General features: G+C 34.6%; 10 protein-coding genes and 1 pseudogene across 12 annotated transcripts in view; 8 read left to right on the top strand and 3 right to left on the bottom strand.

The window, feature by feature from the left end:
* Nucleotides 1-5,972: 5,972 nt before the first annotated feature.
* Nucleotides 5,973-6,841, top strand: LOC142607139 (LEAF RUST 10 DISEASE-RESISTANCE LOCUS RECEPTOR-LIKE PROTEIN KINASE-like 1.1). Its single transcript, XM_075778566.1, has one exon. The coding sequence runs from the start codon at nt 6,110-6,112 to the stop codon at nt 6,827-6,829; it is 720 nt and encodes a 239-aa protein (XP_075634681.1). The 5' UTR covers nt 5,973-6,109; the 3' UTR covers nt 6,830-6,841.
* A 110-nt stretch (nt 6,842-6,951) lies between these two features.
* Nucleotides 6,952-18,270, top strand: LOC142607138 (rust resistance kinase Lr10-like). 2 transcript variants are annotated; one of them, XM_075778564.1, is made up of 3 exons: nt 6,952-7,479; nt 14,815-14,850; nt 17,042-18,270. In XM_075778564.1, exons 2-3 carry the CDS (start codon nt 14,841-14,843, stop codon nt 18,166-18,168), a joined length of 1,137 nt encoding a protein of 378 aa, XP_075634679.1. In that variant the 5' UTR covers nt 6,952-7,479; nt 14,815-14,840; the 3' UTR covers nt 18,169-18,270. The 2 variants fall into 2 exon arrangements, with proteins under 2 accessions (XP_075634679.1, XP_075634680.1); XM_075778565.1 differs by lacking the exon at nt 14,815-14,850.
* Nucleotides 11,497-12,018, top strand: LOC142606434 (uncharacterized). The gene has a single exon (XM_075777785.1). The coding sequence runs from the start codon at nt 11,497-11,499 to the stop codon at nt 12,016-12,018; it is 522 nt and encodes a 173-aa protein (XP_075633900.1).
* Nucleotides 18,271-20,452: 2,182 nt separating the features above from the next.
* On the bottom strand, nt 20,453-23,878 carry LOC142606433 (UDP-xylose transporter 2-like). The gene is made up of 2 exons (XM_075777784.1): nt 23,868-23,878; nt 20,453-21,047 (listed from the first exon to the last, which is right to left on the bottom strand). Exons 1-2 carry the CDS (start codon nt 23,876-23,878, stop codon nt 20,453-20,455), a joined length of 606 nt encoding a protein of 201 aa, XP_075633899.1.
* Nucleotides 23,879-49,913: 26,035 nt separating this feature from the next.
* Nucleotides 49,914-54,371, top strand: LOC142606431 (LEAF RUST 10 DISEASE-RESISTANCE LOCUS RECEPTOR-LIKE PROTEIN KINASE-like 2.4). Its single transcript, XM_075777783.1, has 2 exons — nt 49,914-50,712; nt 53,254-54,371. The coding sequence occupies exons 1-2, from the start codon at nt 50,010-50,012 to the stop codon at nt 54,369-54,371; spliced, it is 1,821 nt and encodes a 606-aa protein (XP_075633898.1). The 5' UTR covers nt 49,914-50,009.
* An 8,681-nt stretch (nt 54,372-63,052) lies between these two features.
* On the top strand, nt 63,053-77,745 carry LOC142606430 (LEAF RUST 10 DISEASE-RESISTANCE LOCUS RECEPTOR-LIKE PROTEIN KINASE-like 2.4; annotated as a pseudogene).
* A 17,874-nt stretch (nt 77,746-95,619) lies between these two features.
* Nucleotides 95,620-102,197, top strand: LOC142608303 (LEAF RUST 10 DISEASE-RESISTANCE LOCUS RECEPTOR-LIKE PROTEIN KINASE-like 2.4). 2 transcript variants are annotated; one of them, XM_075780051.1, is made up of 4 exons: nt 95,620-96,346; nt 99,554-99,592; nt 100,786-100,839; nt 100,999-102,197. In XM_075780051.1, the coding sequence occupies exons 1-4, from the start codon at nt 95,650-95,652 to the stop codon at nt 101,892-101,894; spliced, it is 1,686 nt and encodes a 561-aa protein (XP_075636166.1). In that variant the 5' UTR covers nt 95,620-95,649; the 3' UTR covers nt 101,895-102,197. The 2 variants fall into 2 exon arrangements, with proteins under 2 accessions (XP_075636166.1, XP_075636164.1); XM_075780049.1 differs by having other exon boundaries at nt 100,786-102,197.
* An 866-nt stretch (nt 102,198-103,063) lies between these two features.
* Nucleotides 103,064-103,671, bottom strand: LOC142607314 (uncharacterized). The gene is made up of 3 exons (XM_075778755.1): nt 103,557-103,671; nt 103,366-103,433; nt 103,064-103,234 (listed from the first exon to the last, which is right to left on the bottom strand). Exons 1-3 carry the CDS (start codon nt 103,630-103,632, stop codon nt 103,064-103,066), a joined length of 315 nt encoding a protein of 104 aa, XP_075634870.1. The 5' UTR covers nt 103,633-103,671.
* A 7,628-nt stretch (nt 103,672-111,299) lies between these two features.
* LOC142607885 (uncharacterized) lies at nt 111,300-115,020 on the bottom strand. Its single transcript, XM_075779544.1, has 4 exons — nt 114,689-115,020; nt 114,001-114,257; nt 112,597-113,048; nt 111,300-111,752 (listed from the first exon to the last, which is right to left on the bottom strand). The coding sequence occupies exons 1-4, from the start codon at nt 114,805-114,807 to the stop codon at nt 111,480-111,482; spliced, it is 1,101 nt and encodes a 366-aa protein (XP_075635659.1). The 5' UTR covers nt 114,808-115,020; the 3' UTR covers nt 111,300-111,479.
* Nucleotides 115,021-133,527: 18,507 nt separating this feature from the next.
* On the top strand, nt 133,528-140,789 carry LOC142608150 (serine/threonine-protein kinase Nek5). The gene is made up of 14 exons (XM_075779861.1): nt 133,528-133,908; nt 134,019-134,085; nt 134,180-134,245; nt 134,348-134,394; nt 134,503-134,548; nt 134,641-134,721; nt 134,809-134,851; nt 134,960-135,009; nt 135,664-135,745; nt 135,853-135,902; nt 136,887-136,960; nt 138,025-138,076; nt 138,168-138,809; nt 138,894-140,789. Exons 1-14 carry the CDS (start codon nt 133,811-133,813, stop codon nt 140,397-140,399), a joined length of 2,904 nt encoding a protein of 967 aa, XP_075635976.1. The 5' UTR covers nt 133,528-133,810; the 3' UTR covers nt 140,400-140,789.
* A 2,541-nt stretch (nt 140,790-143,330) lies between these two features.
* The window catches only part of LOC142608099 (uncharacterized), a 1,082-nt gene continuing 233 nt past the window's right edge, over nt 143,331-144,179 (top strand). Inside the window, exon 1 of the mRNA XM_075779802.1 lies at nt 143,331-144,179. This exon is cut by the window's right edge and continues 233 nt beyond it. Within this exon, the coding sequence (XP_075635917.1) occupies nt 143,456-144,094 (639 nt within the window). The 5' untranslated portion in view covers nt 143,331-143,455 and the 3' untranslated portion in view covers nt 144,095-144,179.

Below are 144,179 nucleotides of genomic sequence, written 5' to 3'. Positions count from 1 at the left end.
TGTAGCCCTATTTTTGTATTTGGTGGTACTAAAAATAGCAATATAACTTTTTAGCACCACCAATACTAATGCTCTAATAACTTGTATAACTATATTTTTGTTTGGAAAATGTTAAGCAATACCTTTAAGGCATTGTTTTAGGAGCTATTTTTAGAAACATTTTATTAGGAGAATGATAAAACAATAAATGTTGTTGATAATTTTTTATATTTTCTATGAAAGTAGTACCAAACCTTTCGTATTATAGTTTATTAACAATTTTCCTAAAAAGCATCCGTTAACATAACGCATCTTGTTTTTGTTAATTGTGCCCACTGTTTTGCCTGACAAAACCACTACCTCATGACCAGGGGCGAAGCTATAGCAAGGCGTGCCCCAAAATTTTGAAAAAGTATTTTATATTATGTATAAGTATTAAAAACTTTAAATATTTTTTTTTTGGATACAAGATAAAATTTCTACTCTAGTCTAATCTAAGTGTAAATGTGTGTGAAGCTCCCTCCTGGAGACTTGAACCCCGGCCCTTGCCCCCCACACTCCACAAACATTTATACCTGTGGAGTGACCATCGCCAAATTTAGAAGTTGCCCTCCCCAAATTTTTGAGTTAGTCCAATGATGCTCTTAAAAATCAATATAATTCATTAATTGGTCTAGTAGTTATAGAGACAAGGCTGTTTTTTTTTTTTCTCTAATTTGGTTTTTGTACATGTTTAATATCAAACTAGACAACTTTAGTATTGGAGTTTAAAAGATGATAAATTCCCTAAAAAAATTATCTTGCGAATATACATATGTGAAAGTTGTTAATTTTATATACAATATATTTATAAATGGATAAAATTTAGCTACAAAATTGGTTATAGCCTAAGACTACAACCTTACTCAATATCTTTTTATTAGAGATGAATTTTAACAAATCCACCATTGGATTACATCTTCTTCTTATATCCTCCATGCCTACAAAATTTCTAGAAATTTAAAGATCAATAGTAATGTCATCAATAATTATTGGCGAAAAACCCATTTTAGTCTCTACATTTTCACGCGTTTCCCACTTTGGTCCCTAACTTTTTTTTTCCCATCGATTTTAGTCCCTATTCTGGAAAACGCGTCTCGTTTTAGTCCTTGACGTTACATTAGAGGCAGAAATTGCATAGTTGGCAAACGAAAAAAATTAAAAATATTAAAATAATGCCCACTGTGTTCACGTGGCTTTCCACGTTAGCCTCTAAATTAAAAAAATTAATTTATTAATTTTAACTAAATAAAAAAATTAAAAGCAGAAATAAAAACCAAAAAATTAAATTCAAGAAAAACAACAAGAACAACAAAACACCAAGAACAACAACAAAAACAACAATAGATTCAAGAACAACAACAAATTTAAACCAAAAAAATTAAATTCAAGAATAACAACAGATTCAAATCCATATTTCAAACCCCCCACACCACCAAAACACTCTGGAATCCACCATACGCACGGCTACATCACACCCAATCAAAACAACCATAGCCAAACCCACACCCAAACCCAAAAATTTGAATCTAAAACCTCCACAAACACATAAACAAGCACATAAACAAATACAACCTCCAGATTACGGTGCCTTGGATCCACCCTCAAAACCCAACCGATCTAAACTTGATTTTCAGACCAAGAATGTTGGGCCAGCACCCCATTATCAAACCCAGACCATCGTCGAACATCAAACCCAAACCACCGTCAAACTAAGACCAAAAGAGGCACAAAAACCACCATCAAACCCAGACCATCGTTGAACTAGACCAACCACCACTGCACTCACCATCGAAAACCGCCACATCCATGAAACCCACCAATCCACATCCACAAAACCCACTGACCCACACCATCGCCAAACACGTTAAACTGACCCACCACGAAACCGACTACGCCATTGCCGATCTTAACCCACTGACCCACATCCACGAAACCCACCGACCCACGCCATCGCCTATCACACAAAAAAAAGAGAGAAAAGATAGCGAAGAGGTAGAAAAGGAAGAGAGAGGGCTGAGACTCAGATGATATACAAACCCAGAAATTTGTTTATGTGTTTGTGGAGGTTTTAGATTCAAATTTCTGGGTTTGGGTGTGGGTTTGGCTATGCTTGTTCTTGTTGTTGTTCTTGAATCTGTTGTTGTTCTTGGTGTTTTGTTGTTCTTGTTATTGTTCTTGAATTTAATTTTTTGGTTTTTATTTCTGTTTTTAATTTTTTTTATTTAGTTAAAATTAATAATTTTTCTTAATTTAGAGGTTGACGTGGAAAGCCACGTGGACACAGTAGGCATTATTTTAATATTTTTAATTTTTTCCATTTGCTAGCTGTGCAATTTATATTTCTGATGTAATGTCAGGGACTAAAACGAGATGCGGTTTCCAGAATAGGGACTAAAATCGGTGGAAAAAAAAGTTAGGGACCAAAGTGAGAATCGCGTGAAAATGTAGAGACGAAAATGAGTTTTTCGCCTAAGTTATCTAAATTGTATGTTTTTGTAGTTTAAAATTATGCATTAAAAATATAAACTTATAGATCATATAATAAATAATATTTAATTGACATAAAATTTGATATTGTGTATTAAGAATGTAAAGAAAATGTAAGTCAACGGTTAGATTTTGAAAATATGTAATAATGTTTATTTTATTGAGTAAGGTTATAGTTTTAGGTTACAACTATTTTTGTAGTTTTTTTTTTAATTTTTTTTTTTAGCTTTATAAATCATGAAATACTTTAGTATCAAAATATTAATGTTTAAATTTGTGTATGTGCATTTACGCATGTATGTGATAGTTTATCATAACTCGAGACTAATATATTAGTAACAAAATTTGACTCTCTAAGCAAAAAATTCTAACTCTGCTCCCTGCTCATGACCTCGTGAAGCCCTAGATTAATAGTGAGATTTGACTATTCACATGTCTTTTGACGATGCGAGCCACACTAAAGGAGGAAAAGACCACGGCAGCCAAGAACACAGAAAGAAGTCTTTAGTTATGACTAACGGACCACGATAGTGGACTTTATACCTAGCACTACAAAGTAACATGGGAAAGAATCTGCACTTATCATTGGTTCACATTCAATAAATGGGAAAAGAATCTGCAAAATAAATGTACAGAAAGTGCATCCACACTTATCATTGATTCACATTCAATAAGAAAATTATTAGGTACTCCTGATTATCATAAAAATGCATTCTCACCTTTCACATAAATGGTGAGTCTCAGTATGAATTTAATTAGTGTGACCTACCATTCATGTGAGAGGAGAAAGTACTCATTTATGGTACTTCGTTAGTTCACAATAATTTTCCATTCAATATTAGTCCACACAAGACAAAAGTGCTCTGGCCAGGATCTCACAAATGATTAAAATCTTTTTCTTCTCATTTCTTGTATACCATACATAGCCATTAATCAAATTGTTTAAGGTATATTTTCCCAAAAGTAGACAAGTTGACGTAAATGATAAGTATATAAGCACATTATGCAACATTTGTTTTCTTTGATTATTCTTATGTTCCTATAAATAGATTATTAAATATTTTTTTAATTAAAAAGCTTTATTTTCTATGAACAAAACCTTTTCTTTTTTTCTTTTCTTTTTTTTTTTTTTTTTTTTTTTTTTTTTTTTTTTTTTTTTTTTGCATTAGAAGAATTACAGATATAAACCCAAAAAAGAAAGAGAGTAAACAATTGTGAATTTTATGGATAAGAATTAGAGATATTTATTGTATTTGTCATCTACGAAAAGAATATATATATATATATATATATATATATATATATATATATATATATTTCTTATATAAACTTGAATAAGTTTAGAGATATATAAAGTGAGATTAATTATTGAAATTATTTAAAATAAATTAATTTTTTTATATGTTTCATAACTTTTAAAACTATTAGTATACTTTAACCATATAATATCTAAATCATTTAACAAAAAATGTTGTTCTAAAATGTTTAAACGTTAAAAAATATTAATTGTGATCAATATGATTTAAAAGATAATTCACAGCTTACAAAATTGACTAGTTGAGAAAAAAAAATATTTTGAATTCTATAAAACTTAATTAATTTGATATTAATATTTTTTTATATATAATAAAATAACATATGTTAAATTATGTTATCGACAAACTTTATGTATTGTATGTGCATGTATCTTTGTATACCTATAGTCATCACACATTTCATAGAATTACATTCCTATTTGTCATGCTCTGACAAATAAACAATCAAAATGGAGATTGCAAGAAAAGTCACCTTCATATTTATTTACCTTGAAAAGTTAGCAAAAAAATTTTTTTTTTTTGAAAATAAGATTTCACTTGATTAAAAGCAGTACAAACAAATTCCAACAAAATAATAATTATGAGCACAATGTACAAACATAGAAATTGGTAGGTTCTCCAAAAAAAAAAAAAAAATGATATATATAAACCGCCATTGTCTAAGGACATTGCATTTACAGGGTCCCTGAGCTAACCATATTATGTAATTTTCTCAGTGGTATGTTGTCCTTTAGATTACATTTATCTGTCAATAATTAATATTGGGATCATACAACTGCAGGCATATGCGTGTTCATGGAGGGGGCTGGTCAAATTTAAGGGATGTTTGGGAGAGTAGTTTAAGTTATGTTGTTTTGGTGCTTTTGATATATGTGTGGGCAAAAAAATGTGTGAAAATATATGTAATATTATTTAAAATGTGTAGAAATGTATTTAAATTTGCTTACCAGACAGCCCGTAGTTTCTGGTTGTTAGCTCCATTTTGGTTCAGGCTACCTTTTTCATGGGAAATTAATTCGTTTATATCAAATCCACACGTCAAGACTCCATTCTTCTTCACGGTTCAAACAAGCCACAGATTTCCACAACATTCACTATTTGACTGCTCTGAGATTTTGAAGAGCACCAAAAAGCGAAAAAAAAAAAAAAAAAAAACTAATTAAGGGTCTGTTTAGATAGAACTTATTGTTGAAAATTGAAAATTAAAAACTGTAGCAAAATAATTTTTAAATATATAAATAGTACCGTGAGACATATTTTTAATAAAAAATTGATGGAAAAGTGAAGTTTCTGGGTCCTTGAATAGTATACAAACCCACAAATGTGATAAAAAGGACTAAAAAATCAACAACTCACAGATACTATTCATGAACAGTATCATGAACATTAGAATTTGTTCCTCTGATGCGTGCAGCAGCAGAAGAAAAAAAAAAAAAAAAAACAAGGGAAACGTGAAAACACAAATGCAGCCAAATTAATCCGTATCCAAACAGATATTAGGTGAATCTTTTGGGTTCCCACTGCATGGGATGATGACGGATTAGTAAACTTCTCTCAGAATTGAGAAGTTACCAAATGATACTACGTTAGTAATAAAAAATTCAATAAATAATGAGAGAGAAGTGCGCAAAATATAATTACCAATTAACACCTTTGAAAGTAGTTATGAAATGTTGATTACGTAGCACCCACATCTTTCAATCATTGAATGTTAATACGCCTAAAATAATATCATACTTTTTTCTTTGTCTTTTTTTCTTTTGTAGTCATCTGGCCATGTTTCAACAAATCGAAAGACATTGACAATTAATAAAACTGAAAAAAGGAGAAAATACAGCGAATCTTTCGAGTTTCCACAACATATATATATATATATATATATATATATATATATATATATATATATATATATATATTATGCGTGAGGAAACTTCCCTCAGAATCAATGATGTCTTTGGCCGTGGTAAATGGTATGGACTACATATGAAGGGATTTCATGTCATATCATATCCCATGCAATACGTAGACCATGTTTCAACAACCCGAGAATTGATAAACTAATAAAAAAAAGGAGTCTGAAACTTTCGTTGGCTTTAGACCATGTTTCCGATGAATACCCCTGTTTTTCACAAGTCTTCTTTATCCAATTTTCACGTCCACTAATGTGTTAAGAAGAGATGAGAGAACCCACATATTATATATTAAAAGAGAAAAATACAGAGTAGTGAAGCAAGAACACAAGAAATTATTATACAAACACTTTGTTTTAGTTTTTTTTTATTGGGATGGCTTGTGTCTCTCTGTTTGTTTTCTTTCTTCTCTCACACCTCTTTCTGCTTCACTCAGCTGAAGGAGTAAACAAAACACTCGAAATTTGTTCACCCTTTCAATGTGGAAAATTCGGTATCATTGGCTTTCCATTCACCAACATCTCTCAACCATTTTCCTTTTTATTGCCAATAAAATGTGACAAAAAACCTCCAACGATCCAACTGGGGTTGAGTAGAGGACTATATGAAGTTATAAATATCTCTTACAATCACACTAACACCAAACAATCTACACGTATCAAGGACCTTTTACTTTCTAATGACTTGAGTAACCAAAAATGTGAATCCTTGACCAATTTTACTATTCCCAACTCTCCATTTATCTCTTTCAAACTCACCACACCCAGTCTAACCCTGTTTAAATGCAACCGCACTCTTGGTATTACTCCCCCTACAAATTTTACAAATACAAGCTGCGGAGACTATAATCTCTACTATAGCCATTTCAACGATAACTCTCCGAGCTTTCATTCTGAATGTTCAATTATTCAGCTCCCAAAAAAAGAGCGTTCAGATAATGATACACTGTTTTCACTCTTAAGTGCTGAGTTCGACCTTGAAGTGCATGTATCTGATGCTTGTAGCAGATGTTATGGTGGAGCAGGTCTATGTGTACTTGACAAGAATGGAAAATTCCAGTGTGCCATTGCAGAGAAAGGTATAGTCATCGAATAACTCCAGTAATTTTGGGCCTACACACATATATTGAAAATGCATGTAGAGTTCTTTACATATAAATTTATTTACATTCTTATGTTATGGTAAATCCTAATACAACTGCTGCAAGTATTTCTGTTTCATGCCATGATGCATCCTAAGGGGCACCACACACTCTAGCATCAAACTAAAAAACCCTTCTTCGTCTTTTTAACTCTTCTCAATTTTCTCTCTCTAGTCTCTGAAGCTGCTCTCTTCTCTTTCTTCTTGACTCACTTCTTCTCTCTGAGTCTTTCTCATGCTTCAATCCAAGAAACAAAAACAACACCACCACCACCGCAACCACCAGATTTGTAACCCTCCACAACCAGATCCGTCTCACTCCCTCTCTCTGCTATCTCGGATTCTCTTTCTCTCTATGCCTTTATTTCTACTTTTCCTTCCTCTGTTTTTGGTTGTATCGAGGTTGTTTTGGCGACTGGGTTCAATTTGGGATGTGAAAAAGCTTTGACAATTTGGTTTGGGTTTGAAATTTGGGGCATTTGAGTGGATGTGTTTGTAGATCTGGGAAAAAAAGAGAGTATAAAACCAAGTTGAAAATGTTGCTAATGGAAAGGAAGAGGGATCTGGTGGCTATGGATTTCGAAAGGCGGTGGCGGCCGATTGAGGTTGGTTCTCGACAACTCTCTTCGTCGGCATTGTTTTGTGTTCTTTCATTTCTCAGTTTTTTTTTTTTGGGTTTTGGTGATTTGTATAGATAGGTTGTCTTAACATTTTCCGATGATATCTATTTTGTTAGGGGTATAAGCCCAAACAATCATAAATCATCAGCCCACAAGATTTTTCAAAAAATTGATACCCGCAGTCCACAGATCAGCCCATTTTATCATGAGATATTGATCAAAAAAAAAAAAAAAAACTAAAGAAAAGAGAAAGAGACCACTAATATAGTTGTATAAATTAGAAAAATAGGATCCAAGAGTCGAACGAGAAAATTGAGAGAGAGAGAGAGAGAGAGAGGCGGGTAGCTGCAACGCCGACGAACTACAAACCAATATCGCGCCGCCACCATCAAAAAATAGTATTTCTCTCACTTCAAAGCCTATTTCTAATTTTCTGTTTGTGAATTGTTGAGTCTCTGTATTGTTGTCGGTGACTAACGTATATGCGTGTTTTGCTGAGCTGAGATGTGAGAAGCAAGATGTGGCAGTAGTTAGCAGTAAGGTAAAGTATGTGTGGGGGCAACAGGTGAGTGATAGTGTTAGTGTAGACCATGTGCTTGAATAATTTATACAGTGTTTTCTAACTATTTCTAAAAATAAACTATTCTAACTATTTTTGAGACAGAGACAAAGAACCAATAAAATAAAAATGTAACACAAATATAACAAAATAAAATTTTCACATTTGCCAACATTGCTAACTCATAATGCTATAACTAATTGATTGAAAACTAATAAATCTATAATTTGGGAAGTATGAAATTTATAATTAACACATCATGCATATCAGCTACATAATTGTATTTGTCTTTACATAGTGACAACAATTAGTCTTTTGCAAAATAATAAACGTAATTCCTATTTGATTTGTGTCATTGTATGTGTTGGTAGATAATTACATTATAATGTATTAAGAAATAATGATTTTTTTTTTTTTTTTGTATTTTTGTTTATAATTTGTTAATACTAAATGGATGCTTATTTGGAACTTTATGATTTTTTTTTTTTTGGGCTTATACTTGCACCCTCCAAACTAGAAATCCTAGTTCCGTTCCTACCCGCACCATACATGATGCATCCTAAGGGGCACCACACACACAAGCATTGCACGCCCATACGGGCTGGTTTGGATTGGGTTTGGCATGTGCTGGACATTGATTAATGATGATGAAGACATACTCAAGTGTTTTATAGCATTTAACATCACGTCATGTGGGCCTGTTTTTAGAATGGTTATAGTGAGTCAGATTGTGGCTTGCCCAACAATTCCCTCTCATAATTATGCTTCCACAACTCGAGCTCATGTCATTGGCTTCGATATCACTTGTTGAACCATGAGTTATGTCACTTTATTTGAAAACCAATTGGTAATGAGGAAAACAAACTCGAATTTTTTATAACATTCAACATTGGATTTCCTAATATATTCAAATTAACTCTTTTTAGATTAATACAAAAAGTAAAAAAAGAATGAACTTTCTTGATATAAAATCAATATCAAATAATTGTAGACAGATCTTCCTTGTTCTTTTTTAAATACTATTGGGTGGGGGATATTCCGAAACTTACAAGTGCTACGGTGGGGGATATTTCGGTGGGCAAGCCTAATGGTGGTGGGAGGAAGGGATAGGAGGGAGCAGTGCATTAATGTGAATACAAAATTAGGTGAGCAAATTCTGGCAAAAAATAGGAAACGTATCCCAATAATATTCAATTTTAATTCAAAATCAGATGAAAATGGGAAGAGGAGTGATATAAGGAGATCATGCTGGATAAGGAGTGGTTTAATTGTGGAAGTTGATGTGAAAGGAAGGAGACGGGTTTCCTGGGATAGCAATAAAGGGGGAGTAAAAAATTTTAAATGGGTAACACGAGCTCAAATAAAGGATGTGGTGGGCCTAGACACCAATTGTGACCAATAGGTGGGCTTTCCTAACTTAGAGTTCACAGACCCATTTAGGATGGAAGTGGGTGAGAGCTCCTCGTTAGCTGACTCGAGCCCACCAAAGCCAGAAGCCCACATGTCGGCAATGGCGGTGATGTACACTGCCCTTCATGGAGCTTCGTTGAGTCAGAATTAGGAATTAGGTCAACTTGGTGAGCTTCCGAGGGTGGTCGATGTCATAGCAGATGGTGGATTTCAAGTTGAGAAATCACCGGTGTCGGTGATTCAGGTGCGAAATCATCGATGATGCCAATGGTTGTTGATGCCTGGGAAATCGTGGTTGGTCAAATCGAGATGATGGGTAGTCTCGTGAAGCCCTCGGTGGTAGCTAAGTGTACTGTTTTCGATGGATTTAGTGTCGAGGAGTCATCGACGATATTGGACAAACCCGATGCAGATTTAGCCCACTCCATAAGGACGATGCTGAACCCTGATGGTGATGATGAGAAGTCTACTCCTCAATTTGAGATAGTGGGTTGCCTTGTGAAGTCATCGATGGAGAAGGTGGGTATCGGTTTGGGGCCAAAACAGTCAGAAGTCCATTGCATTTATAACTTAAGCCCGATGACCACAAGCCCAAGTAACTCAGAGGTTGGCGAATGCTTCAATACTTATTCTGGCCCATTCTTTTCTACATCTACTCCCGATGGGCCTGGAGAGAAGCCCACGGTATTTCCAAATTGTTTAGTGATGTCGGTAGAGATGTTGAGGAGTGATTTTGAAAGGAGCTTCTCGGTCTCTCAGTTGCAAGTGGCTTTGCAGGTAGGGGCTCTCCAGACCGATGCAGATGGAGGTTTGGTTACTCATCCATGGAGTGCTTCACCGGTTGGAGTGTCGGGTTGCACTGAGCATATTGGTTTTCAGGTTTAATTCTGACCAGAAAAGTATTTTGGGCTCAAATATGGTGTTGGGTGGGTTGGTTTCTAAAGATACGAGGTCGGTCACTCTCGAATTTGTGCCAAGATTAATTGGACCATCTTTTCCCAAGCATTTTTTGGAGTTTCTGCGTGCTGGGTTAGTGGGTTTTGGAGCATTAGGTCAGGAGGTAAACTTCTTTTCTAGTAAGGAATTCTTGAGCTTTTCTAGGGAGGTCATGCTTGTGGAGGATGTAGGTGATTTTTTTGTGGGTTTTGGTGAAACAGAATTGATAGATTGTTTACCTCTGAGGATTATTGCTCCAAGTGCATCGACAACTTGGGCAGAGTTGGAGGAGGTCACTGAGGTATTGAGTATTAAGGCTAAGTTGGATATTTTTGGGTGGGTGAAATACAGAATTCCTAATTTCAGTAAATTGGTTGGGTTGTCAATGACTTGGCATGAGAAGTTGTGCATTGCTCTCTTACAAAGGTTAGAAACTGAGATGGAGGCAGCCAATGTGCTACATCGAAAAGTAACAGGTGGCCAAAAAGTGGCTAAGTCCAAAAACAAGGGAAGTAGAGAGCTGCGAAACTTGATCTCTTCAGTGAATTATGATGGGAGATAGAGAATTGGTTTTGTGCTAGTGTCAGTAGGTGGGGATATTTTTGCGGTAATGAAGATAAAATTGATTTCGTGGAATGTTAAGAGGTTTAAATGATCCTTGGAAATGACTTGTGGTGAAGAATTTGTTACGGGAGTGGAAGTGTGATGTTGTCTGTTTACAAAAGACGAAAATTGCTAGCATGAATAAAGAGCTGGTTTGTAGTTTGTGGAGTTGTCCATATGTGGATTGGGCTGTTTTGGAGGCTGATTGGACTGCTGGTGGTATTTTGATTATGTGGAATAAAAGGGTTTTGGGTAAGGTGGAGGTTATGGTTGGTACATTCTCAGTTTCGGTAAAGTGGCAAAGGATGGAGGACGGTTTTATATGGGCATGTTCAGGAGTTTATGGCCTAAATGAGAATAACGAGAGGGGTCACATGTGGGATGTGTTGGTGGGTACTTAGCAGTATTGGAGGATACCGTGGTGCTGCTTTGGGGATTTTAATAATGTTCGCTTTCCTAGTGAGCGTAGGGGGGAGACTCATTTGACCCTAGCTATGGAAAAATTCTCTGAATTTATTGAGGATCTTACCTTGATTGATTTGCCTTTGGAAGGAGGTAGCTATACATGGTCAAGTGGTACTGATCGACCAGCGATGTCTAGGATTGATAGAGCTTTGGTCACTCTAGATTGGGAGGATCACTTCCTAGATGTTATTCAAAGGATTTTACCTTGTCCTATCTCAGATCACAGTCCAATTCTTTTGGAGGCAGGGGGAATGGCAAGGGGGAAAAGTCCGTTCAGATTTGAAAGTATGTGGTTGAAGACAGAGGGGTTTGTGGATAAAGTTCAATCCTGGTGGAATTGGCATTCTTTTGTAGGTACACCTAGTTTCGTGCTTGCCAAAAATTTAAAAGCTTTGAAAGAGGACATTGTACAATGGAATCATCGAGAGTTTGGTAATGTAGAGCGTCAAAAGAAACAATTACTAGAGGAGTTGAAAAAATTAGACGCGAAGGACAGGGATTTAGGTCTCACTGATGGAGAGAAATGTCATAGGGTAGATTTAAGGTCCTAGGTGGAGCATCTTTTTTCCTTGGAAGAAATTTTCTGGAGACAAAAATCTAGGATGTTATGTATCAAGGAAAGGGAGAATAACACCAAGTTCTTCCACAAAATGGCTAACTCCCATAGAAGGTATAATCATCTCGAAACCTTGGAGGTGGATGGGGTGGTTTTTGAGGAGAAATTTGACTTAAATAATCAGGTAGTCCAATTTTATAAAAATTTGTACAAGGAGTCTGAGGAGTGGAGGCCTTTTGTGAAGGGTTTGGAGTTTGATTGTATTGGGGATATGGAGAGAGTTTGGCTTGAACGGAAGTTTGAGAGAGAGGAGATACTTCAAGTCGTAAGTAACTTGGAGGGGGACAAAGCTCCAGGTCTGGATGGGTTTACTATGGCGTTTTATCATCATTGTTGGAGAGTAGTAGAGAAAGACGTCTTAGCGGTCTTTGAAGAGTTTTTTCAACATTGTAAGTTTGAAAAATCCCTTAATGCTACCTTCATTGCTGTAATTCCTAAAAAGAATGATGCCTCTAATATTAGAGATTTCAGGCCTATTAGCTGGGTAGGGAGTGTGTATAAAATCTTGGCTAAGGTTTCGGCAAATCGTTTGAGAGTAGTTTTAGATCAGTTGATCTCTGAGACTCAGAATAGCTTTGTGAGTGGGAGACAAATCCTTGACTTGGTTCTTACGAATGAGTGTCATTTGTAAACTTGATATTGATAAGGCCTACGATCATGTGAATTGGGAGGCTTTGCTTGATTTGTTGAATAGAATGGGTTTTGGAGTGAAGTGGTGTAAGTGGATTCATACTTGTATATCTACAGTTTAGTTCTTTGTTTTGATTAATGGGTCTCTAGCTGATTTTTTTGGTAGTTTAAGGGGTTTAAGATAAGGGGATTCGTTATCTCCTATGCTGTTTTTGATTTTGATGGAGGTGTTTAGTAGGATGTTGAGAAGAGCAGAGGGAGCTGGCTTGATCCGTGGTTTTAAAGTTGAGGGTAGGAGGGGTGGTGGGGAAAGTATTTCACATCTATTGTTTGCAGACAATACTATCCTATTTTGTGATGTAGATGTAGAGCAAATTCTTCATATTCAGTTGTTGTCACTCAGTTTTCAGGCGGTAACAGGATTGAAGGTCAATGTGCACAAGAGTGAAATGGTCCAATAGGGGAGGTTGATGATGTGCATGCCCTGGCTGAAAGTTTGGGCTGTAGAGTTGGAACTTTGTCTATGTCTTATCTTGGCATGCTGTTGGGGGCTTCACATAACTCCCCTTCAATTTGGAATCCCATTTTGGAAAAAATTGAGCAAAAATTAGTCAAGTGGAAGAAGTTGTATTTGTCTAAAGAGGGTTAATTGATGTTACTCAAGAGTACGTTATCTAGTCTTCCTACCTATTTTCTATCTCTATTCAGCATTCCTACTTATGTGGCTAATAAAATTGAAAGGTTGCAAAGGGATTTTCTATGGGGTGATAGCAAGACTCATCTGGTAGGATGGGACAAAGTTTGTGTGCCTATAGCTAACAGTGGCTTGGAGATAAGAAAACTTACTACTTTTAATAAGGCCTTATTGGGGAAATGGTTGTGGCGATTTAGGAAGGAAGAGGATCGGTTATGGAGAAGGGTGGTGTTTCAAAATATGGGAAAGAATGGGGGGGATGAACCTCAAAGCTAGGTAGGGGAGTTCATGGGTGTGGTCTGTGGAGAGGTATTCGTATGGGATGGGAAGATTTTAGCAAAAATTTCCAGTTTGTTGTTGGGTTGGGGAATAGAGTGAGATTTTGGCAGGATGGGTGGTATAGGGATCAACTTTTCCAATTGGCTTTCCCAAGGCTGTATGGTATTGCCATTGATAAGGAGGCATCTGTAGAAGCTTCTTTGTCAAGGTAGGGGGCGGAGGACAGAAGAATTTTGGATGTTCATTTTAGTCTTGAACTTAATGATTGGGAGATGGATGAAGGGCTGCATTTTCTTTGTATATTGGGAGCTAATACTCCTCCACTGGATGTTGGAGACTGGATGAGATGGAAGTTGAAACCTAATGGGGAGTTTGACATCCGGTTGTATTATAACCAATTACGGGATTCTCCCTCAATTGTCTTTCCTTGGAAAGGTATATGGAGAATAAAGGCACCTAGACGAGTTTCTTTTTTTATTTGGTGTGTAGCTTGGAATAAGATCCTAACATGTGATAACTTGAGATTGAGGAGATTGAATTTTGTAGACTGGTGCATTATGTGTCGACATTGTGGAGAGACGGTAGACCACTTACTTCTTCATTGTGTGATAGCTTATCAGTTGTCGAGCTTTGCGTTAATAACCTTTGGTTTGTCTTGGGTTATACTTAGATCGATCCCAGATTTGCTTTTTGGCTGGTGGAATTGGTTGGGGAAGCATTTGTCTCAGATTTGGAACTTAGTTTCGTTGTGCATCCTATGGTGTATTTGGAAAGAACGAAATCGGTGGACTTTTGAGGATTTGGATAGTTCCGGTGATCAGATGCTTGCTTCTTTTAGTAAGACTATTTTTGATTGGTCTTAGGCATAAGGACTCACGACTAGTGATTTTCTCCATTCTTTTCTTAGTTCTCTTTTGTCTTTTGTAATTAATATGTTGACTGGTTTTCTTTTGTGTTTTCTCTCTATTTTTTTCTTCTTGTATTTTTTGGGTTTGCTCTATGTTTTTCATGCATAGAGTAGTCGTTTGAATATATAACATTCTTACTTATCAAAAAAAAAAGTTGTTACATTAACTTTTATTATTATTATTATTATTCAACTAACAGTGATGTTCTTTGGTGCTTTAGATACAAGGCTTCAGAAATTGAAAGCGATGGTGATAGGTAACATACTTCTTTAATCAAATTGTTTTGTTGATACTAATATACACATATCTGCTTAGATAGCCTATCCTATATAGAACTCAAATGATTCTGTATGGAAGTGATCTAATTTGTCTTCAATACATAAAATGTGACCCCTTTTTTACCCCTTTACATAGTGTGTCTAATAGTAATTATTGTATATTTACGCAATGATAGAAGGTTCCACTATCAGTTTTTTATGGTTCAATACAATGTACTTGTGTCAGTTATATGGATGGAATCCATTAGTACAATAGCTAAAATTTTCATAGTTCACGATTTTTCGCCAAGGCTCCCTATCCCTTGTCAATCAAAACCTAACTCCTTTATTATGCATAAGGTACTAGATGCCAAATCATCCTTAGCATTTGCTTCTTCATTGTTAGAGCATTCTCTCAAAGATTGTAAAAAAATTAGCATTTAGCATCTCAAAAAGTTACTTTATTCATTTTAACATCTCACTTTGCAATACATCCAACATCAAAGGTTCTATTATTTTATCACTTCATTTAAATATTCTTTTTTTCATTCTTTCTTTATGTTTTCTTTATTCTTTCTTTATATTTTCAAATAACTACCATTAACTACCATGTTTTTTGTACCCAGGAACAAACCTCAAAATAAAGCCTCTACATATGCATGTCACTCAAAAATTTTCATTTGCCAAGTTTGCATTACTACATGGATCACATACACAAGATGTTACCATTACATTTTTCTCTGAATAGAAATCACATAGCTTTCTATTCTGATACCAAGTGACAATAGAATATTAATAGTAGCATAAAACAAAATTCAAACAGTTTAGATAACTAGTTTAAGTAGAAGTTGGGGGTTACCTGCCTAGCTAAAACACTATCAAAACACCCACATACCTAATTAAAAAAAAAACACACACACACACACACACACACACACACAATTGAACCAAACTACTGCTTTCACAACCAAATCGATGGATACCCATTATACCACCAACCTAAAAGAACACAAATTTAACCCCAACCATCAACAACAAAACAATTAAAAATTCACATAATCAGAACCCCAAAACAAAGTTCCTTTTCTTTTGGTAATGGTTACCTCCTTAAGCTACCTTAACTAAAAGGCTATCAAACACCCATAACCCTAATTCAAACACTACACACAAAATTAAACCAACCCACCACTTCTACGACCAAATCAACAAATACCCATTACACCAAAAAGCCAAAAAGAACACAAATTTAAACTCAACCAACCATCAAAATTACACAATCAGAAACCCAAAATAGAGTTATTTTTACCTGCTTAAGCTGGCCACGACACTTAGACAAGAGAACAATTTGATAATTGAGAGTCTTCCATGCTCGAGCTTCGAAGCAGAGCTGAAGAATGTCAATGACGACCTTCTTTGTTCCGGCGACCTCGCTGGAAAGCCTCATTTGCTTCTCCACATTCAGCAATTGCTTTATCGATGACTATAGATTCCCTCCTCCTCCTTCCTGAAAAATAAATTTATCCAGGTACAAAATCAATCAAAACCCAACAAAAGATTGAAAATTTAGCTTCAATTTGAAACTTTTGGATCTGTTTACCATTGTAATCGTTCTATGTAAGATCCATACCCTAGCAATGAGAGAGAGAGTGAGGGGAAAGTGTGATGTGAGAGAAAGTAAAATAAAATTGATAATAAAGAGCAGCTTGGGTTGAGGGAGAATGAAGAAAAAAAAAGGAAAGGAGGCAGAGGCTTAGGCGTGGGAGAAAGAGAGAACCAGGGGAAAAAAAAAGGGAAAAAAAAGGGAAATAGGCACGAAAAGGGAAGCGTGTGAGAGGGAAAGTAAAACGTGTTTTATTAAACAAATCATTTTTTCTTTTACAATCTTGCTACAGTGGGCTGCTAGAGATAGCAATCCACTGTAGCTAGATTGCAAAATTAATAGGATTTAAGATCATTGATGGAGTATGTTTTTTATAAAATTGATGTTAAAATTTAGCATTTATAGCATTTAGCATTCTTAACGAGAATGCTCATAGTCATTTGTCACCACAAAGAAAATGCATTTTTATTGAGGGGCTTAAGACATTGTAAAATGCAATTTTATTGAGGCTCGAGACATTATCAGTAAGTAGTTTTGAGTTACTATCATGTCACCACTTAACTTCATAATCTCTATTTTTTTTATTCCAGTTACAATCATATTATCTACTGGAATTGGAGCATTGATGGTTATAGTCTGCTGTCTTTGGAGAAAGTTCTCTTCAATTAAAATCATTAATTTTTGGAAGAAGAAAACTTTTACTCATAAAAGTGTCGAGGCCTTTCTAAGGAATCATGAACCTCATGTTATTAGAAGATACAAATATTCAGATATAAAGTCAATGACCAAGTCTTTTAAAAATAAATTAGGCCAAGGGGGCTATGGTTGTGTCTATAAAGGGCAATTACAAGATGGTTGTTTTGTGGCAGTGAAGGTTTTGAAAGAATCAAAAGGTAATGGAGAGGAATTCATTAACGAGGTTGCAAGTATTAGTAGGACTTCCCATGTTAACATTGTCACTCTTAAGGGCTTTTGCTCTGAGGGATCTAAAAGAGCTCTTATCTATGAGCTTATGCCTAATGGATCTCTTGAGAAGTTCATATATAAAGGAAATCCTTCAAATTCTAATCATCAATTGGGTTGGGAAACATTATACAAGATTTCAATCGGCATTGCACGAGGCTTAGAGTACTTGCATAGAGGTTGCAACACACAAATTTTGCATTTTGATATAAAGCCTCACAACATTCTATTGGATGAGAACTTTTTCCCAAAGATTTCTGATTTTGGCCTCGCAAAAATATGTCCTAGAGAAAAGAGTATTATATCAATGGTGGGTGCAAGAGGGACTACAGGATATATAGCTCCTGAAGTATTTTGTAGGAATTTTGGAGGGATTTCTCACAAGTCAGATGTCTATAGCTATGGAATGATGGTTTTAGAAATGGTGGGAGGCCGAAAGAATGTTGATGTTAGTGTTGATTTTACAAGTGAAATATATTTTCCACATTGGATTTACAAGCATCTTGAACTAAATGAAGAGTTAGGACTGCTAGGAATTTTAAAGGAAGGAGATGAAGAAAGTGTAAGAAAGATGATAATAGTGAGTTTGTGGTGCATACAAACTAACCCCTCAAACCGACCATCAATGAGTAGAGTGGTGGAAATGTTGGAAGGGAGTCTCAACTCCTTGCAAATCCCCCCTAAACCTTTCTTGTTTTCTCCACCAAGAAGATCACCAATGGAGTCTTCAACTGTAATGGTGTCAATACAATAGGACTCTTTGTCCTAGATAAAATACATCTCTTCTTTAAGGGAAACATTGAACTGTATTTTGTTTTAGATTTGTCAATGAACATCTTTTCATTATTGCTTAAAATATTTGATGAAACCTTTATGGCATTCGCAATGAAATTAGCAATGCTGACAGTCCGGTACTAATTGAGAACTATGGTATACTTGACAATACAATGAACACAAATAGTATGTATCATAGGCTAAATATGAAGTTTTAGATTGGAGGATACTTTTTATATCTTTTTTATTTTTCCTGTTCATTGTAGAAAGTTGTGGACCTAATTTCTCTTGAGCATTATCTATTTCAAATTTTTATTCCTCGAATTGCATAAAATGTGGAAAGTTGTGGACCTTATCATAAAATATTTAATCAAGAATGCACTTAGTTAAATTCCTTAATAGAATGGATCGGTAATATCGATCATTATAACTAAAATTTTAACAAATATCCAACTTTATTAGTCAGAATACAGCATTGGTAGTGGATGCAATGTCAACATATATAAAGCTTAGTTGAATATATAAAAAAGAAATGGCAAATTTCGTTTTCAGTTGAGATCTTGTAGTAACAATATTGCTCCATAATGCTTGAACCTTGATAGTTGATTCCCTATAAGAACCATGTATTTTCTCTATTGGATTATCAAAAGTTATAGCACTTATACGTTTACTTCCAAATCTAGACTTGCTTCATCCAATCCATTCTCAGGATCATGATTGGTGTTTGGTTTCTTTTGTGTTTGCATATTCTATGCCAAAGTTTTTTTGTAATTAAACATTTGATTATTTTGTAATTTGTGGATTGATTTGTGATTGGATTGGGATTTCAAGAGCTGAAATTGAAGTTGGACAAAATGGAATTTCGATCAAGCAAATATGATTTGCTGTTCGACAAAAAAGGCACGTGAGAGAATTTTAAAATAAGTTGAGGCAATAATTTTGCGGGACACTTGGTAAACCGAAATGGTTAAAACCTGAGAGAATTTTGTTACAAACTCCCTCGTTGTTCCAACCTTAGCTCTGCCATTGATTTAGGAAAAACCAAAATTCTGCCTTACAATATGTATTTAAGATATATGTTTTCCAAAGCTCGACAGACTACTCATTAGTAGCGAGGGCAGCTCTTCTAGCAATTGAAGTTGCTCCATTTTTCTAGATTTGGCATTATTGAAGGTGATTCGGCTATTGTTGTTAAAGCTGTATGTGAAAGACCTAAAGGTGTACCGTGGTCTCTCTCTAGTATTGTAGATGATATCAAAACTCCACCCTAATTTTGTTGCTTGGGACTTTGTCCACGTTGGTAGAGATGTTAATATTTTGGCCCATAGTGTAGCTTTTTGGGCTATGTCCTATTTACTGATGGACTAGCTACCCTCTCTTCTTTCCCCTTCTCGGTTTTGGACTTAGCATAGAGATATAGGCCTAGTCCTTTTGGTTTTTAAATTTTTTTATTTTTTTATTTTTTTTTTATGAAATAAAAACTAATCGTTTAGCAAAAACAAACCCTCATAAACTGTTTTTGTTCATAGAAAGAAACGGCACACTTTCTTACCCCCACAAAAAAATGGGCTAGATTAAATTATTAAACCCTTTGAATCATAAACATAAAGGATATGTCGAGATTACTAAGCCAACTCACTAGAGAACAAGCGCTTATGAGAAATTTATATGGACCTTGAGGTTTTGGGAGCTTAGTGGCCATTTGATTGGGGTGAATTTGGGGGAGGTTGGAAAAGAAGCATAGAAAAATAAGAAAGAAAATTAGTTTTTAGCTGGTTGAGAGGCGAAGGTGAGAGATTTTGGTGGGGTTTAAGTATTTCCTCTCTTGACTCACCAAAAATAAATCCTGCAATTTGAGGAGAAATGAGTAAAAAAAGGGTAATTGTAGTCAAATGATTTATCTACCCTTGATTGTTTGTGTCTTTTTTCTTTGGGTTGGTTGTTTTTTATTTATTTATTTTTTCATTAAAAAACTATTACAAGGCTGAACCATATTTGTTTGGCCAGGAAAACAACAATACCCATTATATGTCATCGTTTGAGCTAACTAGTAGGATATCGACTTAATATAATGCTAAATCAACACTAATAAGGAAAAGGAAGGCTCACACCTGGGCAGATTATGGAAAATCTGTTTATGCCACAGATATCGCCATTGCTCTCACAGTAGCACTATTTTCCCCCCTATTTTCATTCAAGTGACTTTCTCCTTTACTTTGATCGTGAATCTGAGATCTGCTTCTCTTCGGTGTATAAACAATCCTTCAAGCATGCAAATCTTTGTTTGAATTCCACACAGGGGCTTTTGGGACAACAACATCAGTTAATTCTCCTTTCCCCTTTTCCGCATTCAGCAGAGGCTCAGATTCACCTTCCACTACCTGAAATGGTTGTGCTGCTGTTTCATTAGCCTTTTGCTGACCCTCACGAGTGCAAAAGTAAGAATATAGAACCATCCCAATTAGTGCAATCAAAATCCCTAAAATATTCCTCCAGTTAAATTGGTCATGAAGTAAGACATAACCAAATGCCAATACCAAGCAAGTCTTCAGATGTCCAAGCACCTGATACGTGACTGGGGATGTCTTTCCAATCACAAGAAATGTGCTAAAATTTACAGAGACAAATATTAGGCGGGATAGGATGATGAATGCCAGTACTTGACTTGTATATTTGAAAGCAAATACATTTTGATCAGTCAAAAGCTCATCCAAAAATGGGCCAGAGATCAACAAGGTGCCTGCTTGATATGGGCAAGATTGATATAGAAGTTGGGTTGAAGAAACCTTAAACTTCTTCTGGATGGTATTGGTCATAATCTGAACTGGGCATGATGACTTGTTTTTGTTGATTGTTTGCCTTTTTTTTTTGGCAATTTGTTCTATTTTTTTATTTTTAATAACTTGGCATGAATGGTGATTGATTTTTTTTATTTTTTTGGTTGGTTGGTTGTTTTCTTTTCTTTATATGATTTTTTTTTTAATGACTAGAATATGAATTTCATATTATGAAAGATTAACCATTGAGCATAAATTGATAGGATCCTTTATTTTTATAGTTTTTTAATGATATATATTTTTGTATATATAATGTATCTAACATTATTATACAATACAACTCTTTATACTCATTTGAGTTTAAAAACTTAGAAGTTTTCCTACAAAATTATTAATTAAACATTTTAAAGTAAACATTGGGTTCAGCAAGATTTAAAGCAGCAGCAAAGATTTCCATAACAAAGTTTTGAGTGTTTTGTGGTTTTGACTTAAGAGTCAAGGTGGGAAGAACTGTGAAAACAAGCTAAAATCAAGATTTCCTTAATTATCCAATATCCAAGTCAACTACCTATCAATATATATTTTCTTTGTTATGAAAATAAGTGCATGAGAGAAAGAAAGTTTTACTATTAAAATCATGGTGCTCAGATCCGGACAGGACCGTATGGTCCGACCTGATTAATCGTGAACTCTCATCATTTTGATTCTTTTAATCCTAAGAATCTCTCTATATGAAAAAAATATGAAATTGCTCAAAATGCAATTAGACCATACGGTTTCAAGAACCGTTGCCGGTTTTATTAGCGGTTCACACGGTTCTAATTTTTTTACTATATTTTTTAAACGATAACTCTTCTAGTTTTCCTTCTGAATGTTCAATTATTCAGCTCCAAAAAAAGAGCTGTACACTGTTTTCACTCTTAAGTGCTGAGTTCGACCTTGAAGTGCATGTATCTGATGCCTGTAGTAGATGTTATGGTGGAGCAGGTCTATGTGTACTTGACAAGAATGGAAAATTCCAGTGTGCCATTGCAAAGAAAAGTATGGACATCGAATAACTCCAAAACTTTTGGGCCTACACACATATATTGAAAATGAATGTAGAGTTCTTTGCATATAAATTTATTTACATCCTTAAGTTATGGTAAATCCCAATACAAGTGCTGCAAGTATTTTTGTTTCGGGTTTGGTTTACTTTTAGTAATTTTTTAATTGGAGGTCTCCTTTTGTTTCGAATACACAATGGCTAGCAAATGGTAGTAGGTTTTAATTTCCACCTTTTATTTAGTTAGTGGGTAATGTGGCAATTTTTCATTAAAATAAAAGGAGTTTTCAGTTAAAAAAGTACTGGAGGTAAGCCAAACCCTTCTGTTTCGTGCCAATATGCCATGATGCATCCTAACGTGATCCCCCCTCCCTCCAATCTTGGCCCTTAATCAAAATCTAACGTAAATAGCATCACAAATCAAACTAAACAATCACAAATCATCAGTACACAAAATTTGATTAAAAAATTGGCAAAAATTAATTAAAAAAAATCGATACCCGTAGTCCATAGATCCATAGATCAGCCCATTTTAACAAGAGATATTGACCCAAAAAAAAAAAAAAGAAAAGAGAAAAGAGACTATTAAATTACCAATTATCCTAAAAGCTTAAGCTATTGGGATATGGTAAATTTAATAATTTAATCATATACTTCTAATACTCCCCCTTGTAAACACCGCATTTTGTACCCCTTACAACTCGGGCCCCCATTCCCTATTAATAGTAAAATTCTAAAACCCAAGGTTGGTTTAGGGTCTGATCAGATTGAAATTGATTTGAAGAAGGTATGTGTACGCAGACACGCTACGCGTATGCATGCTCTAGACCTGCGTACGCAGGCTTCATGTATGCGTATGCATGCTAGAATTCCAGAAACTATGAAATGCAAGTTTTCTGCATTAAAGCTGAGGTTTGAAATGAATCCCTTATCGCCTGAAGCCATTTCAAACCCTGACTTTCTCAATATAAAAAGCCATACCTTTTCAAAACACACAGAAAATCTTATGGGAAAACACAAGATTCACTAGAAATAGTGAATCAAAGAGTGAGTTTTTTATAATAAAAAAAAAATCCTCAAGTCAATATTTTCTGATTGGGGCCTTTTTTGGCCTTGATCTTCGAGTTTTAAGATCATTAATTACTTTTATATTTGATTGTGAATAGATTAACTAAGGGGAGCAGTCACAATCAAGCCAAGGAGCTTTGTTCTTGAGGTAATACTCTAAGTCCTTTTTCTTTTCTTTTCTTTTATTTTCCTTAATTTGATTATTGTTTTCCTCGTTTTTTTTTTGTTTATATATGTTGTAATATTTTTGTTTAGTTTAGGTTTATGTAGCTTTTTTGTCTTTAAGCATGTTAGGTTGTTAGATTTATTAGTTTTAGTTTCTGCTTTGTTTCTGTTCTTGTTGTTTCTAGGTTAGGGTTTGAGGAGTGTATGCATACACATGCGCACTCGAAGTATGCGTACGCATACAACTAAGTTGCATACACAAGCCCTATGTATGCGCATGCATACTCAAGCCCAGAAACTGTAATCCAAATATTTTTGCTTTTGTTTCTTTGATACAACATGCTTCTTTTTTGTTCCTTTCTATGCTCATAAGTATCTATTTCTCTGTTTTTGTGTGTTTGTTTGTCCTTAACATGTTAGATTAAGGTCTTCCTTCAATGTTTTCTTTAATATACCATGAGCTTGCATTCACATGATCATACATTGATGCATAAGTGCTGTGATGTAGTGAGGTAAGTCATGCATTCACATGAACATGCATTTTGGATAATGAATATAATGAATATGTTTGTTTGATGCTTTGATACTATGCTTAGATGTTTGGGTTATATTTGATGTTAATACCTTTCTGCCATGTCTATGTTTCTGCCCTTATGATATCTTGTTTGTTTACTGTCTTGGATGAGATAATATGATATGCATGACAGATGTATACTAAGCTTGATGTGAGTTGCCATGATAGATGTATGTTAGGGTTTTGGGATGATTAATGACATATTGATTGTTAGATGAATGTGTGTGTGTGTGTGTGTGAGTTTATGATGCAATATTGGACATGCCTTTAATGAGATTAAAACGTAAAACACAATGAGTAGAAGCCGACCTATAGGTTGGGTGGGGTTGAGTGCCTAACACTTTCTCATCCCTATAGCTAAACTCCGAACCCATACACTGGTAGTAAGATCAATCATTCCACGTAAAAGCACTATATTTGTGGTTCTTAGACCTAATTTAGGTGGTGACTCCATCTTTCCTCCGCTCTGATTCACTCGGCCGAGGCGTACTCCCCTATCTTAGGAGAAGACCGCCTGCGCCCACACCCCTCACATGTGGGCCAAAACTACTTTTTAATAGGTGTGGCCCAACACATGAGAATTTTAAATGGGAGGTAGAGTGAAGGAGACAAAGATCAAACTCAGGACCTCTGATACCATGTTAAATTACCGATTGTCCCAAAAGTTTAAGCTATTGAGATATTGTAAATTTAATAATTTAACTGCATACTTCTAACAGAGACTAACAATATAGTTGTATAGACTAGAAAAATAGAGTCCAAGAGTTGAACGAGAGAGAGAGAGAGAGAGAGAGAGAGAGAGAGAGAGAGAGAGAGAGAGAGAGGTGGGGAGCTGCAACACTGATGAACCATGATCACGCTACCACCAGCCACTCCTCAGTCCTCGCCTCGCCAGATCTGTGATTCTCAACTCCCATCTCACAAGTATTTCTCTCACTTTAAATCCTATTTCTAATTTTTGTGTTTGTGATTTCACTGAATTGGTGAGTCTCTGTATTGTTAGTGGCTAACATATTTGTGTGTTTTGTTGAGCTAAGATGTGAGAAGTAAGATGTGGCAAACTATTTCTATGACTTTGTGTTTTCGAGACAGAGAGTTAGAATAAAGTAGTTAAGTTGTGTAATAGAAGGGTAGTGTGTTATTATAAATTAATAGTGCTGGTAGTGGGGTAAAAGCATGTGTGGGAGCAACAGGTGAGTGATAGAGTGTAGACCATGTGCTTGAATAATTTATATAGTGTATTCTAACTATTTTTGAGATAGAGACAAAGAAATAATAAAATAAAAATGTAACACAAATATAACAAAGTAAAACTGTCACACTTGCCCACTCTGTTAACTCATAATGCTATAATTAATAATTGAAAACTAATAAATCTATAAATCGAGAAGTATGAAATTTACAATTAATGCATCATGCATATCACCTACATTCTTGTATTTGTCATTACTTGTGACAACAATTAGTCCTTTTGTGAAATAATAAACATAATTCTTATTTGATTTGTGTCGTTGTCTTTGTTGGTAGATTGTATTGTGATGTATTAAGAAACAATGATTTTGTTTTGTATTTTTGTTTATAGTTTGTTAATACTAAATGGATGCTTATTTGGAGCTATATGATTTTTTTTTTTTTTGCTTAAACCCAGCCCCCCTTAACTAGAAATCCTAATTTCATCACCGCCCCCCTGCACCATACATGATGCATCCTAAGGGGCACCACACACACTAGCATTGCTCTCCAAACAATGCGAGGAAGATAATAATAGTGAATTTATGGTGCATACAAACCGACACATCGAATAGACCATCAATGCAACAGCCCAACCCAATAGAAAAAAAAAAAAAAAAAAAAAAAAAAAAAAGGTATCAAATTTTTGAAGCCCACGTGACCCCCCCCCCCACCTACCCCTTATTTCCCCACCACACATTCACAAATATCTCCCTCCCTCTTTGACCAGCCATCACTCCCTTTAACCTTATTCTCTTTTGTTCATTATTAGATCCCTGTAAAACTAGATTGTTTAACCTAATTAATTAACCAAGTGAATACTTAGGTTTATTAATCAAATTTAGGTTAAAACAAAACGATTATATCATGCAAAGCAGGGGAAATATAAAGAACACAATGATATGATGACCTAGAAAAACCAAACCAAAAAAAAACCTGGGGAGGATTTAACTTAGCTATCCTCAAGGTAAAACTGAATCCACTATGAAAAAATTGAAGTTTAAACAATAGCGACTTAGACCACTAACATCCTATTGCTACCTCGAGTAGGAAACTTACTACCACGACTACGTGACAGCTCCGAGTCCATGGATTACTTCTTTCTTGGATTCCCAGCAAGCACAAGCACTCCCGCTTCTATATCTTTAAGCTCTTAATGCAGCAACTGAATGATCATCAAGTTCTTGACATAATCTTGATTCTTGATAACCCTAAGTATATGTGAAGACAAACACCTCTAGATCTCACAAAAGATTCACACATACAGCATAAACAAAAAGACTCTAGACAGCTTTTGGGTACAAACCCTAGATACAAAAAGAGGCACTCTCTTCTCTCTTTTAGAAGCCTTTAAAAACGTGCTTAGGGTTTCCTTTATATAATGGGAGAAGTAGATCTGAAATCCTAATCCTTAATGGGCTTGAACTGCTATTTGGGCCAACTTAAAATTTTGCAGAAAAATTTCTGATCCACGATTCTCGATCGATCGAGTCTATTCTTCGATCAATCGAGCTGTGCAGAAATAGAATAGTAATTTCCTGCAACTACTCGATTTCAAACTTATATTAAACCAAACTTTGAGCAAGTCTAAACCTAGACTAAATGTGTTGATCATGGTTTGCCAATATATACAAATTGAAGTTCTAATACATTAGTTCCTAAAGTCTTAGAACCTAACAATCTCCCCCTTTGGCAATCCGTGACAAAATACATACCAAAACAAAAATGCTCAAAGTTACAAAACAGCCCATTACAAAATGCCCAAAAACAATTCAACCTAACTATTATCTATCAGTTGCAAGTGTAGACAGCAGCATGACTGAATTAACCTGTATATTCCTGTAACACTTAACAAACACATAAACGCATATGTGGAAAGAAAGACAGAAAAACAGTAAATCAACAAATATGCAAACTAACTCTCCCTCTAAGTTAGATACATCAAAAAAATTTATATTCTCCCCATTTCAAAAACAAAGTCAACTCCCCCTAAACAAAACAAACAGGATTCCCACATTTCATCTATTTCTCCCCCTTTTTGTCACGTATTGACAAATACAACTCAAACTAAGAGTAAACAGACAACATACGCAACAAAGGATAAGAGGAAATAGAGAATTAAGGGAACACATAACAATTCAACTCTATAGAAAATAGAGACAACTCCTCCCATGAAGAGCAACAACAAAGGTTGAAAACAAGCTTCTCTCCCTATAAAAATAGGAAAAAGAAAACAAAATTGGGAAAAATAGTTTAAGGGAAAATATAGGAGGTGGGAAAAAATAAAAACACACAAACCAAACTATAAAAAAAAAATTTGACGATTTACTTGAAGAAAAATATTCTCTCTTTCAATGAATGCAAACTTGAAACTATGTGATCCATAAACAGTTGCATGAGTAGAGAAAATATTTGCGCATTGATTATCTATCATATCTCTTAAGAAAAATATTTTCTGCAGTTCAAACATAAAAAATAGCATATACTAAAAAGTACATAACTCAAAATTAATCAAACAATTTTTAAATCAAGTTGAGTACCTAATTTAGCAAAGTGTATGCATGTTATGTGTGAAAACAATGAGAGATATGATTGCAAAACTGCAAGAAGGATACAGAAAACAATGTAATGCATGTGAATCCTAAACATAAATGATGCATGAAAAAAAATTTGGTCAAAAACCGAGAAACTGAAAGATTTTCAGTTTCGATCGATTGAGCATCAATTGAATACCAATCGAGCCAAGCAGATTCAAACCAAAAATTTTAACGCATTTTCAATCGATCAAAAAACATACTCGATCGATCGAAAATCTGGAAAAATCAAATTTTTGAAAAACAAAGCATTTTAATGCAGAAACTCTTTAAAGCATAATATTTCATGAATAAAATGCATGAGTATGATATGAAATTTTTTTCAAAAACATGAGTTTTCAACCCAGAACTTCGAAACAAAGTTTTTAACCATCAAAAACACAAATTTTCCCAACCCATAACCATATTTTGTATCAAACATCATAGAAAACAGAATCTTGGATGGCCACAACAAGATCACACACGATTATATGTACCAAGTTTAGCAAAGAGTAACTTGTGAAGTGTGTGCAACTAGCAAAAACTTGAGATACATGTAAGGTGATAAGTAGATGGTAATCAATCACAATTTCTATAAAATCCATCACATAAATTTAAAAGAGACCATCCCTTAAAGAGTTACATCATATAACTCTCACATCTCCTAGAATAAAAGTTTGCAATCATGTAAGTTTCTTGATATGCCTCATAATGTACACACAAATTTTATTTGATCAGAAACTTATTAAGAATTAGCCGGGATAATGTACACACAAATTTTAAATGAAAGAAATTATTATAGTCCAATAATGTACACACCAATTTTAGCATTTAAACTAAGGCTACACCTTATGTTTTTTTTTGTGCATGTGCTACACTTTCTCGAGCGCAAAATCTTACGATATGCACTAATGTGTTCATGATTGGCTAGTAAACAATGGTGAGATGATTATTTATGCCTTTCTCAATAAGTTCAAGTCCGACAATCAAAGGCATATGATTTCAAGATCAAGATCATGTGATAAAAAATGATAAATATCTTTCCACACAACATGCACTACAAAACTCAAACTAGTAAAGTGCAATAAAATAAGCTCATCCAAGCTAAACAAGGTACATAAACAAGTTATGTAAAAATACTATGGCCAACCTCAATTACATATCCATGATGTGTAATACAAAAGAAATGAAAATATTTTTGGTTTAAAAAAAATTTATGACCAAAACTAAAAGTACACATTATGCTAAATGATTAAAAATACAAATGCAATGCATGACAATGCAAAACTAAGCTATAAAGGGTACACAAACAAGAAATATCAACTTCCTAATTAACCCTTGAGTACATGTACAAACTAGTACATATTCACAAAATCAGAAATAGCTTAGCACTTATATAACACATACTATTCAAGTTTCTCCACAATGTCAAGCATATTCTAAATCAAGAGAGAGAAATTACAATTAATGTAATCCTCAAGAAAAATAAAACAAGACACAAAATAAAATATTTTTGTCTTTTCGAAAATAAACACAACCTAAGAAAATAAAACAACAAAAAACTAAAAGAAAACATGTCCACAATTAATTGAAAGAATTAAATCAAGGACAAGTTAACAACACTCACCCTAGCAAGTCTTTTCTCACCCATATAGCACGAGTCTTCGGCTTTGTCGGTGAAAATCTATGAGAAGCAGAGTGTATTTGAGGAATTACACCAATTTTCTGAGAAAGACCAAAATCCTACAAATTTCTTTCACAAGCCAACAAGCTTAAATTTTTCAAAAGCATATGAAACAATTTATTTTGACTCATGGCAGGAGAAATATCATCACATATCCTAAATTGAAATGCAAATTTTTTAAATTTCAATTTATGACAATTAGGACGAATGTGACCTGAGACACCACAAAAGTGACAAACAAGAACAAATTTAGGAACATTAGTATTCCTAACAGCGAATCTAGTCTCAGATTTTGGTTTTTGCCTCAACAAAGAACAGTTTGGTCTAATATGACCAACAACACCACAAAGATGACAAGTAGGCACAAAAACAGATTTATTATGCTCTCTAACAGTAGGTTTATACATAGGTTTAGAAACTTCAGCGTCTAGATCAAAACTTTTACCTTTGTCTATCCTAGCAAAATAAGCATTTTCTTTATTATTCAACTTGAAAGGAGGAATATTAACTTCTTCAGCTTTAGGCTTAAGAGAAACAGAAACACTGCTGTTATCAATAGCAGACTTGGTACTAGTCAAATTTTCAATTTTAGCCTTAGATTCAATTAACTCTTGTTCCAAGCTTTTCATCTTCTCATCTTGAGAGGAAATTTGATTTCTCAAAAATTCATTCTTTTTATTAGATTCATCTAATCTAACAACCAATTCATCTTGTTCAAGATTAGCCAATTTTAACTCTTCCTTGAATTTCTTAGCAATTTTCAAAGATTTCAATAATTCCTTTCGAAGAGTTTCACAAGCATCAAAAAGACCAGCAAAAACAATAGTATCATTTTTATTCAAAACATCACAAACATGAGCAGAAGACACTTCAAATTATCCATGATAACTGGGGTCAAGGATTAGCTCAAAGATCAAAAGATCTACAACAGAAGAGCTATCTGCTCTTATACCACTTGTTCGTTTTTAGACCCCTGTAAAACTAGATTGTTTAGCTTAATTAATTAACCAAGTGAATACTTAGGTTTATTATTCAGATTTAAGTTAAAACAAAACAATCATATCATGCAAAGCAGCGGAAATATAAAGAACACAATGATATGATGACTCAGGAAAACCAAACAGGTAAAAAACCTAGGGAGGATTTAACCTAGCTATTCTCAAGGTAAAACTGAATCCACTATGAAAGAATTGAAGTTTACACAATAGCGACTTAGACCACTAACATCCTATTGCTACCTCGAGTAGGAAACTTACTACCACGACCACGTGACAGCTCCGAGTCCATGAACTACTTCTTTTTTGGATTCCCAGCAAGCATAAGCACTCCTGCTTGTATATCTTTAAGCTCTTAATGTAGCAACTGAATGATCATCAATTTCTTGACATAATCTTGATTCTTGATAATTCTAAGTATATGTGAAGGCAAACACCTCTAGATCTCATAAGAGATTCACACATACAGCATAAACAAAAAGACTTTAGAGAGCTTTTGGGTACAAACCCTAGATACAAAAAGAGACACTCTTTTCTCTCTCTTAGAAGCCTTTAAAAACGTGCTTAGGGTTTCCTTTATATAATGGGAGAAGTAGATCTGAAACCCTAATCCTTAATGGGCTTAAACTGCTATTTGGGCCGACTTAAAATTTTGCAGAAAAATTCTTGATCCACGATTCTTAATCGATCGAGTCTATTCTTCGATTGATCGAGCCGTGCAGAAATAGAACAGTAATTTCCTGCAACTACTCGATTCCAAACTTACATTAAACCAAACTTTGAGCAAGTCTAAACCTAGGCTAAATGTTTTGATCATGGTTTGCCAACATATACAAATTGAAATTCTAATACATTAGTTCCTAAAGTCTTAAAACCTAACATCTTTTCTTTTTTCACACAATTCAAACACTTCTCTCTCACAATCCCTCACTCTTCCACTGGCACCTTCACTTCTCATCACCTCCACCATCTTTTTCTGGCAAAGTTTACCGGAAAACTCCACAAGAATAAGCCAAGGCTCACTCATCTCTATTATTTGAGGTAAAAATTCCTAATCTTTTGGTGTATTTATGTGATTTTGCTTGAGGTTATGTTTATCTAAGCTTTAATAATAATGCCCATGTGATTTACGAGCATTAGAAGTGATATTTATGTGTCTTTATGTTTGAGTTTTGGTCTTGGTGGATGTATTTGATGAGTGGGTTTATGATTTTTACAATGGTGGTTAGCTAAGTGGTGAAGATTTGAGAGTTTTGGCTCTTTAATGTGAGATAGATGTTGAATATAATTTTTATTGAGTTATTTGGAGCTAGTAAAATTTTAAATGGTTTGTGTTGGAGAATATTGTGACTTTGGTTTCATGGGTCTCTTGATGATGTTGTGTAAATCTTATGGAAGCTACTCATAAATTGTTAAGATTTTAGTATTTGGGAGATTATATTGAATGGATTGATTTTATAAATTGGAGCCAATGCCTTGTGAATGAATTGGTTGAGAAACTTTGGAAGTGGAAAATATTATTTGTAAGGCTAAATACTAGGCTTGCCCAATTTAGTGCTTATTTGGTAATTCCTAATTTGTAGCTAGAAACAATTTCAAGCTCTATGCTCATTGTGATAGGTTTGCTTGATATTGTTTAGGTTCTAGCTAATCTTATTTGGGGCTTGGAAAATTAGGCTCTGGCGGGTTGCAAGGTAAGTAGCTTTTTAATGGGCTATTTTTGGAAAATAACCATGATGCATAAGCATTATTTTTGGGTTAAACACATTTTAGGAAATTGTTTATGGAAACTATATTTTCCTAGAAAGCTTTATGTTGTAACTTTAATATATGTGATTATTTGTGAAAATGGCATCATATTTGGCAATGCATATGGGGAAATGCATGATTTGTTAGCATGGAAAAGATTAGCATCTTTGATTTCTTGAGAATGGATTTTATTCTTATTGCATTATTTGCAAAACTAAAGATGCTTTGATATTTGGGAAAATTGATACAAAATCTTCTTGACAAGAAATGAGTTTGAAGGCTTTGAGAACTTTGTGAATATTGTGGATATTTCAAAGGTTTTTGTGAAACTACTTGAAATTGAACTATGTTTTGATTTCATGTAAATTGTGAGCTCTTCATGTTTTTACTCTTGGGCTGTGACATATGATTACCTGGTGATTACCTAGCTAGATACTATAGTCTCTATGACATTGGTATCTTAGCACCCGTCTTTGTGATGGTTATAAGTTTTGGCTTTGTGTTGGCGATGGGTTCCGGCTTTGTGTTAGCAGATTAGTTCCGGCTTTGTGTTAGCGATGGGTTCTGGCTTTGTGTCGGTAGTTTAGTTTTAGTTTTGTGTTGGCAGATTAGTTCCGGCTTTGTGTCGGCGATTGTCATGTGGCCTCAATTTAAATTTTTTGGTTTGGCATGTTGTTGTTATTGCTCACAGTGTATAGTAGGTAGTTTCTTGTTGAGATATTTTAAGGAATGTATAGTATGTAATTTCATGAGAGCATCTTTTTTCATTCTTGTCATATTATTCTCGGAAATGGTTTCATAGAATTTACCTAGAAATTCCCAAATTATAACATGCTTTGTAAACTGTCCATCGTTATGAAACTTGCATTTCCCCCACCCCCATTAATTATGCTACTTATTAGGCTCTGTCTCATTCCATTATTTTACAAACTTTTTTAGAGTAGACAACTATTGTCTTGAGACAGCTTTTTGGTAGCTAGAAGTAGTTAGACTAACTGCTGATGAAGGCTGACTTTTGTGATGAAGATAATTGATGATGTATAACTTAGAGTAGGCTTGACCCAATTATTTTGTATCCAATAGTGGTTACGACTTAATAGTGATGAAGATAATTGATGATGTATAACTTAGAGTGGGCTTGACCCAATTAATGGGACAAGTTGATGATATGTAATTAATCATTCGGACCTCCATTCTTTTGTGGCTAATGGTCATTGTATTTATTGCATAGAGCTCTGACTTATTTTGGGAGTATATTTAATGAAATTATTATGATAATTCTAAATGTTGGTATTCAATATGATTTAATTGGATTGAATTGTCAAAAAGGGAAACATCTACAAGTACCCTTGGGATGTCTTTCTCATGCTTTGGACCCTTTCGGGTTTGGGGTGTGACAATCAATGAGTAGGGTAGTGAAAATGTTGGATGGAAGTCTCGACTCTCTGCAAATCCCCTCCAAACCATATAGTTGTCTTCTACCCTAAGATCACCGATAGGTTCTTCCACTGTAATGGTGTCAATGCAATATGACTCTATGTAATAAAATACATCTCTTCTTTCAAGGGAAACTTTGAGTCTAAAAGACAATGAACTTTGTGAACTTTATTTATTTATAACTTGGCAATGAACATCTTTTCTTTGTTGATTAAAATATATGATGAAACCTGATTATGGCCTCACAATGAATTAATAATGCCAAAAGTCCAATAGTATATTTGAGAATTGTGATTTTTGTTTGTTTGGGAATAATTTATTTAGCTTTTTTGTTGAAAATGTACTAAAGTATACTTGTACTTTGAAAAAGTAAGAAAAAATAAGGTTTTAAAAAACGCATAAAAGCCAAAAAGCAAAATATTAGCTTATAAGCTAGTCCCGAAGCACAAAATTACTCATACTAAAACTTGAGTATTCTATAATTCAAAACTAAAACGAAAGTGCTATATATCGGGAAAAAAAATTATTTTAGTAACCATAATTTTGGACCATATCATAAAATATTTAATCAATATTGCTTATAGTTTAAATTCTTCCATTGAATTAATTGGAAATACCAGTAACCCTGTGTTTGGATGAAAATTTTGTTAAATACACAAATGATGGGGTTTACGTCCTCATTTATAAATTTTCTTACTTCTTGACTATAATATTTGTAGAAAATTTAAAATGATGGGAATTATAATTTTCAAGTTTGGACATATTCAGAATTTGTTGAATCCTTCAGTAGAGTATATTGGTTGGATCGATTAAAAAAAAAAGTTCTATAAAAATAAGTAGTTTCCATATTTTGAAAAAGAATATTTCAGTGACAAGTGCATTATTTTCTTTTTCAATAGATATCCAAATTTATTATTTAGAACATGGGTAGTGCCGTGGATGTAATGTCGACGTATATACAATATAACTAATGGGATTTTAATAGTAACAATATTGCTCCAAAATGCATGAACCATGTTTTCCTGTAAGAAGCATTCAATTCCTCTATTGGACCATCACAGGATATGGCTTTTGTCCAGTTATTTCCGAAATCTAGACTCGCTTTACTGGATCCATTCTGATTGTCACTATTAAAATCTTATTCAAGATCATGCCTCTAAATAACCAGTATCCTTTAAAAACTTGTGTGCTGAATAGACGAATCAAACATCTAGCGCTCTACTTGTTTCGATGGAAAACTCTGTGTAAAGATAGTTTTTTGTATTTTCTAGTGTTTGGTAACATAAAAAAATATGAGTCAAAGGGAAACTATCTTTGGTCAACATAAAAAATATGATTTATTTTTAGAGATTGTTTTCTATTAAATTTTTTTGGAAAATAACTCTATCTCACAGCAAGCTAAATAAAAGAATCTAAGACGTTTTTCAATTCATTTAAAGTTGTCATCAAACATTGAAAAATGAGATAATTTTACTGAAAATACTTTCTAAAAAATGACTCATTTTCTATAAATTATCATTGCTGAAACAAATAGATATGTACATATCCATATTCTTGCTCATTCTTTATTTATTTATAAGAGAGATGAAACATGACAAATAACATTTAACCCAATTCTATACTCTTAATTAGACAGAAGTATTTATTCAACTTTATACATATATACACCCTCAAAAAAAAAAAAAAAAAAAATTATACATATATAAGCTGTAATTTTTTTCGGGGGAGACGTGTTTGGTTGGAGTTATGGAGTGAACATAGTAAACATTGAGATCAGAGATTTAAGCACTAACATTCTAGACCATGGACTCATTGTTGGCTTATACTTTCTTTGGACTAGTTATTTAGGTGATGGGCTTATTAAAATAAATGGTCCATAGTTTAGTTAATATAGGTCCACAAATTAGGCTTACCCATATATTAAATCACATGCTCTTGCCTCATAATATGTAATTAAAGTTTCTCTAAATTAAAGGTCTTATTTACTAGTTATTGTTCTATTTCTTTTTTCTTTTCTTTTTTCTATAGTTATAGTGGTTTTGTATACAAAATTTAAGTTGTTTTTGTATGCAGTTTCCTTATTATAGGTAACCAGAGGTAGCGTGGAGCAGCAGGAAAATGTGGGAAAAACTTTTGTTGTTTTTGTTCATACTACTACATTTGCTTTGGCAAAAACACATGCAAATTGTGTAAATTCGTGGCAATATGTCTAGGATATTTTTTCTTTTGTAAATTATATTATAGTAGTAAAAGTTTGAAATTGGTCATTATTAATGTTTATATTTTGAATGTGAATACTAAATTTTGATCAAAGTGAAAGAGCACTTCCAAATTTATTTTTTTATTTTTTTAAAATGAAAATTAATTATTTCAACAGTTACAAACTATTGAAACTTATCTCAAGATGCTTTTTATCAATGGTTGAGTGCCTATTGATAAAAGTGTAAAACTTTTTACGGTTGTATAAGCCATAGAAAAATATTCTTGACACAGTTTTTAATAACCATTCTCTACGGTCACTCCAACTATCGAAAATACTTTTTCCGTCGGTGTTAGTACTTTTTTCAATGGTTTCAACCATTGAAAATAGCCAAATTTCTTGTAGTTTAGACACAAGTATGTATTCAACTTTATACATATATATGTTGTAATTTTTTTTTGAGAGATAATTTATAACCTATGGCGTCAAAACTCTTTACTAGTTTTTTTTTTTTTTTGTTGAGAAACACACACACACACACACACACATATATATATAAGGGAAAGGGGATGAGATAAGGGAATATACTCACACGCCAATACCAAAACTGCATGCAGCAGTTAGTGTCGCGGAGTCAGTGATAAACTTCTTCTCAGTATCACACCTTACCAATGTGAGACGACTCAACAACATTGAATATTTTTTTTTTGAGAAACACACACACACACACACATATATGGGGGAAGGGGGATGAGATAAGAGAATACACTCACACGCCAACACCAAAACTGCATGCGGCACTTAGTGTCACAGAACCAGTAATAAACTCCTTCTCAATATCACACTTTATCGATGTAGGACGACTCAACAACACTGAGTGTCTTTTTTTTTAGAGCTAACTGAAACTCATTTTTTGTGAGATAATTTATAACCTATGGTGTCAAAACTCTTTACCAGTTTAGATAATTGAAATTCCCTTTTTTTGTGTGAAATAAGTTATAGTTTTAATTGGATTGGATTTCTATTAGCTCAATATTTTAGGGCCATTATTGAGGGTGGAGGGAAGAGTTAAAACCCAACTTTTTTTTTTTTTTTTTAAATCATCAATTACCATTCTATAATTTAATCACCTTTCTGCTGGTGGATGACATAAGTATTGGTGCTTAATAATTTTAATGTTGGCGCAAACACAATAATAATGGAAATAAGACAATACTATTTGGATTGAGACGTGGCATTCGCTCTCTTTAAAAAGATTCAAACCTTTTTTTGTTTTTTTGAGAAACACACACACACACACAAACCCTTAGGTAGCTAATCTTTGTAACCAATACATATCAGCCCATTAATAACCACAATAAAAAAATAAATAAAAGAGTTTTTCTCACTTTCAATATGGGATTAAATATTTCACTAAGTCCTTATCTTCCATATTAACTCACATATCTTTATATTTATATTTTCATATTAATCCATTTTAATTATATATTTTAAAATGCTCCAACAATAATAATCTCAAAATTACACTAATTTCCAAGTCAATTGTAAACTTTTGGTGATCAAGATTCAAACTTAACATGCCGCGCTAAAAATATGGATGGGATGACAATTTGTCAACCATTAAGATCTTAGGATATGATGACAATCCGGTGTGCAACACAAAAATCCATTACCGTAGAAAATAAGAAGTATTATTCAATGGATCATGTTAGTGGGTACCCTTAGAACATTTGTTTTTAGAATATTAAGTATTTTAACACACACACGGGAAGGGGGAAGAAGGTTTTAAAGAAACTTACAATAATGTATATCCAAAAGGGCCTTAAAACATTTATTAATGGATCATTTTAGAAAAAATTCTAATACAACTTTCATAAGAAATATAAAAAGTCGTAAAAAAAAAAATCATTTGTCATATACTTAAGTCTTTTGCCGGTGCGAGCCACACTAAAGGAGGAAAAGACTATGGCACAAATTAAAAAATTTGAAACACAATGATTTAACCACATTTCCAGAGATTATGAGAAGCAAACAGCCTCTCTTTTAACCCATGCACCCAATAAGAACACGAAAAAAAGTCTTTGGTTAAGACTAACTGGCCTCAATTGTAGACTTAATTTTCCTAGGAAAGACTTCTTTTCTATGAGAGAATCCTTGGAAAGACTTCTAAATATCCAGAAAGTGCATCCACACTTATCATTGATTCACATTCAATATAGTCCACACAAAAGTGCTCTAGCAATGCTGTTACTCCTACTGTGTCAATGTTTTCCACTTTGTGTAAATGACAAATGCATTAAATATTTTTCTTCTTATTACTTTTATACCCTACACAGTTTTCATTAATCAAAGTGGTTAAGGTATATTTTCCTAAAAGTGGATAAGTTTACATAAATAATCAATGCAACAATTTTTTCTCTGATTATTCTTAATTTTCTTATAAATAGATCAATAAGTATTTTTTTTTTAATAAAAACCTTCTTTATTTTTTAAGAACAAAACTTTTTTTTTAATCATTATTTTGCTTTAGGAGAACTACATATATAAATACCATTTTTTTAAGGCGAACGAACAATTGTGGATTTTATGGATATAAGTTAGAGATTTTTATTGTATTTTTCATTTTTGAAAAATAATTTATATTTTAAATATTTTCTAATATTGACTTGTATATATATATTTTTAAACATATAAAGTGACATTTATTATTATTTAAATTTAATTAATTTTTTTTATAAGTTTCATAACATTTAAAACTATTAATATACTCCTAACTGTATAATGATTAAATTATTTGACAACAACTCTTGTTCTAAAATGTTTAAATTTCATAAGAATTGCCAATGTCTAAATTTCATTAAAAAAAAAATGTTTAAATTTTAAAGAATATTAATTATAATCAATATAATTTAAAAGATAGTTCATAGCTTACAACACTGACTAAATATTGTATAAAATCCAATTTAACTTGATGTAAATGTTTTATAATATATGTAAAATAACATATGTTAAATTATGTGACCAACATACTTTATGTATAATTTGTGTGTGTGTGTTTATATATATATATATATATATATATATATATATATTTATATTTATATATATATGAATTTAAATTATTTTAATATATTTAGTTTAGCCCTCTTATTATTATTATTATTATTATTATTATTATTATTATTATTATTATTATTATCATCTATACTACTATTTAAGGAGTTTTTCCTATTTGAATTTTTCATTTTTTGTTCAAAAATGCCCCTACACCCTTATGTTTAAGTAGAGAAAAACTAAAGGACAATCCAATAAAAATACAACTCTAACTCCCACTAAAACATTGCTAAAAAAATAGAGCCACTCTCTTGTTGATTTTCAAATTACTTAATCTACTTATAAATTAGTTTCTCAAAATAAAAATTATATATATAAAATAAAACACAAATTTTTGTTTTGCTACAAAATAAGACCACTAAAATAAGATAAAAAATTTGCACGTGCGATAAGGCTAGTTATTATTATTAGTTTGGCCCTCTCTCTCTCTCTCTCTGAGTACCAGAGTTCTTCAGCAGAATTTAAATGGCAGTCAAGCTTGAAGCTTATGGACTTCTCATTTCATCCAACAAAGTAGTTCTCCTTCATTTTCCTTTTCTCACCCCAAAATCTGAGATTTTTCTAGTCTCATTTCACCCAAATATATGAAATTTTCCTCAAATCTCATTTCATTTCACTACTAATATAAAGATTTTTATCTCATTGGCTTCCAGTTTTGTTTCTTCTTCTTCAATTACAAGAACTAGTTTAGTTCCTCCGATTTTCGGTTTTGCTAATTGAACCAGAGGTTTCTGATTTTTCTTTCATTTTCTTTAATTTTTGATTTTTGAAGCAATATGACTGAACTAATGTCTAGTTCCTGGTTGAACTGACCAATTTGATTTTTTATTTTTTATTTTTAAAACCATAGGTATATACATGTATATACATGGTCCATTACATTACATTTATCTTTTAATAATCTTGGGATTATACAAGCATGGGCATAGGCATGTCCTAGGACTTTTAAAGGAAGAAGATCAAAAAAGTGCAAGGAAAATAGTAGTGAGTTTGTGACTCTGTAGTGTATAGTGTCCTGGGTCTCACGGTTCATGCCTAAGCTCTGTAAAAAAGAAAAACAGAAAGAACAAGAACGGAGAAGATCCCTTGCTGGCTATTCCTAGCAACCGTGCAATTGGAAAAAACTGAAAATGTGAGACTTGAAATTTTGAACTAGCCTGACTGTTAGGACATATGTGATTCATGTTAGGGACATATGTGATTCATATTAGGAACATATGTCAACATTTTATGTATTGGCTAATCCTTTGACAAAACGCACTTTACTTGTATTTTGATAGATCTAGGATGTGTTTAATACTTCAAGAAACAAAGTTTCAAGTTCAAGTGTTAAAACCATGCAAATCTATCCAAGATTCAAGTGAAGAAGTGTTGTTCATTAAAACACAACAGCTAGCTCGACACCTAGTATCTGTCGAGGTTTGAAAGAGTTGTTTCATGCCGAGGCTCGACAGTTGCTCGATAGATAGGGTATCTGTCGAGATTTATGAAGTTTAATTTTTCAGAGCTGATTTTCATCCAATCCGTGAATGTATGTTTGGGCTTTCTTTTCTTACAACCCTAAACATATATAAAGATTATTTTAAGGGCCGTCAGAGGGTGCACAGTTGCACAAGAGCACAATTCCATAAGTGTGAAGAAAAGTGTGACTGAAAATCTAGTTTACCTTAGTTCATCTCGAAGAAGCTGCTGTGTTTGTACACTGTAGGGTTTTGTGACCAAGCAACTTCATGATCTTTATCGTGTGATGAACAGAAGAACTTTGTAGCCTACATCCTTCTCAAGTTGGTGATCAAGTCGTGTACTAGGATCCGCGCATCTATTGGTTAGTCAGGTACTAGGAGCCGTGCAATACAAGGAGAGATTGTCACTACAAAACAAGTCCAATTGGGTATTGGGGTAAGGGTTCAACTGTAAGTTGGTATAAGGTCCCAAGATTTCTTTACTTGTAACCGCTTGTTTTGATAATAATGAATTCTCAGGAGTGGTGACTTTAAAATCACCTAGTGGGGTTTTTGCCTCGGAGGTTTTTCCCATTCGTAAACAAAGCACCGTGTCAATTTATTTTCCGTTACATATTTATTTAGTTGGTGATTTGTTTGTATAGCCACGTATATTGTATGTTAAATTGATTAATTAATCAAATTTGGCTAATTAATCAACTAATTCATCACAAGGGGTTAATAACTTTTTGGCCTATTACTAACTTTGGGTGTTTCCACTTTCAAGAGAGAGAAGTAGGATTTGAGAAAATGAAGTGAGATGAGAGAGGAGATAAAAAGTGAGATTTGGAAGCTCATTCACGTGGGTACCAATGGATTTGTGGTTGTGAACTATTGGGATTTTGTTTTTTTTTTTTTTTTTTTTTTTAATTTACTTACAGCTTACAAGCCACACAAGATTGGAAAGGAAGTTTTGGACCTCTCTACTTTGTTTCTTGGTTAATTTATTTAGTGATCATTCTAAATTTTAATCCTACAAACCCACCAATTTGTATATTAATTTAATAAATTCATGTTAATGTCCCCCATTTTTCAAGTTGCTTCTATTTTTTTTTCTACCGTTTATCCTCAAAAAAACAATTGCTGCTTTTTTTTTAATAATTAATGTCACAGGAAAATGTCTATTAACTTTTTTTTTGTGTTTCATAAATTAATTTAATGTGAAATGTCTATAAGATCTCTATATATATTTGGATTTTTTATGCAATTTTTAAATTTTTTCTAATTTAATATATTTATTTATATTTTTAATAATTATTAAATTAATTATGACATCAACACAGTTCAACCTCAATTTGACCTCGGTCTGATTTAAAAAATCTTAAACATTTCTCTTTTACATTTATTGAACGATCCAAGTATGAAAATCTTAATAATATCTACAAACTAATTCCTTAAACTAATCATCAATGATAAAAGGAAAGAAGGTTTAAAAATAATACTATTATAATCGATAAATTCCATATTACTTTAGTTAAGTCCTTTTCTTTTTGTTGGACACTGTAATTAAAATACTACTTCTCCTGTCTATCTTTTGATTAATTTAAAAAATAAAATAAAAATCTTCTTCCTCAACATATATATGCATAAAAAAATCATTTAAATATAACAAAATGAGTAATTAAAAAAAAAAAAGAGTTTTATTTAAAATGGATCGTTTTCTAAAAACGTTTTCCGTAAAAATAAATGGAGGATTAGTTTACTTATATCCATCAAAAGTTATCATATGCTTATCTTCATGAACATTTGTATTTGATAATAGTATGTAATAAATTTTCATGCAACATCTTTTTGCATGATTGATTTTGGAAACTTTCAATTACGATCGAAGTACTAGTAAAACAGATAATGCTGAAAAAGATGAAGAAAAACATTGTTGTATTTTCTGAATGATATTTAAGAATCCCAAAGTTATATTGTCATATCTTAGAGCTATAAGTATAAGATTTTTTTTTTTTTTTTTTTTTTTGAGGATGGGGTAATAAATTATCAATTCTCTAAAAAACAAGAACTATTAGAATATGGTAAATTTAATCATTTAATCACATAATTTTAACATTCTCCCTTACATGTAGGCTCAAACTACCTTTTAATATGAGAGCACAACAAATGAGATTTTAAAAATGAGAGATAAAGAGTCCGTTTGGATAGAACTTATTGCTGAAAACTGAAAACTGAAAACTGAAAACACTATACAAAAATAATTTTTTAATGTGTAAAAATTACTGTTCATCCCAAAAAGTATTGTTTATTGGCCTAAAATCACTGTTCATGGCCAATGAACAGTGACATATGCGCGTAGAAAAAAAAAAAAAAAAAAAAAAAAAAAGTTGAACGTGGACGCACGTTTTGCTATCCAAACGCCCTCAAAGTGGAAAAGATAAGGATTGAATTAAGAACTTCTTGCTCTAATACCATATTAAATTATTGATTTTTTTAAAAGCTTTTTAAATTACGTACCAATTCTCCTAAAAATTTAAGTTATTGGGATATTATAAATTTAATTATTTAATGACATAATTCTAACATGGGAGAGTTTTGTAATGGGACATGAGTCTTGTGTTTTCACTAAAGCCAAACAATCCAACAAAAAGAAAATTTTAAAACCTTTCCAAAACTTACTGAAATCAACATCTGGTAGACATACTTGTGTTTGAAGTTTAATACGAGAGTTTAATTTGTTGCATGCTTAAAATGAAAGTTACCACAAAAAAATATTTGCTAATTGGTCTAGTAGTTATATAGACAAGATATTTTTTGTCTTAATTTCAATTTTTATTGTTAAGTTTTGCTCTTGTATCTACTAAAGTTTGTTTTGTCATTCATGTCTTTAAAGATTTCATTTTTTTTGAATTTTTTTTTTTAATTCACTTTGGAAAGAACTTCATGAATTTATATTGAAAGTGAAAATTTCAAGATTTCATTATGGAGATGGTAAAATATGAATTTTTTTTAATGACTCAAATATTAATTTCATATTATGAAAGATTAACCATTGAGCATATATTGATGGGATCCTAAAATTTCTTTTTTGCTTTATATTTTTTAATGATATATATTTTTTGTATATATCTAACACTATTGTAAAATACAACTTTTTATGCTCATTTGAGTTTGAAAAATTAGAATTTTTCCTACAAAATTATTAATAAGTAAACATTTTAAAGTAAAATTTGATAATTATGTCTGTAGTATGATATGAGGATAGGCGTGTCCGTGGACAAGGATGATATGGTGATATGGTATTCGTGCTGGATAAAATTGGGTTCAGGTTAGTTAGCTCCATTTTGCTTCAGGGGCGGCAGGGGCAATTAATTGTGTCAGATGAAAACGATTTGGTCAAGATTTAAAGCAGCAACAATGACTTCCATAACAAAGTTTGAGTGTTCTGAGGTTTTGACTCAAGCGTCAAGGAGTCATGAGAGTCTTTCCACTGCGCGTCAATAGAGAAGATAAGTGGCAAATTCCCCTTCCTGGGCTCTGGCTGTGGAACGAAGGGATTTTCCAATGCACATACTAATATACTAGGTTTCATAACAATTTTAACATGTTTTCACAGGTCTTCCTTATCCGATATCCAAGTCAACTACCTATTAATATATTTTTTCTTCGTTATGAAAATTAGTCGTTAATCTGTGTAATGCACATAAAAACTATTGATTATGAAAAAAAATGATGAAATATAGTTGATTAATTGTAATTAATCCAAACAAATAATTAATCAACCAAAAATATAGTTGTTAGGCAAAAATGCAAAACTGACTCTCTAATTTTAAGTCCTTTTATTCTTTTAAAAAAAAAAAAAAACTTTTAAGTCTTTTTCATTTCAGTCCTCTAACTTTCAGTTTTGTCATTTTAGTCCTCTAACTTTCAATTGTTGTCAATTTAGTACTCTGTTAAACCTCAGTTATGTCCTGCTGCTAATTGAGCCAAAACGACGACATTTTGGCTTTTTTTTTTTTTATAAATTTCAAAATTAAAAGAAAAAAAACTTATATTAAAAAAAAAGAGTAAAAAAACCATTTCAGAACTAGCACATTAGAAAATTCAACACAATCAACACAATGCAGCTCTAAACTAAACACCATTTCATCAAAAATCAAATCCAAATGAACCAAAACCAAAGAGAGAAAGAGAGAGGATAGAGAATCGAACCTCGAAGGAGACGACAACGACAAATGAGAGCAATCCTTCTGGATTATTCTGGAAAGGTTTCAGATCTGAAAATCGAATCGGTGGATGAGAGAGAGAGGTGCATATGTTTCAGAGATCGAAAGGGAAGAAAATGATGAAATGGGTTACATTGCTTAAGGATATCAAAGAGAAGGTGGGTTTAACTCAATCTCCATCGTCTGCTACTTCTTCTTCTTCATCTCCATTGGCTGCATCGTCTTCGTCGGCGGCAGCTGCAAGAGCTGGTGGTGATGATCACAATGCTTGGTAGTGAGACTCGTCGTTGTCGTCTCCTTCAAGGTTCGATTCTCTATCCTCTCTCTTTCTCTCTTTGGTTTTGGTTAATTTGGATTTGATTTTTGATGAAATGGTGTTTAGTTTAGAGCTGCATTGCGTGGATTGTGTTGAATTTTCTGATGTGTTGGTTCTAAAATGGTTTTTTACTCTTTTTTTTTTATTATCTAATATCAGTTTTTTTTTTTGCTTTTAATTCTGAAATTTATTATAAAAAAAAAAAAAAAAAGTCAAAACAACGTCGTTTTGGCTCAATTAACGACAGAACATAACTGGGGTTTAACGAAGTACCAAATTGACAACAATTGAAAGTTAGAGGACTAAAATGACAAAACTGAAAGTTAAAAGACTGAAAGGTAGAGGGTCAATTTTGTATTTTTGCCTAATTTTTAATAAGAAAACAAAAAATCATATGAACCTAAATAAAAAGCATTTGAGGTGAAGAATTAATATCAACTTATTGAGACAAAAATACCAAAAACTCCAAAACTTAAAATTTCAAAATTTATAAAATCCTCAAATTCTACTTCAGAACTAAACCAAATTCAACAAATTTATATATAACATACCAAATAAAAATTTATCATTCCTTAAGCTGAAAGATATAGGTTGCATCTTTGATTTTTCTTCAATCAACGTGAGTCTTTTTTTTTTTTTTTTTTCAATGTTTGTCTTTTTTTTTTCTTTTTTTTTTTTCGAGTCCTTTCATAATTTTTGTTTTTATATAGATTATCAACATTTGAGTTTAAGTTTAAGTTGGACTTGTTAGAAAGATAGAATTTCACACCTTGTTAAGTTTTGATTAAACAAAAATAATTTTATATAAAAAAATGATAATGATGAGTTTGAGTTTGAATTTAAGTTTAAGTTGGACTTATTAGAAAGATAGAGTTTCATTCCTGGCTAAGTTTGAACTAAAAATGATAATTTTATTTATTTATTTAAATATTGTGCTGATGTGGAAGATTGTGAGTTTCAGAGGCTTCAGTTATATATATATATATATATATATATATATATATATATATATATATATATATATATATATATATAAGTGAGAGAAGAAAGTTATACTATTAAAATTATGGTTTTCAAACCCGTACTGGATCGTACGATCTGATCCAATTTACTATGAACTCCTTATCATTCCAGTTTTTTTAATCCTAAGAACCTTTCTATATGAAAAAAAGCGTGGAATCACTTGAACCGTAGTCAAACCATACGGTTCTGAGAACCATGACTGGTTTTAGAGGTTCGCACAATTCCATTTTTTTTACCATATTTTGGCCAGAATATCTCAGCCAATAAAGAATTCGAATATAAAAAATAAAATAAAAAATTTGCAAGAGAGAAAAAGAAAACATAGAGCCAAGTTACCAACATCACTATTACTTTTCCAGTAGTATATTTTTCCGATCATCCCACCTCCAATTTTCTTCTTCTTCTTCTTGGCAACATTTCGCCTGGAAGGCAGCAGCTAGAAACTCATTTCCTCATAACTTGTATAACTATATTCTTGAGTAGTGCACTAATAACCTATATAACTATATTCTTGTTTGGAAAATGTTAACCAATACTTTTAGGGCATTAGTTTAAGAGCTATTTTTAGAAATATTTTATTGGGAGAATAATAAAATAATAAGGGTATGTTTAGTAACTATTTTTTCCCCTTATTTTCTGTTTTCAAAAACAATTTTCTATTTTTGAAACTAAAAACCTTGTTTAGCAACTCAAAATAGGCAGAAAATAAAAACTGTTCTCAAAACTCAATTTATAAAGGAAATTGAAAACATGCAAAATATTGTATTCAAGGTCCGTTTGGATAGAACTTATTCTGAAAACTGAAAACACCGTAACAAAATAATAATATTTAAATGTGTGTATAGTACTGCAGGACCCATTTTTAATAAAAAAAATTGCTGAAAAAGTACGTGAACAGTGCGCGCACAGTGCACACTATCCCCACAGCAGAAACGAAAAAAAAAAAAAAAAAAAAAAAAAAAAAAAAAAAAAAAAAAAAAAAAAAAACTCAAAACGCAAAACGCAGCCACAATTAAGCTGGATCCAAACGCATTCTCAGTTTCTAGTTTTCAAAAGTCAAGAAAACATGCATTTAATTTAATGAATCTATCTCACTTAATAAGTTAGCATTAGAATTCAAATCCTAGTAACAATATATTTTAGTATTTTTTTTTCTTCAAAAAACTATTTGTCTAATTTCAACTAATTAAACATGTTTTTTATTTAAAAAATACAAGAAATTTATTTTTTCTTTATATTCCCAAAAGTAAGTTTTTAAAAATAAAAAGTAAAAATTATTACCAAACATAACCTAAATGTTGTTGACAACTTTGTATATTTTCTATTAAAGTAGTGCCAAAACTTTTCTATTATGGTTTATTAACAACTGTCCTAAAAACATCTGTTACCACGTGTTGTTTTTGTTAATTATGCCCACACCATCGCATACCCTTAATGTGATAGTCACTTCATAAGTATTAGTACTTATAGGATATGAATGTAAGGGCCGGAGTTCAACTATAGAAGATGGAGACTTGTATATACTTATATTAAAATAGAATTTATATATAATAATAATAATAATAATAATAATAATAATAATTGTACCGCTATTTTGCCTAACAAAACTACTACCTCACAGAGAAGTTATATGTTTTTTCTCCCTCACATGAGAGTGGACCTCACAAATGTGGGGTCTACCCTCATGTGAGGGAGAAGAAACATGCAACTGCAATAAGGTGAATTATGAGATCTACCCTTATGTGAGGGAGAAGAAACATGCATCTGTAACCGGGTGAATTTTTTCTACCTCATGACCACGTGAAGCCCTATATTAATAGTGAGATTTGACTATTCACATGTCTTTTGACGATGCGAGCCCCACACAAGGAGGAAAAGACAACGGCAGCCAAGATGAACACAAAAAGAAGTCTTTAGTTAAGACTAACGAACCTCGATAGTGGACTTACTACAAAATAACATGGGAAAAGAATCTAAATGTCCAGAAAGTGCAGCCACACTACTTATCATTGATCCACATTCAACATTAGTCCACACAAGACAAAAGTGCTCTGGCCAGGACCTGACAAGTGCATTAAATCTTTTTCTTCTCATTTCTTGTATACCAAAAATAGCCATTAATCAAATTGTTTAAGGTATATTTTCCCAAACGTAGACAAGTTGACGTAAATGATAAGTATATAAGCACGTTATGCAACATTTTTTTTCTTTGATTATTCTTATGTTCCTATAAATAGATTATTAAATTTTTTTTTTAAAGCTTTATTTTCTATGAACAAAACCTTTTTTTTTTTTTTTTGCATTAGAAGAATTACAGATATAAACCAATAAAAAAAGAGGGAGTAAACAATTGTGAATTTTATGGATAAGAATTAGAGATCTTTATTGTATTTTTCATCTACCAAAAAAAAAAATATATATATATATATATATATTTCTTTCTTATATTAACTTGTATAAGTTTAGAGATATATAAAGTGAGAATTATTACTGTAATTATTTAAAATAAATTAATTTTTGTATATGTTTCATAACTTTTAAAACTATTAGTATACTTTAACCATATAATATCTAAATCATTTAACAAAAAATGTTGTTCTGAAATGTTTAAACGTTAAAAAATGTTAATTGTGATCAATTGATTTAAAAGATAATTCACAGCTTACAAAATTGACTAGATGAGAAAAAAAAACATTTTGAATTATATAAAACTTAATTAATTTGATATTAATATTTTTATTATATATAATAAGATAACATATGTTAAATTATGCTATCGACAAACTTTATGTATAGGATGTGCATGTATCTTTGTATATGTACAGTCATCAGGCATTTCATAGAATTACATTCCAATTTATCATGCTCTGACAAATAATCAATTAAAATGGAGATTGTAGGAAATGTCACCTTCATATTTATTTACCTTGAAAAGTTAGCAAAAAAAATTTTGAAAATAAGATTTCACTTGATTAAAAGCAGTACAAACAAATTCCAAAAAACTAATAATTACTAGCATAATGTACGAACATAGAAATTGGTAGGTTCTCAAAAAAAAAGAAAAAAAAGAGGGATGTGAGAATTAATGGGCTTCCCTTTATCCCATATATATATATATATATATATGAACCGACATCGTTTAAGGACATTGCATTTGCAGCCTTACAGGGTCCCTAAGCTAACCATATTATGTAATTTATTTTTTGCTAAATAACCATATTATTTAATTTTCTCAGTGGTATATCGTCCTTTAGATCAGATTTATCTGTCAATAATTAATATTGGGATCATACAACTGCAGGCATATGCGTGTCCATTTTGGTTGTTAGCTCCATTTTGGTTCAAGCTACCTTTTTAATGGGAAATTAATTCGTTTATATCAAATCCACACGACACGACTCCATTCTTCTTCCCGGTTCAAACAAGCCACAGATTTCCACAACATTCTCTATTTGACTGCTCTGAGATTTTGAAGAGCACCAAAAAGGGAAAAAAGAAAAGTAAACTAATTAAGTGAATCTTTTGGGTTCCCACTGCATGGGATGATGACTGATGAGTAGGAAACTTCTCTCAGAATTGGGAAGTTACCAAATGATACTACGTTAGTAATAAAAAATTCAATAAATAGTGAGAGAGAAGAGCGCAAAATATAATTACCAATTAACACCTTTGCAAGTAGTTATGAAATGTTGATAATTACGTTGCACCCACATCTTTCAATCATTGAATTTTAATACGACTAAAATTGTATCATAATTTTTTTTTCTTTTATAGTCATCTGGCCATGTTTCAACAAATCGACAGACATTAACAATTAATAAAACTGAAAAAAAGAGTAAATACAGTGAATCTTTCGAGTTTTCACAACATATTATGCGAGAGGAAACTTCCCTCAGAATCAATGATGTCTTTGGCCGTGGTAAATGGTATGAACTATATATGAAGGGATTTCAACAAAATAAACTTAAAAAAAAAAAAAAAAAAGGAGTCTGAAACTTTCGGTGGCTTTAGACCATGTTTCCGATGAATACCCGTTTTTCACAAGTCTTCTTTATCCAATTTTCACGTCCACTACCGTGTTAAGCAGAGATGAGGGAACCCACAAATTATATATTAAAAGAGAAAAATACAGAGTAGTGAAGCAAGAACACAAGAAATTATTATACAAACACTTTGTTTTAGTTTTTTTTTTTTATTGGGATGGCTTGTGTCTCTCTGTTTGTTTTCTTTCTTCTCTCACACCTCTTTCTGCTTCACTCAGCTGAAGGAGTAAACAAAACACTCGAAATTTGTTCACCCTTTCACTGTGGAAAATTCGGTATCATTGGCTTTCCATTCACCAACATCTCTCAACCATTTTCCTTTTTATTGCCTATAAAATGTGACAAAATACCTCCAACGATCCAACTGGGGTTGAGTAGAGGACTATATGAAGTTATAAATATCTCTTACAGTCACACTAACACCAAACAATCTACACGTATCAAGGACCTTTTACTCTCTAACGACTTGAGTAACCAAAAATGCGAATCCTTGACCAATTTTACTTTTCCCAACTCTCCATTTATCTCTTTCAAACTCACCACACCCAGTCTGACCCTGTTTAAATGCAACCGCACTCTTGGTATTACTCCCCCTAGAAATTTTACAAATACAAGCTGCGGAGACTATAATCTCTACTATAGCCATTTCAACGATAACTCTCCGAGTTTTCCTTCTGAATGTTCAATTATTCAGCTCCCAAAAAAAGAGCGTTCAGATCATGATACACTGTTTTCACTCTTAAGTGCTGAGTTCGACCTTGAAGTGCATGTATCTGATGCTTGTAGCAGATGTTATGGTGGAGCAGGTCTATGTGTACTTGACAAGAATGGAAAATTTCAGTGTGTCATTGCAGAGAAAGGTATAGTCATCGAATAACTCCAGTAATTTTGGGCCTACACACATATATTGAAAATGCATGTAGAGTTCTTTACATATAAATTTATTTACATTCTTATGTTATGGTAAATCCTAATACAACTGCTGCAAGTATTTCTGTTTCATGCCATGATGCATCCTAAGGCGCACCACACACTCTAGCATCACAAATCAAACTAAAAAACCACGTATAAGCCCAAACAATCACAAATCATCAGCCCACAAATTTGATAAAAAAAAGTGATACCCTCAGTCAACAGATCAGCCCATTTTATCATGAGATATTGACCCAAAAAAAAAACTATTAAAAAAAAAAAAAAAACCCTAAAGAAAAGAGAAAAGAGACCACTAATATAGTTGTATAGACTAGAAAAATAGGGTCCAAGGGTCGAACGAGAAAATGGAGAGAGAGAGAGAGAGAGAGAGAGAGAGCGAGAGAGAGAGGCGGGTAGCTGCAACGCCGACGAACTACAAACCAAGATCGCGCCGCCACCAGCTACTCCTCAGTCCTCGCCTCGCCAGATCTGTGATTCTCAACTCCCATCTCACATTAAGTATTTCTCTCACTTCAAAGCCTATTTCTAATTTTCTGTTTGTGAATTGGTGAGTCTCTGTATTGTTGCCGGTGACTAACGTATATGTGTGTTTTGCTGAGCTGAGATGTGAGAAGCAAGATGTGGCGGTAGTCAGCAGTAAGGTAAAGCGTGGCAGACTATTTCTATGACCCTGTGTTTTGGAGACTCACCAATTCAGTGTTGGAAGTGGGGTAACAGTGTGTGTGGGGGCACTAGGTGAGTGATAGGGTGAGTGTAGACCATGTGCTTGAATAATTTATACAGTGTATTCTAATTATTTCTAATTAATACACTATTCTAACTATTTTTGAGATAGAGACAAAGAACCAATAAATTAAAATGTAACACAAATATAACAAAATAAAATTGTCACACTTGCTAACATTGCTAATTCATAATGCTATACCTAATTGATTGAAAACTAATAAATCTATAAAATTGGGAAGTATGAAATTTATAATTAACACATCATGCATATCAGCTACATTATTTTATTTGTCCTTACATACTGACAACAATTAGTCCTTTTGTGAAATAATAAACGTAATTCTTATTTGATTTGTGTCATTGTATTTGTTGGTAGATGATTGCATTATAATGTATTAAGAAATAATGATTTTGTTTTGTATTTTTGTTTATAATTTGTTAATACTAAATTAATGCTTATTTGGAGTTTTATGATTTTTTTTGCTTATACCCGGGCCCTCCTAACTAGAAATCCTAGTTCCGTTCCGTTCCTACCCGCACCATACATGATGCATCCTAAGGGGCACCACACACAAGCATTGCACGCCCATACGGGTTGGTTTGGATTGAGTTTGGCATGTGCTGGATAGTGATTAAAGATGATGAAGACATACTCAAGTATTTTATATCATTTAACATCATGTCCTGTGGGCTTGTTTTTAGAGTGGTTATAGTGAGTCAAATTGTGGCCCGCCCAACAACCCCCTCTCATAATTATGCTTCCACAACTTGAGCTCATGTCATTGGCTTTGATATCACTTGTTGGACCATGAATTATGTCACTTTATTTGAAAACCAATTGATAATGAGGAAAACAAACTCAAATTTTTTATAACATTCAACATTGGATCCCCCAATATATTCAAATTAACTCCTTTTAGATTAATACAAAAATTAAAAAAGAATGAACTTTCTTGTTATAAAATCTATATCAAATAATTGTAGATGGATCTTCCTTGTTCTTTTTTTAAATACTATCGGGATTATAATAATAAAAAATAACAATTAAAAAAAATTGGCTCTGTTAATTTGTTACATTAAATTTTATTATTATTATTATTATTCAACTAACAATGATGTTCTTTGGTGCTTTAGATACAAGGCGTCAGAAATTGAAAGCAATGGTGATAGGTAACATACTTCTTTAATCAAATTGTTTTGTTGATACTAATATACACATCTACTTGGATAGCCTATCCTATATAGAACTCAAATGATTCTGTATGGAAGTGATCTAATCTGTCTTCAACACATAAAATGTGACCCCTTTTTTACCCCTTTACATAGTGTGTCTAATAGTAATTATTGTATATTCACGTAATGATATAAGGTTTCACTATCAGTTTTTTATGGTTCAATACGATGTACTTGTATCGGTTATATGGATGGAATCCATTAGTACAATAGCTAAAATTTTCATAGTTCATGATTTTACACCAAGGCTCCCTATCTCCTGTAAATCAAAACCTAACTCCTTTATTCTGCTTAAGGTACTAGATGCCAAATCATCCTTAGCATTTGCTTCTTCATTGTTAGTCATTTGTCACCACAAAAAAAAAATGCATTTTTATTGAGGGGCTCAAGACATTGTAAAATGCAATTTTATTGAGGCTCGAAACATTATCCATAAGTAGTTTTGAGTTACTATCATGTCACCACGTAACTTCATAATCTCTTTTTTTTTTTTTTTTTTTTTTTTCCAGTTACAATCACTTTATCTACTGGAATTGGAGCACTAATGGTTATAGTCTGCTGCTTTTGGAGAAAGTTCTCATCAATTAAAATTATTAATTTTTGGAAGAAGAAAACTCTAACTCATAAGAGTGTCGAGGCCTTTCTAAGGAATCATGAACCTCTTGTTATTAGAAGATACAAATATTCAGATATAAAGTCAATGACCAAGTCCTTTAAAAATAAATTAGGCCAAGGGGGCTATGGTTGTGTCTATAAAGGGCAATTACAAGATGGTTGTTTTGTGGTAGTGAAGGTTTTGAAAGAATCGAAACGTAATGGAGAGGAATTCATTAACGAGGTTGCAAGTATTAGTAGGACTTCCCATGTTAACATTGTCACTCTTAAGGGCTTTTGCTTTGAGGGATCTAAAAGAGCTCTTATCTATGAGCTTATGCCTAATGGATCTCTTGAGAAGTTCATATATAATGGAAATCCTTCAAATTCTGATCATCAACTGGGGTGGGAAACATTATACAACATTGCAATTGGCATTGCCCGAGGCTTAGAGTACTTGCATAAAGGTTGCAACACACAAATTTTGCATTTTGACATAAAGCCTCACAACATTCTATTAGATGAGAACTTCTGCCCAAAAATTTCTGATTTTGGCCTCGCAAAAATATGTCCTAGAGAAAAGAGTATTATATCAATGGTGGGTGCAAGGGGGACCACAGGATATATAGCTCCGGAAGTGTTTAGTAGAACTTTTGGAGGGATCTCTCACAAGTCAGATGTCTATAGCTATGGAATGATGGTCTTAGAAATGGTGGGAGGGCGAAAGAATGTTGATGTCACTGTTGGTTTTTCAAGTCAAATATATTTTCCACATTGGATTTACAAGCATCTTGAACTAAATGATGAATTAGGACTGCTCCACCTTTCAAAGGAAGGAGATGAAGAAAGTGCAAGGAAGATGATAATAGTGAGTTTGTGGTGCATACAAACTGACCCCTCAAACCGACCATCAATGACTAGAGTGGTGGAAATGTTGGAAGGGAGTCTCAACTCCTTGCAAATCCCCCCCAAACCTTTCCTGTTTTCTCCACCAAGAAGATCACCGACAGTTTCTTCAACTGAAATGGTATGAATACAATAGGATTCTCTGTCCTAGATACAATACATTTCTTCTTTAAGGGAAACATTAAATTTAGGAGGTATTGAACTTTGTGAACTGTATTTCATTTTAGCTTTTCAATGAACATTTTTTCATTATTGTTTAAAATATATGATGAAATCTTTATGGCCTTAACTATGAAATCAGTAATGCTAAGAGTCCAGTACTAATTGAGAACTACGGTTTACTTGACAATACATTGAACGCAAATAGTATCATAAGAAAACTATTAAGTTTTAGATTGGAGGATACATTCTGTATCTTTTTTCCCTTTTTATCGTGGAAAGTTGTGAAACTTATTTCTCTTAAGCATTAGCTATTTCAAATTTTTACTCCTCAAATTGCATAAAATCTAGAAATTTGTGGATTTAATCATAAAATATTTGATCAAGAATGCATATATAGTCCTCAATAGAATGGATTGGTAATATCGATCATTAAAACTAAAAATTTTAACAAATATCCAACTTTATTATTAAGAACACAGAATTGGTAGTGGATGCAATGTCAACGTATATAAAGCTTAGTTGAACATATAAAATAAAACAATAAAACAAAGGCAAATTTTGTTTTCAGTTGAGATCTTGTAGTAACAATATTGATCCATAATGCATGAATCATGATTCCCTATGAGAACCATGCATTTTCTCTATCGGATCATCAAAAGTTATGGCTCTTCTACAGTTACTTTAAAATCTAGACTTGCTTCATTAAATTCAATCTCAGGATCATGATTGGTGTTAGGTTTCTTTTGTGTTGACATATTCTATGCCAAAGTTTTCTTGTAATAAAACATTTGATTATTTCGTATATTGTGGATCAATTTGTAAGTGGGTTGGGATTTCAAGAACTGAAATTGCAGTTGGACAAAAAGGAATTTCGATTGAGCAAATATGATTTGCTGTTCAGCAAAAACGTATGTGAGAGAATTTGAAAAGAAGTTGAGGCAGTGATCTCGCAAGACACTTGGTAGACCGAAATGGTTAGAACCCGAGAGAATTTTGTTACAAACTCCCTTGCTATTCCAACCTTAGTTCTGCCATTGATTTAGGAAGAACCAAAATTTTTCCCTACAATACATATTTAAGATATATGCTTTCCAAAGCTCAACTGAAACTATTCATTAATAGCGAGGGCAGCTCTTCTAGCAATTGAAGTTGCTCCATGGTTCTAGCTTTGCCATTATCAAAGGTGATTCGGCTATTGTACCAGGGTCTCTCTCTAGTATTGTGGATATGATGTGAAAACTATTCTCTCTACTTTTGTTGCTTGGGACTTTGTCCATGTTGGTAGAGATGTTTATATTTGGCCCATAGTGTGGCTTTCAGTTTCTTGGGCTGTTCTATTTATTGATGGGCTAGTTGCCATCTCTTCTCAACCCTCCTCTGTTTCGGACTTCGTAGAAAGAGATGGGTTTGGTCCTTTAGGTGTTTTTGTAAAATAAAAATGATTATTTAGCAAAAATAAACCCTTGAAAACTATTCATGTTTTTATAGAAAGAAAAAGCACTTTCTTACCGCCATAAAAGGTGTACGAAAATAAGCCCTCTGAATCAGAAACCTAAGGGATGTGCTAAGATTACTGAGCTAGCTCACTAGAACCAGCGGTTATGATCAATTTACATGGTCCGTGCGGTTTTGGCTGTAAATTGGTAGCTTACAAGCCATTTGGGTGAGTTGGGTAGAGGAAAATAGGGGAGAAAATGGGTTTTTTGATTGTTTGGTTGAGAGGAGAAAAGGTGAAAGATTTTGGTAGGATCCGAGTGTTTTTTTTTTGGAGCCACTAAAAATGAATTATCCCCCAATTTAGGGAGAAAATGGGGAGCAGAAGAGTAATTACAATCAAATGATTTTTTTGAGAAGAAGTTAAATGACTTGCTACCATTCTTCTATCGGTTTGATTGTTTGCCTCTTTTTCTTTTTTGGGTTAGTTGTTTGGTTTTTTTTTTTCGTCAACCGGGTGTGATTGCTTGTTTGCTGTTGTATATTTATTTATTTATTTTATTGGTAATGATTACTTTTTTTGTTGATTGTTTGCTCTCTTTTTTTTCAACTGGGCATGATTACTTGTTTGTGTTGGCTGTTTGCCCTTCTTTCTTTCTTTTGTAACGAGTAATGTTATAAATACAAACTATTTTACAATATTTTTACAAATTGCTAATGTGGCTTAAGTATTTTTCAAATAATTATTAAAAATGTAATGTTAATGGTGGCACATATTAGAACTAGTAAGAATTTTTCACATCAATAGTTTGTAAAAATGTTATAAAATAATTTGTAACTGTAGCATTACTCTTTTTTAATTGGGAGGATTACTTCTTCTTCTTCTTCTTCTTCTTTTTTTCCTTTTTTAAACTAGGCATGAATTTTTTTTAATAAGTTCAATGACTAAATTTATATAAACTACCTTTTTCATTCCTCCCTCTCTTTTCTTCTCAACTAAACAAATGAGTTTTAATCTCTCAACTTTTTCATTATCGCAATGAAACACACATGAGAGAAATTTTTTTTTTTTTAAATTCCATCCTCCTATCATTTTCCATTCCCCCAACCAAATAGACACTTAATGTATGTATCGACAAAGAATAACCATAAAATAGGGATTGATGTATGTATGGGCTTCCCATTATCCCATATGAACTCCATTGTTAAAGGGCATTGCAAAGTTTCTAACATTTGATATTATGTAATATTAGGATCATAAAATATTTTATGGAAGGACAGTGTCTATTACAAAGTTTTGAGTGTTCTGAGGTTTTGACTCAAGAGTCAAGGAGTCAAGTGAGTCTTTCCATTGCGCGTCAATGGAGAAGATAAGTGGCAAATTCCCGTTTGTGGTCTCTAGCGGTGGAACAAAGGGATTTTCCAATGCACATACTAATATACTATGTTTCATAATAATTTTAGCCTATTTTCACAGGTCTTCCTTATCTAATATCCAAGTTAACTACCTATTAATATATATTTTTCTTTGTTATGAAAATAGGTCTGTGAGAGAAGAAGGTTATACTGTTAAAATCATGGTTCTCAGACCTGGACCGGATCGTACAGTCTAATCCAGTTAACTGTGAACTCCTCGTTATTCTAGTTATTTTAACCCTAAGAACCTCTCTATGTGAAAAAAGCATAGAACCGCTCGAACTGCAGTCAAACTATATGGTTCTGAGAATCGTGACCAGTTTTAGCGGTTCACACTGTTCCTTTTTTTTTTACTATATTTGGCTAGAAAACAGATCTCAGCCCATAAAGAATTTGAATATAAAAAATAAGATAAAATAATTTGCGAGAGAGTGAAAGAGAAAACATAGAGCCAAGTTACCAACATCACTGTTACATTTCCAATAGTATATTTTTCTAATCATCCCCACCTCCCATTTTCTTCTTCTCCTTCTTGGCAACACTTCACCCAAAAGGCAGCAGCTAGAAATTCAACTCCTCGTATTGTCTCTTATTTCTTGAGTAGTGCACTAATAACTTGTATAGTTATATTCTTGTTTGGAACATGTTAACTAATACTTTTAGGGCATTGGCTTAGAAGTTATTTTAGAAAAATTTTATTAAGAGAATAATAAAACAATAAATGTTGCTGAAGGCTTTTTATATTTTTCATGAAAATAGTGTCAAAAGACCTACACTTGACGATGCGAGCCACACTCAAGGGTGGAAAAGACCTATACTTGATCTTAGCCAAAAAGGAAAAGACCACGGCACCCAAGAAGAACACAAAAAGAAGCCTTTAGTTAAGACTAACCAGCCTCAATATAGTGGACTTAATACCTAGCACTACAAAAAAACATGGGAAAAGAATCTAAATGTCCAGAAAGTGCAGCCACATTAATCAGAGTGTTTAAGGAATATTTTCCTAAAAGTAGATAAGTTTGACGTAAATGATACGTAGATGAGCACATTATGCAACATTTTTTTTCTTTGATTATTCTTATGTTCCTATAAATAGATTATTAAATTTGTTTTTAAAAGTCTTCTTTATTTTCTAAGAACAAAACTTTTTTTTTTTTTTGGCATTAGAAGAATTACAGATATAAACAAAAAAAAAGAGAGTAAACAATTGTGAATTTTATGGATAAGAGTTCGAGATCTTTATTGTATTTGTCATCTACGAATATATATATATATATATATATATATATATATATATATATATTTATATATTTATATTTATATTAACTTCAATAAGTTTAGAGATATATAAAGTGAGATTTATTATTGAAATTATTTAAAATAAATTAATTTTTGTATATGTTTCATAACTTTTAAAACTATTAGTATACTTTAACCATATAACATCTAAATCATTTAACAAAAATAAATCTTGTTCTAAAATGTTTAAACGTTAAAAAATGTTAATTGCGATCAATATGACTTAAAAGATAATTCATAGCTTACAAAATTGACTAGGTGAGAAAAAAATATTTTGAATTATATAAAACTTAATTAATTTGATATAAATATTTTATTATATATGATAAAATAACATATGCTAAATTACTTTATCGACCTAGCTACTTTATGTACAATATGTGCATGTATGTTTTTATATTGGAATGTAATTCTTAAAAATTACATTCCAATATATCATGCTGTGACAAATAAACAATCAAAATGGAGATTGCAGGAAAAGTCATCTTCATATTTATTTACCTTGAAAAGTTAGCCAAAAAAAATCGAAAATAAGATTTCACTAGATTAAAAGCAGTACAAACGAATTCAAAAATAATAATTGTGAGAATAATGTACGAACATAGAAATTGGGATGCAGGTTCTCACAAAATAAATAAAAAATTGGGATGTGAGAATTAATGGGCTTCCCAATATCCCATATATATATATATATGAACCGCCATTGTTAAAGGATATTGCAATTGCAGCCTTGCAGGGTCCCTAAGATAACCGTATTATGTAATTTATTTTTTGCTAAATAACCATATTATGTATTTTTCTCAGTGGTATATGGTCCTTTAAATTAGATTTTTCTGTCAATTATATTGGGATCGTACAACTGCAGGCATAGGTGTGTCCATGGAGGAGGCTGGTCAAATTTATTTTCTGGTTGTTAGATCCATTTTGGTTCAGGCTACCTTTTTCATGGGAAATTAATTCGTTTATATCAAATCCACACGACACAACTCCACTCTTCTTCACGGTTCAAACAAGCCTGACAGATTTCCACAATATTCTCTATTTGACTGCTCTGAGATTTTGATGATCACCAAAAAGGGGAATAAAAAGTAAAATAATTAAGTGAATCTTTTGGGTTCCCACTGCATGGGGATGATGACTGATGAGTAGGAAACTTATCTTAGAATTGAGAAGTTAGTTGATATTAAATGATATTATATTAGTAATATAAAAATTCAGTAATGAGAGACAAGTGTACAAAAAATAATTACCAACTAACATCTTTGAAAGTAGTTATGAAATGTTGATACGGTTATTTTGTACCCATATCTTTCAATCATTGAATTTTAATACAATTAACATACCATCATGCTTTTCTTTCTTTTAGAGTCATCTGGCCATGTTTCAAGAAATTGACAAACATTGACAATTAATAAAACTAGAAAAAAAGAGTAAATACAATTTTCACAAGAAACTATTTATGTTTTTATAGAAAGAAACGACACCTTCTTACTGCCACAAAAGGTGTACTATAAGCTCTTTGAATCAGAAACCTAAGGGATATGTTGAGTTTATTGAGCCAGCCCACTAGAACCATCAGTTATGATAAATTTATATGGACCTTACGGTTTTGGCTGTAAATTAGTAGCTTACAAGCTATTTGGGTGATTTTGGGGTAAAGGAAAGTAAGAGAGAAAATGAGTTTTCTTATTGTTAGGTTGAGAGGGGAAAAAGTGAAAGATTTTAGTGAAAACTGGGTGTTTTCTCTCTACTAAAAGTAAATTATCCCCCAAATTAGGAAAAAATGGAGAATAGAAGAGTAATTACAGTCGAATGACTTGACTACCATTCTTATCTCGTTTTGATTGTTTGCCTCTATTTTTTTTGGGTTGGTTGTTTGGTATTTTTTTTTTTTTAATTTCTTCGTCAACCAGGTGTGATTGCTTGTTTGCTTTTATAATTTTTTTATATTATTTTATTTGTAATGATTACTTGCTTTTGTTGATTGTTTGCTTTCTTTTTTTTCTTTTTCTTTTTTCGTTTTTTCCAACTGGGCCTGATTGCTTTTTGATTGTTTGCTTTTATTTATTTATATTTATACTAGGCATGATTACTTGTTTGTGTCCGCTGTTTGCCTTTTATTTATTTTTTAATGAGTAATGCTATTGACATAAATTATTTTACGACATTTTTATAAATTGTTGATATTGCTTAAGTATTTTTCAAATAATTATTGGTAAGTAAAAATGCAATATTTGTGATGGCTCAGTTTAAAACTATTAAGAATTTGTCACATCAATAGTTTGTAAAAATGTTGTAAAATAGTTTGTAACTGTAGCATTACTCTTTTCTAATTGGGCGGATTGCTTCTTCTTCTTTTTTCCCCTATTTTAAACTGGGCATGAATCTTTTTTTAATAAGGTCAATGACTAAATTTATATAAACTACCTTTTTCATTCTCTCTCTTTTCTTCTCAATGAAACAAATGAGTTTTGTGGGTTCTAGTTAACTTAACTAGTAAAATTTCTGATTGTTGAATAAGAGATCTGGTGTTCAACATCTGCCTACACCAAAAACCGATTAGTGTTTTGGTCTGATAATGAAGAGCTGCCATTAGGAGTGGATACCATAGGTTGGAACTCTCTCTAAAAAAAAAAAAAACAAATAAGTTTTTATTCCTCAATTTTTTCATTATCCCAACCAAACCAAGGAAGTCAATACCGTACCAGAGGCTGTACCGGTTTAGCCACCAGTACGATATATTTCGGATACCGGTCAATACCGTTGTACCATTTTGGGTTTACTGCTATTATACACACACACACACACACACACACACATACACCAAAATCTCTAGAACCATGTTTATAAACATATAATATTTCACTTATATTATAGTAAATATAAAAGTTTATCATAAAATATTATCTCAATTCAGAACAAATTATTTATAGTTTTAGACTTTAGTATCAATTAAAAGAAAAAAAAAACACAATATAAAAAATAGAAAGCTTAGTTGTTCAATGCATACTAAGAAAACAAATAATACTAATAAGTTAATGTAAATAAGTTACCATTATGTCCTTACGAAAATTCAAAAATTACAAAACTAAAAAAAAAAAAAAAGCATTTTTCTGTATCGGTCGATACGCCGGGTACTGGCCGGTATTGCCCAAAATTGGCCGGTATGGCCGGTACGGCCGGTACTTTTTCCGGTACAATATAAAAGTGTACCGGTACCGGTGCATTGGCCGGTACGGTATGTACCGGCCGGTACCGGTACGGTATCGACCACCCTGAACCAAACACACATGAGAAAATTAATTTTTTTCCATCTTCCCACCATTTTCCATTCCCCCAACCAAATAGAGACTTAATGTATGAACCGACGAGGAATAACCATAAAATAAGGATCAATGTAAGTATGGGCTTCCCATTATCCCATATGAACCCCATTGTTAAAGGGCATTGCAAAGTTTCTAACATTTGATATTATGTAATATTAGGATCATACAATATTTTATGGAAGGACACTGTCTATTACAAACTTGTGTGGATGCACACAAGTGTGCAACAAGTTTTCCCCTTTTTGGAATGACACCTCGGGCCATAGGCTTGTCAATGGAGGAGGATAGCATGTGGGCTAATCAAATTTAGGTTTGGATTAGCTCCATTTTGATTAAGGCTCTTTTTTTCATGAGAAATTAAGGTTGCGTTTGACATTGACTTAAAAAGTCAATTTTTTTTTTACTATTTAACTTATTTTTGTTACAACTCAACTTATTTTTGATATTATTTATGGGTACCATTGCACTTTTTGATACTATTTATGGGTCTCACTTTACTATTTCAGTTATTTTTTAGCTTTATTTACAGACTTTTAACAAAAAGTTTTCAGTTTCCGTTAATAAGTTGTTCTTAAACGGACTCTAATTGTACCAAATCGACACGACTCACACTAAACATAATCTTCACAATTCTTAAATGAATAATTATTAGATACTTCTAGAATACAATGATGTGGTATTCCCCTTTTTCACATTTACAGCAAATTCCACTAATTAAATTCATAATAAAATCTCTCACGAATGTGAAATGAAAGAATTTCACATCACTATACCCTAGAAAAAGTATCGTTCCACATCACCGAGTAAGGAACTTTCCTCGGTGGTGTCCCCAGCCGAGGTATGAAAAGGATGGATATCCCCATGCAAAGCACCGATCATGTTACCAACAAGTCCACCGACAATAATAACGAAAATTGTAGCAGTTCAAAAAAGAGGGAGTTTGAAGCTTTTTGTGAAACTCTCGGTGCCTGTAGACTCATTGACATGTTTGGGTTGAGTACCACCGTTTTTCACAAGTCTCCTTATCCAAATTTCTAGTCTATTACCATGTTAAACAATGAACCCACATGATTAGCAAAAACAGAGAACCCACATATATTATATAAAAATATGGAGTAATGAAGCAAGAAGAAAATAAATTACACAAACACGTTGTTTTAGTTTTTTTGGGATGGCTTGCGTCTCTCTGTTTGTTTTCTTTCTTCTCTCACACCTTTTTCTGCTTCACTCAACTGAAGAAGTAAACAGAACACTCACAAATTGTTCACCCTTTCACTGTGGAAAATTCGGTATCATCGGTTTTCCTTTCACAGATAGCTCACACCCACATTGCGGTTTATTGCCAGTAAAATGTGACGAAATACCTCCGATGATCCAACTTGGGTGGAGTAGAGGACCATATAAAGTTATAAATATCTCTAACACTAATACCACACAATCTACACGTATCAAGGACCTTTTACTTTCCGATGCCTTGAATATCCAAAAATGTGAACCCATAACTGTAGGAAATGAACACGAAATTACCAACCTGTGAGAAACAAGAATAAATAAAATACACGCAAAAGAAAAATAATCATATGCACAAAATAGTATTTACCTGATTCGGCAATTTGCCTACGTCCATGGAGTTCCATTGACTAAGCCTCAGAAAATCTCCTATTAAAAACCACACAACATTATTCTGGTTGGGTCCGGTCGTCAACCGGATCAAATATAACTAGGCTGCACAAAGCCCAACAAATCTCCCAGTTGGAGACTAGTTCAATCACCAACATCAGCCGCTTATCTTCCAAAAATAATCCCTCATCCCTGCAACTCATCCTCCTGTCCTCAAGCTAGAAGACCAATTGAAGCTACACACAGCTTCAACTTCTCAATAGTGACACCCTTAGTCAATATATCTGCCGGATTCTTAGATCTACCAATCTTCTCAAGTATTACCAGCTTATCTTCAACAAGGTACCGGATAAAGTGGTATTTTATGTATATATGCTTCGACTTTGAATGAAAAGCTAAATTTTTAGCAAGAAAAATTGCACTCTAACTATCACTATGTAGAATGCCTATCTCTTGCTTCTTACTCAATTCATCTAAGAAGCCATGTAGCCAAATTATCTCCCTTTCAGCTTCAGTTGTTGCAACATACGCAGCTTCTGTAGTAGACAAAGTAACAATCTTTTGTAAATTTGAAACCCAAGATATAGTTGTACCACCCAGAGTAAATACAAACTCAAAAGTACTCTTTCTACTATCAATATCACCAGCAAAATCAGCATTTACATAACCTTGCAGTTTCAAACTTGCACTTATGAAGCAAAGCCATGTGTCTGATGAACCCCTCAGATATCTCAGAATCCACTTGACTACCTCTCAATGTTGCTTTCTTGGCCTACTCATGAATTTGCTCACAACTCTCACTACATGTGCAATGGCTGGTTTTGTACACACCATAGCATACATCAAGCTGCTAATAGCTGAGGCATAGGGCACCTTGCTCATATAGTCCTTTTCTTCTTCTGTCTTCGGTGACTGTTCTTTACTTAGTTTGAAATGACTACCCAAGGGTATGCTCACTGGTTTAGCTTCATTCATGTTGAATCTACTGAAAATTTTCTTCACATACTCTGACTGTGAAAGTTTCAATGTACCATTAGCCTTGTCTCTAATGATTTTCATACCAAGGATTTGCTTTGCAGCTCCTAAATCCTTCATTGCAAACTGTTTTGACAATTGCTTTTTCAGATTATTAATCTCCTGAATGCTAGACCGTGCAATAAGCATATCATCCACATACAACAGTAAAATGATGTAAGAATTGTCAAAAGACTTAACATAGCAACAAGGATCAGCTTCACATCTCTTGAACCCAATTCTATGCATAAAACTGTCAAATTTCTTGTACCACTGTCTACAGGCTTGTTTTAAGCCATACAAGCTCTTTCTCAGTTTGCAGACTAGATTCTCTTGTCCCTGAACAATAAACCCTTCTGGCTGAATCATGTAAATATCTTCCTTCAAGTCACCATGAAGGTATGTCGTCTTCACATCTAACTGCTCAAGATGTAAGTTTTCTGCAGCCACCATTCCAAGTACTAGTCTAATTGTTAACATCTTCACAATTGGAAAAAATATCTCTGAGTAGTCAATGCCCCTAATCTGCTGGAACCCTTTAACAACTAATCTGGTCTTGTAACGTTTGCTACCATCATGCTCATTCTTTATTATGTATACCTACTTGTTGTGCAAAGCCTTATTTCCTACTGGCAATTCAGTCAGTTCCCATGTCGGATTCCCCAACAAGGAATCCATCTCATCCTTCATGGCTAACGCCTATTTGCTTGAATTCTCATCTTGCAAGGCTTCATCATAACACTCTAGCTCACCACTATCAATCAACAAGAGATAATTTAGAGTATGTGAATAATGCTGTGGAGGTCTAATGGTCCTAGAAGATCTGCGGACTTTAGCTACAAGTGTACTCTGGTCTACCTGTGATCTACATTCTCATTATCTTCTTCACCCATTTTCTGGACAGTACTTTTAGTCAATTCATCTAAGTTGACAAACTCAAATTTATTTTGATCTATCTCTGTAACATCAGGCACTATAGTTGACATGTCCTTATACATAACCTATTCATTAGATATCACATTTCTACTTCTAATAATTTTTCTGTTTTGTTCATCCGAAAACCTTTAGCCAAATTTCTCATCACCATAGCTATTGAAAAAACATATTTTAGACTTTGTATCAAGTTTACTACGAGCATCAGAATCAATATGAAAATAAGAAACAAAACCAAAAACTTTTAAATGGGAAAACTTTACCTCTTTGACGCTCCAAACCTCCTCAAGAAGTCTGAACTCCATGGGAACTAATGGTCCTCGATTTATCAGGTAAGCTGCAGTGCTAATAGCATCAGCCCAGAAAGTTTTTGGTAGTCCAGCATGCAACCTCATACTCCTAGCATGCTCATTGAGAGTTCTGTTTATTCGCTCAGCCACATCATTCTGCTGTGGTGTCCCAGGAATGGTCTTCTCCATCATAATTCCTTGTGTAGCATAATACTCTCTGAACCCTCTATCTATGTACTCTCCTCCCTTATCTAACCTCAAACATTTTACTTTTAAACCTGTTTCTATCTCAACCATGGCCTTCCACTTCTTAAAAGTTTCAAATACATCAGATTTATTTTTCAGAAAATAAACTCATACCTTTCTGCTTGAGTCATCAATGAAAGTGATGTAGTACCTTGAAACTCCAAGGGATGCAACCGGAGAAGACCCCCACAAATCAGTGTGTACTAACTCCAATTTTTCAGCCTTCGGTGTCCTGCCAATTTTCAAGAAGCTCACCTTTTTCTGCTTTCCTAAGATGCAGCTTTCACATATGTCAAAATCAATGGACTTCAATCTTGGTAGTTTTTCTCTTGACAGCAGCATCTTCATCCCTTTCTCACTCATGTGGCCAAGTCCGCAGTGCCATAGGCTTGTATTTGTACTTACTTCAGCAATTGCAATTGTGTCTCTTGGACTTGAGGTCATATAAAAAGTACTAGTCTTCTTTCCATGAGCCAATACTCTGACTCCCTTTGTAGCCTTCCAAGTACTACCAACAAATAGTATTGCATGCCCTTTATCAAGTTGTTCAATAAAAATCAGATTCCTCCTTAGGTCAGGAATATGTTGAACCTTCTCTAGTAACCAAATAGACTTATTGGGCAACAATATTCGGATGTCTCCCATACCCACAACATCCAAGGCTGCACCATCAGCCAAATACACATTATGAAAATCACCTACAACATAATTCTATATGATGAGTGTTATGAAATGACTTTCCTGAGTCCAAAACTCAATCATCAAGTGGACTGTCTACTGCAAGAAGTAATGCATCCTGTACCTCTTCTATTACAACATTAGCAAAATCGTCTTCATTCTTCTTTTTAGAACTTTTGCATTACCTCCTAAAGTGGTCTGTTTTCCCACAGTTCCAACATTGTACTTGTTGACCTGATTTAGATTTACTTCTATTTCAATTAGAATTTCTAGATTTTGATCTGCCCCGATTTGAATTTCTATAATTACCTCTACCTTTTGTCTCAAGGTTTAGGGAAGAACCAGATTTTTAAGTTTCACCTGCATCTCTTCTGCGAATCTCCTCAGTCAGAATTAAATCTCATATGTCATTGTACTTCAGCTTTTCTTTTCCTGTGGAATTGCTTACTGTCATCCTAATTGTTTCCCAACTGTTTGGCAAAGAAGCCAAAACGATCAATGCACAGATCTCATCATCAAAATCAATTTCTATAGACGACAATTGATTTGTGATAGTGTTAAATTCATTCAGATGTTGTGCTACTGATGCGTTCTCTGCCATCTTTAGATTAAACAGTTTCTTCATCAAATGCACCTTGTTGTTTGCTGACGGCTTTTCATACATACCAGAAAAAGCCTTCATCAAATCTGCTGCGGTCTTCTCCTTTACAACATTATGTGCAACAGACCTAGACAAAGTTAATTTGATAACTCCCAATACTTGTCTGTCAAGAAGAGCTCATTCCTCATCCTTCATAGTCGCAGGCTTTGCCCCTAGAAGCGGCAGATGCAACTTCTTTCCATAAGGATAATCCTCAATTTGCATCCTCTAGAATCCAAAGTCTGTGCCATTAAACTTTTTTATTCCAAACACCTTTCCTGCTTCTTCTGCCATTGCTCCCACTTAAACCTAACCCTAGGCTCTGATACTAGTTGTAGGGAATGAATACGAAATTCCCAACCTGTGAGAAACAAGAATATAGAAAACACACGCCGAAGAAAAATAAATTACATGCACAAGACAGTATTTACGTGGTTTAGTAACTTGCCTACGTCCACAGAGTTGCAGGAATTTCACTATTATCTAAGAAAAAATACAAAGTGCGGCCGTACAGTTTTTCACTCTCTCAAAACAACAATAAGAACCCTAATCACCAAATCAACGTTTTTTCTATATCCTGTGCGTAGGATTCACAATGGCCCAAGTCTCCACTTCATGGACTAAACCTTAGAAAATCTCCCATTAAAAACCACGCAACATTATTCGGATCGGGTTGTCAATTGGATTAAATACAACCAAGCTCCACAAAGCCCAACAATAACCAATTTTACTCTTCCCAACAATCCATTTATCTCTTTCAAACTCACCACACCTTGTCAGACACTGTTTAAATGCAATCGCACTCTTAATATCACTTCCCCTAGAAATTTTACGTACAGGATTTACGGAGACTATAACCTCTACTATAGTCATTTAAACGATGACTCTCCTTTTTTTTTTCTTCTGATGAATGTTCCTTTATTCGGCTCCCAAGAAAAAAGCACTCAGATAAAGATACACTGTTTTCACTCGTCAGTGCTGAGTTCGACCTTCAAGTTTATGTATCTGATGCTTGTAGCAGTTGTTATGGTCAGGGAGGTCAATGTGAACTCGAACAGAATGGAAAGTTTCATTGTGCCATTGCAGACAAAGGTATATATAGACATCGAATAACTCAAAACAAAATTGGACCTACATGTACACATATATTGAAAATGCATGTAGGGTTCTTTGCATATAAATTTCTTTACATTCTTATGTTATGGTAAATCCTAATACAAGTTTCACCAAAAAAAAAAATCCTAATACAAGTACTGCAAATATTTCTGTTCCATTGCTTGATGCATCCCAAGGGGCATCGCACATGCGAGGGTTGCCCTGCTGCACGGCCGGTTTGGACTGGGTTGGGCTTTGATTTTCTGGTTTTAAATTTTTTTATTATTTGAACTATTTTTTATCCAGAACAATATGTCTATTTGCTACACTTTTTCTATATCGGTGCAAATGTGTATATAAATAGTTCGACTCTCACTCATTTGAGTCAGTTTTTACATTCATATATTTGTACATAGAGCCAAAAACAGAAAAAAGATGTAGTTCTATTTATTGTACACTCAAATTGTTATACTTCTTTTGTATTTTTTTTTTTTTTAAGTTTTGTATGTTATTAATCATTATATTCTCAAGAAACTTATAGTACTCGTTGTATGGGGTGAAACAGTCATAATTTATCGATTTGTCAATTCACTCATGCACATGTTCTTGAATTAATGCAAGTGTTTCTTTAAACTATTTGCCCTTCTTTCATTTCAAACAAATTTTGCATTCCTATCTTCATGCATAGAGTCAGAGAGAGAAAGAAACACAATTTTATTTGTGTGTACTCAAATTGTTGTTCTTTTTTTGTGTGTTGATCATTGTTTCTTGGGAGATATACATCCAAAAGACTCAAAGCATAGTTTTGAGGGGTTATATCAGTTGTAGAAATTTGTGATGAAGAATATAAAAAGAGATGAGAGAAAAATGTGAGAGTTTAGGCTATTTGATCTTGTGGCCTACATCCATTGGATAAGAGCCTAAAGGGCCACATTTTCTCACACTTTTTTTTTTCTCCTTTTTAGGATTTGGAATATTCAAACCTCTTCAAATATTTGACTACTTAATCGTAAGTGTGAAGTCCTTTTATCTCAGACACACCAAGTTATTACCCAAGGCAACAATTTGGGAATGACGTTAAGATATTGGCTAAAGGTTTTGAAACCAAATCCCCATAAATGTCATGAGGCCTTAAACACCATTAATTCAACCCCCTTAGGATTCTCATACACTTTTCAAGAAAATACATCAAAATATAGTATCTATATTTCTTATGGGATTACATATAAACGTTAAAAATAATTTGAATTTGAATTTTATATTAATGGTCTCAATCCTGCAATCTTCTCTAGCAATCATTACTTCTTTTGAATCAATGTCTTGATTAGATCTTCAATGACATGGAAACGAGTTTGTCGATATTAATACATAGAAAAAGAATTAAATTTGTTTTTATAAAATCTGCATCAGATAATTGTAGATCTTCATTGCTCTTTGTTAAGTACAGTTGAGATTTAGATTTTAAAAATATAATAACTAAACAAATTTGGCTCCGTTAATTTGTTTCAATATTATTTTTTAAATTATTCAACTAACAGTGATGTTCTTTGATGCTTTAGATACAGGGAGGCAGAGATCGAAAGCGATAGTGATAGGTAACATTACTTCTTTAATCAAATTTTTGGTTGATACTAATATACACATGTTTGGTTGGATCGCCTATCCTACAGAAAAATGATTCGATATGGAAGTGAGCTTGTTTGTCTTTAAAACATAAACTGTGACCCCTTTTTTATTCCCTCTCAGTCTCTCGTAGTGTATCTAACTATCAAATCTTTAGAGTATTATTCATGCGATTATATAAGGTTCTGCTATCGATTTGGTAATGATTCCATTTGCTTCATTTTTTATTATTGTTCAATGCTGTGTACTAGCTTGTATGTACGAATCCATCAGTAAAATTGCTAAATTTTTCGTAGTTCATGATTTTCCTCCAAGGCTCCCTATCTCCTGTCAATTAAAACCTAACTACTTTATTCTGCTTAAGGTATTGGATGCAAAGTCATCCTTAGCTTTTGCTTCTTCATTGTTAGTCTTTTGTCAGTTGTCACCACAAAGAAAATGCAAATTTATTGAGGTTCAAAACATTATCAATAGGTTGTTTGAGTTATGGTTGTTTCACCACATAACTTTATAATTTTTGTCCTTTTATCACTACTGCTTCATTTGTTGGACCACGTAACTTTATAATCTCTATTCTTTTATTACAGATTCTTCATCTGTTGGAATTGGAGTTCTAATGGTTATAATACGTTGCTTCTGGGTAAAGTTCTCATTAATATCAATAGGTTGTTTGAGTTATGGTTGCTTCACCTACATTCTTGTATTTGTCATTACTTGTGACAACAATTTGTCCTTTTGTGAAATAATAAACATAATTCTTATTTGATTTGTGTCGTTGTCTATATTGGTAGATTGCATTGTGATGTATTAAGAAACAATGATTTTGTTTTGTATTTTTCTTTATAGTTTGTTAATACTAAATGGATGCTTATTTGGAGCTCTATGATTTTTTTTTTCTGCTTAAACCTAGCCCCCTTACTAGAATTTTAATTTCATCACTGCTCGCCTGCACCATACATGATGCATCCTAAGGGGCACCACACACACAAGCATTGCTCTCCCATACATGCCAGTTTGTATTGGGTTAGGCATGTGCTGGACCATGATGATTATTGATGATGAAGACATACTCAAGTATTTTATAGCATTTAACATCGTGCCTTGAGGGTCTGTTTTTAGAGTGGTTATAGTGAGTAAAATTGTGGCCCATCTAACAATCTCTCTCTCATAATTACACTTCTGTGACCCAAACGCATGACATTGGCTCTGATATCACTTATCGGACCATGTTATGTCACTTCATTTCAAAACCAATTGATAATGAGGAAGACAAACTAGAATTTTTTTATAACATTCAACATCACATCCCCCAATATATTCAAATTAACTCCTTTTAAATTAATAGAAAAGGTAAAAAAATAATGAACTTTCTTGTTATAAAATCTATATCAAATAATTGTAGACCGATCTTCCTTGTTCTTTTTTAAATACTTTTGGGATTATAATAATAAAAATTAAAAATTGAAAAAAAATTGGCTCCGTTAATTTGTTACATTAAATTTTTATTATTATTATTCAACTAACGATGAAGTTGGACAAAAAGGAATTTCAATTGAGCAAATATGATTTGTTGTTCGGTAAAAAGGCATGTGAGAGAATTTGAAAAGAAGTTGAGGCAGTGGTCTCGTGGGATACTTGGTAGACCGAAATGGTTAGAACCTGAGAGAATTTTGTTACAAACTCCCCTGCTGTTCCAACCTTAGTTCCGCCATTGATTTGGGATAAACCAAATTTTGACCAACAATACGTATTTAAGATATATGCTTTCCAAAGCTCAACTAAAGCTATTCATTAGTAACGAGGGCAGCTCTTCTAGTAATTGAAGTTGCTCTATGGTTCTAGCTTTGCATTATCGAAGGTGATTTGGCTATGATTCTTACACAAATAATTATTAGATATTTTTGGAGTATGGTGATATTGTATTTTCTTCTCTTAGATTTTATTTTTTTATATTTATGGTGAATTTCACTAATTAAATTTATAATATTATTTCTCAAAAATGTGAAATGAAAGGGCACCACATCACTGTACCTAGAAAAAAGTACTTAATAATTTTCCTTCCTAAACAAGTTACATAGATTTCCGCAAAAAATTTTGACTACTCCGACGTTTTGAAGAGCATAAAAGAAGTGAGTCTTTCATCTGCGCGTCAAAGGGGATGATGATGAGAAAGGAACTTTCCTCGGTGGTATCCCTAGCCGAGGTGTGAAAGGGATATCCCCATGCAATGAACAGACCATGTTTCCAACAAGTACCTACAGACGGTAACAAGGACAACTGTAATACTTAAAAAAAGAGGGAGTCTGAAGCTTTTTGTGAAACTTTCGGTGGATTTAGACTTATTGCCATGTTTCGGATGAGTACCATCGCTTTTTCACAAGTCTACCTTATCCAAATTTCAAGTCTATTACCGTGTTAAACAGTGAACCCACAGGTATTATATAATATACGGAGTAATGACTAATGAAGCAAGAAGAAAATAAATTATACAAAAACGTTGTTTTAGTTTTTTTGGGATGGCGCGCGTCTCTCTGTTTGTTTTCTTTCTGTTAAATATTAGCATTGATACACTATGTTGAATATGCTATTATGGATGCGGAAGCGAAAACATAAAGTATAGAACACAATAATACAAGAGGATTACGTGGTTCAGCCTAACGGCCTACATCCACGGAGGAAACCCTAAAGGGCTACATCAATAATAAATTAGAGTGTAGAACAAATCCTGTGTTACAATGAACCATAACATGTGTATATATAGTAGACTAAACCCTAAACTAATAGACTTCTAATACAAGTAGGAAACTTGGTTTGCACACAAAGTAGAATTAGGCTTGGGCTTATGCTAATGGGCTAATATATCTCTAACACCCCCTCTCAAACTCAAGATGGAAACTTGATGAAATCTTGAGATTTGATTAGGTTGAAAAGATCCCTTGAATGAAGTTTGGCTCTGTGACGGTGGCTTAAGAAAGGCAATGGTCTTGCAGTGTTGATGCGACTTCTAACGGTGACATGACTATACCGGAGAATTTTGACGGCAGCAGTGGAAAACCAAAGAAGATGAACGCAGCAAAGAAACACCAAGGAAGACAAAGATTGCTCTTAATACACCGTAAGGACAAAAAAAACATGGCCATAGGAAGGCAGCTCTGATACCATGTTAAATATTAGCATTGATACACCATGTTGAATATGCTATTATGGATGCGGAAGCGAAAACATAAAGTATAGAACACAATAATACAAGAGGATTACGTGGTTCAGCCTAACGGCCTACATCCACGGAGGAAACCCTAAAGGGCTACATCAATAATAAATTAGAGTGTAGAACAAATCCTGTGTTACAATGAACCATAACATGTGTATATATAGTAGACTAAACCCTAAACTAATAGACTTCTAATACAAGTAGGAAACTTGGTTTGCACACAAAGTAGAATTAGGCTTGGGCTTATGCTAATGGGCTAATATATCTCTAACACTTTCTTCTCTCTCACCTCTTGCTGCTTCACTCAGCTGAAGAAGTAAACAGAACACTCCCAAATTGTTCACCCATTCAATGTGGAAAACTGGGTATCATTGGTTTTCCATTCACAGATAGCTCACACCCACATTGCGGTTTATTGCCAGTAAAATGTGACGAAATACCTCCGACGATCCAACTGGGGTGGAGTAGAGGACCATATGAAGTTGTAAATATCTCTTACACTAACACCACACTGTTCACACGTATCAAGGACCTTTTACTTTCCGATGCCTTGAATACCCAAAAATGCGAATCCGTAACCAATTTTACTCTTCCCAACTCTCCATTTATCTCTTTCAAACTCACCACACCTTGTCAGACACTGTTTAAATGCAATCGCACTCTTAATATTACTTCCCCTAGAAATTTCAAGAATTGGAGCTGAGGAGACTATAACCTCTACTATAGTCATTTAAACGATGACTCTCCGAGTTTTTCTTCTGGTGAATGTTCCTTTCTTCAGCTCCCAAGAAAAAAGTATTCAGGTAAAGATACACTGTTTTCACTCGTAACTGCTGAGTTCGACCTTCAAGTGTATGTATCTGATGCTTGCAGCAGTTGTTATGGTCGGGGAGGTCTATGTGAACTCGAACAGAATGTAAAGTTTCATTGTGCCATTGCAGACAAAGGTACGTATATATAGACATCGAATAACTCAAAACAAAATTGGACCTACATGTACACATATATTGAAAATGCATGTAGGGTTCTTTGCATATAAATTTCTTTACTTTCTTATGTTATGGTAAATCCTAATACAAGTACTGCAAATATTTCTGTTCCATTGCTTGATAAATCCCAAGGGGCATCACACACGCAAGGGTTGCCCCGCTGCGTGGCCGATTTGGATTGGGTTGGGCATGGGTTGGGCTTTGATTATCCGGTTTTAAATTTTTTTTATTATTTGTGCGAACTATTTTTTGTCCCGAGCAATGTCTATTTGCTACGCTTTTTCTATTGGTGCAAATTTGTATATAAATAGTTCGACTCTCACTAATTTGAATCAGTTTTTACATTCTTATTTTTGTACATAGAGCCAAAAACAGGAAAAAGATATAGTTCTATTTGTTGTAAACACAAATTGTTGTACTTCTTTTGTGTGTTGTTAATCATTATATCCTTAGAAACCATCACAGTCTGTCTATTTGTCTTCACAAACATTTTAGTCCATGACAACTTGTCAATTCACTAATGCACACGTTTTTGAATTGGTGCAAGTGTTTCTTTGAACTATTTTCCCTTCTTTCATTTCAAACAAATTTTGCATTCCTATCTTCATGCATAGAGTCAGAGAGAGAAGGAGACAATTCTATTTGGTGTGCACTCAAATTGTTGTGCTTTTTCTGTGGGTTGATGATTGTATCTTGGGAAATATACGTCCAAGAGACTCAAAGCATAGTTTTGAAGGGTTAAATCAGTTGTAGAAATTTGTGACGAAGAGTATAAAAAGAGATGAGAGGAAAATGTAAAAGTTTACACTGTTTGATCTTGTGGGCCTACATCCATTAGACAATAGCCTAAGGGGCCACATTTTCTCACATACATTTTCTTTTTCTCCTTTCAGAATTTAGAATATCTAAATCTCTTCAAATATATGACTACTTCCTCGTAAGTGCAAAGTTCCTTCATCTTATATGCACCTAGTTATTACTGAAGGTAATAACTTGGAAAATACCCTAAGATATTGGCTAAAGGTTTTAAAACCCATAGATGTCATGAAACCTTTAAACTATTAAGTCAACCCCTTAGAATTCTCATACACTTTTCTTGAAAATACATTAGAATATGGTATCTATATTTGTTATGGTATCTATATTTATTTTGAAAATACCTTAAAAACTATGCGATTTTCTCTAGCAATCATTACTTCTTTTGAATCAGTGTCTTGATCATATCTTCAATGACATGGAAACCAATTTGTAGATTAATACATAGAAAAAGAATGAACTTTGTTGTTATAAAGTATATATCAGATAATTGTAGACTGACCTTCATTGCTCTTTGTTAAGTACAATTGAGATTTAAATTTTAAAAATAAATAAACAAATTTGGCTCCGTTAATTTGTTTCATTTTAAAATAAAATAAAAATTATTCAACTAACAGTGATGTTCTTTGATGCTTTAATACAGGGAGTCAGAGATTGAAAGCGATAGTGATAGGTAACATTACTTCTTTAATCAAATTTTTTGGTTGGATCGTCTATCCTATAGAAAAATGATTCAATATGGAAGTGAGCTTGTGTGTATTTAAAACATAAACCGTGACCCTTTTTTATTCCCTCTCAGAGTCCGTTTGGATAGAACTTATTTTGCTGAAACTGAAAACTGAAAACTGAAAACACTGTAGCAAAATAATTTTTAAATGTGTGAATAGTGCTGTGGGACCCATTTTTAATGAAAAAGTTGCTGAAAAGTAAAATTTGTGAGACCCATGAACAGTGTATTTGTGCACTGTTCATGGCTGAAAAGTCCAAACTTGCGGCTGGGTTAAAAAAAAAAAAAAAGAGGCAAAACGAGGACGCAGGAAACTTGGACGCGCTATCCAAACTCCACCTCAGTCTCTCATAGTGTATCTAACTATCAAATTTTTATTATTCATGCAATTATATAAGGTTCTGCCATCAATTTGGTAATGGTTCCATTTGCTCCATTTTTTATTATTGTTCAATGCTATGTACTAGCTTGTATGTACAAATCCATCAGTAAAATAGCAAAAAATTTCGTAGCTCATGATTTTCCTATCCAAGGCTCCCTATCTCCTATCAATTAAAACCAAACTTCTTTATTCTGCTTAAGGTATTGGATGCCAAGTCATCCTTAGCTTTTGCTTCTTCATTGTTAGTCTTTTGTCACTACAAAGAAAATGCAAATTTATTGAGTTTCAAGACATTCTCAATAGGTTGTATAAGTTATGGTTGTGTCACCACATAACTTTATAATCTCTGTCCTTTTATTACAACTACTTCATTTGTTGGACCACATAACTTTCTAATCTCTATTCTTTTATTACAGCTACTTCATCTGTTGGAATTGGAGTTCTATTGGTTATAATCTGCTGCTTCTGGAGTAAGTTCTCATTAATAAAAATAATTAATTTTTGGAAGAAGGAAACTCGAACTCATCGGGATTTCGAAGCCTTTCTAAGGAATTATGGACCTCTTGCTATTAGAAGATATAGTTATGCAGATATAAAGACAATGACCAATTCCTTTAATGATAAATTAGGCCAAGGGGGCTATGGTAGTGTCTATAAGGGGAAATTACAAGATGGCTCTTTTGTAGCAGTGAAGGTTCTGATCAAAGAAACAAAAGGTAATGGAGAGGAGTTTGTTAATGAGGTTGCAAGCATTAGTAGGACCTCTCATGTTAACATTGTAACTCTTAAGGGATTTTGCGTTGAGGGTTCTAAAAGAGCTCTTATCTATGAGCTTATGCCCAATGGATCTCTTGAGAAGTTCATATATAAAGGAAATCCCTCAAATTCTAATCATCAATTGGGTTGGGAAACATTATACAAGATTTCAATCGGCATTGCACGAGGCTTAGAGTACTTGCATAGAGGTTGCAATACACAAATTTTGCATTTTGATATAAAGCCTCACAACATTCTATTGGATGAGAACTTTTTTCCAAAGATTTCTGATTTTGGCCTCGCAAAAATATGTCCTAGAGAAAAGAGTATTATATCAATGGTAGGTGCAAGAGGGACTACAGGATATATAGCTCCTGAAGTAGTTTGTAGGAATTTTGGAGGGATCTCTCACAAGTCAGATGTCTATAGCTATGGAATGATGGTTTTAGAAATGGTGGGAGGCCGAAAGAATGTTGATGTTAGTGTTGATTTTTCAAGTGAAATATATTTTCCGCATTGGATTTACAAGCATCTTGAACTAAATGAAGAGTTAAGACTGCTAGGATTTTTAAAGGAAGGAGATGAAGAAAGGGCAAGAAAGATGATAATAGTGAGTTTGTGGTGCATACAAACTAACCCCTTAAACCGACCATCAATGAGTAGAGTGGTGGAAATGTTGGAAGGGAGTCTCAACTCCTTGCAAATCCCCCCTAAACCTTTCTTGTTTTCTCCACCAAGAAGATCACCGACAAAGTCTTCAACTATAACGGTGTCAATACAATAGGACTCTTTGTCCCAGATAGAATACATCTCTTCTTTATGGGAAACTTTGAACTGTATTTAGTTTTAGCTTGTCAATGAACATCTTTTCATTATTGCTTAATATATTTGATGAAACCTTTATGGTATTCGCAATGAAATTAGTAATACTAAAAAGTCCAGTACTAATTGAGAATTACGGTATACCTGACAATATAATGAACACAAATAGTACGTATCATAGGCAAAATATTAAGTTTTGGATTAGAAGATACATTTTATATCTTTTTTCCCCCTTTTCATCATGGAAAGTTGTGGAACTTATTTCTCTTGAGCATTAGCTATTTCAAATTTTTATTCCTCGAACTGCATAAAATGTGGAAAGTTGTGGACCCTATCATAAAATATTTATCAAGAATGCACATAGTTTAAATTCCTCAATATAACTGATCGGTAATATCAATCATCTATACTATTATTTAAGAGACTTCTCTTGTTTGGATCATATTTTTTTTGTTCTAAAATACCCTTACATCCCTGGGTTTAAGTAGAGACAAAACTAAAGGATAGTCCGGTAAAAATATATATCTAACTTGCACTAAAACATTGCCTACAAAATAGAAATATTCTTCCACTAACCCATTTCTTCAAAGTAACCATAAGTTTACTATTTTTTTTTAAATAGAAAAATAAGTTAAACAACCCACGTTTGCTGTTGTTTTTTTCCTTTAAAAAAACCCATGTTTATTCAAAAACAACACAAAATATCAACAAAAAAAAAACTACTAATAGTTATATAAAAAAAAATAAAAAAATAAAAAAACTAAACTACTAAATAGATATATACACTTTTGTTTTATATATAAAAGTAGATATATCATTAACTGCCACTAAAATATTGCCTACAAAATAGGACCACCCTCCTGATGGTTTTCAAATTGTTCTTCTATTTTTTTTTTTTTTTTTTTTGTAAAAGTTAATAAGTTGCATCCATTATAATTTGAAATTACTACATTTTTCAATCGTATAGATATTTAGGGATGTGATGAGTGTTTTGCGTTTTAGATGAAATAATTTACTCATCACACCCCTAGGTTTTTTTGTAATTGAAAAATGTAATAATCTCAAATTATAATGGATTTAAATTATTAACTTTTACAAAAAATAAATAAATAGAAGAGCCTCTGAGCACTCGCATAAGCGCGTGGTCAAAGGCTAGTTAACAAATATCCAACTTTATTATCCAAAACATAGAATTGGTAGTGGATGCAATGTCAACATATATAAAGCTTAGTTGAACATATAAAAAAGAAAGAGCAAATTTCGTTTTTAATTGAGATCTTGTAGTAACAATATTGCTCCATAATGCATGAACCTTAAGAGTTGATTCCCTCTAAAAACCATGCAATTTCCCTATTGGATCATTAAAAGTTATGGCTCTTATATGGTTACTTCCAAATCTAGACTTGCTTCATTAAATCCATTCTCAGGATCATTGTAAGGGTCATATTTTTTGTAATTGACTAATTCTTGGACAAAATACACTTTACTTATAATTGGGTAGATCTAAGATGGGTTTAGTACTTTAAGAAACATGTTATTCAAGTCAAGTATTAAAGACATGAAAATTAATTCAAGAAACAAGCGAAGAAAAGCTGCTCATTAATTCTCGATAGATAATTCGACAGATAGTTGCTATTGAAACTTAATTCAAAGCTCGATAGTTAGCTTGACACCAGCTTGATCTATCGAGAATTACGATTTCAGAATTTCCAAATCTAAAATCCGGTCCAAGTTTATGTGTATGGGTTGGGTTTCTTTTCTCACAACCCTAGACATATGTAAGGCTTATTTTAAAAGCCGTCATGTACAGATTCAGTCACCAAGTGCTTGATTTCTCTGTAAAAAGTTATTGCATTTATACTTCGTTGGGTTTTGTAACCAAGTGCTTTTTGATTTTCATTGTTGATGAAGTAAAGAACTTTGCAGCCAACAATAACCATTCAAGTGCTAGAGTTAGTCACATACTAGGATCCGTGCAAAAGAGTTAGTTACAAATTGGAGATTTGTGCATCAAGGAAGAGAATGTTACTACAAGATCAAGTCCAATTAGGCATTGGAGCGAATGTTCAACTATAGGTTGGTATTTCGGGATAGACCAGGGTAGTTGGTAAGATTCATTATACTTGTAACCACTTGATTGTTGATTAGTGAATTTTTTGGAGTGGTGACCTTAAAATCACCTGGTGGAGTTTTTGCCTTACAAGGTTTTCCCTATTTGTCAACAAATTACCATGTCAAATTTATTTTTCGCTGCATTTATTATTTTTGGTGATTTGTTGGTACCTCCATGATTTGCATGCAATTAAACCTAATTAATCAACTTGGGTAATTGAATTAATTAACCGGGGTCAAGCTATCTTAACCCAACAATCATGATTGGTGTTAGGTTTTTTTTTTTTTGGCATATTCTATGCCAAAGTTTTCTTGTAATTAAACATTTGATTATTTTGTATTTTGTGGATCAATTTGTGATTGGGTTAGAATTTCAAATTTGAAGTTGGAAAAAATGGAATTTCGATCAAGCAAATATGATTTGCTATTCGGCAAAAAAGGCACGTGAGAGAATTTTAAAATAAGTTGAAGCAGTAATCTTGTGGGATACTTGGTTGACCGAAATGGTTAGTGTGGGGGGTAAAAAGACCTTGATGGGAATATGGGCCGTTGGGTCTTGCTAAGGAAGGCCGACCTGCTCTTGGGTTTAGGACTTGTTAGTACTACGGGTCGGCCCATACGCCGAGGATCCGGCCGAGGAAATTTTTCCCCTCGGACTGACACCGGAGAACCCGGGACTTCATGGTAAAGGTTAGGGAATGACATGGTCAAGACCAATGGTTAGAGGGAGTGAACTCTTGAATGTCCTATAAGCACCGATGTTGGAGAAATATCAAAGATAAAGGCTGCTACCTCCACATTAAAGACCCTACACCAACCACCCTGGCCGCATTAATGGGGAAGTGACACTTGAATAGTAGAAGGAAACTTCTAGTTATTGTTCAAAGGCACTAAGAAAAGAAATATCTAGGATAAGGGAGGAGTTGGGGCAACACGTGTATAAAGTATTAAAAAGAGAAGTATTTAAGGAGGAACCTGGAAGAAAAAGGGGGACGGACTCTTTTGTAAGAAAAAAAGAAACAGAAACAGAAAGAAAGAGATAATTTAAGAACAGCACTTGGCTTACGTCCCAGGAGGTTGATTCATAACATTCCTTGTTGTTTCCAAGTATTACTAGTCTTTGGCTTGTCATTTAATCCTCACATACTTCTAACCTGGGTTTCAAGCCCACACTCTACAAATTCATATTTTTTAAGGCTCATTGGGCCTGAGCCCATAACTGTTCTTGGGGCCAGGTGCAATTGTGCACTTACAATTGGCGCCGTCTGTGGGGACCTAGTCTATAAGAGGTAGGGATATTATGGCAGACTTAGGCTCTCACCATGCAGAGTCACAAGGATCACAACCGGAAGATCATTTCGAACGTCTTGAACATCGTAGGGACCGTGAGGGAAGCGTCCATACAGAATACCCAGGGGCTAGCCATACTCATGGAGGGGGTAGCACCACCCACGATGAGGGTTCTAAATCCATGCAGAAGGAAATCAATCGTTTAAAGAGGAAGTTACGCCGTGCTAAACGTAAGGTTTCCCCGTCCTCGTCTAGTTCTTCCTCAGAGAACGATAGGGGACTTGGCTACAGTTCAAGGTCATGTTCCCCCACCAGCGCAACATTCTCCGGTGAGGAGGACGACCAGCCAACCCGCAGGCGTAAGAAGCTTCGTTCTAGGGGCTTAGGCAACGATACCATGAGTAGGGCGTTGCACCAATTCTCTAAATCTCCGTTTTCACGGAGGATTGAGAGGGGGAGGCTTCCCAGGAGGTTCACCCAGCCCACCTTTACCATCTATAATGGCCGAACTGATCCGGTGGAGCACGTGAGTCACTTCAACCAAAGGATGGCAGTGCACTCTCACAACGAGACTCTGATGTGTAAAGTCTTCCCCTCCAGCTTGGGACCTGTGGCTATGAGATGGTTTAACGGTCTCAAATCGGGATCTGTAGGCTCCTTTGGGGAGCTAACTAGGGCATTTGCTTCGCGGTTCATTACGTGTAGCAGAGTCCCTCGGCCATTGGACTCGTTGCTATCCATGGTCATGAAGGAAGGGGAGACACTGAAAGCATACTCCGACCGATATTGGGAGATGTTTAACGAAATAGACGGCGACTTTGATGAGGTGGCGCTTAATACCTTCAAGGTGGGTCTCCCTACTGATCACGACCTAAGAAAGTCTTTGACGAAAAAGCCCGTCCGCAGCGTACGCCGTCTTATGGATCGTATTGATGAATACAAAAGGGTAGAGGAAAACCAGCAGCAGGGGAAAGGAAAGGAGAAGGTTATCCCGCAGGAGAGAAGGGATTTCAGGTCTGACAGATATCACAACAATAAGCCGAGGAGGGATTACTTCGGACAATCCGGCTCGGCAGCACTTCAGGCTGTAAATACTGTGTTCCGAGAACCAGTGCATCAGTTATTAGAAAAAGTTCGTAAAGAGCCCTTCTTCAGATGGCCCGGCAAGATGGCAGGGGACCCTGCGAGAAGAAATCAAAACCTTTTCTGTCAGTACCATCAGGATGTGGGCCACACTACAGAGAACTGTCGGACCCTATGGAACCATCTAGAGCAGCTCGTCGGTGAGGGAAAGTTAAAGCAACACTTGTGTCAGCCCACTGGGCAGGTCAGTCAAGTTAGTTCAAACAACCAGAGGAACAGTTCATCTCGGCCAGCATTGGGAACAATTAATGTTATCTTCGCTGCACCTGGTAGGACCGGCTCAGGTCCCACTAGGGTGATGGCGGTTTCCCATCCGCAGGCCGAGGATGTGGGTAGCAGGCCGAAGAGATTAAAGGGCACTTTACCTGTTTTGGGTTTCTCCGAGGAGGATAAAGTGGGGACTATCCAGCCCCTGACGATGCTCTTGTGGTTACCTTCAGGATAGGGAATTATGATGTGAGGAGGGTGATGATAGATCAGGGCAGCAATGCAGATATCATGTACCCTGATCTATTTAAAGGGCTAAGATTGAAGTTGGAAGATCTAACTCCTTACGACTCCCCACTTATAAGCTTCGAAGGAAGGGCCGTTGTGCCGAAGGGACAGATCCGTTTACCCGTTCAATCCGGCACAGAAACGGTTGAGGTAGATTTCATTGTGGTTGACGCGTACTCTCCATATACAGCCATCCTCGCCAGGCCATGGCTGCACGCTTTGGGAGCTGTCTTCTCTACCTTACATGTTAAGGTGAAATTCCCCTCAGGGGAGCATGTTGAGGAAATCCTCGGCAGCCAGGTAGTGGCTAGGCAATGCATATCGGCTGCGGTGCTTCGTCAGTCAGAAATTGAGTCATCAACCTTGCCCATCCAGGAGTCATAGCAATTAACAGCTCCGGAGGCACCTGGAGCGATGACAGAAGATGAGGCTGTTTGTGAGGAGTTAGAGAAGTTTGTAATAACAGATGATCCAGAGAGGTTCTTCCAAGTTGGCATACGTTTGCCACATCAAGAGAAGATGGAGTTGTTGAAATTTCTGAAGGATAATTTAGATGTCTTTGCATGGGACCCCTATGAGGCTCCAGGCGTAGATCCGAACTTTATTTGTCATCGTTTAAACGTCAATCCTGCCATTGTTCCGAGGAGGCAGCCACCTCGGTGATCTTCCCGAGAACATTCTGAGGCTGTGAAGGAGGAGGTCCTTAAACTCAAAAGGGCGGGGGCTATCAAAGAAGTTTTCTACCCTGAATGGTTGGCTCATACTGTTGTTGTTAAAAAGAAGAACGGCAAGTGGAGAGTATGTGTGGACTTTACTGATCTGAACAAGGCCTATCCTAAAGATTCGTTCCCAATGCCACGGATTGATCAACTGGTAGATGCTACTGTCAGACATCCTCGGATGAGTTTCTTGGACGCCTTCCAGGGTTACCACCAAATTCCCTTGGCGTTAGAAGATCAGGAGAAGACTGCTTTCATTACTCCAACCGGGAACTATCATTATAAGGTCATGCCATTTGGGTTAAAAAATGCTGGGGCTACTTACCAAAGAATGATGACCCGAATGTTTGAATAGCAACTGGGGAAAGCCATAAAAGTATACGTGGATGATATGGTGGTGAAGAGTAAGACAGTACCTTCGCACATGACAGATTTGGCCGACACCTTCCAGATGCTAAGGAAGTATAAGTTGCGCCTTAACGCCTCCAAGTGTTCTTTTGGCGTGGGATCTGGAAAGTTCTTGGGATATATGATTACTCATAGGGGCATAGAGGTAAACCCAGTGCAGGTTAAGGCTATTCAGAATTTGCAGCCGCCTCGGAACCCAAAAGAGATTCAAAAATTGACCGGAATGATTGCTGCGTTGAATAGATTTATTTCTCAGTCAGCTGACCGGTGCCGTCCTTTCTTTCAGTTGTTGAACAAGTGGAAAGGGTTTCAATGGACCGAGGACTGCGAGTTAGCTTTCCAACAGCTTAAGCATTATCTTTCTCGCCCACCCATTTTGTCTCGCCCTGAGGTGGACGAGGTTTTGTTCGCTTATCTGGCCGTGGCTATTCACGCGGTGAGCTTAGTCCTTATAAGGAATGAAAATGGAGTGCAGAGACCGATCTACTACGTTAGTAAGTCCTTGAATGAGGCCGAGGTGCGCTATCTGCCCTTGGAAAAAGCACTTCTGGCTGTAGTCCACGCCACGCGCAAACTTCCTCATTATTTCCAATCTCATACTGTGGTTATTTTGACCTAGTTGCCTCTCAAGGCTGTGTTGCGTAGTGCTGATTATTCTGGCAGGGTGGCAAAATGGGGAACCATTTTGGGAGCCTTTGATGTTAAATACAAGCCTCGCACTTCGGTAAAGGGGCAGGTCCTTGCTGATTTGGTGGCAGAGTTTACTGAACCATTGTTAGAAGAAACTTCAAAAGAAGCACACATGGGTGAAAAATCAGTTGGTGTGATCACAGCCGTATCGCCCTCGGCTTGGAGAGTTTATGTGGATGGGGCTGCTAATCAGAAAGGATCAGGTGTTGGACTTGTTCTAATGTCCCCTGAAGGAATTGTCTTCGAAAAATCTTTGAGATTGGCCTTCTCGGCTACTAATAATGAGGCCGAGTATGAAGCAGTCTTGGTAGGCATGCAAATGGTACATAAGATGGGTGGCAAGGAAATCCATGTGTTCTCGGACTCTCAGTTAGTGGTCGGCCAAGTCATGGGGACCATGGAGGCTAGAGACCCCAGAATGCAAGAATATTTGGCCCAGGTCAAGCGTCAGCAGGCTGAATTCGACTCCTTTTCCTTAGCTCACGTCTCTAGGAGTGGAAACACTCATGCAGATTCTTTGGCTACGTTGGCAACATCCTCGGCTCAAGATCTGCCTAGGGTTATTCTCGTTGAGGATTTGGTAGAACCTTCTCTTGTAACTGCTAACGCACCTCGCATCCATCTAATAAGGCCTGGCCCTAGCTGGATGGATTCGATCATATCTTTTCTTAAAAATGACATTCTTCCTGAGGACAGGGTTGAAGCAGAAAAGGTACGTCGAAAGGCGCCGCGTTTCTGGTTGTCCGAGGAACAGAAGCTATACAAACGATCATTTTCAGGACCGTACTTGTTGTGTGTACACCCTGAATCAACAGAAACATTACTGGAGGAATTGCATGAAGGAATTTGTGGGAGCCACATTGGGGGAAGGTCCTTAGCCCATAGAGCCCTGACTCAGGGTTATTGGTGGCCTAATATGCAGAGGGAGTCTCAGGATTATGTCAGAAAATGTGATCAATGTTAGAGGTTCGCTCCTAATATCCACCAACCTGGAGGGGTTCTTAACCCCCTCTCCAGCCCTTGGCCTTTCGCACAATGGGGTTTGGACATTGTAGGGCCATTTCCGAGAGCTGCTGGCAACAAAAGATGGCTGCTCGTGGGAACAGACTACTTCACTAAATGGGTTGAAGCTGAGCCCTTAGCCAATATCCGAGATGTTGATTCCAAGAAATTTATATGGAAAAATATTGTTACTAGATTTGGTATTCCGCATACACTTATCTCAGACAACGGCGTTCAATTTGACAGCAACGCCTTTATGCAATATTGTGGTGACATGGGTATCACAAATAGATATTCTACCCCAGCTTATCCTCGAGGAAATGGGCAAGCCGAGGCCGTTAACAAGGTCATAGTCAACGGGCTCAAGAAGAGGTTGGATGATGCGAAAGGCAAATGGGTAGAGGAGCTCCCTCATGTCCTGTGGACGTATCGGACCACTCCGCGCAGGTCCACTGGAGAAACGCCATTCTCTATGACTTATGGAGCCGAGGCGGTGATACCATTGGAATCTGGTTTTCCTACTCTAAAGACAAGTTCTTTTAGTCCAGAGAATAACAAGGGACTTCTAGAGAAAGATCTTGATTTACTTGAGGAACGGCGTGAGGCAGCTATGGTCCAAATGGCTTATTATCAGCAGAAATTAAAACGAGGATATGACGCCCACGTGAAGCTAAGGCCACTTGCGCTTGGTGATCTTGTATTAAGGAAAGTTGTAGGCACTTCTAAGAACCCAGCTTGGGGTAAGCTGGGACCTAACTGGGAAGGCCCCTATCGCATTGTTTCAATAGCAGGCATAGGGTCGTATAGGCTAGCTGACCTAGACGAACAAATTGTACCACGTCCATGGAATGTAAATAATCTTAGAATGTATTATTATTAATGAAATGAGCTTTTGTCAATTAATATTTCAAAGTTATGGGTAGCTCTGATGCTCGCAGTTATTATTTTTAAGAATCAAACAGAAACTTGGTTAAGTGTCATCCTCGGATCACAAACCTTGTGGAAATTGATGTCTTGTCATTTGTTAAACAGAACCTTAGTTATGCCGGGTCTTCGGACCTCCTACTTTGGGAAAATTAACATTTGAAGTTACAATTTTTAAGAATCAAACAGAAACTTGGTTAAGTGTCATCCTCGGATCACAAACCTTGTGGAAATTGATGTCTTGTCATTTGTTAAACAGAACCTTAGTTATGCCGGGTCTTCGGACCTCCTACTTTGGGAAAATTAACATTTGAAGTTACAATTTTTAAGAATCAAACAGAAACTTGGTTAAGTGTCATCCTCGGATCACAAACCTTGTGGAAATTGATGTCTTGTCATTTGTTAAATAGAACCTTAGTTATGCCGGGTCTTCGGACCTCCTACTTTGGTAAAATTAACATTTGAAGTTACAATTTTTAAGAATCAAACAGAAACTTGGTTAAGTGTCATCCTCGGATCACAAACCTCGTGGAAATTGATGTCTTGTCATTTGTTAAACAGAACCTTAGTTATGCCGGGTCTTCGGACCTCCTACTTTGGGAAAATTAACATTTGAAGTTACAATTTTTAAGAATCAAACAGAAACTTGGTTAAGTGTCATCCTCGGATCACAAACCTTGTGAAAATTGATGTCTTGTCGTTTGTTAAACAGAACCTTAGTTATGCCGGGTCTTCGGACCTCCTACTTTGGGAAAATTAACATTTGAAGTTACAATTCTTAAGAATTAAACGAAAGATTGGTTAAGACTTATCTTTGGACAACGACTTTGATTAAAGTTAAGTTCTGATTATGCCTGGGTGTTAATGCGTTGCTGTTTATTAATTTGGATCTTAAGTCTTATATCCTTAAATGTCAAGCAAATTTGTGTAAGGAATGGCCCTCGGACCTTACATCCTACTAGAAAGGATGTTGTACATAACAAAGGTTTAATCGTTATACAGGATCTTCTTCTTTTTTTAATCAAAGGCACTGTTTAAACATTTCAACCATACCACCTTTTGTTAAACCTTTAATAATGTGAATATGATTATGTGGAAGTTATGTTTGTGCAATCCTTGGAGTTAGATTTGTTTACTCTGCGAAATTTTTATTATGTGCTAATGGCAGTCTTTATAACAAATACAAAAAAAAAAAAAAGTAAAGTAAAACAGATACAACCCAAGTGAAAAGCAAAATGAAATTGTTCTTCATTAATTAATCAAATATACATTACATATATATAATTCAAACATGGAAAAAGAGAAGTCCTAAAGATAGGCCCTAAGCTTTTGTAGGGGGGTCTTGCTGAGAGGTACTAGTGCCCTCGGTCTCCCTCAACTCCAGCTCAAAGGGTGTCAAAACTTGCTTTCCCTTATCTGCTGTCTTCGCTGGAAAGACGTTAGGTTCCACTGTCTGGTTCAGGTCCTTCTCTGCATCCCCTCCTCCTTCCTTCTCTTTGTTGGAACCAGAAGGTTCTGTAGGATCAGGAGTTTGCTGTGGGGCCACCGGAGGTAGAGCAGGAAGAGTTGTCTCAGGGGTAGCAGTGGCAGCAGGAGCCTCTTCAATCTCCTGTATTTCTAGGGGAAGCCAAACGTTCTCGGACTTCCTCAGATCCGAAGATTGGGGAACTCCTGCTACGTTTAAAGCTTCCCCCCATACTTTTTGACAGTATTCGCGGCATAAAGCCGCGAACTCCTCTGTCAGCTGCTCCTCGGTGGTTGCTACCCCTTCATCGAAACTTGCCTGCTTGGCAGCTTGAAGAGAGAGTTGGAAGGAGCTGGCTTCTTCCTTCATCAGCGCCAGTTGCTTTTTCAGATCCGAGCACTCCCTTTGAGCTTGGGAGAGCTCTTCATCTCTTTCACGAAGGAGCTTGCGCTGTCCTTCTATCTGGGTCTTCATGGTCTTCAAGTTTGATTCGACCCCATTTTTCTCTCTCCTCAGATCCGCCACCTCTGAGGTCAACTTCTCATTCTCAGCAAGGGCTGTGCCCAAGGACTTCTCAGTTTCCAGTCTGATTTCGAGCTCAGTTTTGGCTACCTTCCGAGTGTCTTCTATAAACTTCTCGGCTACAAAGACCTCCTGGATAGCCTGTAACAAAGGATGATGGAGTTAGGAATAGTAAAAAACAAACTTACTTATAAATATTGTTAAAAGTGGAATCTTCCTAAAAAAAGGGAAAAACTTACCAACGCTAAGTCTCTTTTCAATGAGAGGAATAGTTGTGGCTGGCCCATTTTTTCCAAGGTCTCCATGTCCTTGGGCAGCAGGAGAGGGCGTTCCAAAACCTCGGCCAAGTGGTGGGCATGGCCTTGTTGAACCGCCCTTATACTGGACTGGCAGGAGATGGGTGCGCCGTCCAGTCTTAGATCGGGGGACCAGGTGGTCGGTGCTCGGCGCACTTCAGCCTCGTCCCTGAATTCCCCGATTTCAACCGAGCGGGCCCTGCCCTTGCCTTTGTCCAGCTTCTGCTGCTGGGCCGGTGGGTGTTGTTGTCGTGGTTTCTTGGGGTCCTTATTAAGTGTCCCCTCGGTATCCCCCTTCCTCTTTTTCTTGGGATCCTCGGCTGGAAGTTTTGGCTCAGCTGGAGGAGGGGGAGGTGGTAAAGCTGGGGGAACTTGGGATGTCCCCGTCTTCTTCTCTACAACCTTAGCAGCTCTGTTGGAAAGGAGGCCCTGCATTCTACCTATGTCTTCTTCGGATCCGTCCTCGGGTAAGGCAATCACAAACCCTGCAATTCCAGAGGCCTCGGCGGCTTCTTCCTCCTCGTCCGAAAGTACCACAAACTGGTTCCCGCGAGGTCTCTCGGTGTCTTCGAGACGGAATTGATCTATCTCGTCGTCGAGTGTGTGTGAAGAGGACACCTGCTCTTCTGGAACGACAGTTGCTTGTGAGTGCACAGCAAGGGGAATTGCTGCTATAGGTTGGTTGTACAAAACGGTGTTAGGAGCGTCCGAGAGGTCGCGGTCGTCTAAAAAGTTCGGCCGGGCTACGTTTATTTTTCTTCGTCTCCGGTCTCCCGCGATTATGGCGTTTTCTATTTCTTGGAAGTCTGAGGAGATGGGATCGTATCCTAAAATCAGATGGGCGGCTCTAAGTTGTAGGTCCTTGCTGACGAACACCTCGGAGCGAAGTACTCGGTTTAGATCCGCGACGTTACAGTGACTCAGACGAGGACGCACGTGTTGCTTATCTGCAAAAAAGACATCAAAACAAACAAACCTGGTCAGATTCACACAAATATTAAACAAGTTTAAGTAAGAGTGAATATGCATTTCTGTGTGTGTTATAAGAAGTTGTGTTGTGGGGAGATTAATCCTACGGCATCGCACCTGGATCCCCCTACTCAACTGGGCAGTGGAGGCCGTCGTGCCAGTTCCCAGACACGATCAAGTAGCCGTCCTTCATGCCTTTGTTGGATTTGGGCAGACAGGAGATCAGCCTAACGGTGCTGGACCGAGACTTAATATAATAACCTACCTTAGAAAGTTTATGGGACTCATATAGGAACACGACATCGTGCCATGTGAGGTTTAAACCAATCTGCTCGTTTAGAGCATCTACACTACCCAAAACTCTAAAAACGTTTAGGAGGCACTGATCGGGACACAACCTGTGGTTGCGAAGGTACTCCCTAGTTACAGGTCTCATTGGGAGGGTCATCCCACCCTCTATGAAGGCTATCATTGGGATGATAACCTCTCCCTCTTTCCTAGAACTGGCCACAGCTTCTGCCGAGCAATATTTTAGTCCTACATCGCTGGGAATGCGGTATTTGGCCCTAAAGCCTTCCATCCCAGCAGCGGTATCAACTAGACACTTAAACCTACCCATTAGAAAAGAACGAAAGGCTAAACTCTAAAGGGGAGAACGTTTACGAAGACAGCCGAGGACTGTATCCGAGGAGAAAAGGTTAAAAACAGAGAGAGCAAGAACTTACAAAGTTGAAGGTACAGGTTTCCACGGTTTTCTGCTGGTAAAGAATGATTGTTGGTGTTTTGATGGGATTGATCCCTGATGAATTAAATGAAGGCGCAGGTTCCCGAAGCGTCACGACGTGCGAAAAGGCGGCCTCGAAATTATATTTGTCCCGCCTAAAATTTCGTGGAGTAACGAGGATCGTTGGATGCCCATCTCACCGTTGAACATGGGAGACAAAGAGTAACTTACAGTAATAAATGCGCGCGTTTTTGAAAATAAAACCGTCAAGTGGCATCTTCTGGGACGCGAAACGATTTCCACACATGCCATCGCTTAGTAAGTGGTGGGAGTGGATTCTCGTTAGATCAAAACCCTATTTTTCTCCTCGGATGTCGAAAATTAGAGTTTTGAGGGGCTATTGTGGGGGGTAAAAAGACCTTGATGGGAATATGGGCCGTTGGGTCTTGCTAAGGAAGGCCGACCTGCTCTTGGGTTTAGAACTTGTTAGTACTACGGGTCGGCCCATACGCCGAGGATCCGAGGATCCGGCCGAGGATATTTTTCCCCTCGGACTGACACCGGAGAACCCGGGACTTCATGGTAAAGGTTAGGGAATGACATGGTCAAGACCAATGGTTAGAGAGAGTGAACTCTTGAATGTCCTATAAGCACCGATGTTGGAGAAATATCAAAGATAAAGGCTGCTACCTCCACATTAAAGACCCTGCACCAACTACCCTGGCCGCATTAATGGGGAAGTGACACTTGAATAGTAGAAGGGAAACTTCTAGTTACTGTTCAAAGGCACTAAGAAAAGAAATATCTAGGATAAGGGAGGAGTTGGGGCAACACGTGTATAAAGTATTAAAAAGAGAAGTATTTAAGGAGGAACCTGGAAGAAAAAGGGGGACGGACTCTTTTGTAAGAAAAAAAGAAACAGAAACAGAAAGAAAGAGATAATTTAAGAACAGCACTTGGCTTACGTCCGAGGAGGTTGATTCATAACATTCCTTGTTGTTTCCAAGTATTACTAGTCTTTGGCTTGTCATTTAATCCTCACATACTTCTAACCTGGGTTTCAAGCCCACACTCTACAAATTCATATTGTTTAAGGCTCATTGGGCCTGAACCCATAACTGTTCTTGGGGCCAGGTGCAATTGTGCACTTACAGTTAGAACCTGAAAAAATTTTGTTACAAACTCCCTTGCGGTTCCAAGCTTAGGTCCACCATTAATTTAGGAAAAACAAAATTTTGCCCTACAAAAAGTGGACTAGACTAAATTATTAAACCCTTTGAATCAAAAACGTAAAAGATATGTCGAGATTACTGAGCCAGCTCACTAGAGAGCAAGTGGTTATGATAAATTTATATGGACCTTAAGGTTTTGGGAGCTTAGTGGCCCATTTGATTGGGGGTGAATATGGGGGAGGTTGGAAAAGAAGCATAGAAAAATATGGGAGAAAATTGGTTTTTTAACTGGTTGGGAGGCAAATGTGAGAGATTTTGGTGGGGTCTAATTGTTTTCTCTCTAGACCCACCAAAAATGAATCCCCCAATTTGAGGAGAAATGAGTAGAAGAAGGGTAATTGCAGTCAAATGATTTAACTACCCTTGATTGTTTGCCTCTCTTTTTTCTTTGGGTTGGTTGTTTTCTATTTATTTATTTATTTTTGAACTAGGCATGATGACTTATTTTTGTTGACTGTTTGCCTTTTTTTTTTGGTGGTTTGTCTTTTTTTTTTTATATATATATATATAACTTGGCATAAATGGTGATTGCTTTTTTTTATTTTTTGGTTGATTGGTTGTCTTCTTTTCTTTATTTGATTTTTTTTAATAAGAGCATGCAAGTAAAAAAAATTTAACTACTTTTTTACTCTCACACTTTTCTCCTCAACCAAACAAAAAAAAAAAATCCCCCACTCTTTTATTCACCCAACCAAACATACATACGGGGAAATTATTTTTTTCCATCCTCTCACCATTTTTTATCCCTCAACCAAATAGAGACTTACGGTCCGTTTGGGTGGGGTGATTTTAGCAAGAAGAGAAAAGTAAAGAGAAAACTGTTTTGTGGATGTTTGGTTGTAGTGATTTTAAGAGAGAAGATTGATGAGGTTTTGGTGTTTTCTCTCTGGACCCACCAAAATATTTTCTTCCTAAATTAGGGGAAAAAAAAAACAAAAGAGAAGAAAATTGGGAACAAAAAATTCCCACTTGTGGACCATAATAATCCTGTTGCAACTTTCACGTGCTTTTTTTTCTTTGGCTTTTTTTTTTTTTTTTTGTCTTTTCTTTTCCTTTGGAGTTTTCATTTTCTGTTACCATGTGTTTTCCATTTTGTTTTTTGTTTTTTGTTTTTTTCTTTTTTATTATTTGGTTTTTGTCTTTTTTATGGTACTTCTCATTCCCCTTTTTTTGTTTTTGTTTTTGTTGTCTTTTCACCCCTTTTTTTTAATGTCTAATTTTTTCTCTTTTTTTTTGAGTAAATTTATATTTTCTATCTTTTCATTTTTCTTCTCAACCAAATACCATAAAAGAAAACTAAAATATATTTTGTCCTACTTTTTCATCCCCCAACCAAACAGAGCCTTAATGTATGAACTAGAATGGAAATTGATGTAAATATGGGCTTCCCATTGTCCCATATTAGTCCCCATTGTTAAAGGACACTACAAAGTTTGTAACCATATTATGTAGTTTTCTCAGTGATATATGGTTCATTTAGATTTATCTTTCAACAATATTAGGATCATACAACATGGATTATGGAGGAATGACACTGCAAACAATAACTTGTCAGTGGAGGATGATGGCATTGGGCCGATCAAATTTAGATTTGGATCAACTCCATTATTGTACATTTTTAGACCCCTTAAACACAAGTTGTTCAATCTAGTTATTCAGCCAAGTGATTACTTAGATAAATTATTCAGTACGTTCTAGATTAACACAGTTAAATCATATCATGTAAATAATACGAAAATATAAAGAATACAACGATATGATAACCCAAGAAAACCTAACTGGTAAAAAACCTGTGGAGGATTTAACCTAGCTATCCTCAAGGTAAAAATAGATCCATTATGAAAGAATTGAAGTTTTTGCAATAAAACAATAACCACTAACAATCTATTGCTACCTCGAGTAGAAAACTTACTACCACGACCACATGACAGCACCGAGTCCACGGACTACTTCTTTCTTTGATCTGCTACAACCACAAGTTCTCCTACTTGTAACTTTGAGAGTCCACTCAAAGGTTTCAGATCTTCTTTAAAGTTCTTTAAGCAGCAACTGAAGAGATCATCAAGTTCTTGACGCAAATCTTGATCTTGATAACCCTATGTGTGTGTATGAAGATAAACACCTCTAAATCTCACAAAAGATTCAAAACACAACACTCCAAAAGATCTTTAAAACATAGCTAGAGTTTTTCCTTTTATACTTGGAGTAAAATATAAAACCCTACACGTCAAACAGACTTGGGTTGAATTGGAAATTCTGCAGAAAAATAAATCTGCACGTGGTTCGATCGATTGATTCTAAATTTCGATCAATTGAGTCTTGTAGATCTTGTCCAATAATTTCTACAATCACTCAATTCCAATTTTACAATTAAACACACTTTGAGCAAGCCTAAACCTAGACTCTATGTTTTGATCATGGTTTGCCAACACAATACATATTGAAGTTCTAATACATTAGTATCTAAGGTCTAAAACCTAACAATTATAATTCAGGGCCCCTTTGCAAAGGCCCTTAATTGTACATAATTCACATGACTCACTCTACACGTCTTCCTAAAACTTAAAAAGTAATTATTATATGCTTCCGAAATATGATAGTGTAGTATTTCTTCCTCTCATATTCATAATGGATCTCACTAATTAAATTTATAATAAGATTTATAATTTTTTTTTTTAAAAGTAAAAGGAGGGAGCACCTACCAAATAATTTTCCTTTGTTGAGAAAATTTATATGTTTACACAAAATTAAAGAAGATAAAAGAAGAATAGAGAGAGTTTACGTTGTTCGACTATTTGCCTATGTCCATAGACACTCACAAGATCTAAACCCCAAATACACCATTGGTTCTCTCTTCTCTTCTTTTCTTTTCTTTTTTGAAAGTATCATTGGTTCTCTCTTGAAAAAAAATAAATAAATAATAACAACAACAACAACAACAACAATAACAAACAAACAAACAAAAAAAAAGGAGGAAACATCCTATTATATTTTTACTATAGGACAAAACTTAGATACAATACTTTAGGTATTGTTTCTTAGCTAGGTTCATGTCTTAATATTCAGCCATGTGGTTATTTAATTAAAAAATACACTTTCATCCCATGAGAAAAAATTCACATAGCAGAATCTTAACAAAGGAATATAAGAAACAACACTTAAGTACTATACCTAAGTCTTATCATTTACTATAATATTATTGCACTATTTTCTTATACAACTAACTCTCGTTTCTCCACCAAAAAAAAAAAAAAAACTGTCTCTCTCATTAGGACATTGGCCTAGCAACATGTATATAAAATAGAAAGGGGCGGTGCTTATACTTGTTGCACACGAAGAAGCAAACCAAATTGTACTTAGTTTTCGTGCGCTTGTTATACACGGCCAACTCAATATCCTAGTTTAATTAGGATAGGATCACACATCACTGACCAAGCAAGCCACCGACTCAACAAATCTCCACTTTGGCGTCAATGAATACCACTGTTGCCACCACCATAACCCCTAAGGACTATCACAAGTTAGAAACACCGACCAAATCCAAACAAAAAAGAGTTGAATCTTTCAACTGCGTGTCAATGGGGTTGATAATGTGCAAGGAACTTTCCTCATATAGTATGCAGGGGATATTCCATGCAATGCGCATGCCATGTTTCCAACAAGTCGACAGATATCGACAATGTAATTAACACTTAAAAAAAGAAGGGAGTCTGAATCTTTTTGTGAAGCTTTCTGTGACTTTAGGCTTAATATTTCCATGTTTCAGATAAGCAGGGCACCGTCTTTCACTAGTCTTCCTTATCCAAATTTCAAGTCTAAAACCGTGTTAAACAGAGAACCTACATGTTATTATATAAAATATGGAGTAATGAAGCAAGAAATTAAAACAAGAAATTATACAATTACAAACACGTTGTTTAAGTTTTTATTTTGGGATGGCTTGTGTCTCTCTGTTTGTTTTCTTTCTCCTCTCACGCCTCTTGCTGCTTCACTCAGCTGAGGAAGTAAACAGAACACTCCCAAATTGCTCATCCTTTCAATGTGGAAAACTCGGTATCATTGGTTTTCCATTCACAGATAGCTCACACCCACTTTGCGGTTTATTGCCTGTAAAATGTGACGAAATGCCTCCGACTATCCAACTGGGGTGGAGTAGAGGACCATATGAAGTTATAAATATCTCTTACACTAACACCACACTGATCACACGTATCAAGGACCTTTTACTTTCCGATGCCTTGATTACCCAAAAATGCGAATCCGTAACCAATTTTACTCTTCCCAACTCTCCATTTATCTCTTTTAAACTCACCACACCTAGTCAGACACTGTTTAAATGCAATCGCACACTTGGTATTGCTTCCCCTAGAAATTTTACGCGTAGGAACTGCGGAGACTATAGCCTCTACTATAGTCATTTAAACGATGACTCTCAGAGTTTTCCAGCTCAATGTTCAATTATACAGCTCCCAAGAAAAAAGCATTCGGATAAAGATACTCTGTTTTCACTCTTAAGTGCTGAGTTCGACCTTGAAGTGAATGTATCTGAAGCTTGCAGCAGTTGTTATGGTGGAGGAGGTCATTGTGAACTCGAACAGAATGGGAAATTTCAGTGTGACATTGCAAAGAAAGGTATACATCGAATAACTCAAAACACATTGGACCTACTTGTACGCACGTATATTGAAGATGCACGTAGGGTTCTTTTTGCATGTATATTTCTTTACATTCTTATGTTTTAGTAAATCCTAGTACAATTACTGCAAGTATTTTTGTTCCATGCCATGATGCATCCTAAGGAAAATCACACACGCGAGGGTCTGATTATCTAGTTTTAACTTTTTTTATTATTTGTGCGTACTATTTTTTATCCAAAACAAAATGTCTATTAGCTACACCATTTCTAGATCGGTGCAAGTGTGTTTCTAAATAGTTTTCCCTCAATCATTCGAGGCCAAATTTTTGTATGTACCGGATGCATATGCCTTCTGTCTCACTGGTGGGACGGGCCCCACAAGTGTGGTGCCCGCCTATCAATGAAACAAAGGTCTTATATACCTAGTGCATGAAATACCTTCTTCTCATTCAAGCTAGTTTTTACATTCTTCTTTTTGTACATAGAGCTAAAGAAAGAAAAAGTTATAATTCTATTTGTTGTATGCTTAAACTTTGGTGCTTCTTTTGTGTCCGGTTAATCACTAAATCTATGGAGATAAATATCCAATAAAGTTAAAAAGAATCGTTGTAAGGGGTGAAATCAGTCACAATCTATTTGTGTGCGCTACTTTTTTGGTCCATAACAATTAGTCAATTCACATATTTTGAATTGGTGCAAGTGTTTCTATAAACTGTTTGCTCTTCATTCATTTCAAACAAATTTTGCATTCTTATCCTTGTGCATAGAGTCAAAGAAAGAGAGAAACATAATTCTGTTTGGTACACACTCAAATTGTTGTCCTTTTTTTTTCCTTTTTTTTTTGGTAAAAAAAAAGTGGAAGCGCCCACCGTGGGGCTCAAATCCATGACCACAAGGTCAAGAGTTCTTTTATATGTTGATCATTATATCCTGGGAGATATATGTCAAGAGGCTCAAAGCATAGCTTTGAGGGGTTAAAATTTGTTGTAGAAATTTGTGATGAAGAAGATAGAAAGAGGAGAGAAAAACATGAGAGTTTATGCTGTTCGATCTTGTGGCCTACATCCACTGGACAAGAGCCTAAAGGGCCACATTTTCTCATACATTTTTTCCTTTTAGACATGAAGATATCTAAACCTCTTTGAGTATCAGGTTTGGCTTACATCTAATACTTTTTCAACTTGACATCTAGTTAGTTTCTCTTTGAGATAGAATGATGTAGTAGTGGCTTTTAATCTCCATATTTTATATCGTTAGTCAGTGATGTGCAATTTCTCATTAAAATAAAAAGATATTCCAATTAAAAAAAATACTGGAAATAAGCCTATCTGATTATTACCTCATAAGTGTGTAGTCCTCCCATCCCACATACACTAAGTTATTACAAGGGTAATCCTTTGGGAATGGCCCCAAGATATTAGCTAAAGGTTTCGAAACCAAGATCTCATGGATATCATGAGGTCTTAAGAATCATTAAGCCAACCCCTTGGATTCTTATACACTTTTCTTAGTAATACATGTATCCATATTTATTATGGGATTACATATAAAAGTCAAAAATAATTTGAACTTCAATTGTATATTAGTTTTCTCGATCAATGTTTCGAATGGTAGAGAGAGTTTGGAAGTTATTGTGAGGAAAAGAAACAAAAAGAAAGAATTAAACCAATAATATTGTTGATTATAATGATTTTAGGGAAGAAAGAAAAAATGAAGGGAAAAATAAAAGAGAAAATGGGTGGAATGAGTATTTGGTTGAGAGAGAGAGAGAGAAATAGTGGAGTTTAATTATTTTCTCTTTGGACCCACCAAAACTTAATCTCACTAAATTATGGAGAAAATGGGAAAGGTGTGTTATGGACGAAATTGTTCTCCCCGAGCAACCAACAACTTTTTGTCTTTTTCTTCTTTTGCTTTTGTCTGTTTCTTCTATTCTTGGGTTTGGTGCTTATCTCACTTTTTGTCTTTTTCTTCTTTTCTTTTTTTTTTTATCTCTTCTATTTTCACTGGTTGGTTTTTTTTTTTTTTTTTTGCTCATCTATTTTGGATCCTTTAGCTTGTGCTCTTTTTTTCTTTCTTTTAAATTTGAACTGTCCATACAAAAAAATTTTAAGTAAAACATGTGTTACTTTTGTTTTATTTAATAGAAACATAATTGTAAATTTATCCAAACTTCATTTTATATTCTCTCATTTTTCTTCTCAACCAAATAAATAAACTTTCTATCTTTCCACTTTTCCATCCTTCCTACCAAACACATATGAGAGAAAACAAAATCTTTTTTATCCTTCAACATTTCTATCTCTTTCCTATTTGTTATCCTCTCGCTTTTTCATTACTCCAACTAAAAAGACCCTGTAGAAAGGCAAAAATAAATGAAAGTAGAACGAATATGTTGTAATGTTTGGCGAGAGGAGATAGCATTGGGGATATAGAAAAAATGAATAAAACAAATGTTACTTTGACTGATGAGATATTGATGTGATCTTGGCAGGCGAGGGGAGTAAATAAATGATAAAATACAAACAAGAAGAAAAAAAGTTTTAAATTTGTATTTAGTTTTGGCTTGAGCTTAGTAGATAGTCCTATGATCCTATCTAAATCAACCCAAACTAGGGTCTAAACCTAATAAAAATACTTATCGTACTGTTATAAAATTTTATATAATAATAATAACAACAACAACAATGATAATGATGATGTTTGGAACAATTAAAATTGAGATTATCACTCAATAAATAGCAATAAAAATGATTTTTTTGTAATTTATTTTAAATATTTATATTATCTTTTAAGTATATATATGGAGCGATAAACTCAAATGGTACACCGGTATATACTAGTACTAAAATATTATGTTATAGTGAAATGGTCACCGGAAAGGTATTCAAAACATTGGTCACAATCTCACGAATATTTCCTCTATTAATTGATCATATTATTTTCTTTTGATTCAATGTCTCGATTTGTATTTCAATGACATGGAAACGAATTTGTAGATTAATACGTAGAAAAAGAATGGACTTTCTTGTTATAAATATGTATAAGATAATTGTATACTGATCGATCTTCATTGTTCTTCGTTAAGTACAGTTGAGATTTGAAATTTATAAAAATAAAATAAACGATTTAGTTCCGTTAATTTGTTACATTATTATTATTTTTTATTATTTAATTAACCGTGATGTTCTTTAATGCTTTAGTTACATGGAGCCAGAGAAGATTGAAAGCGACGGTGATAGGTAACATACTTCTTTAATCAAATTTTTTGTTGAAACTAACATAAATTCACATTTTTGGTTGATCGCCTATCCTATAGAAAAATGATTCCATATGGAAGTGATCAAGTGTGTCTTTAAAACAACATAAGTTGATATCAACATTGAATGTAGCCTTAAACTACAATCTTACTCAATATTTTTTTATTGTATATGAATTTTGACAAATCCACCATTAAATTATATATTTTTCCTATATCCTTCATACTTGCAAGATTTCTATAAAATTAAAGATCAATAATTATGTCATCAATAAATTATTTAAATTGCAAGTTTTTATAATTTAAAATTATGTATAAAATATAAACTTATAGTTTATATAATAAATAATATCTAATAGACACAAAATTTGACATATGTATTAAGAGCATAAAGAACATGCAATTTAACTATTAGATTTTTAAAATATGTAGTAATGTTTATTTTGTTTGGTTACAACTAATTTTGTAACTAATTTTATCTTCTTCTTTTATCCCTTCTCATAGTGTATCTAACTATCAAACCTTTATAGTGTATTCATGCAATGACTGTCAGTTTTGGTAATTGGCTCCATTTGCTCAAGTGGCAGCTTTAAGAAATTTTTTTTCTATAGTAATCATTAAGAAATTTAAATTATAAAAAATATAATAAAAAATGAAATTTATATATTAATTCACAAAAAAACACATAAATACATAAAGTCTTACAATTCTTTCTAGGAGTTTTCTTATTTTTAATTTTTTGCATATTAATACCATAATCAGTGCTGCAAGCTACATATCTTTCAAAATTTTAGTTGAATATATAATTTTTTTTTTTTTTTGTAAGGGCCAAATATACTATTAAGTGAACCAATCTTTAAGGACAAAGTTTGGCTACAACTCTCACTAAATATATTAACATTATTATATATTTTGAAAATCTAACCCTTGAATTGCATGTTCTTTAGATTCTTAAAATACATGTCAAATTTCATGTCAATCGGATGTTATTTATTATTCGATGTGGAGTTGCCCCAGTGGATGCCAAGTCATCCTCAGCATTTGCTTCTTCATTGTTAGTCATTTATCACTGCAAAGAAAATGCAACTTTATTGAGTTTCAAGACATTATTAGTAGGTAGTTTGAGTTACAATTGTGTCACCACGTAACTTCATAAATTCTACTCTTTTATTACAGCTACTTCATCTGTTGGAATTGGAGTTCTGATGGTTATAATCTGCTGCTTCTGGGGTAAGTTCTCATTAAATAAAATAATTAATTTTTGGAAAAAGGAAACTCTAACTCATCAGGATGTTGAGGCCTTTCTAAGGAATCATGGACCTCTTGTTATTAGAAGATATAGTTATGCAGATATAAAGACGATGACTAAGTCCTTTAATGATAAATTAGGCCAAGGGGGCTATAGCAATGTCTATAAAGGGAAGTTACAAGATGGCTGTTTTGTGGCTGTGAAGGTTCTGAAAGAATCAAAAGGTAATGGAGACGAATTTGTTAATGAGGTTGCAAGCATTAGTAGGACCTCTCATGTTAACATTGTCACTCTTAAGGGATTTTGCATTGAAGGTTCTAAAAGAGCTCTTATCTATGAGTTTATGTCTAATGGATCTCTTGAGAAGTTCATATATAAGGGAAATCCCTCGAATTCTAATCATCAATTGGGTTGGGAAACATTATACAAGATTTCAATAGGCATTGCACGAGGCTTAGAGTACTTGCATAGAGGTTGCAACGCACAAATCTTGCATTTTGACATTAAGCCTCACAACATTCTTTTGGATGAGAACTTCTGTCCAAAAATATCTGATTTTGGCCTCGCAAAAATATGTCCTAGAGAAAAAAGTTTTATATCAATGGTGAGTGCAAGAGGAACTATAGGATATATGGCTCCCGAAGTATTTTGTAGGAATTTTGGAGGGATCTCTCATAAGTCAGATGTCTATAGCTATGGGATGATGGTTTTAGAAATGGTAGGAGGTCGAAAGAATTTTGATGCTAGTGTTGATTTCACAAGTGAAATATATTTCCCACATTGGATTTACAAGCGTCTTGAACTAGGAGAAGAATTAGGGTTGTTGGGCCTTCTAGAGAAAGTAGATCAAGAAAATGCAAGGAAGATGATAATGGTAAGTTTGTGGTGCATACAATCTGACCCCTCAATCCGTCCATCAATGAGTAAAGTGGTGAATATGTTAGAAGGGAGTCTTGAACCCTTCAAAATCCCCCCTAAACCTTTTTTGTGTTCCCCACCTAGTTCACCTGTAGATTCTTCAACTATAATGGTGTAAGTACAATATGACTCTATGGCTTAGAAAAAATCTCTTCATTCTAGGGAAACATTAATTGAGGCTAGGAGGTAATGAACTTTGTGAATTGTATTTATTTTGAGCAATTCATGAAAATCCTTTTTCTTTATTGCTTAAATTATGTAATGAAACCTGGCTTTATGCCATTCACTATAAATTAGTAATGTTGCAAGTCCTGTACAAAAAGAAAAAGTGATGTTGCAATTCCAATAGTAATTGAGAATTGTGTTTATTACAAAGTATGTGACGGTTTGAATTTGGTTACTTTCTCTTATTGTTTACGGAAACCACCTAATTAAGCTGACTTTGTTTTGTATTTCCAATTGGAATCATTTTGCTTGTGCAGCACTTCACCCAACAAAAGAGTTGTTTAAATCAATTGCGACTCTAAGCACCAGTTAATACCAAATAATCTTCATTTTCTCTATTACCATTACTTTATACATATACACACTATCTTTTCAGTTTTCAACATTTGAGATGAACCTAATGATTTCACAAGTGTCTGGTATTGGCGTCAGCATTGTCACATTTCTCTGAAAGCTTGAGGTTAATTAGTTATTGCAGAACGCTATTAGTACTCATGCATGTCACAGTTCATTGATCCTATTCTATTCCAATCCGGGAACAGGATGTGAGCATAAATAGTCATATTTTACTGTGAAACGGGGTTTCTTCCCAGCCCAAAACAATCACATCCATCTCAGTGATGTTACCATTATAATTAAATTCTTTTTAATTACATTTTTTTTATGTCTTAATTGATTTGAATTTAATTATTCATGGTCAGGTTCACCAGATTTGTTAAGTTTATTACTATTTTGAAATACGAGCACAGATGGACAGTTTTAGTTTGCTTGATGATCCAAGAACTGCATTTGCTTTGTGACATCTGAACAAGGTATACTACAAAAAGTCCAAGCAAAAGAGCAAGACGTATATAGTAGCACAAACCATATATATATGCATTATATATGCCACATATTCAACAATACAAACATATGTTACCCAAAAACAGAAAAAGGAGGGACATGACAAGAAAAACCTATTTACAAGTCTTAGAAAATTAACTGGGTAGTTAAGTACAATCAAAATGTGATCCGAAAATTAACTGGGTACTTCAAAGAGCTTTGTTATATATAGGTAACATTTCAAGGAGTTCTAGGCTTTTCGGGACTGGCCCTGTTATGGTGCAACGGGTCTGGGCCAGAGGGAACATTCCTTAACTCATAACCCACAAAGCTTCCACCATTCACACTGGTTGCTGATCCTTGCAGGCCAACCTTCACAGATTCCCTCTTCTCCTCCAAACCAGCAAGCACCTGTACAAATGGAGTAAATGTTGCTGCAACATTAACAACTTGTATTGAAGTAAAAAAGTATAAGCAGAAAAAACTAGGAGAGAAACCACCACTCAAACCCTTTAGAAGCATATATATGTGTTAAAACGGACCTTTCTGTTCTGAGTCATCAAGGAAACAGAAGGCTTGGTGTAGAAGCACCCATACCCAGTATTGCAATCTGCCAAAAACAGCAACTTTAATTACAAAATAGCTAATGTATTTTTTTTTTTAAATGACAACTACCTTATTATTGTCTACTTTAGTGTGTTTGTGTGTGCGTGATAGAGAGAAAGAGATGGACCAGAAGCATCCTCCATGAGCACAAAGCACAAAACCAGAAGGAAAGCCAAACATGTAAACATGGATCTTGAGGCCATTATCTTATTAGGGTATTGCGACTGAACCTAGGATGAGCTATAAATAAACTACTAGTATAGTTTTTAAGAGCAAGATGGGCGAGACAGTGAAGAAATAGAGAAGAAACAACTCGAATTTATAGAAGGTATTGAAAGATATCCACATAAAAATGATTGCTCATGCAGCCACTTGGGATTATATGACACAGTGAGTCACAGTCACAGACCCAAACAATATATCTTGATTATTTACCTCAACCTAACCAATATTCATCAAATAAAACCATCTCCATGGATATGACAGCGCCGTCTTCAGTGACGTCTCTCACAGCAACTGTACCTCTCTCTCTCTCTCTCTCTCTCCAAGCACGTGCCAAAACCCTCCTAAGATCTCACCTGGAACTCGTTGATCTAGAAACTGACGTCAATTTTTGGGGCATAGATATACTAACAATGTCAAATACCAGTAGTACGATCATATGTATTCCGTTATATATGCCTTTGTAGCTGCAACCAATAACAGCAAGTGCTAATCTCTGTGCAGCCTAGCTAGATAGATAGCTATGCTAGTCTTCTCGAGCTGCGCAAGTGCCTCTAGGCTCTAGCAGCTTCACAGATATTCCATTTTGGCTTACACTATTGCAGGTTGCTATGCTCCCTCACTCTCTCTCTCTCTCTCTCTCTCTCTCTCAGGATATAGAACTAAGCAGTGGAGCACGTACGAGTACAGCTGGGAAGGGCTGAGCCTCAAGAGTCAAGAACTGGCCAAGTGGTTACATATGATCATGATGGTATACACTTAATACGGCGTTAATGTAATCGAGGAGAAGATTTTGCATGATGTTTTTATGGATTGATTGATGTGCTTTTATCTTTTTTTGCTTCCGTGTTCTTTGCTTTGGTTTTGATGGAGTTCTACTTTCTAGCATTGATGCATAAGACGCCCGGTAGCCATAGGAGCAATTAGGTTATGTTTGATTATGTGGAAAGGGAAGCGAAGGAAGGTCATACGAAGGCTTTCTTTTGTTTGGTTAAAATGAAAATGAAAATATTCTTAGAAACTTTTTAGTGTATAGTTCGCATGCATTGTTTATAATTTCATTCACATAGTATTATTTTTTTTTTATACAAGATAAAAGTTTTACTCTAACTTAATCTAAGTATATATGTGTGTGAAACTCCTTCTAAGAGATTTCAGCCATAGCTCTTCCCCACAAGAATTTATACTTGTAAAATGACCATCTTACCAAAAGTGCGCAGTGATCATAGTCCATATTTTTTAAATATTGCCATATTTAACACTTGAAATATGTGATGCGTACTAACAATTAATGTGCAATAATCAATGCCCAAAATGAAAATAAAGAAAGAAAAGAGAATAGAATGCAAAAGGTTTTGTTGGGCGCCACTCTTTTTCTAATCCAAAAATTACTCTTATATAATTGTACCCTTTACAATGTTTAACTCTTTTGTAAAATTTCTTTCGTATCTTTATTAATTGATAATTTAAGAGGATAAATTGTCCATCTTTTTCCTTTCTTTTCTTCTTTACATTTAAACATATTTTGTTTTTACTTTTTTCACTTTTTTTATTATATTTTTCTTTTGGGTTATGTTAACCGACATAATAAAATGCTCGTTAAGAAATTTCCTATATCAAAATTTTGACCAATTTTATAGAGTACTGTAGAGTTAATAAAAATGAGTTCTACTTATCACTCCAGTTATATTTTCAACTTCTTTTATCAATTCATGCTCATTTTTATTAGTTAAATCCCACAATAAGTCATTCTTAACAATTACCACACATGCCCCTAACATTTTTTTTCTTTAATATCTCGTCCCTTTCATTCTCTTTCGTGCAACCAAACATGACAGAGAGACCAGGGGATAGAATACAGCTGGGATGATTACTGGTGATGATATGCAGTTGATGATGGCAGTATTTATGTGATTTTATGGATGATTTTGCATGATGGAATTAGGTGACTGACTGATTGAGATGTAGTTTTTGCCTCCATAATCACCATATCCTTTTGCTTTTTAATTTACTGTGCTTTTATTAACGCAGAAGATGCGGTTGCAGTCAGACTTTTGGGACATCCCTGACATGACATCATGCTCTAGATTTGGCTGGCTGCCTCTGCTATCTGCATATCTAAATCCACCACAGCAGAATTATGTATGACGTGGGCTCTTTGGGGTGGCATAAAATAAAATGACCCAGAAAAAAAAAAAAAAAAAAAGAAGAAGAAGAAGAAGAAGGAAACTCCTTCTGATATTTGCTTTCATTTATGGTCATGGTATTGGTATAATTAGTCTCGAGAGCTGTGGGGTGGGGGGGGGGGGGGGGGGGGTTGTTTGTTATCCAAAACAGCTTATAGGATAAGTAAGGCTATTTTTGAGGAGGTAACCTTCGTGGAATATTAGCGGTATACCTTTGAAAAATACTCACCTAACCTGTAAAGAGGTTGAACTACTACAGTTGATAAGGGCACCGAGAACTTCTATCTAATCTCGGAAAGCCAAAAGTCAAGGGTGAAGGGAGTACGATGCAACCCAAGAGAGAAAAAAGGTGACTTGGCACTGAACAAGGAGAAAAAAGAAGGAAAAAGCAATCATTTCCTCCGCATTAAATGCACTGTAACCACTTAGCTAGCCGCATTAATGAGAAAATGACCATGGGGGGTGATCCAAAACAGCTGATAGGATAGATAAGGGCATTTCTGATGAGGTAAATTTCGTGGAATATTAGCGGTATGCCTTTGGAAAGTACTCACCTAATCTATAAAGAGGTTGAACTACTACAGTTGACAAGGGCACCGAAGACTCCTATCTAATCTCGAAAAGGCAAAAGTTAAGGGTGAAGGGAGTAAGACGCAACCCAAGAGAGAAAAAGGGTGACTTGGCACTGAACAAGGAAGAGAAGAAAAAGGAAGAAAAAAGCAATAATTTCCTCCGCATTAAATGCACTGTAACCACTTAGCTAACCGCATTAATGAGAAAATGACCATGAATCATGCTCACACAGCTCACACCTTGATGTAAAACTTTCTAGTAAGACCTTGATGGGACAAGTATCAAGAAAATCTAATACTAACCATCCAAATGTAGAGTCTAGATGTATTTTGGCTAACATATATATAAATCCAAGTAGCACTTGATCCAGGGGGAGGTATTCTTTTTTAGAAGAGAGAGAGAGAGAGAATCTTCCTTGGACTCAGCTAAACCCAAGGATGAACATTTAGCCATTCAAAGGCTTTTTCCAATTGAATATATTCACTTCACGCTAGAGATTGATCTGATTATCAATTTTTGTCACATAATGGGTACTTAAAGGTTGAGTAATATATATATATATATATATATATATATATATATATATATATATATATATATATATATATATATATATTATACTAATGTCATAAAAATATTACTTTCTAAATATATATCATTTAGACAATCACTCGGATTTTTTTTTTTTTTTTTTTTTGCTTTAATCAAGGCTAGTTTGATGCAATTTGAAGTCGACCATTCACATCCGATTAAAAATTATCTCATTTTACCATCTTAAAAGTTACTTTATTTATTATACCATATCATTTTATAATACACCTAACATCTCATATCTAATTTATCTCATCTATTCATTAAATTATTAATTTCACCACCTCTTTCTCTCTCTTCCTCTACTCTTTCTCTCTCTGTCCCTCTTCCTCTTCATAAAAAATAAGAGAGGTGCTACGTCCACAACATTTTTACAACAAATCATAGGTGGTTAGTTGTTATTGGTTCAAATTTGAACCTAACACTAAGATTACTTTTTTGCCCCAACAATAACAACCAGTAACATCCTGCCACTTAGGATTTGTTGTAAAAATGTTGTGGACATATCATTTCTCAAAAAATAATTAAAAAAACCCAGCAACCACCAGGAAAAAAAAAAACCACCGCTGCCATCAATAACTACCATTAACACAACCAAAACCACCACCATCAACCTATACTCTTCCTCTCCATTTCACTGTGTCTAAAAGATCACCGCCACCGCCACTCGCATTCCAGCAAACCACTACCATTCACATTCTACCTTAAAGCAACCAACAACCACATCAACACACTACCCACTACCACACACACAACACCCAAACCCATAAACCTCCATAACCACAATAGACAATCAATCACCACCATCATTCACCCATCCCCACCACCACCATGAACCAAACCCACAACACAATAGCAAACAGTGAAACTCAACCCCCCCCCCCCACCACCAACACAGCAACCCCCACCTCCATATACACACACCCACAGATGACCCATAACAAAAACCCATCCCTTCACCACCACCATGGCAACCCCCACCTCCACCAATGGACCCCCCACCACATCAATCACAAACCCAACCACACACACACCCACACTCATCAAACCCACTACCACCATAGCCATCCACCACTGAAGCACAGCAGATCAGTGGAGATAAGACCGATCTTTGCTTCTCTGTTCTGTTAGCTTGGAGGGCCAACCAATCTCAACCAACCCACTACCCACATCGGACCAAGCAAGGCAAACCAAGCACACCCACTACCCACGTTGGACCAAGCAAACCCAACCAAGCACACCCACGTCGATCTCAACCAACCACACGCCGATTGCAACAAACCACACCCATGCCGAACTCATGCTAGTAAAAACCCAACACCATGAGAGAGAAAGAGAAAGCTATGAGAGAGGGAGTGAGTGAGGACTAAAGAAAAGACAAATAGAGAGGGTCCGTTTGGATAGAACTTATTTTGCTAAAACTAAAAACTGAAAACACTGTAACAAAATAATTTTTAAATGTGTGAATAGTGTTGTGAAACCCATTTTTAATTAAAAAGTTGTTAAAAAGTAAAGTTTGTGAGTCCCGTGAACAGTGCAAGGGACCCACAGGTGTAATGAAAAGGGGCTGAAAAGTCAAATATATACAGCTACTATTCATGAACAGTGAAATTTGTCCCCCTGAAATGTGCTGTAGCAACAAAAAAAAAAAAAAATAGCAGTACTGTAAAAAATTTTACAATTAGAAGTCCGGGTAATGGCTTGTTTTGTGCTTTGATGCTAACATTCCCCAACATATACCATTTACAAGACTCAATGCAAATGCTTTAAGATAATAACTCAAAATGAAATTTTTTTTAAAATAAAATCTCAAATAAAAATATATGTTTAATTTTTTTTAATTATATTTTTTTATTTAAAACCATTCTTCTCACTTTTTAAGATGAAAAACTATTAATCAAGTTTTTTGTAATCAGTTCTCTTAACATTTCATTTTTAATTGATTATATTATTAATTTACTTAATATTTCTTAGGCATAATCAATCTTAGATAGAATTTTATAAATTTCAATTTTGAAATAATTTTGTTTGTAAACAGCAATAACAAAATTTCTATAATTAATTTTCTTAGACAAGAACATGCACTTTTATAAAAACAAAAATTCAAGGTAAAGAAATTAATAAAATCCTTGGCAATCATGATATTAGAATATATTATTTATTGGATTGAGAGAGTGAGAGAGAAAAGAGAGAAATATAGAGTACAAGAAAATATTAACATTATTTGGTTTGGTGGGGCCTCATCCACAGTAAAAAGTTTTAAGATGCTACGTACATCTTTGCCGTATAAAATTATTGTATTGCGTTGAGTTATTGGGGGTATACAGTGATTAATCTTAGTCTAATCATATACTAATCTTAGGATGTAGTACAACTGGTACGAAATATATTGTATTAATTTAAATTAATATCTATAACACCACACCTCAAATTCAAGGTAAATACTAGATGAAATCTTGAATTTGGAATGCAAGACGTAAAATGGAACACATGAGAAAGATTTTGGTGACACCAAACAACGATAGTCAGTGTCAACTGTGGCCAAATGACGATTGCAATGCATGGATGATGGTGATGTTAGTTGCCAAAATGATGACATTAGCATATGAAAAGATCGCAAGTAACTAGATAACGGTAGTATATATGATATCTGCAATGATAATATTGGTTATTAGCTATTTATAGACAACTTTACTAGTGATTGTTCGACAACTATTTTGAGAGCGCTCCCCCTTTCTGAGGATTGACCATGATACCATATTAGAATTATTTATGGGATTGATATATTGAGAGAGAGTGGAAAGAGAAATAGAGAGCAAAAACAAATATTAATGTGGATAGGCCTGGACAACTTACATCCATAACAAAAGGCTTAAGGTGTTATATCTTTACTATATGAATTTTTTGAACCTATTGGGGGTATGTATGGAGAGATTTATATCAGGCTAACTAGTTCATGCCAAAAGCTTCATAACTCGTTAGCTTTGATTGGTTCTTTTCATAAAGAGAACATACGATCAAATTTCTCATCTTATTTGTTTTTTTATTGGGAGGGGGGAGATTATATGAACAATTTACAAAAAGTAGGTTAATTATACTAATCCTAAAATGCAATACAAGTACTACAGTATTACAAGTGGTACAAGTACATTGAATCTTTTTCTTTTTTTTGAGAAACAAGTACATTGAATCTTGATTAACATATATCGCTAACATATGAGTTTTCTTTTAGAGAGAGTTGGAGAGTTCCAAACAAAAGTTGGATTAGAAAAACAAGAGTTGAGTTGCAAATAATTTATAGATGAATTCTAATTTTGTAGCTTTTTTTTTATTTTGAAGAGGAGAAGTTGATTTATTTATTATAATGGCTTGATAAGATTGAAATGTAAGAGTTAGGAATCTCACTAAATAATTAATAATCAATTAATTATGTGACTTATATCGAATAATAAGAAATTAATTGTATTAAAAGTACCCTAAAACGCCAATTAATAATACATTCCAACTTAGATTAAATTTTGAGTTTAATTGGTAAAGTTTCTTATCTTCAAATAAGAAATCTGGAGTTCAATTCCCGCCTATATCATAAATCAAATAAATTATTATCTTGATCTGATAATGAAAGCAATTATTATGAAGCGAATGCCGTAAATTTGAAATACTATCCTATCAACAACACACGCACAAAACTGGGATTAAGTTTTCATATACTAGAGGTCATTAATTTAAATCTCTCTATGACATTGTTTGATTCTTACCATTAGAAGGGCCTAACAGGTGTGCCTGGGTGGCGAACTTTTGTACCTCTTTTGCATCTTCTGGCATTTTCTTGCATTACCCATAATACTTTATCTTTTTCTCCCTTTGAGACACCCAAGATGTTGTTACTTGCCGATTTATATAATATGGTACGATCAATGATGTACAATTGTAAGTGTGTGTGTATATATATATATATATATATATATATATATAGAGAGAGAGAGAGAGAGAGAGAGAGAGAGAGATGTAAATATATTTTCTTATAACTAAAATACTATTACTACTTCTGGATTTAAAATAGAAGATTATAAATTATAAAGCCACACGAGGGAGGGAGGTGGAAAAAGCTTGAAGAAATTTATAAAATGGGTGATATAAAACTGGCAAAGGTCTCCTATCATTTGACAAAAAATGAAGAACAAAAAGAAAATGAGAAGAAAAAAAAGAGGTGACAAATCCAATCACGAGCTTGGCAGCTCAATGTACCCAGAAAAAGACATTAGAATTCTTGAAGCAACGTGCATGCTATGCTGAAAGATTCAAAAACTGCTCTATTATACCTTATTTCAGATTTCAGTAATAATATTGAATCCTTGTAAATTCACACCATCACACTGTTTTATTTATTATCTCAATCATGTTACCTTGAGGTTCTAAGACCATTTATGTTCTCTTTTTGAACGTAAAATATACACAACAGACACACCCATTCAACTTTAATCGTGTACAACATCTGGTTCTAGACCCAATTGCTTTCTTGTTTTCCCCACAAACAGATCCTTGGACTTGATCATGCCAGGAATACATCCAATAATTGTTGTGAACGGGAATTGTGCAACTGCTTCTGTCCTTCCAAGCGAAACAATTGCCATTGCTGAACTAGCCTTATAAGTTGCCATTTTGCTTTCTCTTCCTCCCATCATCAATATTTTCAAGTTCTTAGCTGCCAATAGAGCATGTTTGTGTGCCAAAAACCCTTGTTTGATTTCCTACAGCATAGATTGTCATGAAACAGTATTGCATCAGATTTGCTAGCAAATCACATACTCATACTGCTCTTATTGGAAGTCAATTTGTTAACACACATAACCAACTTGTATTTTGCAATAATACATCCACACAAAAAAAAATACAAAAATACAAAACAAAACTAGAAGGGCACATTCTCCAGTAATAGAATGAGAATGCACATGTTTAATATATCATGCACATTGAATGTACCGTATCTCTACACACCAAATTTTTTTCAGTCATATTAAACATAACTTTCTGAGATTACACTTTTAGGTTCTTTTCCCACATGATAATCTTTGGTCATATACATCTAAAACTGTACTGGATATGAAAATCATATTATGTTGCAGAATAGACCAAACAGATTATAATAGACCAAAAATATGTACCAGCATAAAAGTTGACCATATAGATACTGGCTACAGCCAAGATGGAACAACAAAGCTGGAGCAGAACAACATGAACAACACTTTCTTAACTAATGAATTATATTTTATTTCATAAAGCAATGATGTCATCAAGAATTTTCCTACTAGTTTTTAGAAATTTTCACAAGCTTGTCAAGTAGCCATATTTAACTTGGGTTGGGTAGCAACTCCAGAGCCAAATTATCATAAAAAAAACCCTGTCTTCTCCCATAGCATACTCTTTTGGCCCGGTTCAATTTTTTTCCCTATTTGTTTTTGTTGTGTATCATGTGTAAGTGTCTGTCTAGTCACACTAGTTGTTTAGTTAAGAACAGATAAAATTGTGGTAAACATAACTATAAAAGCAGCTAATCAAACCCAAAATAATTACAATGCGGCAAATAGCACTTACTGGAACATCAGTAATATCTCCAATCGCGAATATGTTCTTTCGACCCTTGACTTTCAGACTCTCATCAACCCTCAACCTTCCCTGACTATCTAAGTTATTTTTCAACATAGTTTCCTTAAGCCATGCTGAACACAATGGTATCCCTGTGCACAGAAAATGGCAATCTGCTCTGATAGTTTCTCCAGCTGAAGTTTTATACATCTTGATTTCATCTGAATCAGAGCCCAAATCGACTTTCTGCTCCAATTTCACTTCAACTCTCTTTGATTTCAACCAATTCATAGTCCTTTTAGCAGCTTTTTGTCCGATAAATTCCAGCAATCTTGATCCCTTATGCACTAGGGTAATATTCTTACCTGGGAAATCAACAGCAATTTCTCCTGCAAGTTCAACACCAGTGGGGCCTCCTCCAACAATTAAAATGGAATGAGCTGAAAAAATCTTTTGATTTTCTGCCAGTGCAAAAATTTACATTAGTTAGGCCCAGGTAATGTCAAAGCAGTGTATGGATGCACCTTCGTCTTAATTTGATATAATTTTCTCAATGCAATATAATTGAAGGTACTTATAAAAATCTGAATTAAAAGCAGGCATATAGTCAAATTCCATTAATTAATTGTTTTGACCTTTAAACATATTCCTTTCAAGGCTGTTCAAAGGTGTGACAGATGGCCTTGTAGCCCAATATACTGCTCTTTTCAAAATATGGAGGTTTGACCATTATGAGTAGAGAATTATAGGATTAGGGAAAACAAATAATAAAAGATGTTATAAGAGTTTTTGTGTTCAGTTTTTCTTTCCATTATATAAAATGCTTAATGACCTTGAGAATGCCTGCTGCTGCGAGTAATAGGTTTGTTCATTTACCAAAAACTAGTTTGTACCTTAGCAAGCAACCTGCTGTGACCTTGTCTAAGATATTGATTATCAACATAAACCAGATAATGATTGATTTTTGGTTACATAAAATGGCTTAGGGCTTAATTTCAACTAATCAATGTAGTTCTGCATTAAGTAGTTGTTAAATTACTAATTGTCCCAAAAGCTTAAACTATTGGAAAATAGTAAATTTAATCATGTAACCACATAATTCTAACACTCTCCCTCACATGTGGGCTCAAACTATCTTTTAATAGGTGAGGCCCAACACGTAGGATTTTAAATGGGAGATAGAGTGAAGTAGACAGGGATCAAACTCTGGACCTCCCACTCTAATTCTAACAGTAGCCACAGCTTAACCCGTTTCCTATATATCTCACTTATAAACTGTCATAGTACGGGAAATTCTAAGTAACTAATGCAACCATCTTCAAACCAGAGATATGCAATCTGCAAATCATCTCAGCAATCAAGCTAGCAGCTAATAAAAATGAAGATAATGGTTCAGTTCTTTTATAGTTTTACCTGCTTTGAATTGATTAAGTCTCTCAGTCCTAGTTTTGGGGACAGCATAGGAATGGCCAGTGGCAACGACAAGATAGTCATAGGCAATCGAATGACCGTCTGCAGTCAAGACTTCAGTTTCAGTGATATTGACTGCAGTGGATGTAATGATTCGGCCATTGGTGAGATAATCTTTATGGTTGATCACCGACCTAGCAGCAAATGATGGCTCCACCATTGACCTCAAGCTTGCCCATGGAATTTCAAAATACTCCTTCCTGATTCAAATTTGTTTTCACATAGCATCAAAGATGATGACAGCTCTGTACATGGAAAATTCTACAACGCAGCTCAATATAACGATCTAAACCAATCAACATTTTAGAATTATGAAACACCCTTCAATTCAATGTCAAATTTAAACCCAAAGCCCCTTCTAATAAACCTCCAATCTCTCCAAAACCCTCCGCCCCCGACACGGGGTTTATCATTTACGAGGTCCAATTGCCAATCAAACATATGAATTTCAAGATTACAAACTACAGCACATATGATCACACTCAAAGCATAGCACATCTACAATCAACTGAATCATAGTAAACACACACTAAACAGAACAATGTCGTGTTCTTCAACATACAACTGAATCATAGTCACCCAGATTATTTGTTATTTATGTGTAGAGAGAGAGAGAGAGAGAGAAACTTACGGATCAATGAGGGTGACCTCGGCGAGGAATTGGAGGGTTTTAGCGAGGAGAGAACCGGCTACACCTCCTCCAATAATGACCAATTTCTTCTTTTGCCCTTCCAATTCTTGGCCCTCCATCTCCGACCAATTTCTTTTTTTCAGATCAGCTCTGCTATAATTGGCTTATTGCTACTATAATCTTCGTGGATATTTTTTAGCGTCAGTGTCCGAGGATTAGAGGGTTCTAACTTCCAATAAATAGTACTGGGGAGAGGAATTATTCGAGGCAATAGAAGTGTCACGCTGTCAGCTCTTTTTCTTTTTCTTTTTTTTTAAGATAATAGAAGTGTCGATTCTCTAAACAAAAGACTTGGATTTGTTTTGTTTTGTTTACTTTGCCCCAACTAACGTATGCTATTACGTCTTATTAAAAAAAAAAACGTATGCTATTACGGAATAAGTTTTTCCCACCAGATTATAAGATTAACAGCTAATAAGTTTTTCCACATTAAAATAATTTTTTTTTTTTTTAAAGGAAAAGTTCATGCATATATTAGTTTAATGAACTATTTTTAGAAATTTTTTATAAAAAAATAAATAAATAATTTTTTTTTCAATATTTTTTTTTTTACTTTTCATGAAAATAGTATCAAAAATTTTCTATAATAGTTTATTAACAAATATCTGGAATACTTGTTCTTTCTTAAAATTAAAAAAAAAAAACCTTGAATACATTGGTTTATAAAAATTTTTATGAGAAAAGGAAAGATAATTATTTTTATTTTTTTCATAAAAGTGACAATAAACAAAAATCCTATCCTAAGAGCACTTGTTAACTAAAAAAAAAAAAGTATATGTGTGTGTGTGTGTGTGTGTTTTTAAGATGTGAAATAAAAAGGTTTTTAAGCAAGATTTGGACAAATGAACTCAAGCCTGCAACTTGTGTGTGCATATATTATTATTATAATAATTACAGTGTATGTGTCGTTTGTACTAAAAATCTATATGTTTCATCAAAAGCAATCGTCGTAAGTTAAAACTCTTTCCAAAAAATTTTTTTGACACATGTGATCTAAGGAGTAAGGACTAACCTCATCTATTTGTGACTCCTATACATATATATATATATATATTTCTAAAATTTAGTTATTAAGAAACTTCTATATGGATTTGATTAGAATCTTATGCTGTTTGGTTGGAGGCTTGGAGCTGAATTAAGGAAAAACAAAAAAGAAGGAGGATAGCATATTAAAAGGGGGAAAAAAAGTTTATCTCATACATGTTTGCAACTAGGGAGGAAAAGATAAAATAAAAGATAATACTATACTTATTCTCTCTCTTTTTTTCTTTTTCTTTTTTTTCGTTGCAAAGGAAAGAGAAATAAAAAGAAAAATATATGTATTTTACTTTTATATCTTGATAAATAAATAAAATGAATGAAAAGAGTTAATGGGTAAAACTGTAGTTTAGGAGCCAAATAAAGTCAAATAAGGCAATTGAAATTTTTTTTATTACTCATTTCTCTTTCATTTCTGTCCAAATTGGGCGGATCGTAAAAGTTGGATCCAGTTGATTGAGTTTCCTTCACTTTTTGCTCTCTTTTCTTTTCTCTCATACTATTTAAAAAGCAAAAACTCCATCCTTTCCTTCACCATCCTCTTTCAGTTGTTCCAAACGCAATGTGAAGGCGCATAAAAGTTCAACACAAAGGGTGGGCCCATATTATACAATTTAGAATCATAGACTGTGTGTCTGTTTGACTAGCTTATTTTTTACCAACTTATTTTATTATTCAACTTATTTTTGTTATTATTTATAAGTCTCACTGTACTTTTTTGGTACTATTCATGAATCTAACTGTACTATTTCAACTAACATTTTTTTTTTTTTATCTACAGTACTTTCAACAAAAAGTTTTCAGTTTCAGCAAAATAAGCGGATCATAAACAGACTCTATTTTTTAGCAAAATAGCCCTCCAAAAATGAAAATTAACTATTTTTAGCAAAAGGGAGAGAGAGGGAAGAGAAAAGAAATGGAAGGGAGAGGAGAATAATTCTCCTTCATATTATTTGATTTACAAGGTAGAAAATAAGGGTAAGAGATGGGTCTCATGTACAACTCTCCCTCCTTACTCATTTCCTTCCAATTTGGAAGGTAACAAAAAAAAGGTGAGCCCCATGAAAATCTGTTCCCTTCATTTTCCTTTCCCTTCTCTTCTTCAATTTTTCCAAGCAAATAAAGCAGTTTTCTTCTCTTCTCTTTCCTCCCTTTCTTTCCTTTCCTTCCATCCAAGAATAGTGACCAAGTACAAAGATATTTATGTCTTATACAACTGGAAATTATATTTTATTAAATCATTAGTCAAACATGTTTTGATTATACAGCTGTCCCTCCAAAAGTGGAGAAAGTATACTGTTTTTATGGTGGACCGCATTACTTATTCATTATTTTACTAAAAAATTTCTACTTATTTAAAATTGCTGAGTTAATAGTCAATTTCTGTTTAAAATCTCATATTTTTCATAATTTCATTGTGAGGTCATGTTTGTGCATTAAAATTAAAGGTCAAATGCAACTGTTAGCTACGTTTATTTGGTTCTCGCTTATCTCTTAATATCGTATTAGCTGTTAATCTTTCTTTTTTTTGCTAAATTAGCTGTTAATCTTTTAAATAATATAATATTAAGAACCTATTATGACTTGTGCTTAACGTGTGGCCATGTGCTTATGCTAATGCTCCTCGTCTTTTTGCCAATGGTCCTCAGTCTTGTGGCCAAGTACAAGCAGTGCTAGTCAACACATTACAAATACATATATATAGAAAAAAGCTGGAGATGATATTTTTGCAAAAAATTGTACAAACTGCAGATGCAGTGAGTGGTTATTAGTAAATGAAAAAGTTATGTATTTATGTTAGTTGTGAGTTCAGATGAAAACTAGTTAAAACTTAGGTACAACAATAGTTTGTAAAAATGTTATAAAATAGTTTGTGATTTTAGCATTACTCATATAATATATATTAGTATCTTCAACAATCTAATCCTCAATATTTGGACTTGTGTATCATGTCTACGCGACCAATCAAAAATCATGCTTAACTTATTATTTTGGAAATTAAACTAGAAATTTTAATTTATTATTTTTGAAAGTTTAAAATCTTAATTTTTAATTGGTTACACATTTACACCCCTTAAAATTATTTTAGGATACTGTGTATGAGTCTTGTGTTTTTTTTTTTTTTTTGACTCAGTTTACATCTTCAAATGCTCTCTCTCCCTCTCTCCAATTAAACAACAAAATCTCATTCATTTTCTTCATGCTATTTTGACAGTTCCAACTTCCAAACGCATGTTAAGGCACATGATAGTTCAACATCAAAGGGCAAGCTCTCATTATAAGGTTCAAAGGTCAGACTATAGCCCTCCAAAATTAAAATGATTGTCTATGTTTGGCAAATGGGAGGGAGAGGAAAGAGGAGAGAGAGGAAAAGAAATAAAGAAAAGAAAAGGGAAATAGTTCTCTTTGGTTTGTTTTACAAGGTCTTTTGTTTGTTTTACAAGGTAGAAAGAAGGGAAAGAGACCTCATGTACAACTCTCTCTTCTGTCTTATTTCCTTCCAATTTGGAAGGAAAGAATGGTAGGCCCCATGGAAGTCCATTCCCTCCATTTTCCTTTCTCTTTCTCAATTTCTCTTCAACCAAACAAAGAATATTTCTTCTCATCCATCCCCTTCTTTCTTTTTCTTCCATTTTCTTTCCATCCTGTTAACATATATAGTGTTGTGGGCTTTAGGCCCAACTAGTTTACTTGTTTAATACTCTTACTTATATAGCACTCTTACTTGTACTACACTCATATTTACTTGTACTGCACTCATATGCCTCCTATATAAAGGCACTTATGTATATTCTTTCGGTGAGAAATACAATACTATTCAATTCAGTATTTCTAATATGGTATCAGAGCTACTGCTCTAACCTTTTCTTAGCAGTCTTGTCTTTATTGGTGTAACTTCATTCTCAATATTGCTTCCGCTGTCACAACAACTGCCACAGCCTTTCACCGTTGAACCTTCGAGTCTTCCAGACACCGTCCTCAGGTTCCGGACCTGTAGCAGCCGCCGTTGGGGAGTTCGAACACTGCAAAGACCACTGCTCCTGCTAACGTCAGCCCTGAGCCACGTCATCCTGCCACGTCAGCTTCACACGTCAGCCTGCCACGTCATCGCTGACGTCACCTTCCAGCGCGCTGCTGACATCACCCGCCATGTCATCATTGACTGACCGCTGACCGTTGACTTCTGTTGACCGTTGACCAGCTGTTGACCGTTGACTTTTTCGCAGAGTTGACTTTTTGCAGCCCAGGTGCTCCTTACCCAGTTTTTCGCGTAGATTTCATTTTTGCAATCCATTTTTGCATATTTTGCTTCTAAATAAAGAATAAGGACAGGTCTTCTTCCTTTTGCAACAATCGTCGCCGACAATCTAGCAAACGTTTTTGCAATTTTTGCAAACGTTTTGGCCATAATATTGAGACTTGCTTTGAGCGCAATAAATCAGCTGGTTCTGGTTCAGGTTCTTCTGCCACTATTGCTAACATTGAGAGTGTCCAACCAATGGCTCCCGTCTTTGCACAGTCAAAGTCTTCAGGTCGCACTTTCACCATGACCACAGATGACCTTAAAAACATCATCGCCAATGTCATTCGTATGGTTGGTAATGCATCTTATTCCTCTTCTCTCTCAGCTTTGTCCGGTATGTCTCCTTCCTCTTGGCTTATGGATTCTGCTTGTTGCAATCACATGACACCTCACTCGTCCTTATTTTCTGAACTTAAACCTGCACCACACCCTCTTACTATTCGCACAGCAAATGGTTCCACAATGTTTGGTCATAATATAGGTTCCGTTTCAACCTCCAACCTCTCCGTTTCTAGGGTCTTTAATGTTCCTGACCTTTCTTACAATTTGTTTTCTGTGGGACAATTAGCCGAGTTGGGTTATCGAATCATATTTGATTATTCTGGGTGTATTGTGCAGGATCCAAGGACGGGACAGGAGCTAGGGACCGGTCCCAGAGTTGGGCGTATGTTTCCCGTGGACAACCTTCGTCTTCCACTTGTTGCTCCTGTTTCTATTGCCGCAGCTGCTGCAGTTTCTTCTATTCCTTCTCTTGCTCTTTGGCATGCTCGACTTGATCACGCATCTTCTTCCCGTGTACAACAATTGGCTTCTAGAGGTTTGCTAGGTTCAATGTCTACAGAAAATTTTGATTGTGTTTCATGTCAATTAGGAAAACAACCAGCTTTGCCTTTCAATTCTAGTGAATCTATATCCACTGATATCTTTGACCTTATTCATTCTGATGTTTGGGGACCTTCCTCTGTCTCTAGTATTGGTGGATCTCGATATTTTATTGTCTTTGTTGATGATTACTCTCGCTATAGCTGGATCTTTAATATGAAACATCGTTCTGAATTATTGCAAGTGTATTCTAATTTTGCAAAAATGGTTGAAACTCAATTTTCTAAACGTATCAAAAATTTTCGATCTGATAATGCTCTTGAGTACACTCAATATGCTTTCCAAGCTATTTTGCATTCCTATGGCACTGTTCATCAACTAACTTGTCCAGGTACCTCTCAGCAAAATGGTAGAGCCGAACGAAAACTTCGTCATATTCTTGACACTGTTCGTGCTCTTCTTCTCTCTGCCAAAGTTCCTGCTCCTTTTTGGGGCGAAGCTGCTCTTCATGCTGTTCATACTATTAATCGCATTCCCAGTCCTGTCATCCAAAATCAAACTCCATATGAGCGCCTTTTTGGGTCACCTCCAGACTATCACCACCTACGCTCATTCGGCTCTGCTTGTTTCGTTCTTCTTCAGCTACATGAGCATAACAAACTTGAGCCTAGGTCAAGACTTTGTTGTTTTCTTGGTTATGGCGAAACTCAAAAGGGGTATCGGTGTTATGATCCTATTTCTCATCGTCTTCGTGTCTCCCGTAATGTTGTCTTTTGGGAACATCGCCTCTTTGTTGAGCTCTCTCACTTCCATACTTCTTTATCTTCCTTTTCTGTCTTAGATCTATTTCCAGATGAGACGCAAATTCCTTCTGTAGCTGCTCCTGACCCTCCTATAGCTGATCCTGATCCTCTTGTAGCTGCTCCTGATTCTCCTATTAACTTCTCTGTCCAACCACCAGAAATCCTTGATCCCTTTCCTAGTTCCCCTTTTAATGAACAGGTGGAAGATGAACAAGTCGGAGACGAGCTACCCAACCTTGATCTTGGTTCCCCTGCTCCTGCTCCGCCTGAAGATCATGTACAAGACATTCCACCTCGTCACTCAACTCGGGTAAGGTCCATTCCTGCACATTTACTTGACTATCATTGTTACACTACCCTTGCTACATTACACGAGCCTCACACCTATCGTGAGGCTTCCACTGACCCTTTATGGCAGATTGCAATGAAAGAGGAACTTGATGCATTATCTAAAAATCATACTTGGGACTTGGTCACTCTCTCCCCTAGGAAATCTGTGGTTGGTTGTAAGTGGATCTACAAGATTAAGACTCGCTCTTATGGGTCCATTGAGCGCTACAAAGCTCGTCTTGTTGCAAAAGGTTTTACACAGGAGTATGGGATTGATTATGAAGAGACCTTTGCTCCGGTTGCTCGTATCTCATCTGTTCGTGCCCTCTTAGCTGTTGCTGCTGCCAGTAAATGGGATCTTTTCCAGATGGATGTCAAAAATGCATTCCTTAATGGGGATTTGAGTGAAGAAGTTTATATGCAACCTCCTCCTGGTCTTTCTGTTGAATCAAACAAGGTTTGCCACCTTCGACGTGCACTTTATGGCCTTAAACAAGCTCCACGTGCTTGGTTTGCCAAGTTCAGCTCTACCATCTCTCGTTTGGGTTACATGGCCAGTCATTATGATTCTGCCTTATTTCTTCGTCGCACTGACAAAGGCACTATTTTACTTCTCCTGAATGTGGATGATATGATCATAATTGGTGATGACCTCAGTGGCATTCAAGAACTCAAGGATTTTCTCAGTCAGCAGTTTGAAATGAAAGATCTTGGACATCTCAGCTACTTCTTGGGTCTTGAAATCACTCATTCTACAGATGGACTTTACATTACTCAAGCCAAGTATGCCTCTGAACTCTTGTCTAGAGCTGGACTCACTGATAGCAAGACTGTTGACACTCCAATCGAGCTTAACGCGCATCTGACTCCCTCAGGGGGGAAACTATTGTCTAATCCCTCTCTTTACAGACGCTTAGTTGGCAGCCTAGTTTATCTCACTGTTACTCGTCCAGACATCTCCTATGTTGTTCACCAGGTGAGCCAATATCTGTCTGCTCCACGATCGACTCATTATGCTGCTGTTCTGCGCATTCTTCGGTACCTAAAGGGCACTCTCTTCCATGGTCTTTTCTACTCTGCTCGGTCTCCTCTTGTTCTCCGTGCATTTTCTGATGCTGATTGGGCAGGAGATCCCACTGATCGCAGGTCCACCACTGGTTATTGCTTTCTTCTTGGTTCTTCTCTGATTTCTTGGCGAAGCAAGAAACAAACTCATGTGGCCCGTTCTAGTACTGAAGCAGAATATCGTGCCCTTGCTGATACCACATCTGAGCTTCTTTGGCTACGATGGCTTCTCAAAGACTTAGGTGTGTCGACATCCTCTGCTACTCCTCTTTATTGTGACAACAAGAGTGCCATTCATATTGCTCACAATAATGTCTTCCATGAACGGACTAAACACATCGAGATCGATTGTCATTTTATCCGTTATCATCTTGTCCATGGTGCTCTCAAGCTAATCTCAGTCTCCTCTACAGATCAACTTGCAGATATCTTCACCAAGTCACATCCTAAGGGACGCTTTCGTACTTTGGTTGACAACCTCAAGTTGGTCTCACATCCACCTTGAGTTTGAGGGGGGCTGTTAACATATATAGTGTTGTGGGCTTTAGGCCCAACTAGTTTACTTGTTTAGCACTCTTACTTGTATAGCACTCTTACTTGTACTACACTCATATTTACTTGTACTACACTCATATTTACTTGTACTACACTCATATGCCTCCTATATAAAGACACTTATATATATTCTTTCGGTGAGAAATACAATACTATTCAATTCAGTATTTCTAACATATCCAAACATAGCTAAAAAATAGGGATTTGGCTTCAAGGAAATTACAAAGACAATTATGTATTATATTTAATGGCTGAAAAATATAATATTAAAAGATATTGAAAATACGTTGTTTTACTTAAAATTGTACTCTTAAGCAATGCGAGTTGAACTCACATTTTCAAGAGTATATATTGCGAGTTCAATCCATGTTTTTACATCATCATAAGCAAAAGTGAGTTAGCAATAGTTAAAGGAATTTCAATTTCAATTCCTATTTGAAATTGAGAGTCTAACTCATGATTTTTATTTGAGCTCAAAATCCTTGTCCTTTTTTTCAAGATTTTGACAGAGCCCCTCTCCCCCTCTTCTCTCTCTAACCTCATCCATCACGAAGGCTCAAGCAAGAAGTGGATTTCATTGTGATTTTTTTACTGATTCTTATGCAAAGGGGTTTACTTGAAATTATGGCTTCAACTCATAATTACTATAATTTTAAAAAGGGTGTAATTAACTCACATTTTTAAAAGTGCTATAATTTCTAGATATTGCTATTTTCAATCATATTTCTAACCTATATCATTTACATCCAGGTTTGTAAAAAAAAAAAAAAAAAAACATATTTTACATCCTAAAAAGCTACCTTATCGGTTTTACCAACTCATTTAACAAAACAATTAACATCTCAGTTCTTATTTTTATATACAAACCAATAAAATAAACTACCCAATAAAATAAATATAAAACTATAAGATTAGGGGGGGGGGGAGAGAGAGAGAGAGAGAGAGAGAGGAAAGTGAGAAGAAAAAAAGAATAAAAAAATATAAGCAATTGCTACAATGAGCATTCGCATCTAGGTATCTAAAAAAAAAAAAACCTATTTTACACGCTCAAAAGCTACTTTATCTATTTTACCATCTCATTTTTAAACTCACCCCATATCTCAATTCTTATTTTTCAACCCTATTCATTCTCTCTCTTCCTCCCCAACTCTCTCTCTCTCTTCTACTCTCTTTCTATCTCTTCCTCTAAAACAAACCAAATAAAATACTATATTTTTGTTTTACAACCACGCTATAGTAGTTTGTATATATACGGACTTACTGTTCATAATTGCTAAAATATTTTAGCAATAACAACCCAAATAAAGCAAGATTTCGGCCTTTGAGAATGTAAAATGGTAATTTGGGGGTTTTACAGACCCCAATGTTAATACTCAAGATTGAATTTATACAACCTTACTGTAGCAAGTTGGTAAAATATTTAAACAATAGATACCTGGAAAAAACCAGTTTTAGGTGTGTGTGGGTGTAAAATAGCAATTTTGGGGGTTTTACACCCCCAATACTAATGCTCTAAGATGAAGGTCCCTAAAGTCACTTCTTAGGCTTGGTGTCATGGTGTCGGGCTCAAAACAATAAATCTAGTGACATCAAGTTTATTATTATTATTGTTGATGTGGTATGTTGTAATTAGTTTATAATAAAACAGTTTTGTTAGGACATATGTGGTTCACTTGTTAAAAACATATGTCGTTCTTCACTTGCTAATCCTTTGACAAAACACACTTTACTTGTAATTGGGTAGATTTAGGATGAGTTTAATGCATCAAGAAACCTTGTTTCAAGATCAAGTGTTAAAGTTATGTAAGTTTGTCCAAGAAACAAGTTGAAGAAGTGGCTGTCATTAAAGCTCAACGGCTTCATCTATTGAGCATTAATAAGCTGTTCCAGTCCCGAGGCTCGACAGCTGCTCGACAACATCTCGACACCTCTAGCTGTCGAGGTTTAAGAAAAATAGTTTTTCAAATCTGTTTTTTATTCCAATCCGTGGATATGTCTTTGAGCCTTCTTTTCTCATAACCCTAGACATATATAAGGATTATTTTAAGGGCTGTATTAGGTTACGCATAGTTGAGACACAAGTTGCAAAGACTGTTCAAGCAATTTGTAACCGGAGACAAAATTTGCCCTAGTTCATCTCTTTGTGAAGAATCTACTGTGTTTATGCATTGTAGGGTTTTGTAACCAAGCAACTACTTGTTCTTCATTGTGAGGATGAACTGAAAAACTTTGCAGCCAATATCTTTTTCAAGTTGGTGATTAAAGTCGCATACTGGGATCCGCGCAATTAATTAGTCACGTACTAAGAGTCGTGCATTGAAAATGAGAGATTGTCACTATAGAACAAATCCAATTAGGTATCGGGGTAAGGGTTCAACTGTAAGTTGGTATAAGGTACTAAGATTCTTTTACTTGTAACCTATTGTTGTGATAATAGTGGATTCTTAGGAGTGATAACTTTAAAATCACCCGGTGGGATTTTTGCTTTTGAGGTTTTCCCCATTTGTAAATAAATCACCGTGTCAAATTTATTTTCCGCTGCACTTTAGTTTGTTGGTGATTTGTTTGTACTACCACGCATTTGTATGTTAATTTAATTAATTAATTAAATTTAACTAATTAATCAATTAATCTATCATAAAAGGTCAATACGCTTTTGGCCTATCAAGTTTTAATAATGAATTTATGTGACAGCGCTCCATTGACAACTCAATACATATATAAGAATATGCTTATACATGCGTGAATTGCCAGTCAGCCGACAGGCTAACTCTTAAACTCCGATACCCAAACAACCATAGGCCTTCAGGATTCTGGGCCTTGTGGCTGAAGACTTGACCCTTCCAGCCTACTACAAGAATAATCAGCCTCAAGACTATCTCGACACATCAATTGTTACTTATGGGGCCTATGGGCTATGGCTTGGGTTTGAGTGTTTAGAAGGTTGCATCTGTCAAAGAATCTCAGACATACTGGACCTATAATAATTGGGTCAAAACTTTATTTTTATGTAAGAACTGCTTATAGTACGTGGATCGATTTTCATTTGTCGTAAAGTCCAATGCTTGGAGAAAGTCAGTTTTTAATTTGGCTAGAAACCCAATTTCGAACATTTCTTTTTTAATGTTAGGTGTAAGTAAGGAGATTCAATCCGTGAAACTATGAACCTGTTTGGATGAGTGGGTTTTTGAATCATATCATTCCGTTTTTAGAATTGAGTTCTCAAAACACATGGCTCTCACAAAAAAATTGTGTTTTGCTTAGTTTTCAACCGTTGCTTCCATCACTCCAAACTCAAAAATTTGAGTTAGAGTGATGGAAACAGCAAACAGCAAACAGGTGTTTTCAAAAACTAAGAACTGAGTTATGAGTTTTGAAAACTGAATTATGAAAACTGAGATATAAAAATTGAGCTATCTATAAACCAAACGAGCCCTATGTTTGTGAGTGACATCACTCAATTTTCATCACTAAGTTTCCAAGATGCATGTGTCTCACCAAAAAAATCTTGTTTGGCTTGGTTTTTGGGTGATGGATAATGGAAACTGAAAACAGAATTTTGGTGTTTTCAGTTTGTAAAATATGAGTTATGGTAGCAAAAGGTGAGTTATGTGACCAAACAAGAATTTTGGAGTTTTTGAGATAAAGTGAGGTTTGGGTTATGCGTTATGAGTTTTGAGTTATGAAAACTGAGTCATGGCCAAACCAAACAAGCCCTAAACCTCGTAGAGGGATGTCATTGGCCAAACATGCTTTGATTATTCATCTTTGTCCCTCTAAAAGTGAGCATTGTGTAATAAAAAATAAATTAAAAAACTAATTTTTATTTGAATAATGACACAACCACAAAGTATTTTATAATATTTTTATAAATTATTAATATGACAAATTTTACTAGTTCTCATCTAAGTTCACTACTAACATCATTTGTTTACTTACCAACCATCACTCATTACATCACGAGCTGTTTATAAAAATAGTTTGTGACTTTAGGGTGCTTTGGGTAATGGGTAGCGGGATAAAACTAATATTTTCGTTGTGAGACCATGTTTGTGCAATTGTAAATTACATCTCTCGTATCCATGCAGATTATTTGGTTTCTCTCACTTAATTATCTCATAATAAGGTATTAGTTGTTAATCTTTTAAATAATACTAAGAACCTATTTATAACTTGTGATTAACGTGTGGCCATGTGATAATCCAGGTAGTAAGCGTGGTTTCAGCTTGAGGCCAGAAGAACTATCACGTTTCTGCATCGCACAAAATCTACGTTATTTTGGAAAGGAACATGGCTACTAGTTTGACCAACCACTCTATATATTGGCACGACAGTGGAACTGTAATACCCAATTAAGTTGTTGATATTTTCACATCAAACATTTTAGTACAAACAACCCAGGCCGCCGTTTTAACTCACATGTAGTGGAGGATATGCTGTCAGCCAGCTCTGTTAATATAGTAATCGCTACATTACTCGACCGAGGGACCCAACGAAAATAAGTCTACTACCAGTCATTTTTACTACAATTTTGTCATAACTTGTTGCTATGACTTATGAGTGGTTAAATTATAGATCTTTTTTTTTTTTTTTTTTATATTACTTACCACTCGTCACGTAGACAAATTGTGGTCAAAATTGTGAAAATTATTATGATAATAAACTTACTTACACCCAACATATCTAGTTGAACTAACAATACACCTACTTTTTTTTGATGAACAATAATACACCTACTTGACCAACGTATTTGACCCACAAAAAATAAACTGCATTCCTTTGATATAAACTTATTTGATTCTGTAAAAATATTATATGTAAAACTTCATTAATGGCCTTTTAGAGTTTAAAAATTGTAATATATTTTTGTAAATAACTAATGCACCACCTTTTATATTTATTTATTACTTTTATATCATATTTAACCCATTAAAACAATTCGTATGTATGATATGTTTCTAAAAATAGATAAGTTTATGTAATTAACTAATATATCATTTTTTTCTTCTTACTATTTCTCAATGTTTGGATTATACTTTGTTAGTGATGACAAACCGTTTCCAAAACATGTCCAATTGTAAAGATGAGTTTGTAATCTTTTAGCGTCTATAAGTTGTATTTTAAAAAACAAGTTAAAGACACAGTGACTACTCAAAATAAATTGCTCTAAAACCTGTTCAATCTACTTGCTCAATTGCAGACTTGACTGCAAGCTCGACACCACTGAACAGATTGAGCTTCAAGATTTTAGAATTACATATTTAGGCCCAGCGTGATTTAAGGCCTTGAGTTTCGTGCCCTACAGGTCCAGAACATATGTAAGACATACTTAGAGCACTATCATTAGATGTCTTAAATGTGTTAAAATGCTATAATATAACACATTTGACACACTAAACACAAAAAAGAAAGTTTCATCAGCTGTGTCAAATGTCTCAAAATTTTGAAACACTCTACAGTACCGTTCTATCTTTAGAACGGTACGGACTGGTGTATTAAAAAAAATTACTTTTTTATTCTTTTCTCTCTCTTCTTTTATTACTTTTCTTTCTTCTCTCCTCCTTTTTCCTTCTTTCTTCCTTCGCCTGTTCCTCATTTCAGTCACTCCCTCTTCCCTTTTTCTTCTTCTTTCTTCTCCAGCATCTTCATTGGCTTCGGGTTTTTTTTTTTCCGTTCCCTTTCTCTGCGCTTCTTTCTCTATTTTTTTTTTTCCTGTCACGAAGAAGAAGACAATTCCAATTGAAGGGGCTCGCCAATCCGAAGGGACTCGCTGGAGGGACTCACTGATCTGAAGCAGAGCTCGCCGATCTGAAACTCAGCTCGTCGATTGAAGCTTGCCGACCCAACCCAGAGCTCATAGATCTGAAACTCTTGTCGTATGTCTCGGTGTATATCCGATCTTTGCTCGTTGTTATTAGTTTTATAACTGATTTGGTGGATTTGAGATGTGGGTTTGTTTGATTTGGTGGAAGTAGGTTTGTGCCAGTGGTGGATGTGGGTTTGTGCCGGTAGTGGGTTTGTTTGATGTGGTGGAAGTGGGTTTGTACCGGTGGTGGATGTGGGTTTGTGCCGGTGGTGGGGGTGGCCGTTGTTGCGGCAGTGGTGGTTGTGCCGCCATTGTTGTTGTTGGTGTTGACGACAACGACGATAATGATTGGAGTAGGAAATATATTATTTTAATGTGTAAGAAATATTATTTTAATTTATAGAAGGGAAGAATAAAACATCTGATAAATGTGATGTTGTAAAATGATAAAGTAGGAGTTTAATATGTCAAAATGAGATTTTTCTTAAAACAGCCGATCAGAATGCTCTTAAGTCATCATAAACATAAGAGAGAAAATTGATTGCTTTGGTAAATCACTATTTGGATAACTTTTGGTAAATTATTAGTTGCTCAGAGCCGAGAAGACAACTTTTGGGTGATCAAAGTCCAATCACACGGGGATATGGAAGAATATTCTCATCTTGAGAAATAATGCTAGGATATATCTCAAATTCTTCATATTTTAATTTAAATATGATCAAAGACTTTTGTATGATTGATATCATGTTTTGGAAAAAAAACGTAAAACAATAAAATGTGTGATTACTTTAAACTCTTAACAAAAGCTATACTTTTTTTTATTTATATACAAACCAAAAGCTATACTAAAACTATATTTTAAAGGAATTGTTGCTCAGTTGGGTGAGTTGGTACCTCCCATCCAAGCCATAAGTGTTTCTGGGAGTAGGGGGAACTGGGAAGTGGGTTCGAGTTGCAAAGTTGCAACATATATATTATGTAAGTATTTCTAATAATTGTTTTTTTAAAACTATATTAATTGTTAGGGATTATCTTACCTCTCTTCTCTTTATTTTTGGTACCAATATGGTATCATTCTCAGTAAGAATTATTACATTTTCTTATTATTTTTTTAGTTAATGCAATATTCAAAAACTAATAATTAAATCTCTGAACTTATTCCCTTATAGATTATGGTAATTGGTTTTGCCCCCATTAATTAAATCTCTAAAATTATTCTCTAAACTAATAATAAAGTTTTTATATATTTCAATATGGTAATTGGTTTTGCCCACAACTAGATCTAAGGACTTGATGATGTCTATCCAGTCGATCTAAGCCTTATTAATTTGTTTAGAGTATTGATCAAAACTGGTTGGCAACCACCAAAGACCGCAAATATCCTTGCACTGCATCTTGGGAAACAATTTATACAAGATTGCATTCTTATTTTTTGCTGGAAGCTGGTATGGTTAAAAAAATATATCACATAGCTTCATGCGCTGGCTTGCAATAAAAATGGGATAACAACAGGGGAAAGCATACTAGCTAGTTAAGATAGTTACTTAATTTGGCTTTTATTTTTTTTGTAGAAATATTTAACTGGAGAGAAAAAAAATCACTTGTTTAATTTTGAGTGACCTTTCACCAAGTGTATTTGGTATATTATTCATAACCAGATACAAAATTGAGATGATGAATTTTTTTAGGATGTGAACTCCCTCAAAAAAAACTATATACTTTTAGAATCACCTTTTTTTGTAAGGCCATCTTATTAATTGCAACAAGCTATCACTGGCTGATTGAAAAACTATAAGGTTACATAGGATTGACTCGGATCATTACAAATGCTGTTTGAATGACTTAATACAAAATAAGAAATGTTATATATATAAAAAATCATTCAAAAATAGTTCTTAATTTGTAGCGTATAGCACATTCCTTTATATGCATCAGTTTTTGTTTGTAGGAAATTAGTTTATGAGTCTGTTTTATGATCTTTAATTACAATTTACAACTAACATATTTATATTGTATTACAACTTAGGGTGTGTGACCTAATAGTAAAAGACTTAGTTGAGTTCAACATGAATCATCAATTGCACGAAGTTGGTTCCCAAAATGTGCCTAATGATTGTAAGAGAAAGAGGTAAGAACCCAATAAGATCGAAGTTATAGTTAACCCACTTAAGGTGGTGCCCGTGGCCTATCTAGGGAAAAAAAAAATTTGTGTAAACGTCTCTACTATTTTTACATTCAGTTGAACAACATAAGTCATAACTAATTTCGTCCATATATTTATAAAATAAAAAATAAAAACCTCATAATTGATTTAAAGAAAAAAAAAATAAAAAAGGACTTTTTTAATTGCACTTCAACAATAAATGGGCAACCAACTTTAAGTTGAAGCATCCAGGCCGACCATGTGACATTTTTACTCCAACATTTTTGGTTTTAACAGTCGATTTCATGATGAGACAATTTGCAAAAAGTCTATGACTACAAAAATTTTCACAACTTCTTACCATAATTGTGATGTGGTAGTGTGATTGGTAAAAATAAAAATAATGGTTCTATGTGTAAGTAATGATTAACCATTTACAAATTACAATCTGTCATGTCAAAGTTGTAGCAAAAAAATTATAAAATAATTTGTAATCTTAAAACTGTTCAACAATTCAAATAGATCAATTTCACAACTCTGTCATATACTATCATTAATTTTTGCGAATCACTTACCATTATTGAATCATGTCTTTATTATATTTAAGAATCTAATTAACTACCATGTCCTATGTCATAAACTCTCTCTCTCTCTCTCTCTCTCTCTCAATGTTATGTTGTGTACTTATAATAACTGTTGAAAAGATTTTAGTACCACCGCATACCCTTGGTGCGATGGTCACTCCATAAGTATAAGTGTTTGTGGGGGTGTGGGAGGCAAGAGCCGGAATTCAAGTATTCAGAAAGGAGCTTCACACACATATATACTTAGATTAGACTAGAGTAAAATTTTATCTTATAAAAAAAAAAAAAAAAAGATATTAGTTCTATGGTAGTTCAGCGGTGTGTAAAACTAATACAGTTAGGTACTTAGGTTAACTTCATTAAATTGTAACGAAAAAGTAAAAACATAATGAAAGTTGGTTAAGCTTCTTATGGAAATTTGAGATTTTAGTTCTATGGTAGTTCAGGGGTGTGTAAAACTAGTACAGTTAGGTACTTAGGTTAACTTTATTAAATTGTAACATAATTCTAATCGAAAAATTAAAAACATTTCTTATGGAAATTTGATTAACATGGAAAGCCAAATCATCTAACTCTAACCACTACCTTGCACTTAAACAAATTGACCAACCACAGCCCACTGGTTATGATTTTATTAAATGATCAGCTTTGTTATTATTATTATTATTTTTTGATGCTGACAAATCACAGTCTTCATTTTTTTTGATGAACCAAATCACAGTCTTCATGGTCATTGAAACGCACTTAGATTTATGGCATAGAAAGTGAGGTCGTACCTTTTTCTTTCCCTTCTACAACAACTTCCAACTACCTCTCCCTAACTTAAAAAAACTTCAATAGTAATGGTACTAAAAATTTATTATAAACTGCAAACTCCACAAAGCTAATTTTTAATGGGTCTAGCTAGTTAATGGGTGCCCTTATGACTATTTTAAGAAAGTTTTTAGGGTTTAATTAATAGTTGTTCTTAAGGCATTTGTTAATGAATTATTAGAAATAAAATAAAATTATTACAGCATTTTTTTATCATTAATTTATTATAAAATATTTCTTAAAATTAGTTACTATTAAATTTCTTTAGAGCATCAGTTATTTTTCTTAAGAAAAATAGAAGAAGAAGAAGAAGAAGAAGAAGAAGAAGAAGGTAGCTTAGGCAAAAATTAATTATGAGTGAAGCACGTGAGGAAAGTGTGAAGGGGGTCCCATGAACAACAAGTGGCTATAATAATAATACACTAAATGCTATGCAACTTTTCCCCAGATGTCTGCGTCGTTTTCCGTAATTGCATGTGCGCAAGTTAGCGGATTCCATTCCAATCCAGTAGTGCCGGAGCGTTAAGAGGCTTAAGCTTTTAGCTAAAAGCCTAAATCAATGTGTAAAAGTTTTGGCATTGTGGCCAACCAATACCAACAATGTCAAAAAGGCAATATGGCATTTAGCTCATGGGCGTCATTGATAAGTAAAAAAAAAATTAAAATTCCCTCTGTGATTTGATTTAAGCAACACTTCCCTGGCGCACGTTAGGACTAATAATAGGTAGCGGCAAGCGTTATGCCAAGCACATGGTTCTCAAAACAGAGAGAGCCTACTGACACCTTGTTTCTTTTAATGCACCCTTATACTATGCTTCCCCTTATCTTTGTGAGTGTATAATACTCTAATCATTTGCTTCAAAATTGTCAACTCTGGTCGTGTACATAAATTACACCTAGTCCTACTATTGGCTAGGAACTTTTTATTTTTTTTGGTAAAGAAAAAAATGAGTTTCGCCCCAGGATGCAAATGAATAAGACACCCACAAAGTGCTAATGGGCATGCTTGAACCCATGCAATATATATGAAAGGTCGAGTCGTTTTCCATTAGGCCACCAACCTTGTGGGTGTAGGCATTACTTTTCACTACTTAATGAGAATTGGAATAAATTAAAAGAGCTAGTGTGAAAGAGACCAAGTTTTTATGGTTACAATTACTGCTACCAGTTTTTTTGGCTAGGCATTTACTCTTTAGAAAACTTGGCATAAGGTTCCTATGAGTATAATAATAATAATGAGAGAGAGAGCGTGTACAAAAATAAATGAGCAGACCAGCTGGGACTGTCGGCGTGTAAAACCATAATAGAGAGAGAGAGAGAGAGAGAGCGTAGTGGCATAGTTGAAGATTTTAGTTTGAGATCCTGATTAACCGCTAACCATACTCGCCAGTTAAAATAACCACCTCCTTTCTCATAATTTCAGATATAAATATATAAATTTAAAAAAATAAAAAACAAAAAAGGAAAGTAGTAGAAGTGTATTTCTTTCCTTTTATTGTTCCTAAGAAAAAAAACAGAGTAGAGTGAACAGCAAGCTAGTACAGTGAATCATTCGTACAAGATTTTTCCGAGTTCGTTGCTGGTTATTATTTTGAGAATGAAATTAAAGAAAAAGAAATCCTGAAAAATTGAATTGAATTTGATGTAGAAGAAAATTTGAGGGAAACACAATTGTCGGTGGTGGTTATTCTAATGCGCACTTCATGTAAAAAAGTGTTGGAAAAGGAAAATGGTGTGAAAGCTGAGGAAATATAAGAAGATCGCTTTTTTTTCTTTTGAAAGAATAGATTCGATTTCCGATGGAGTCTCGCATGGATCAGTATGAGATCATGGAGCAGATCGGTCGCGGCGCTTTCGGAGCCGCCATTCTCGTCCACCACAAGGCCGAGAAGAAGAAGTAATAATGCCTCTCGCTATCTCTCTCTCACTGTCAATCTCAGTGCTCTGTGTAAATATACATTTTCCATAGATTGAATTGAAATCCACGAATCTCTTTCTTTGTTTCAGGTACGTGTTGAAGAAGATCCGGCTTGCTAGGCAAACCGAGCGTTGCAGAAGATCTGCTCATCAAGAGGTAGCTTTCAATTCTGTTTTGTGCAGCAATTTTGTCATGGATAATTACTTTAAATTTTTTTTTTTTTGTTGTTAATTTTGGTGAGTAACTGTAGATGGCACTAATTGCGCGAATTCAACACCCTTACATTGTTGAATTTAAGGAGGCGTGGGTCGAGAAGGTGAGGACTATTGTGTGTATTCTTGATTATATGATCAAAATTGTTCTGTATTTATTTTATTTTTTTCCTGAATTAGAAAGTCCATGTTTTGTAATAATGTAGGGTTGCTATGTTTGTATTGTCACTGGATACTGTGAAGGTGGAGACATGTGAGTTTCTTCTCTGATATTTATTTACAAACCTCAAATAGAAGGTTTTGATTTCTGTTATTTACATTCAATATCCCACATTTTTTATTTTGCTTGAATTGTTAACAGGGCCGAATTAATGAAAAAGTCCAATGGAATTTATTTTCCAGAAGAGGTAGTTTTTCTTGTCAAATAGAAATTTATTTATTTTTTATGTTCATATTAGAAGTCAATATCTTTGGGTTGATAATTGTGAACATTGCTCAGAAACTCTGCAAGTGGTTCACACAACTACTACTGGCAGTCGAATATTTACATTCAAATTTCGTCCTACATCGTGATCTAAAAGTATGTGTACAAGCTGGTCGCTTTTCTTTTTCTCCCCGTTGGATGTCATCGTTGTACATGCTAATTTGTTTGTTGCTCTCTTGGCAGTGTTCCAACATCTTTCTAACCAAAGATCAGGATATTCGTCTTGGTTAGTTTGTCTATGTTGTTATTGTGTTGTGATAAATTTGAAACTGATTTACGATTTAATTCTGTTATTGTCTGATGTTCCTTGTTATTGTCATTTCTTTCTGAATAGGGGATTTTGGACTTGCTAAAACACTGAAGGCAGATGACTTGGCCTCTTCGGTATGTGTACTTTAAATGGAAACTTCGTTTTTTTGTATGCAAATGTTTGGGATGGGAAACTCAGTGTTTACATTTGACACCAGGCTATAACAAAATGATCAAGACCATTCATATACTAAACAAGTCTCGAAGTAAAACTATTCACTTATCTGTTCATCATTTATCAAAATAAGTAATGATATAACTGACAAGCCTACCTAAAGCTAAGGCAAAGTCATTTCAATAAAATTACGATTTTTATAAATTTTGATAGCTTTAATTGAATCTTATCATAGCTCTATACAGTTTTAGAGGTTGATAAATGACAAGGACACTTTACCTTAAATTTCAATCTCCTTTTTATGAAGGTTAGAAATTGAAAATTTTAAGTTGTTTGTCCAAAATAACTCTACCTGAAGGTGGCTTAAAATTGCTACATAAATATATTAAAATTTTCTCATTCATAGCTTCTCTATTGAAAACTTATCCATAGGTTCCTATTTTATGAACATCCATATAACTTTGTCCTGATGCTCATTCTGTAAATGTAAATTCAAAGTTATCCACCTCTTATATGATACTACAGCAACATGATAATAGAACAAAATAAAAGGAATTGTTAATGTTTGTGTTTTCTCCGTGGCATTAGTTAATGTTCTATACCTTCTTGTGCAGGTAGTTGGAACTCCCAATTACATGTGTCCTGAACTGCTGGCGGATATTCCTTATGGTTTTAAATCTGATATTTGGTCTCTAGGTATGTGTTTTATATCCTATTCCAGTGATGTTCTTAAGTCTTGTTGTGCTAAACCTTAAATTGTACATTGTTGACACCTATCAAAAAAATTGTACATTGTTGACCAGGGTGCTGTATGTATGAGATGTCTGCTCATCGTCCTGCTTTTAAGGCTTTTGTAAGTCCTTTGACTGAATTATATTTCTTGTATTTTGATATTCTATAGGAATAGTTTTCGTTGGTTAAGACATTTTTTAACATCTAGATTTTGATAAGATGTCTCTTTTGACGTAATACTTCAACTTAACAAGAACTTACTATATAATTTCTACTACTGGAGTCACCAATTGCGGTTTGACTACAATTTCCTTTTGTTTAAGTAAATTGAACCTTGTCATGCTCTTTGTTTTGTTTCATATATTGGTAAATTGTATTTGAATGAGCAATACAATCAAATATCATGAAAATAGTTTGTAGAAGTGCTCCAGAATGAGAATTTGTTAACCAAAATTCCTAACAGTCAGAATCACAATAAGGCCCTTTTTTCAGCAAGTAACCCCCCCCCCCCCCCCTCCCCCCAAACACCCCCTTCTTAAAATGTTTTTTTGGAAGCTTTTCGCAGAATCATTTAGTTGGCAAACCATCTGAACTGCTATTTACTGACTTTACTCTGACTAACTGTAGATGTTAGACATGTCTATCCATGTTTTACCCTGCCTTCGCTTTCTTCACAAATAGATACATACATTATTATTATGTGTATATATACTGTATGTATTATATTTCTTTTTGATAAAAAATAAAACTCATCCACCTGTATGGGGTGGGATCCATAACTTCACCCTCCAACCCTTGTTTATGGGAGAAGGATTTGGCCAGAAGAAAACTGGCCTTTGCATTCTGAATATTTTATGTTTTGAAAAAAAAAAAAAAAAACAATGCTTTAGTTTATGAACTGTTTTGCATTTAGTTCGTCTAATTAAATTTTATCACTTTGGAAGTGCTCAAGGGTGTAAACGTATGATCTTATATGCTTTTCACTCTTTGGAAAGGCTTCTATAAATAATTATCTTTAGTTTATGATGACCTATTTTCACTAACTCACTTCATTTTAATTATTGTTATTAGATGTTTGATGTTGGCGTTATACATCTGATTTCAGGATATGGCAGGATTAATTAGCAAGATAAATCGTTCCTCTATTGGCCCTTTGCCATCCTGTTATTCCCCGTCCTTGTAAGTTCCAGCCTGCTGTTTTTAAACTTATTACACTTGAATTTGATTATATGCAACATCATCATAATTACATGAGCATTCAATGTGTTACTCTGGGTCTGTGCAGTGAGTAGGCAATTACTTTGCCTGGCTGCACGTACAGGCCCCACCACTGGAGCCTAGGTGTCTTTCATAGCAGGTTAGATTGCATTTTTTATAAGATAGTGACTATGTTCTTGCTTTGCCTCACTGTGCCTTTAGGCCCCTGTGCTGGAGCCTAGGAGGTGATGGTACCTGGTAGATTGAGTGTGTATATATATATAGATTTCTACATTGCCAAGTATCATTAAGATATAAATGTCTTAATTCTCATCTAACACCTCTCATACACCTTTGTGGTAGATGGATTTTGAAAACTTATGTGATCCCATTATGATATAGTGGATTTTATTTTTGCCTAGTAACTCAATTACTTAAAAAAATTTGGTTGGTGAGTTCATAAAAGCAGTCATCCATTTTCCTCAATATTGGGTGTGGCCATCTATGCAATGTTCAAATCATATATCATGTAAACAACTTAGATTCTGCCTCCGTTATCCTTTTACAATATATACTGTAATCTATTAAGCTTATTTGTTATTACAAACCTTCTCTCCCATTTCTGTTAGATTTCTGTTAAGCTGAATAAATCCATATTTTGGGGATTGACCAACATTTATTGGGTTAGAGATGGGCATAGAAATCGCTGGAGTCAAACAAGTATATATGCTGGTCAAAGAGAGAGTGGCAGTCACTGTCATTGGTGGTTAAAACTAAAAGCTCTCTGATGAGAGACAAAGAGAAGAGTCAGGGCTATCTATGGTGTGTGGTTGTGGGTGTGTGTGGGTGTGAGAGGGAGAGAGAGAGAGAAGTGAGAAGAGGAGGTGGGGGGTTAAACAACATTTGGCTAAAGTTCTTTAGTAAATTGGGTGACTTGATTTCCGCTTATTGTGACATGTACTCAATTTCACCTACCTCATCATATGCTATTATATATTGGGCACTGTAAAGCATTATAAACAGTTTCTTTTGAATTTCACAAACAGGAAAACACTTATCAAGGGCATGCTGAGGAAAAACCCTGAGCATCGGCCAAATGTAAGCTTCTATACTAAATTTGCTGTGTCAAAATAAAACTATTTCATTAGCAGTTCTTCATCTAAACATTTTGGGTTTGTACCTTGGTCAGGCGTCCGAGATTTTGAAGCACCCATATTTGCAGCCTTATGTTGATCAGTATCGCCCATCTTTCAGCGCTCTGTCAGCATGTTCCCCAGAGAAGCCTATCTCTGGTGGTCGTAATTCTCGGAGAAATATGGCTGAAAGCCAAAACAGTGCTAGTTCTAGCAGTGACAAAGATAGTTTGCTTTCTAGTGAAAAATACATACCAGAAATGGTCTCTAACTGCAATAATAAGGGCACTGACACAGATTTGGCTTCGATTGATGATGAAGATGTCTCTGAGAAGCTCCTGCATAGTGAAGAAGAACATGGGCCTAACACATGCACTGTCAAAAATGATGAGCAGGAGGTGATGAAACCCTCTCATCATGTACAGCAATCCAATATTGAATCAAGGCCGCCAAAAACCATTAAGCATATAATGATGGCATTAAAAGAAGGGAAAGTTAGGGAAAATAGTTCTCCAATGAGGGGCAATCGAACAAAGACTGGAGCTGCATTGACCCAAAGAACAAATGCAGAAGCATTGCCTAAAGTGCCCAAACCTAGTGCTGTTGCTCCTGGTTTCAAGTCCAATGCAGATACACCAGCAAAGGCATCCTTTGATTTTGCAAAGCGGATTCAGGGATCACATTCTTTAAAGCATCAGGTACAACTGCGATTTATATTCTCTGTTATGGTTTCGTTACATGAATTGAACTGATCAAAGATAGATTGTGATTTACCTCTGCAGTTACCTGTTATTGACTCCTCACCCAAAACAAAACCCAGACATGACTTGACTCCTCCATCTGGTCCTGTAAAACAAGTTGTTGAAGATGGACCTCCTACTAAGCCAAGGCAAAGAACACCTCCTAGTTTGGTCAGACGATTGCCATTTCCGGTACGGATGAAGCAAGTGGAGCTTGATGTTCCAAATGCAGTGAGCAGTTCTGTTAAGGTAGGGCCAAGTGAGATGCCCCATGAGGCTGAAAAGACTCATGCAGTACCTAAAAGTTGCTCAACACATGTTTCTAGGCACATAATACAAGAGCCGCTAAAGGCTCAAGAAAGAGGTTCAAAAGGAATGCAAACAGATAGTAGCAATTCATTGTCATCTTCAGTGTCAATTCAAGGATTTGAGCTTTGTGATGATGCAGAAACTCCCTTAATTGACATGAAAGAACAGATACTCCCTAATCATGAGAGTATCACTCATACTGAATGTATAGAATCACATCCAGCCAGCTGCTCACCAGCTACCCAGTTGCATGCGCATTCTGAGATGTCTGAAAATATGGCTGGGGAAAACCATGGACATGTTAAAAAATCTGTGATGTGCTTGGTCCAAACATCTGGGGACATCATAGATCTTCAGAATACCACTCCTGTTATCGAGAAATTGAGTTCAAGTGTGGTTCAAGAACTCCCAGTCCTGAGCTCTGAAGAAAGATTTGTTTGTAAAGATGATACCCCTGTAAGCAGGCCGAGCAGTAGGCATGATACAGTTATACAGTCAAAACTTACATCTACATCCATTGGTGATGACAAGTTCACTGTAAGGGAACTTTTATCATCAGTAGCAGAGACTACCCCTTCAGTTGTGTCTCCCCCTTCATCAAGCCAAAAGAGTTTGCAGCTGGATAAAGGAACCATTTTGCAAAATCCAACAATTGAAAATCCAACTGCCACTCATCTTTCCCCAGTTTTTGATGATGTCATACATGTTATACGGCATAGTAGTTTCCGTGTTGGAAGCGAGCAGCCAGTTCTGGAAACGGTAGAGATGGGGGTTCAGAATATGGATGTTAATAAGCTGATAAATGTAGTAAGGGATGAAATAGAGATGAGAAACGCGACTGCTTCTGCAACTTTTAAATCATCACGTGGCACTGAAGCCTTGAGTTTGAATACAAATGTTTCTGAGAACTCTGGTCCCAAGGAAGTGGATGTGAGAGATGCTGTTCCTTCAGTTCTGAAATCTGATACCCCAGAGCCGATGAAGCCCAACCCCCCTGTGACCGAAGAGGAAACACCAGCAAAGGAAATCTTGGATGTTAAGTCTTTCAGGCAAAGGGCAGACGCACTTGAAGGGCTACTAGAATTGTCTGCAGAGTTGCTGCAGCATAATAGATTGGAGGAGCTCGCAGTTGTTTTGAAGCCTTTCGGAAAAGACAAGGTCTCCCCAAGGGAAACAGCTATTTGGTTAGCAAAAAGTCTTAAAGGAATGATGATTGAGGACAGTGGGCGGAGTTCATGATGTATCAAATCTGTGGTAAGCTTGCTCTGATATGATGCTTTATGTAATTGCTCTCATAGTTCTCAGCTCTTTGTTATGCTTTTTGCATATTCAAGCTCGATTTGAATTTAAAGAGAACACGCAGGACTTTTACTTTTATTTTTTTGGGGGAGGAGGAGGGGGAGGGGGAGGGGGGGGGGTTCCTTATTATCCAATTCTTTCAATGCCTTCTTTTGTTGTACATAGCGACCATACAAGTTAATAACATTGTCTTCAAGTCAAATATACATATATATGCTTTAGCTTGTGGTCTATGTAATTCAAGGCATTGTTTTTATTTTATTTTTTTGATCAGTTGTAATTCAAGGCATTGTAATCAATGATCTCGATTGATAAATCATAATGATCAATGGTTGGAGAAATTGGAGAACCAAAAATTAAATTTTTAGGTGTAATTTGGAAATGGATGTTTTAAATTATTCAGAAATTAATTTTTTAATTAAGATTGAAGTCAGCTTCATTCTACAATCAGTTTTAGCCAAATTTACCCTGATACTTTTGTATACTAGAGCTCTTGGTACTTAATTTTGAAAATCTAATTGAGAGTGAATTCCAAACAGGCTCTAAATGAATAACTTGGGTTTGGCTCGAGAAAAAAGCTTGTTTATACTTGTTTATTTAGAGACAAGTCAAGCTCAAGTTTAAGCTTTCCTATCAAACAAGTTAAAACTCAAACATAATAATATATTCGTGAACAAACTTGTAAGTATGAGGCTCAATTTGAATATAGATGTGTTGAAAATGTACACATGTATAAAAATATACTTATATAGACAATATTTGATTGTACAAGTTTGTAAATAAGTTCACAATATATAAAATTGTCATTTCTAATTCATTGAAAACATAAATAGTTCATTTTATTTATAATTTTTAACATGTAAGGTTGATGGATCTAGTTTTTCTTAGTTCATAAATGAAAATCATTTAATTTAATTAACTTAAACAATATAATTTCAATGATAATTTAGTTATTAATTTTTAACGTAGGTTTGTGAAGGAGTAAAAAAATTTCAGTTGTGTTGTTTACTATATTTAGGAAAAGAATAAGTTAATCTGGTAGTTCATGAATAAGATTAAACCAAACTTGAACATGTAATCTAACTTGGTAATAAGCTTGATAAAATTAAATGAACCAATTTTGATTTTTTAATATTTGGTTCATTTTCAGCCCTAATTCCAAATGATCTAACATTTGAATGTGTATATATTATTTAAAAGTTATCTTTCCCTTCTAGGTGTTTTGTGTATAAAATCTCTTTAAGGAGGAGGGGAAGTATGGTGAAATGAAATTAGAGTGTTTAGTTATTTTCTACTTTCAAGTGAGGATTGGAGATTTCTTAAGAGCTGCAATTGGGATTTTACATGCTGATTATATTTGCTTCTCAAATTTTCAACTTTTCTTTACTAATTTTAGTGAAAATCCCTATGATACTTGTATAAAAGGCCATTGACCCTGGAACATTTATGAGCAACAAGGTAATTGTTTAGAAACGGCTTTCAAAAAGAGGCATCCTGGACATATTTCAATTTTCTCTATCTCTTAAGGGATATGTCAAAGTAGGAAGAGAATAAAGGAGTTTTCTTCTTCTTCTTTTTTTTTTTTTTTTTTTTTTTTTTTTTTTGAATGAGAATTATAAGTATATGACACTAACTTAATTCTGTAAACAAATTCATGATCTGAATATAAGATTATTTACCCTTTATGTAGATTTGATTGCGAATATAAACTCCTTGGGACCTTTGTTGGATGCTCTTTCTAGCATTCAATTGTCCCATCTTTTTCAACTCAACAAATGTTTTCCCGGATTTTGCATTTGTTGCTTCATCTTTATATAGCACATCAAATTCAGATTTTAGCTATATTACTCTAAATATTCTGTTGCTGGTGCATTTACCATCCACATTGGCCAGGTTCATTATCATTTATGTATATATATTGATGAGTTAAATCATATACTGTTAAGAAGCCATCTGTCCCTTTTGACTTTGTCTTGATTACTCCTCTTTTCCTGCTGGAGTGAGGAAACAGAAAGTCATCGTTCCTTAATTGCCCAGTTCAGCCAGGATGTGTTATATAATGGAATGTTTGTCTGAGATTTCAATGATAAGTATGGCAGAGCAGGCTGACTTGCATGGTTTGATTATAAAAACTTGGACTTTGGCTGTGAATTATGACATGCAAAACAAAAGAATCTTGTATACATAAATGAAGAACAAAATTTTGATCTCGTACTTTATCTAATTTAAATATGATTCCAAGCTCAGATCAGTATGTATTGTACTGTTACTGATTTAGGAATTAATTTTCTAAAATGTGCCTGTGCAAGAAATTGATGGCGAAGACTTTGGCGAGTCAACCAGGGTCATCTACTACGAAATTTAGGAGCCATTTATAAGTCAATTAGTTTTTGCTTCTGTGATGTTGCTTTCGCTCCCATTATTTCTACAATTGTTGCCAAGTATTAATTCAAATCAAACACGTTTATATGTAGCTTTGTTCAACTATAATAAGATCACACACTAAAGTGGCTGGATTCCCTTTTTTACTGTTTTGAGTTTATGTCATTGTCAAAATCCTTTTAAAGTTTAAACTCTCTTGTATGTCATTTTTATGCGCACTTTAAGGTGCATTATTATGAATTTATTATAACCTTTTTGACTAGTCACTTTTGGCTTCTGGTTCTTAAACAAAAATACACGAAATATCGTAGTAAGTTACTCATAGCTATAAAAGGAATCTCATAGGAAGTTACTCATAGCTATAAAAGGAATCTCATAGGAAGTTACTCAGGAATCTCAGAGGAAGTATGAGTAATGTATCTATTGCTACGAAAAACACTTTACGCGTTACATCTGCATATAAAAAGCTTTACCTACCAAGCCCTTTTCTTTCTCATCCATCATTTCATTGATTTCCATAACTGATATCTGTTACAGCAATAAAGAGAGACAACATCAGCAGCTTTAGCCGTTAGTACTGTCTATAAGCTATAACACAACGACCAACATACTCTATGATGTCCCCTAACAGCTCTTCAACTCAGCCCTCAACCTCCAAGGATTCTGCTTCTCACAACTTCGTTAGCCGTTTGATCTTTGTGCTGCTTTCTTTTTTCGTCATAATTACCCTTGTGATCTACATCGCATGGCTTATTCTTAAACCACTACCTCCGGACTTTGAAGTCGACTCTTTCACCGTTTCAAATTTCACTGTTTCCGGCTCACAAATAAGGGGTAAATATGATATCCAAGTCACTGTGAGAAACCCCAACAAGAAACTAGACTTTAATGTCGAAATTTTCGATATCCGTGTGAATTATAGGAGAACCCGTCTTTCTCAGAAATCAGAGGCACTTCGGAGTCTGTTTCTGGAGAAGTCGAATCAAACTAGTGTTAAGGCCGAGTTGGACTCGAATTTGAGTCGTTATGTGAGGAAAAATGACTTGGAGAACTTGGGTCAAGATTTAAGCGGGGGTGTGATTTGTTTTGACGTGAGGATGCCTGTTACAACATCATATACTTATGGAAATTGGCCTAGAATGGAAAGATCAATGCTCGTTTATTGCCAGAATCTGAAGGTTACATTCTCGTCTTCTAAGTTGGTTGGGAAGCTCATAGATGGAAGAGAGGATTGCTTAGTACTTTCTGACTAAACATATGGAGTCATTCTTTAGTTTTCTTGCACGGTCAACACATAGGTTATTGGTTCTTTTTTTTTTTTCTTTTTTTTTTTGAGAA

Source organism: Castanea sativa, chromosome 8 (genome assembly GCF_040712315.1).
Source record: "Castanea sativa cultivar Marrone di Chiusa Pesio chromosome 8, ASM4071231v1".
NCBI lineage: Eukaryota > Viridiplantae > Streptophyta > Magnoliopsida > Fagales > Fagaceae > Castanea > Castanea sativa.
This window is presented reverse-complemented; position numbering and strand designations above follow the sequence as displayed.

Coding starts and splice junctions, on each gene's coding strand:
- LOC142606431 (XM_075777783.1), top strand. CDS start 50,010: ATGGCTTGTGTCTCTCTGTTTGTTTTCTTTCTTCTCTCACACCTCTTT. Junction 50,713..53,253: donor GTGTGTCATTGCAGAGAAAG/GTATAGTCATCG, acceptor TTTTTTTTCCAG/TTACAATCACTTTATCTACT.
- LOC142608150 (XM_075779861.1), top strand. CDS start 133,811: ATGGAGTCTCGCATGGATCAGTATGAGATCATGGAGCAGATCGGTCGC. Junction 134,395..134,502: donor TACTGTGAAGGTGGAGACAT/GTGAGTTTCTTC, acceptor AATTGTTAACAG/GGCCGAATTAATGAAAAAGT. Junction 134,722..134,808: donor TCCTACATCGTGATCTAAAA/GTATGTGTACAA, acceptor CTCTCTTGGCAG/TGTTCCAACATCTTTCTAAC.
- LOC142606434 (XM_075777785.1), top strand. CDS start 11,497: ATGGAAAAATTCTCTGAATTTATTGAGGATCTTACCTTGATTGATTTG.
- LOC142607885 (XM_075779544.1), bottom strand. CDS start 114,807: ATGGAGGGCCAAGAATTGGAAGGGCAAAAGAAGAAATTGGTCATTATT. Junction 114,258..114,688: donor GAGGTCACCCTCATTGATCC/GTAAGTTTCTCT, acceptor AATTTGAATCAG/GAAGGAGTATTTTGAAATTC. Junction 113,049..114,000: donor ACTTAATCAATTCAAAGCAG/GTAAAACTATAA, acceptor TTGCACTGGCAG/AAAATCAAAAGATTTTTTCA.
- LOC142607139 (XM_075778566.1), top strand. CDS start 6,110: ATGGCTTGTGTCTCTCTGTTTGTTTTCTTTCTTCTCTCACACCTCTTT.
- LOC142607314 (XM_075778755.1), bottom strand. CDS start 103,632: ATGGCCTCAAGATCCATGTTTACATGTTTGGCTTTCCTTCTGGTTTTG. Junction 103,434..103,556: donor GCTCATGGAGGATGCTTCTG/GTCCATCTCTTT, acceptor TGTTTTTGGCAG/ATTGCAATACTGGGTATGGG. Junction 103,235..103,365: donor TGATGACTCAGAACAGAAAG/GTCCGTTTTAAC, acceptor CCATTTGTACAG/GTGCTTGCTGGTTTGGAGGA.
- LOC142608303 (XM_075780049.1), top strand. CDS start 95,650: ATGGCTTGTGTCTCTCTGTTTGTTTTCTTTCTCCTCTCACGCCTCTTG. Junction 96,347..99,553: donor GTGTGACATTGCAAAGAAAG/GTATACATCGAA, acceptor TTAATGCTTTAG/TTACATGGAGCCAGAGAAGA. Junction 99,593..100,785: donor ATTGAAAGCGACGGTGATAG/GTAACATACTTC, acceptor CTTTTATTACAG/CTACTTCATCTGTTGGAATT.